Below are 144,179 nucleotides of genomic sequence, written 5' to 3'. Positions count from 1 at the left end.
CTATTGTTGCCCTGAGAATACAAGCAGTTTTAAAATATCAGCATAAAGCTGGTGAGTTCATAAGCGTTTAGTTCTGGTGAAAGAAATGTTTCTTTAATCCTTTGAAAAGTGTTTCTCAAGAAAATCCTATATTTTCTTATGAAAGATGTTTGATTATCCATTCGTTGTATGTTAGACAGCCTGTTTATGTAAGGTTGAGTTATCCCAGGAAAATCCTGTATTTTCCTTAAAAGTTGATAGTTGGTTATCTGTTCTTGTCTGAGGTGTACAAGTATCTACCATACTTGTATCGTTAGATGTAGTTTCCTTGAAAAACCCTGTTTGCTCTCTGTGAGGTGTATTAGCCTTATTACATAAATAAAACTAATAAATAAGTGGTGAACTAAATCCTAAGGGTATTATTAATACCCTCTAGTAATCAAATCGGTTATTACTTTGAGGTTAGTTCACTTGTTTCATTATTACAAAAGTAAATTTCGTTATCTAGGTTGCGAGTGTCATAACCGTACTTAGACTTGATATGGCATGTAACGGGGCCAGTATCTTTTTATGACTTTGTCACCCCTGAACCTAACGGTCCCGCTGTAGCTAGCAGCAAAGGTGTGGGATAGTCAGTCCCGTATAGATCTATACACAACAGTCACGTTCTCCCTACAAGAGATTCTGGTTACAATGGTTAGTCCTACACTCTCGAATTCGGTGGAGTGTTACCAAGGACGTGTCTCCAACTTTAGACTAACAATTTGCATGTAATAATACCGAAAATCCTGTTTATGATTTGCATGAATTCTTTATAAAATATCACATCTTATGACAAGATTCACAAGTTCATTGCTTTAGTTTTGAAAACTGTTTCTACGAGTTGATTTCTTAATCGTTTGGTAAAACTGTTTTCTGTATTAAAAGCATACTGAAACTATAATTATTTTAAACAAAATAATATACTTTGAGCATAAGTTTCCTTGTACTTTTGCTTGTATTCCCCCCTGAAAACATGAAAAACTTGGAAAAAGCGTAGGGGTATGAACTCACAGTTTGACGTGGGATTCGAGTGTAAGTTGCTAGGAATTGCTGAGTGTCAAATAAAGCCTCGGGCACAAACGGATCCTATTTAGCATGTAAAAGCACATATATGCATTAGGTGAGGGCTTAACACTATTTGTTATGGAAAGAACTACCTTAGGGACTAGGAAACACTTAAAACTAAGTGTTATAATCGCATGTGATTTGAAAATGGGGAGTTTGCGGTCGTAAAAGGAGTGTACGGTCATGGGTTTGCGGCCCAACAGGGTTTACGGCCCATATGTTTACGGCCCGAGTGTTTGCGGTCCATGGGTTTACGGTCCATGGGTTTACGGCCCAGGGGTTTACGGCCGTAAACTCTTGGCGAAAAGTGCGATTTTTGGTGTTTCAAGGTTCTTTCTAGCCTTCTGGAAGTGTTCTAGGCTTAGTTTTTAGGCTTAGGAGGGTGTTGTGGCAACTTTGCACCACCTAAATAGAGTTTACGGTCAAGGGAGATTGCCTTGGCCGTAAACACCCTTCTGGTCACGATTTCTAGATGTTTAACAAGTGATTCTTGTATCCAAAAAGCTAAGGGTAGTGTACTTACGTAGTGGAAGCTTGAAAGGGTGGTTAGAGTCCAAAAACACTAGTGTGTGTTCTTGGTGTTCTTGGTGAGAGAGAAAATCTAGAAAAAGATGAGATTCATGAGATAGGAGCATGGATTTACCACTAGAAGTGAGATAGAAACACAATCAAGGTGAAGAATCACTTACATTCTTGAGGATCCTTGAGCAAATTCGAAGTTTGTAGAGAGAGAGAGAGAGAGAGAGTAGAGAGAGAAAGCTTCTGGAGTGTGTAAAGTGAGAAATGAAGGCCACTCATCCCTTATATAGGGGTGAGTTTACGGCCAAGGGGTGGGGTGGAGGGTTTACGGCCGTGAACAGGGTTTACGGTCGTAAACAGAGTTTACGGTCGTAAACTCCTCTCGAAGGGTTGTTTGGCCCGAATGCTATGCTTTGACTTAGAAAACCTCGTTTTTGAATCCAAAACTCGATTGAAATGAGCTTAGAATATTCCGTTAGACCAAAAATAATACTAACGTGAACGGAAATAAATAAAAACCCAAATTTTATTAACGGAAACTGGGTAAGGATAACGGAAAAAGTTTCGGGTTGTCACAGTGTTGCACGAGCCTCCTCAGCTGTCAGCTGAAATGCCCTGCTCCGAACAACTGGCGCACCCCCCTTTCCCTGGCGGCCATCAATGTTCCTCAGAGTCGCTGGATCAGGTGCTACTGCTAGTCCTCCTGATGCTAAACTCGGATAGTTGGCCTTCGTGTGGACCCTCTTATTGCAATGGAAGCAAATCAGATCTGATGTATGGGTGGTGCTGGTAGTAGCATTACAATACCTGCTGAAATGCCCCATCTTACCGCACTTGTAGCAGCCCAAACCACCCACCCTGCAGACTCCTTCATGTGCCTCGTCGCACTTGCCACAGCGGCTCCGACCCTACTGGCCCTTCAATCTAGAATCGAAGCCCTTGGTTTTATTTACTGAAACCTCCATCATCTGCATGTGCTCTGCCTTCTTCTTCCCTGTATGCTCCAAATCGATCTCATGTTCCTGAGCCTTGGATTTCATGTCGTCCATAGTTGGGCAGGCGGAAAAACTAACATAGTCCATGATATCAGAACGCAGAATGTCATGGTACCGGGTCTTCCTCATCCCCTCATCTGCCACATACTATGGTACCAACAAAGCTTTCTCTCGGAACTTGGCGATGATCTCCGCCACGGTCTCAGTCGCCTGTCGCATATCCAGGAACTCCTTTGCTAGCTATTGCACCTCACCACTCTCTACTATTAGCCACAGAAGAAACTCCCTCTAATACCATTTAACTGCCACATGAATACAATTATATATTATCAATACTAGATAATTCTTTGAATGAAAGGTCTCACACTACAATGGTCGGAGTCAAACAAGAGCTGCACAATATAGTTAAACCTAACCTACTAAAAATATCTAATCTCAACAATATGTAACCAAAAGCATTCATCCACTAGTCAGTTGGTACTAATAAAAATTCCTAAAAGAACAAAGCACGCACTATTCGAGCATAAAGAAATTCGAATCAGAACGCAACCTAAATAGGCCATCCTATCAGATAATCGATCTCATAGTAGCATGCAATCTATAAGCTTATACAATAGGCATATAAAGGCATCTCTCCTAGCATTCTATTATGCAATCCTGAGTAGATCCTTATCCCTAATCTAGCATGCGATTCTCATATCATAGCATAGAACATTTAACATGTATGGGTATTTTGGGAAAACTTACTTGAGCTCGACTGATTGCATGCATCACACCTTCTTTTATTAGAAATTTCTTATTAAAATATTCTTTTATGAAAATCTACCAAATCCTTATTTTGAGGTCAGGAGCACTCGAGAGTATACTCGAATCCCTCAAACCAAGGCTCTGATACCAACTTGTAACATCCCAAAAATTCCACACAAAAATTTCATTTTTAACTCATTTCAGAACTTCTAGTAATCATATCGAAACAACCAAAAATGTATCACACGGGAAATAATATCAGAGTACAAATCCCAAAATCACATAATGCGGAAAACATGGGCAGATACAGTGCGATCAAGCCGAGCCCTTCCCTTTTGAGCTGGAAGTACGTGGAAGATAAACTTAAAACTATAAGCACAAAGCTTAGTGAGCTTCCCCAAAATACCCCATACCATACATACATAACAGTCAAAAACATAATGGGTCTATTTCACCCCCTTCGGTATCTTTCAACCGGTATTGGGACTATTTCACCCCCTGCGGTATCTTTCAACCGGTACTGGTTCTATTTCACCCCTTTCGGTATCTTTCAACCGGTACTGGGTCTATTTCACCCCCTTCGGTATCTTTCAACCAGTACTGGGTCTATTTCACCCCTTTCAGTATCTTTCAACCGGTATCGCGTCTATTTCACCCCTACATATAGCATATAATAATAACAACAAGAATAACACAGACAACAAGCATATAGAGGCATAAAGGGTGATTGTCACGAAGGCAATCATCATCCTACAAACATAATCTAGTGGGTTGACATTGGTGCCTTCGACCCACGGATACAAAGGAGGAAACTCACCTCTCGATCGCTAATCAACTACTGCTATTCTCACGGTCAGCTACATCGACGCTACACCAGACCTAGATAATGATGCAAGGTAAACCTTTAGTATACCCTTCAAAACCAAGAGTTGACCAAAAGTCAACTTTGATCAAAATTCAACTTCTAAAGTGAAATGTCAACTTTCCCCTCAGCTTGCCCTCACGCCGTGACCACTATGGCTCACGTCATGAGAATGGGCTTGACTCGGTGCCACTCAGCGAGTCGACTCAGTCATAACTCATCCAACCAGAATCCTCAGATCGGGACCACCTCCATTCTCACGTCGTGAGATTCCCATTTCTCACGTCATGATATCTGTTCTGACAAACTTTGACCATTAAGCTCTTAACCTTTTAAGATAAACTTTGGAACCTTCCAAAGAACCTTCCTTGACCCTAAGGACTATAAAATCGCAACTTTTCAGTCATGCATGTCCAATTCATGAATTAGATACTAACTAGGTCAAAAGAAAGGTAATAAGATCAGGACTCATGCTTGGAGTCTAAAACCAACACCAAAACTCGAATCCAAAGCCTCATATACAGAAGATGTCTCAATGATCCATAAAGTTGCCAACTTTATGGATCCCATTCATGCTACACCACCCAACCATGCAAGGAAAGCTCTCAAAATCTAGAACTAGCATGCAAGAGGAAAAAAGGTAAGAGCTTTATGACTTACAGAGGTCCAAAAGCTTAGCAAGACCAAGTAGTATAAGCTAGGTTGCCAAAATGAAGCACCATAAGAGTCCTCTTCCACTTTAATGGACCAAAAACCACCAAATAAGCTCTTCAAGGTCACCAACAATGGCCAAAATTCTCCAGGAGGTCGAATCTAGGGTTTTCAAGAGGTTAGAGAGTGAGAGAGGCTGAGGATGGGCAACCTTAGCTCTCTCATTCCATTAAATACTCGAAAATTAGGGTTTTTGTCATCAGGCCTTACTTGTAAGATCTCATACTCATGTTGTGAGATTCAAGAACGTGGGTCAAACGATCAACGGTCACTCACGTCGTGACCACTATGGATACCGACGTGACCCTCCTCCAAAGTGCAAGAATTCAATAAATTAAGTACCTTAAGGATTCAGATGCTACATCAACCATGGCGTGATGATCTTCTTTCCACGATGTGGGAACTGAGTTTTTCAGTTTTTATTTTTATTATGTGTTTGTTCGTTTTATGCATATTTTCTTGTTTTATTTTAGTAGTTCATGACTAAAGGATCCTCATTAAACATAGTTGTTGGTTTTAATGATTTAGAATCCAAGTTTCATAAGCGAAAGATGGTCAAGAAGGTAAAGGAGTATGATTTGGACAAAACCGACACCGAAAGAGAAGCTAGCGAACCAAAAATCTTCAAAGGCTTTACTTCAGACGTTATCTCGTCTTTTAAAAAATCGGACAAGTAAGAAAGCCGATATGATTCGGAAATAGAAACAGAAATCGAACCTGAAGAGGAAAGCAAATCAGAAGACGACGTGGCAGACATTACAGACATGACTATAGAGAAGTATAATCGACGAATGTAAGAAGATAACAGACCTAGTTTAGTGTAACTAGCAATCCCGGTTGTAACAACCCGTACTTTTCATAAACATTTAATAATTAAAATATTTGGAATAATATTAGAGTTTACATCCTTGATACTTACACCAGAGTTTCGAAGCCTTAAAAATTATTCCCAATAAAATATTACGGGTGTTACCAAATTCATATCATAACCATACTAAGAAAACAAGGATAAATGTAGAAAACAAAAGTCTAGTCCAAAGTCATTGAATGATTATAAGCCCTCACTCTAATGCTTGCTATCAAAACCTGCTAAACACATGGAAACAATATCTGTCAGACTATAAGTCTGTTGAGTTATACATAATCATAAAGTACATCAACACACATAACATAATATTGGCTTGTAACGTAAGTGACCACTCATTTATACATATATACGGTGATAAAAAAACTGGTCATCATCATCATCATCATCATCATCATCATCATCATCATCATCATCTTTCTTTCCATGAACAATCTATCATACTCTTCCTAGGGATTTCTTAATCTAACTCTTGCATGAATATCACACACATCATACAACATAAAATAAGTTATTTAACATATCATAATCTAACAAGGATGTAATCACTAACTACATCAAACATTCACATACAACAATGATGTAATCGCTAACTACATTCGTACATTCACATGTTTACACGTGCTTCATCACATAAACATTCTCTAAAGGAGAAGTATAAACTCACCATAGGTTTAACAATAGCAACCTACTTCCAACTCTTACAAATATTCAATTGAGAGGCTTCAAATCCTTCCTTGCTACCACCTAGTCCATATACATACATTAAGCCTTTCCTACATTTCTTAATCCATTAAAACAACACTTGTGATTTTAGCCAAAAAAACTCATATTTTGAACAAAAACCCTGACTTAACCGTTCTTTTCTCAAATGTTTGTCAAACCATACAAATCAAGCTAACAAACACTTATCCTAACTAGATTAAGCCATACTATCATCATCTTCTTTATTTCCATTTCGAGGATTTCAAACCCTAGAATCAAATCATGGATTTTAACCATGAAAACATCATATAAACCATGGATTAAGTTTCTAAAAACTTAATCAAACATTATTTCAAGATTATTTGGAAGGATATAACATCAAAATCCTAAAATTGGATTTCACCATTAACACCTTCAAAAGCTTGAAAATGGAGAAACTAACCACTACAAGGGTTTAAGGTGGTCTTACCTTACCTCTAGCAAGAGAAATCACCACTTGAACCTTATGGAAGCTTAAAATCATCGGAGGAGAGCTTTGGAGAGAAAACGGGCCGATAATGAACAAATAACCCAAACTCTCGGATTTAAATTTCTACGAAATCGCGCTACGGAATCCTAATGAAGTTTCGGTCAGCTCTCAAACCACACCACGATAAACAATCTCCATAGCAACCTACTTTGAAAATCCATGGCATGGAACCCATATGTCGTGTCGTGTGCCAAAGTACGTTGCCTATGACGTACGGTGAAGAAATGAACCAAATCACCACCTTGATCTCCATGTCGCCGGCCATTAGCTTACTGCGTCGCGGTGGCGCTGGAGTTCTCACCTCCATGCCTTTTCAATCTCCTTCCATTCCAAACTTGCACTTACCAATTCCATTCCATCTTAACCCATATTAATACATTTTAATGACTTCATAACACTTCATAATGGCATAAAACATAATCAAAACAATACTAAAGTTTTAATAACATACAAAGGACCAAAATACCCTTAATACCAATATGACATTCTATAACATAGTAAACCTAAAAATCATGGTTCTTACACTGGCTGTAACGAATTTCGAACTCAAGGGCATATGCTTAACATGCTTAAGGATACACCATATTTCGGGAAAGACCAAGAAGATGCTTGCAAGCATATAGACGAAGTCTTGGAGATTGTTGACTACTTTAACTTTCCAAACGCTACGAGAGATGCAATAATGCTACGAATCCTCCCAGTCACACTTAAGGATGCGGCTAGATATTGGTTGAAATCACTACCACCAGGAACAATAAACGACATGGACCAATCTTAGAGAACAATTCATTCAACGATTCAACCCTCCATCAAAGATTGCCACGCTGAAAAGGAAGATTTTAAACTTCCAAAAGCAAGATGAGGAGTCACTGTACGAAGCATGAGAGCATGACAAAGGAATTTTATGAAATTGCCCTCAACATGATCTAAATCAGCAACAAGAGATCTCGACCTTTTATAATGGAATTAACATGTGCACGAGGCAACTTCTCGATTCCCAAGGACCTTTAATGAAACAGAATCTGGCCACTAATAAAGAGTTGATTGAAAAATTTTCTAAGCATTCCCCTAACTACCACAATCATATAGAGGATGTTACACGTGGAAGATCGAATGGAGATGGGCGTTAGAAGGATTGGTGGTGATCAATGTGAAAATCGATACTATGGATTGAAATCATAAATAAGATGAATCAAACAATTCATGCAATCCAAGTTGGGTGCGAAAATTATAGCAGGCCATATCCTACAAAAGATTGTAACCTTGAGGAGAACGGGAATAAAAAGGCTTAAATATGCAATTTAAGTGGTGACCGATTTGATGATGGTTAGAGGAAACCAAAGCGAGAGTGGAAGCCATATGACGAGTATAAAAAGGAAAAAGAGGAAAAGTATAGACAACAAGGGTGTTAGTTCTATCAAAAAGACCAAGCACAACCATAAAAGAAACCCAATTTTGAGTCAATTCTAGCTTGTTTCGCCGAGGTGTCGGAAAAGCGAAACAATGACATCGTGGATGCCATTAGAGAACAACAAACCACACTTAGAAATTAACAAGCTTCCATTCTCAATATCAAAACTCAAGTCAGGCAATTCTCAAGGCATCTACAAGAGAGATTACCAGGAACACATCCAAGCAATACCGAGACAACCCCGAAAGCTCATGTACTTGTTGTTACTACTGAAGGAAGTGATAGGTCTGAGCCTTTAGTGCTATTTGTCAAGTATTTGAGATATTGAAATTGATTTGGCATATTTGGTTATTTAGGGAAGCCTTTTTAGGATTAATCATTCTACGATTCCCTACGGTGCCTTTACAGTAGAAGTTCTTAATCGAGCTCTTCTAAGGCATTGGTTTTATATTAAGGCATTAGTTTTATATTTATGATATATATTTCATGTTCCCTATAAATAATCATTAGGCTAGCTTTTGGTGTAAGCTTTTACCAGATTAGGTTTTTCTCTGTACGTTCATGTCATAACCAATATACACAAAAACCTTTATCATATTACTTGCATATGATGGTGATTGATTCTTAATTGTTCGTGATATTTCGCATTCGTCATCTCAAATTTATTCTGATACCAATTGTTGAGATAAAAACTTGTGATCGATTAGATTCAAACAAGTAAAACAAATAAATAATAGAATATGAATCAACAATATGTCGAATGATTAAAAGTCATAGCCTCTGAAGAACTCGATGAAGAAATGATACTATAGAGGCTGTGTAGGGTTTACAATACTATTTCCAAAAAAATGATACAAAATATGGTGCATGCATGCACCTTAAATACTATAACCCTAATAATGAATAACGGGTGGACAGGCCCAACCCAGTTACAAAATGGACTAAACAGATAAGCCTAATGACGCAACACTTATACCCAACAATCTCCCCCTTTGCGTCGATTGAGGCGAGAGTTCTTCAAGGATGAGTTTGCTTCTGCACTTCAAAAACTTTTGGAATTACTCCTAGCAGAACCTTGCGAACCTAGACATACCATAGAATCATATCTGAGAAACACTTCTTGTCGCCTTTGCTGTTACCCCTGTGCTTCTTGATCATATCTAAAACATACTCTAGGATAGAGGTAGTTAACAGATGCTTATCAGCAAGAAAGAAGCAATCTTTATGAAAGTCAGCATCATTTCGTTCTTTCAGTTGAAAAGCCACATACCATCCTTCCTTTTGTATCTTTCCAAGCTTTAGCTTCTCAAAACCTTCGGGGACTTCTTTAGCAAGAACACTGGGCTTCCTTCGCAAAACCACAACAATTTCCACATCCATTTTGCTTACCTCTTGAATATACGAAATTATCATCTGTTTGAGGTGAGCAATAACGGGCTCATATTTCTGTCCATCTCTCAGCAATAAATTGTAAAGCATGATCCAGTTATAAGGATTGAGACAAGGCAGATCAGTGAGAGTGAACTCGTGAATCTGAGTGGATGAGTCGCTTGCAACCTTGAACTTCGCATTTGGGAAGCTATCAGTTTTGATTGGACTAGTGACCTTCACAGCTATAATCTTGCTAGCACTCCACGTTTCGTACTGTGGCTTCATATGCTTCATTAAGAAAGAGAAGAGTAAATGATCTGCGCTGCTATCAGTGGATGGGACATTAGCTACTTTCACAAAGGAGCAAAACCTGAAGGCTTTCGGAGTTATTGGCAGGTCCAGTTGCGAATCTTGTGTATTCTGAAGATCGAACGACACAACTGGTTCTAGCCAATATTGACTTGGCATATCTACAACATCACTTTGAATTCGCTTCAGAGTCCATACTGGAAATAAAAGCTTTCGACTCTCTAGCATGACCTGAACTTCAGGTTCAACTCTTTCTTTCGCTTCAGCCTTGCGAATTATTCTTTGGTGCTCATCCATCTGAGCTTCACGTTCCTTTCGCCTTTTCAGCTCAGTTTCATCAGGCTCTTCATCTTCATCGTTATCGATAATTGGCTCTTCACTAAAAAGCTTTACTTTGCCTTTAGAATCCGAAGCTACATTACCCTTCGGTTCGTTGTCGGACTTGGGCTTGGGGTTTTCCTTTTCATTTTCTCCCCCTTGTTTCGGATTGGTGCTTGACTCCGAAACACCCTGAATCTGGTTCAACATTGCGAACACCGGCCTTAATTTTTTGGATAAATGCTTCTTGATAGAGATCGTGATCATTGAGTCACGAGTCTTAATTATTTCAGAGAGCATACCATTCGCATCCGCAACACAACTCTTTATAACAACCTTTTCAGACAAAAGCTCAGTAATTTGTTTTTCAACCAGCTCAAGCTTCACAGCGAGAGCTTGTTTGTTCGTTGTTTTCGCTGCGAGCTGATCCTTGAGACTGTTGTCAGATGCCAAGTCATCTTGAAGCTTTTGAAGCTTAGTAGAAAGAGAGGTTTGAAAGTTAGTGTGATCAGTCTCGATTCCAGTGCGAACTGTTTCAAGCTTTGTCCTTTCAGTGCAAAGAGTGGAGCCAAGGCTAGAAATAACTTCATTAGCCTGCGCAGTGTTGGACTCGGAATAACTTTGAAACGTCTCCATGAACAGTCGAGCATCTGTAATTAGTTTATCGACTTTTTCGGTTGTTTCGTTGCATGCTGAAGCAGAAGCATCTACCGCCTTGTTCATCTTTTCAAGGTTGGCGGAGTGCTCCTTGGTAAGGGACTCAAGCATGGATTTCATCTAACATCAGAGGATGATGCTTTAGAGGCTTGGAGCAACAAATCCAGTTTCTCATTTATCACCTTGAGTTGCACGCTTGTAACATGAACTTCTTCATCACTTTCAGTCCTAATGTTGAATGGACTGTAAGTGAATCCTGCGAAGTCATAGTCACCATCATCACCATATATTGTGTCTGGATCATCCTGGCGGAAAGGAGAGACTGGTGGAGTGGAATGGCCAACTGTTAATCCTGAAGCACCTGCCCCCGCATCAGATGCGTTGATAGTTACTGAAGTTTTAACAGTGGAGGTAGAGGTGGTGGCGGTGGAATCAATGAAGAGAGAGGTTTGAATTTGCGAAACCCCCACAGATACTATTAGGCAAGGGGAAATGGTGATTGGGATAGAAATAGTGGCAGTTGGAGAGAGCACAGAAAAGTCTTCAAAGAAGTCATTGGTAATTGGAACAGAAGTTGGGATCTCAAAGGTTACCTCAGGATTCGTAGAAACAGCTTGCGAAACCTTCAGTTGAGATGAAGTGTCTGCCTCGTCTTCGTTGTAAGCCTCGTCATGAACACGAATCTCTGAAATCGTGTGCGAATGCGAATCTTCATTGTCACTCGGAGTTGGACCTCTAGGTTTGCGAGCCACTTTCTTGATCTTCTTCTTTTTAGGAACCTGAGGGGGTTCGGAGGCGCCTTCATCAGACTTTCGTTTACGACCTTTCGTTGGTGACTTAGCAGTTCCAGACGGACCAACTGTCGCATCCTGTAGCTTTTGTCCTTTCTTACGTCCTTTCTGACCTCCTTTCTTTGATTTGCCAGCTTCATCGATTATCACTTTCATCGAAGGAGTTAAAGGACGAAAGCCTAAGACTGGAAGTTTTCTGTAGGCCTCACGAATCTGTCTTGCGGCAAGTACATCGCGACACATGGCTTCAGGAATGGAGCCAACGAATGAGAACGTGGAGTTATCAGCAAGAATGATGTTTGTAGTGTGAAAGAGTGAAATGTGAGACATGAAGGAGTCCTGCATCATTGGAATCTGGAGCTTTTCAATAGCCCTTTGAACAATGATTGTCCAGAAGCAAGCACAGGAAATTTCACTATGTCAGGTTGTAGAGTGAGTACTTTGGACCAATTGAGCCCAAAGAACAGCCCCAAAATCAATGTCGATTCCTGTGTAGATCCCATACATTATAGTCATGAATAACATACTGGCACAATCTGAGTCAGTGACACGCTCAGAGAAACTTTTGAACAGTAGAGTAAAAAGCCCATTCCATTGAGGTGGCAGATTGGGTTTCCTGAATTTGGAGATGGTAGTTAGGGTTTCTTTGTACCCCATTTGGTAAAACATCTCCATGATGGCTGCGATGGAGACAAATTCCAGGTCAACCAAACCATCATGTTAAGCAAGCCTTAATAAGGTCCAGAATCGGGACTTGGAGATTGAGGTTTTTCTGTTGTGAACTTCAAAGGTGATTCTTTGTTCCTCCTTGATATAGCAAGCAGACGAATAGGCTTTCGATAGGAGAGACATCGGAACAATCTCCGATGTGGTTAAAGCTTTAACCAGAGGGGAGTATTTAAAGCACTCTACAATGGGAAGAAGATAGCTGTCGTACTTGAGAGGATCGAGATCAAGAATTAGGTTTTGATTTGGCTTGATGGCAAGAAGCGACGACTGTGCAGATTGTTCTTGAACAGAAGGGGTTCCTGAAGAGGCGGCCATGGATGCTTGTTGAAGAAGATGATGAACAATGGGGAGAGAAATCGCCTGAGGGTTTTGAAATCTTTTGATAATAGTGAGGAATGATGTGAAAAACCTTTATACCGTACCCAGGAGAGAGAAAGTAGTGTGACGGTTGCGTTTTCTCCTCTGAAACGTCGCCTAAAAAGGCATGATATGACAACTGTTACGCCAGAAAAAGGTGTCAGGCGGTGGAAAATCAGTCAGCGTTTCAAATTTCACGCGCCTATTTGAAACCTTATCCATTAGGATTGCCGCTTAAATTACCTCCTTCTGTAGTTAAGACAGATACGAGCTTTCACTTTTAAGTAAACCTCAGTGAAACTGTGAAACTAAAATTAAATGTAAGAGCCACGAACCAGACTTTCGGAAAATCACAAGGATCTCCGTGTGAGAGTGTGCCAAAGATAGAGAAATAAAGCAAAACATATATGTGGGATCGTAGTGATGTCTTATTTAAGACACGAAACAGTGGATCCCGGGCAACGATCTCTTCCTTCGAAGTCGAGAGACTAAGAAGTGTCTGTGTAGTTTCCCGTTGAACTACGATCATCTGTTTATTAAGAAACAGTGAAAGGCATCTTTTAAAAGGCTTTATTGGGTGGTTCTATCTCCAACGAAACTACGAAACTTGATATAAATCTGAAAGTTCGAATGAAGTACTTTTTTGACCAGTGTAGTCAATGGAACAAGTAAGCTTTGGAATTATTTTAAGTGACAAGGATTCGCATAGAAATCTAAAAAAAAGGGTCTGTGGGGTAGAAATGTCTTTGGTCTAGAACATTTCATTAAGATCTCGCAAAAGAAAAGGAGATTTATTGGTACAGACCACGAAAGTGGAGTTTCGTTAATTCCTTGGTGAAGAGTCTAGAACATGTATATTGTTCACCGTCAATGCGTATAGGTGTGTTGGATTTTGGGTTTCACTCAATTCGTGGGGATAACGAATTGAAGATCATAAACACAGAAGTTGTGTAACCATAAACCTTAGTGGTAATACCTGAGAGTCTCGAGGGTTACATTGGTGAATGCGAAAGTGATGGAGAAGAGTATGAGGTGGTTCCAAATAAAATAGTGTACCTCTGCTATGCGAAAGTGACTAAGCAGCGAACTCTTAACTCATATTGAGAAGAGTAAGGTAGCTCGAGACATATGTGAAAGAACAACCTAATTGGGATGAAACAATTGGTGTTATCGGATCATTAAGGCTTCAACATAGAGTCATTGAGGCTTCGGACAACATGCAACAACATGCTTCTAGGGACATTTAACTAGTACACAGATAAGAAAGTTTATACCTGTCCCATCATTCGTAATTGAGATCATCAAGATTCGTGATATGAAACCTGCTCAATTATCTGATATTTTTGGTATTTTGAAATAAGTAAAATAATATATATATATATATATATATATATATATATATATATATATATATATATTTGTAATTTTGATTTTCTGAAAAGAAATAAAAACAGAAAGAAATATTTTTGGATTTTTGATTTTTCGGAAAAGAAATAAAACACAAACAAATAAATACATAATTTACAGAAGGATATAAAAAGCTCCAAACCATGAGTGAACAGTTGACTTTCGTATGAATTCGCATGATAAAAGAGGGCTGCGAACTATTGCGAGCATTCACACCAATTCGCAGGAACAAAAACATGACTGCGAATTACTGCGAGCATTCACATCGGTTCGCATGACATCCTATAGACTGCAAAAGCGAAAGTGTCATTATGAAAGCGAAAGTGGTTTTGGAACTGATTCAACTTCCATCATTCCTAAGCCTTGAAGAATATGATTGAATGTTGATTCAGGTAGGGCTTTTGTGAATATGTCAGCCAACTGATCAGCGGATCTTACAAAGTGTATCTCGACGTTTCCATCTTCCACATGATATTTGATAAAGTGATATCTCAGTGCGTTGTGTTTCGTCTTTGAGTGTTGCACTGGGTTGTGACAAATGCGAATGACACTTTCAGAGTCACAATATAGAGGGATTCGTTTCATGTTCAGGCCATAATCACGAAGTTGATTTTGAATCCATATGACCTGAGAAGTGCAAGAGGCAGCAACAATGTACTCGGTTTCATCTATTGATAAGGAAACACAGGTTTGCTTCTGGACTGCCAACTGACAAGTTTACCATCAAGAAATTGGCATCCTACAGTTGTACTCTTTCTATCTAACCCGCATCCTCCAAGATCAGCATCCGGAAATGCTTGCACAAAGAAACCAGACTTTGAGGCGTACCATATTCCAAGTGAAGATGTTCGTTTAAGATACCTGAATATGTTCTTGACAGTGATCATGTGAGGTTCTCGAGGATTAGTTTGAAACCTAGCACAATAACAAACGGAAAACATGATATCTGGCCGACCAGCAGTCAGATACATTAGTGAACCTATCATTTGACGATAAAGTGTCATATCTGCAGCCGATTTTTCCAGAGATGGAGTAAGTTTCGTTCCGAATGCCATTGGAACCTTCACTTTTGAGTCTCCCACCATTCCAAACTTAGAAAGCAAGGTCTTCGTATAAGCTTCCTGATTTATGAAGATTCCTTCTTGACTCTGCCTTATGTTTAGGCCAAGAAAAAAAAATTTGGACCTATGGAGCTCATCTCAAACTTCGTTTCCATCAATTTTCGGAACTCAACAGTTAAGCTTGGGTTAGTTGATCCGAAAATGATGTCATCAACGTAGATTTGGACGATCATCAGGTGGTCACCATCTATCTTGCGAAAGAAGGTTGGGTCGACCGAACATTGTTTAAACTTAGCTTGTTTTAAAAAATCGAGTAAGAGTTTCGTACCAGGCTCTTGGAGCTTGCTTCAGACCATAGACGGCTTTGTCCAGAATATAGCAGTGGTTGAAATATTTTTCGTTTATAAACCCAGGTGGTTGTTCCACATACACTGTCTCTTCGAGTTCCCCATTTAGAAATGCACACTTGACGTCCATCTGATAAACTTCAAAGTTCTTGGGTACTGCATAAGCCAAGAAGATACGAACAGATTCCAACCTTGCAACTGGTGCGAAGGTTTCTTCGTAGTCGATGCCTTCTTCCTAGCAATACCCTTTGACAACCAGTCATGGCTTGTTTCGTATTACATTACCCTCTTTATCCATCTTATTGCGAAAAACCCATTTAAGACCAACAACAGATGCATCCTTTGGAGTGAGAATAAGTCTCCAGACCTTGTTTCGTTCGAATACATTGAGCTCCTCCTGCATTGCTTGCACCCAATCAGAATGATGAAGAGCAATTTGAACATTTTTGGGTTCAATTTTGGAGATAAACGAATTGAACATGCAAAATTCCACTTTAGAGAATAGTGCAGTTGGCTTCGCCTTTTGTTGAGCTCTCGTAAGAACACCTGAAGACGATTCTCCTATGACTTGAGTTTTTGGATGATCTTTTATCCATTTGACTAAAGAATTTGGATCATATGAAGGATCCAATTATGCATTTACTTCTTCAAACTCTGATTGTACATCCAAATCATCATTCACATTTCCATTCTCCCCCTCGAATGATGTATATATATGTCTTCTTCTGGATTCAGATTCTCCCCCTGGAAAGGTGGCTCTAAGCTGACATCAGGGGTTTCAGGGGTTTCGTTCTCTCCCTGAACAGGTGCATTTGGTGTTGTGGATGAAGACGAACTCTCCCCCTGGACTGTTGTGTTCGTATCCTGAGGGATATACGCACTTTGTGGATCTTGGTTCATATCTTTCGCAACGTCATCAATGATTTGCTTTAGTTCGTCGACTTTGTTGTCAGCTGCCTTGGACTCGGATGAAATTGCTTTTTCTGGTTCGTCAAAAAGATTCATGAATTCGTCATAGAGAGTAGAGATAGGAATTGTTGTTGCATTCGCTTGTGGAAAGATCTCCTTTGTTTGACTATCAGCTTTCTAAAACCTCTTTAAATAATTATCATCGAATGTGACATAGTAGGTTTCTTCAATCTTCTTGGATCTTTTGTTAAGAACTCTATATGCCTTTGAGGTCAGCGAGTATCCCAAGAAGATACCTTCGTCATCTTTCCATCGAATTTGTTCCTTTGTTCTTTAGAGTTGAAGATGAAACACCTGGAACCAAACACATGGAAAAACTTTACGCTAGGTTTTCGTTTGTTTATGATTTCATAAGGAGTGACAGAGAATCGCTTGTTGTGGATTGAACAGTTTTGGGTGAAGCATGCAGTTTCAATCGCATCTGCCCAGAAGTAAAGTGGCAGATTCGCAAAAGAAAGCATGATTCTCGCAGCTTCACACAATGAGTGGTTTCGCCTTTCAACGACCCCGTTCTGTTGTGGAGTATAAGGATCAGAAAATTTGTGCGTTACTTCTTTTACAGTTAAAAATTCTTCAAACACTTGGTTTTTGAATTCCAACCCATTGTCGCTACGAACATTGCGAACCAGCTTTCGAAATTGCAACTCAATCTGATTTATAAAATCTTTTAACTTTGAAGTGGCTTCAGATTTCTGCTTAAGAAAATACACCTAAGTGAAACGAGAAAAATCATCTACAATAACGAGAATATACTTATTACCACCAATACTCTCAATAGCATAAGGACCACATAGGTTGATGTGTAAAAGTTCGAGTGGTTCAATGACTTTCGTATTCACTACAGTTGGATGGCTCTTCCTGCTTTGCTTCCTCATTTCTCATACAGCGCAGAGATGATCCTTGTCGTATTTTAAGAGAGGAAGCCCTCGCACGTGATCACCAAGAACAAGTTTGTTGATATCTTTGAAGTTGAGTTGCGAAAGTCTTCGATGCCATAGCCAAATATCGTCTGTCGGTGCTTTTGTTAGGTGGAAAATGGAAGGCTTCCCTCGGATAAGATTCATGTTTAGTGGGTACATTTCGCCTTTTCATTTTGGTTTTAGAAGCACCGACTTTGTCTTATTCTCAATGATTTCTGATCCTTCGTCATCAAATGAAACTTTCAATCCTGTACCAACCTCTAACTGCGAAACACTTATAAGATTGTGTTGCAGTCCCTCTACATATGCCACTTTGCGAATAGAAAATTCTCCGTTAGTGATCATCCCATATCCTTTAATCTCTCCAAGTGAGTTATTTCCGAACTTCACTCTTCCTTCGTCTTTCAGTTCTCTGTATTCTCGCAATTCCTCCTTCCTACCAGTCATGTGACGCGAGCAACCACTGTCGATGTACCATTGTGAGTCAAACTGCTCGTCACAAATTACCTGCGAAAGTTAAGCAGATTTAGGAACCCAAAGTTGTTTGGGCCCTTGTGAGTTTTTCACAGGAAAAGAAATAGAAGGATCAACCAAATATGTTCTTTTTATTAAGGTTGTTTTATCTTTCTTTAGGATTTTAAAAACAGTAATCCTATTATCTTTTAAATTTGCATCCTTGGTGGATGGTTTCTTTTGTTTATTCTGGATTTGCTGTTTAACAACCTTTTTCTAAACTCGCTTAAGATTAGCCTTGGATCCTTTTAGAGGAACTTTAGACTCTAAAACTATCTTTCCTTTGACTTTGACGTCTTGTGAAGCTTTGACTGAATGCGAAACATGCTTGTTAGAAAAGAAGTGAGAGTTGGTTTTCTGCACAATTTAGGGGGAGAAATGCCAAGAAGATCGAAAATCGTGATCTTCATCAGTTTCAACATCTAGGGGGAGATTGTTGAGTATTTGAGATATTGAAACTGATTTGGCATATTTGGTTATTTAGGGAAACCTTTTTAGGGTTAATCATTTTATGATTCCCTACGGTGCCTTTACAGTAGAAGTTCTTAACCGAGATCTTCTAAGGCATTGGTTTTATATGAAGGCATTAGTTTTATATTTATGATATATATTTCATGTTCCCTATAAATAATCATTAGGTTAGCTTTTGGTGTAAGCTTTTACCAGATTAGGTTTTTCTCTGTACCTTCATGTCATAATCAATATACACAAAAACCTTTATCAGATTACTTGCATATGATGGTGATTGATTCTTGATTGTTCTTGATATTCCGCATTCGTCATCTCAGATTTATTCCAAACAAGTGGTATCAGAGCGAGTTCTTGTAGATCTCAGCGATTATTACAAGAATCGATCTTGTTTATGGCAATATTTTATCATGAATCTCACATTGTTCTTCAAGTTTTGTAAGTTTTCTGAAAAGAAAAAGTCTAATACCTCGTTTTATTGCAAAATCTTGTTCAGATCTGTTATCTTCTACTCATTATTTCATCTGATTTGTTCTTGAATCGTGTTCTGGAAGAGAATTAGAAGAAAATTTTCCTGTTTATTCGAATTTTTGTGTTCAGATCTACTTTATCTCTCTAAAATTCGTCTCAGATCTATTTTCTCTCTCTAGAAACCATATCGGATCCGTTTTCTCTCTCTAGAAATCTTGTTAGATTTAGTTTCTCTCTCTTCGAGTTTTATTTATGGTGGAAGATATGATGAACTCTTCAGTTTCAAAGTTGTTATCTTCTATTAAAGAACTAGGAATGAAAGTTACAGATCCGGAAATTAAACTTTCAAATACAGATTGTTGGTATCTTATTTATGGTCCAATAAAAAATTCTCAAAGTGTCTTTGATTTGTATAATCTCTTAGTAGTTGGAGAGATTAATAAAGATGCATATTTTAAAAATACAGAAAAACGTATTATAAATTTTTTGGATGAAAATGAGCTTGTGTTGGAACAATTTCGTATTATCAAAACTCATTTGGAACGGGAAAAAGGAGAACAATTGGAGAAAGAAAGAAAAAGAGAAGAAGATGTTGTTCAAAAGTGGTAATTATGGAAGAAAACGTAAGAATAGACAATGTACTTAACTTTACCATAACCTATCAAATAAAATCTATAAAATATAATTATTATATATAGGATTAAGGATATATATGAATAATTATAATATCAAAGAAAGATTAAGTAAAGTAAAGATAAAATGATAATCATACTTAAGATTAGACAAACACGTGTTAGTGAGCTGCTATTATTCATCCTATAGACTGATTAAATTCGGCTAAACCCAAACCTATAATTGTTAATTTTGCGAGAGCCAGAAAGATATATATAGATCTATACGAGACTGACACCCCCACTTGCGATTTCTAGCTACAATCCTGGTAGGATAACTTTCTTAATTATAAAAGTAATATTTTTCAACGTCCGATGAAGCGTCGTGTTGGGGTTAATTATCGGTCTACAACGTCGGTTATAGGGGCTCATGGTAATGTTGTTTGGAAAATCTTAACCTAACTGCCTAGAGGGACGCATTCAGTAGTAGTATGATTTGATTTAAAAAGGATTTTAATAAAAATTACAAAAGTTTAGGATATGTATTATATCCTAAAGAGAAAAGATTTTTTAAATAAAAAGGGAACCGAAATTTAATAAAATGGATAAAGCAGAAATCTATAAAAACCTGTGAACTCACAATCTTTATGTTGATATTTTTAAAAATACATGTATTCTCAGGAAGATTGTAAGTTTGTAACAATTGGTAAAAATTTGTCAGAGTTTGGCGGTCAAACTACCACGGACCACTATGTATTAAGGACCAATTATGTGTAATTTTATGTTTATAATGTATATTAAAGATATTATATTCATAATTACTTTTAGAAAATCTCAAACCGTTCAAAACATCTATTGTATAAGATTGAATCGAAAATCACCAAAAATTAAATTTATTTGTGACGTTAAAAACAAAATGTTGCATTAAGTATACTTGAGAGCTATAGATGATAAATTTAAATAGCTTATGTTCTCCTGATTTCGTGGATATAACGAACGTCCAAAACGGAGATCATATGAGAAAGTTAGGTCTTTTTAAAGTTATAAAAATAAGTATTTATCTGATTTTCCTGAAACAAACTGTACACCGCTTCGTTTGGAATAGCTACGAACCTCGTAAATCACTTTTGAGAATATTTCGGAACTCAGACTATGTTCAATTACTTATTACATTTTTATCAAATTTTTAATCTCGAGCAAAATCAGATTCGTAAAATCTGTCGAATCTGAAACAATTAATCGTGAAACTTTAACCATCATTTCACGGAGATCTATGTATCGGAATTGAGTTCCGTCTGCATTTTTGGAATCACCACGACCGGGACAATTAACTAACACTATCAGAAAAATTTCTAGATGTCGGGATTTATTGACATAAAAATAAGAAAAAACGAGATGATAAGCAAAAATATTTGGCACATGTTTAATTGTCAAAATATCTAACCAAAAAGTCAATGAAGACTTTTTGATTGTTGACCCAAGCTTAAAAGACAACCTACTATCTTCCTTTCACTTTCACTGATTTTTCTCTTCTTCCTTGTCACCTTCTTCCTCATTCCTTCTTGATTTCCGGCGAGACACCTCCCACCACCTAGGGTAGCAGCCCTTCCTTCTATTTCGTCTATCTCAACTGCCAAACACCCCGTGATGATTACCGAGCAACAACAACCCAAACGTCCCTTCTGCCTATTTCCTTAGAATTTTCTGTTGGATCGGAAAAGAGGAAGAAACGAGGAGCTGCCGGAGCAGCCCCTCTCATCACCTGTTGTCACCTTCGATTCTTCCCCCTTCGCACCCTCTGTCAGAATCAGAAGAGGAGCAGAGTTGCTTCCTTCCGTCCTTCACCTTCTTCAAATCGATCAAACATTAGAGGTGGGATTTTCCGGCTGTTCCCTTGGTTCTCTACCGGCGATGCTGAAGGCAAACGTAAGGAGGGTCGTCGGAGATCGACTTCCCCCTTTCCTTTTTACAGTGGTTTAAACACCGTCGATGCCCCTGTTCCAGCTTTTGTTCGTGTTTTTTTCTTCCGATCAGTCAAGGATCGATGAATTGGAGATCGAGCCCTCCCTTCTTCAAATTGTCTCAACCACCATCGATACACCCCTGCGTTGTTTCCATTCGTTTTCCTTCAGATGAAGACGATGACGACCCTTCCCCATTTTTTGTACCATTTGACTCAAAACTAACCCCTTTGTTGTAGTATTTAACCAAATCAGTCCCTGCGTTGTATTAGTTTGACAAATCATCCGACAGTTTGCATTAAAAGACCAAAACAATCCATTTTAATGTAAACTACTACACAAGTAGTCCCTTTTGATTTAGTTTATCACAAGACCAGTCCTTTGTGTTAGTTAATTTCAAAACAACCCTTTTTGAATTTAAATTATTACAAAACAAGTCCTTTTAGTTTAAAATATTTCGAAAATAGCCTCGGGGTTTGTTGTAGTTCAAAAAGATGTCAATATGCGGTTTCTCATGCGAAACTTCATACGAATGAACCAACTGCAGACAAATCAAGATCACACATCGAATGTGAGTTTCTACGACCCTTCTTTTACGATTTTCATATTTGGGAGAGAAAACATGCGTGTTTATTAAAGTTTTGATGATTTTCAAGTTTTATACACAAAATAGCATCATATGTTATTATTGGTAAAAAGTTTATGAAATAGAAATCTAAAATGTATAAATCATATAAGTTATAGTAGAATGATATAAATGACATAATTACACCTTGTTGCGATATATTAATTAATATTAATAAAAATCAAAAGATTTTAAGTAGATTGCTATAAAGATATAAGTTATTTGACGAATCATAAATTGTAATACTTGTCGTATATATGCACGAATATATTCAGAAAGCAAGAAAAAACATTAAACATATAACCATATATGCAATTCAACATAATTTTGTACAAAAAAAATGTGTATTACCTTAAACGTTTGATAAACGAAGTTTGAACATTTACATAAGAATTAATTGAAAATTTAACCAAAAATCAGTTATTATTATTATACGCTCGATCATCACGTATAATTGATTTTTAAATAAACGATATATCTTATTGTTATAATCATTATAAAAATATAAATCATTTTTACTATAATATGAAATGCGTCGTATATGATAACATAATTGATCATCAGATTTTAAGTATCGTTACCTAATAAATTATATAACGTATCAATTATGCAACTTATCGAATATTATGAGAATTGTTGGTTTCATGTTGGTTGGGACCTGGAAAAATGTTATTAAAACAGCCGTTAGGCTGCCCGAATTTCTTCATGACATTCCTTTAAATTTAGGAATATGTTAAGTCTCACAAATCTCAAATACTAAAAGACTTAAATCAAAATCATTCCTAAACATCAAAGTATTATAAGTATTCTAAAGTCTTATATAAGAGAGTTTAGGATTAGGATGCCTAGACGCATCGTTAGGATCCATCACACGCACGGGACGTTCTGTATGAGCTATGTTTGTTTCTAAAAGCATTATGAGTTAGTATCATTTCCTAAGTTGCATGGACTATGTTTATAACCATACTAAGACTTTGTTGTAATGTCATAGAGTAGTGTAGTTGTCTATATCAAACTTTATGTGACTTTGATATATCTATGTATTTCTAGGAGCGTTTGTATCTTGTACTTAATGTTGAAGTATCCTAATACATTTTGTATCTATTGATAACACTATAAATAGTGTTGCAACCTAGGTTACAAAGGATACTTTTTCATACTTTATTTTGTCTCCTGTAACCTCGCTTGGTTTCCAAATAATATGAGTTGGACCAGATTTATTTACTTTGTGTGTTCATATTTCTATATGAAAATCGATACTTGATTGAATTTTTGACTCTTCACATACTTCTTCCAAGTCTTCTCGTAATCAAACTCTTTTTGATATCTTCCTTGGCAATTTAGATATGTAGTAGTGGAATCCTTTGTCAAATCTTCCTCTCTTGTGATTATTCCAAATCTCCATGTTAAATCTAAAATACTACATTCTCTAGCTTTTCCTCCAAGTTAGAAATTTATTTCTCCTTGTTCATTGTAGTTAGAGACTTATGATTTGAAAATCACTAATTCTTTTACCATCATTATCTTTGTAAATGCATAATTATATCATGATCAGTTCCAACAGAGACTAGTATTCCTTAGTTACGTGATTTAGGAATTAGGATATTCCTTTTTTCAAGATATGATAAACAAGAGTTAAAGGGATTCTTTTTCATCCAAGGAATGCTTTTAAACTACAAAAATTTGTTCCTTGACATCTGTAAAATTGGGTGAAATTAGTTTTGGCAAATAATAAATTTATTTCTTTCCTTTTTTGTTTCTGAAAAATTCGGTTTTCTTGGCGCAAATGAAAGGTCGTGCCGTAAAAATCGGCCAATTAAGTTTCTTTCGAATTTTTTTTTTAAACAGAACTTTGCAATAGATTGAGTATTCCATCAAGAGTAAAAGTTCAAAAACTAATCTTTCAATATAAAAATTCTAAATAATATATCTTTTAAAGAATAAAGGATAATTGCTTCAATGAAATTGTAAGAGTATATTAAATTATTTGAACAAAATTTTAACAATCATGCTATTCATGAATCAATGTAAATAATCAAAGTGAAAATTTTTATACCTCTTTGTCTTTGGGAAGGAAGAAAAATAATTTAGGGTTTCTAAATTTTTGAAGGCAACAAAAAGGGTTAAGATGACCTTTTTTCAGAATTGGAAGCCTTGTATTTATAGTTTTAGGTTTCGGAAAAATTCTCGGCATGACAAATATTTCGAGGCGCGATGCAGAACAAATTAGAGTTTGTAAGTCAGTTTATTACAATCGTGTCGCGATTCATTAATTGTGCCGCGAATCTGCTATTTTCAGCTTAAATTCATGATTTTAATATTTTTCCTTTTTTTTCAGGTTTTTAAAACTTTATTTAATTGATTGATAACCTGCTTTTGGGAATTAGTTGTAAAACTTATATAAAAATAAATATTAATTAAACAGAAATGAGAATGAAAGAAATGCTCAAACCGAACGTATGTTTTCCCTCTAGCAAGTGCTTCTTTAAGGAGTCTTGTAGTTGGACTCCTACCGCCTACGTTTTCTTTGGGTTGGTTTCCGTATAACTTGGTAACGTACTAGGAAATATGTCTTGTAAAACCTTTGAAATTTGACCAACTTGATTTTGTATGTTCAAAATTGAAGGTTGTTGATTCCTAAACGCGATTTATGTTGTAGAAATAAGTCTTTTCATAGTTTCTTAAAATTCATTATGTCATTTCTTAGATGCTAAAGTAAATTCGGTAACTATACTCTTTGGCTCAATTTTCTTTTCTGTGTTGTAGTATGGCTTGTTCTAAAGGTTCCTTTTTATAAACCCCCCCACTAGTTTGTCTATATCTATTTTCTCTCTCTTTTATGTACTTATCATGATGTATCCATCCTTTCTTAGCTCTAGGTTCATATTTATCTCATGCATATCATACATCAGCTTGTTCCATAATACTTCAAGAACATTCTTTTGTAAGGTGGGGACCGTTACAATTGTCAAAACCTATTTGTATAACATGTACCAGTTAGGACATTTTTATCATTAATTTACCCATGTCTTCAATTTTTTGCATTTAAAGCTATTATTTCCTCATGACTAGTCATATATTTCTTTTTCTTAATAGAGGTATCCCTAGCAGATAACCATTGTTGTGACTATTGTGCTAGTTCTTCTATTATCTCCTTACCTTCAATAGGTAATTTCTTAGGTATAGGTCCTATAGTATCGATCAACTTCCTAGTGTACCTCGTGATGATCATTAAGGTCACATTTGGGACATTTCTACAACATTCGTTTGTCGCACTCCCATGCTTCATATAGTGTTTCTTCGTCTCCTTGCTGAAAAATTTGAAATTTAGCTCTCTTTTTTGCAACTTTTTATGGATGACTAAATCTTGAAAGAGATTTTGCTTTCAGGTAATTCCATGTTGAAATTTCTCCTGGTGATGTTGTTTTTATCCAATCTTTAGCTGCTCCTATGAGCGTAATAAGAAAAACTCGTAGCATCACTTAGTCTTCAGGAGCCTTTGGTATGTTGAAATAATCTGCAATCTCAATCACATATTCTACCTGTTTAATGGCATCTTCATGATCTTTCCCAGCAATTGGTGTTTCTTTTAATAAATGAAGGAATTGCCCCTTTAGTTCAATATTAAGATTTTGAAGATCTGGCCTTATTAGTCAAAAGCCTCTACTTTCAGTATTATGCGTCACATATTCCTTTAGATTTATCCCGTCTATCATGTTTCCGTCCTCATACTTTGGACTTTTTGGTTCTTTATTATTCTCTTCTACTTCATTCCTCTTAGGTGCTCTAATAACTTTCTCAAGATTGTTAACTGCGTCTGTCAAAACTGATAGTGAGTCGCTGCTCATAAATTCCATGCTAATCAAATAATAGTAAAAGTAGTTATCTAAAAAATGTTTAAAATTGCTTCGATTTCATCGGTGAGATATCGAAATCACATCGCATGTTACGATAAAAAATCTTAATCGCGACACAAAATGCAAATCTCAACAAGAAAAATGGTCAAAACGAGAAATTGGACTTTAAAACAGAAAAACTTCCTGATTATAAATTCTACTTAGTTGAAATCGATTCCCCGCAGCGACGCCAAAAGCTTTTGATGTACGAAAAATTGTCTAATAAAATAAACTTAATTCAAACTACAATTCTAGTTTTAATTTTATAAATGCTAACAAACTAAACTGACTATTAGCACCAGACAGTGTTCATGATCAGATATAGTATTAGTTGACGTAAGTAAGGGTGTCGAACTCAAGGGGAATCGAGGTGTACTAAATAAAATAATCAAAAAAGTAAAGTAATTCTGAAATAATAAAAATACTATTAATTAAAAAGATACGTGTTATTAGATTTTCGAATCAGTATAGGTATATGGTTAATTCATATGAAGTGTAATGGAAATTTGATAGACATTCACTAATTTCTAAATTGATTAAGTCAACGCTAATATCATTAATCCTATGATTCTAGGTTACTACCAACAAGGATAGTTTTCCAAACTCAATCTATTCATTCATATTATGTCATGACTTAACGGGTATGATTAGTCACATGGTTAGTGACAACTTCTCAAATTGTTCAAGTTATTGAAACAATCACAAATATTAATATCAACTCTATTATTTTTAACCTAGGGTATGTATTATCTTGACTCAATTATCCACCTTAAACAAGTTAATAAACAATGTGAATCAAGATACATAATCTGAATATATTCATAATTCACACACTCATTTACATAAACATAACAAAATCGTTATCAATACTCGTGGATCTTTAGTTAAGAATTAACATAATAGATTGAATACAATCAAACTCCTTTCGATAAATTAAATCTTAATCATTTATCTTCAACATCTAATTAAAAGTATAAGGTTTTTGCTTATAATCATAACTAAATAGATAAAAAGAACAAAGAAATCAAACATAATGCAAACCAAAATTCTTTAGAACTTCAAATGCATAAATCTTCAATTCTTTGATACTTCTTCTAGTTTGACATTCCATTTCTCTCCAGATCTCCTTTTCCGCTCTGAAAATTCTCCAGATCTTCTAACTTCTCTTGATTTATGAAAATAGGTTAAATTTATATCTGTTTTAGATCAACTTAAATTGCGGCACGACAAATAATTCGCAGTGCGAATTATAAATTCTTCAGAAATATTCGATATCTTCTATAATTATTGTGATATCTTTAATTTGAATTCTACTTAATTTTCAAGCTACATATTTCTTCTAGAAAATGCTCTAATTATCTTTTATTTTTTATATTAACCCTTATAATCAGCAAAATTCAAATTTATGTTTTTAAGTATAAAATATTTATAAAAATGTGCAAAAAAGTATTAAATATGACTCTTATAATATATATAATTCCTCACATATCTCAAGTTCAAGGGGAGAGCTTTCATTCAATTATGATGGTTAATGCTAAGTGGGGGCAAATTGTTCCAGAGCATGTTCCCTCCAAAAAACCAAATTACAAAACACACATCCGGGGGAAAGTCCAACAAATGGTGATGGTAAGGTCCAGGGAGAGAGTCTTATGCATGAAGATAATGGTGATTCTTCTGAAATTGAAGAGGTTTATTCTAAAGCAAAACCTGATGTGACATCCCCCATTTTTTTAAAACAAATTAACACCTTTTCTTTACGCTTTATAATAATGAGTTGTTTTTGTTAAGGAAAATCCTAGTTTAATAAAACATTTTGAGATAACAAATATTGTTTTGAAATATTACAATACCAAGAATGTCATAATTCACTATCCAACATAGGTTACAACGTAAATACATATAGGTCATGAATACTATTACAGGCTCATCTCCTATTTCACTCGACATCCTATTTGCTTTCTAACAACCTTAGTTCCGTAACCTGTGATGCATATAAATTGAGTGGGCCGGGTTTGGGAAAACCTGGTGAGATACATAGGGTTTTTAAGCCCATAATAATTTAATGATATTAAACCATATTAATAATCATGCAAAAATAAACATTTCCAACAATATAAATCTGTAAATCCAACATAAGTATCTATAAGACATTCTATCAAGACATACCCAGTCCAACCGATTCTTACAAATCCAAGTTCAACGATTATCTGGAAGAATCACCTAACTTGATAAATCATACCTATATGACTACACATCTAGAGGAGTCCTTGGCCAGTGTAAGTCATTTAAAGGCAATCATTGTTCTTAGTATTTGATAAATATGGTATCATATTTTATCTACATCTGTGGGTTATAAATCCACACTAGCAATGCAATTCACAAGACCGTCTAGAACAATCAATTGTTTTCATCTTACTCTGGTAGATGACTCAAACATACTTGTCAATTGTCCGAATCAGACACACCATTGCTGGTCTTCTAAAAAGAGGAGGACCACTACACTTCGTTTTAATCTCACATATTTCCCAATTATGAGACTATTCAGTTATTCAACTTACGTCAAACTAAAATATCATTTATAAGTCTTAATTTAAAATTAAACATGACTAAAATAAAATAAAATTTAATTCAAATAAAGTTTCTTGATCAAACAATACTCTTATAACTTAGTAAATAAAATCACTACAAAAATACAGATATTAAACAATTAACATATACTTAATCATTCGAGCGATAACTACTTTTATTTTAATTATGATTTTGAAAGTAAATACGCACTCACTTAGTTAAAGGTGAAAGACTTTTAGTTAAGTCGGCGCTCTGAATAAAACTTCAGGGTTTTCTTTTAAAAGGCCTAGATATAAATATTACTATGCTTCAGTCATCGTTTATATTATTTGTGATTATAATTATAGTTTCTCAGATTTATCAATAATCCAAACGAAATATTGACTTGTAGTTGATAAGAAACAACCAGGTAAGATCGTATCGAATGTCACACCCCCAAACCAGACGGCGGAAACGTCCGGGGGTGGATGACTTCATTTGTAGTATCACAACACATGCATTATAGTAATCAAAGTACAAACAACCATTGCATTAATAAGTATAAGTTTTTACATGTGTTCAATCATTGTATATTGACACCAAAAATAGTTATAGCAAAATATAGAAGACATGACTCAAAACAGCTCCGTCTTCTCAAAAGCTCGGGGAGTACCTGTCTATTGATTCCCTGAGAATACAAGTAATTTGAAAAGAGAGTATCAACATAAAGTTGAGTGAGTGCATAAGTATTTAAGTTGAAAGCTAGTTTTCTGTTCTTTGAATATGTTAATTGTTCCACAAAATCCTATATTTTCTGATGTATATGAAAAGTAGTTTTAATCTCATAAAACCATTCCGTTTGTAAACCAGTGTTCTGTATTTGTATTCTTTTGTAAAACCTATAAAAGACTCATGTTTTGTTAATTATACATTATTCGTATTGTTAATATATTTTTAATGAGTTATTATAACCATAATATGACTAGATGGCCTGAAACAACGCTTTGAAGGCGTCAAAACTGTTGATAACAATTGTCACTCTTAGGCGTGTATGCCTGGTTGTAGCTAGCAGTCTGAGTGTGGGGTTGTCAATCCCAATATAGATCTATACACACTTGTTTCGATCCCCGACTGGAGATTCTGGTTATAATGTCAGGACTTTAACTATATTGTTTAAATGAATAAACATCCTGTATCTATTGACTCATAAAAAGCATATAGACGTTACATGTATAATAGCAGTGAAAACCAAATCATTCTGAAATAAATGATTGATAGTATGCTACTGAATTAGTATTCTTAATATGTATTTGTAAAATGTATACCCTTGATTAGTTTTGAATCAAACCCTTGTTCTTGTAAAATGGTGTACTCTAGTATACTTGAATTGTGAGTTAGTGTTCTTTGAGTCATAAATTATACCTATTATAATATATATATATACTTTCTGAATTGATACTAACTGTTCATGAATTCAACCCCTTGCTCGACATGTTACAAAGGGTATTGAAACTGAATGAAATAACTTTTATATTTATATACATATACAAATATATATATATATATATATATATATATATATATATATATATATATATATATATATATATATATATATATATATAATTTAAACGACATTCAGACAAATAACCGATACTCTAAGCCCACATCCAAACAAGGAAAAGGAAATAAAGTGAGTTATCAGTCCTAAGCCCTTTAAATCTTATATATATATATATATATATATATATATATATATATATATATATATATATATATATATATATATATATGAATTTTGTGGAAAAACATAAGTTTATAAAATAATTTAAAGAGTTTAACATTTTGAAATACTTTTGGTGACTTGATGTCATTTTAACACAATTTGAAAACCATTTGATTTAAAAATAATTGAAATCCATTTTGGTGAGATATTTTGAAACCATTTGTTGCAATACAAAATTCTTTTGTTTAGACTTGTATTCCCCCCCCCCCCTCTTAAAACTGTAAAAATTATGAAAATACGAGGAGTATGAACTCACCTTTTAAAGGGTAATTCGATTGATGAATTGATATAGGACGTTTATTTCCACAAGTGAAATCCCGTAGTAAAACAAGTCCTATAAAGCAATTTATATAGCATATATGCAACCAATTAGCTAATATAATCATAGGAATTATTGGAAATTAGACTAATTTGTAAGTATAACTTACAAATAGGAGTGTTAGAAGCTAAAATGGAGGCTGGAATGGGTTCACGGCCAGGAGGGTTCACGGCCCATGAAGTGTTCTCGGCCCTGTGTTCTTGATGAATGAAGAACACCTGAAGATCCTAAGCAAGTTTCTAAGAAGATTCAAAGGTTTTCAGATGGGTGTTCTTCGTGTTCTTTGCGAAAACTAGTGAAATTAACGGATTTCAGCCTAGTATAAGAAGATTGAAGGATGTTCTTGAAGTGATAACAAGATCAAGAAATGATACCTGTTAGATCTTTATGAAGAACTAGTGATTATCACTTGAATATGATGAGAAAGGATGAATTTAGCATGTTCTTGAGGAGAGAGGTTGTTCTTGGCTGATGATACTTGAGAGAAAAAGGTTGGAATTTCGTTTGAAAGTATAGAAATGAAGTAAAAATCAGTTGAAACATATATATATATATATATATATATATATATATATATATATATATATATATATATATATATATATATATATATATATATATATATATATATATATATATATATATATATGCGAGGGTTCACTGCCGAGGGTTTCACGGTCTGAAGTCGGCAAATGGTTCACGACCGTGAACCTCGTACACGGCCCAAAGGCTGATCACGGCCGAAGCCTAATCACGACCTCGTTCACGGTCCGAAGTTCTCGGTTCTGTTCACGGCTGCGAGGTTGCAATCCGAAGGGAAAGAAAGAAGAAAGATGATGCGAATGTTCTCGGATCCCACTTATTCCCTTCTTAACACCTAATAATCTTAGGGTTTTATTATTCTAACCTTAATAGAAATCCAAACAATAAAGAGGACTTTAGTTGACCCAAGTTTGACTTTACAAGTAGAAAAATAACGGGTTGTTACATTATCCCCCCGTTAGAGAGAATTTCGTCCCGAAATTAAAACTATAGCGTTACAAAAAGACTAGGGAAAAAGATGTGGATATTTCTGTTGCATTTGATCCTTCCGCTCCCAAGTGAATTCAGGTTTCGCTTTGCATTCCCGCGAACCTTCACTATCGGGATACAGCTTTGTTTGGTTCTCTTGACTTCCTTGTCTAGGATCTCTACGGGCTCTTCCACAAAGTTGAGGCTCTCGTTTACCTCGATCTTGTCGAGTGGGATAACAAGAGTCTCGTCGGATAAGCACTTTTTCAAGTTAGAGACGTGGAAGATAGGATGTATGTTACTTAGTTCTTGAGGTAGTCGGAGTTTGTAAGCTACTGGACCGATTCTAGCAAGAATCTCGAACGGTCCTATGTACCTTGGGTTTAGCTTGTCACGTTTTCCAAAATGTATCATGCCCTTCCAGGGTGAGACCTTCAATAGAACACGATCACCAACCTGGAATTCCAAGGGTTTTCTCCTTTTGTCAGTGTAGCTTTTTTGTCTATCTCTGGAAGCTTTAAGTCGCTCCCGAATTTGTACGATTTTCTCCGTGTTTTCTCGAATGATTTCCGGACCAGTGAGAGTACTGTCTGGAACTTGACCTCTAGCTAGTTATGTGTCACCCACTTCAGCCCAGCACAATGGTGATCTGCACTTGCGGCCATAGAGGTCTTCGAACGGAGCAGCCTTTATGCTAGTGTGATAACTGTTCTTGTAAGAGAACTCGACAAGGGGTAAATGAGTATCCCATGCCTTTCCAAAGTCTATCACGCAGGCTTGCAACATATCTTCTAGAGTTTGAATCGTCCTCTCACTTTGCCCGTCAGTTTGTGGATGGTAGGCTGTACTCATGTCCAGCCTAGTTCCCAGAGATTTTTGTAAAGACTGCCAGAAACGAGAGGTGAATCTGCTATCTCGGTCAGAAATAATAGATATTGGCACACCATGCAGTCTAACAATCTTTTTGAGGTAAGTTCTTGTTAGCTTCTCCATCTTGTCGGTTTCTTTTATTGGCAAGACTTGTGCGGATTTGGTCAATCTATCGACGATTATCCAAATAGTATCATAACCACCCGATGTCTTGGGTAACTTAGTTATGAAATCCATCGTAATCCGCTCCCACTTCCATTCAGGGATTTCAGGTTGTTGGAATAGACCTAAAGGCTTCTGGTGCTCTACCTTGACTTTGGCACAAGTAAGGCACTTGCCCACAAAGTTAGCGATCTCGGCCTTCATGTTAGACCACCAGTACAATTTCTTGAGGTCCAGATACATCTTTTCTGAACCTGGATGAATGCAGTATCGGGTTTTGTGTGCTTCATTCATAACCACGTCTCTGTAACCACCGAACTTTGGTGTCCAGATCCGGTTCATGAAACAGTAGACTCCATCACCCCTGATTTCGAAGTTCTTATCCATTCCTCTCAGGGTTTCACCTGCCATGTTTTCGGGTTTGAAGGCCTCGAGTTGAGCCTCTTTGATCTGTGTGGACAGATGTGAATGGATCGTCATGGTCAACGACTTTACTCGGTGCCCCGAGTATTCTTTTCTTCTAAGGGCGTCAGCTACTACATTGGCTTTACCAGGGTGATAACGAATCTCGCAATCGTAATCGTTTAGTAGCTCCACCCATCGTCGTTGTCTCATGTTCAGCTCCTTCTGGTCGAAGATATGCTGAAGACTTTTATGGTCCGTGAATATTGTGCATTTCGTGCCATATAAATATTGTCTCTAGATCTTCAGAGCAAATACCACTGCTCTCAGTTCAAGGTCATGTGTTATATAGTTGACCTCATGTGTTTTTAGCTGTCTCGAGGCGTAGGATATAACCTTTCCTCGTTGCATAAGAACACATGCAAGCCCTTGATCAGAAGCATCACAGTACACTACGAAGTCCTCTGTCCCTTCAGGAAGAGACAAGATCGGTGCACTGCATAGAGCTCGCTTCAGCGTTTGGAACATTGTTTCTTGTTTCTCTCCCCAGCTAAAAGTTACACCCTTTTGTGTCAGTGTGGTAAGTGGTTTAGCAACTCGGGAAAAATTCTGGATGAATCTACGATAGTAGCCAGCAAGACCTAAGAATTGACGGATTTTTGTAGGTGTTTTAGGTGCTGACCAGTTCTCAATTGCCTTTATTTTGGAAGGTTCCACGTGTATTCCTTCTGAACTGACCACGTGACCTAGGAAATCAACTTTCCTAATCCAAAACTCGCACTTTGAGAACTTCGCATATAACTTCTCTGTTCTCAGTGTTTGCAAGACTTGACGAAGATGTTGGCCATGCTCTTCTTTGCTTCTTGAGTAGATAAGGATGTCGTCAATGAAGACAATGACGAATATGTCCAGGAATGGACGACACACTCTGTTCATTAAGTCCATGAACACAGCAGGTGCATTCGTCAATCCGAAAGGCATCACTACGAACTCGTAATGACCATAACGAGTTCTAAACGCTGTTTTGGGAACATCCTCCTCCAGAATTCGTAATTGGTGATACTCAGATCTTAAGTCTATTTTCGAGAAGTATTTCGCACTTTGAAGTTGGTCGAACAGATCGTCAATGTGAGGTAGAGGATATCGATTATGGATGGTAAGTTTATTCAGCTCGGGATAGTCTATGCACATGCGGAATGATCCATCCTTCTTCTTCACGAACAAGACCGGTGCTCCCCATGGTGAGAAGCTTGGTCTTATGAAGCCTTTGCTAAGGAGTTCGTTCAGCTGGCTTAATAATTCCTGCATTTCTGAAGGTGCATATGGGGATTTGGCTACAGGGGTAGCCCCAGGGATTAAGTTGATTCTGAATTCGACTTGTCGTTTGGGAGGCACTCCTGGAAGATCATCGGGAAATATGTCAGGAAAGTTGCAGACCTCAGGAATGCTCGCGATGTCTTTCATTTCTTGCTTTTTGTCAATCACGTGAGCTAAGAAAGCACAGTACTCCTTGCGAAGGTACTTTTGTGCCTTGATGCAAGAAATGATCCGAAGGTTCGTTTCAGGTTTGTTGCCGTAGATGATAAGAGTTCCGTTAGTTGGCAAGTTCAGGCGAATGGCTCTTTCATAACATAGGATGTCAGCATGGTTAGAGCACACCCAATCCATACCAATAATGACGTCAAAACTTTTGATAGAGACCGACATAAGGTCTATTGGGAAAGAAAAGTGATTCAAGGTAAGGGTACATCCTATGTATATATCATTAGTGTATTCGGACTTCCCGTTAGCCATTTCTACTGTGAAGGTTTCATTTAGTGGTTGGGAGTTTTGTTTTAGCAGGTGTTCGAATTTATGGCTCACGAAGCTCTTCTCAGCACCACTATCAAATAGAATGTATGCATAAGTATTGTTGAGAAGAAACGTACGCGTGACCACCGTAGGGTCTGCTACAACTTCTTCGTGACCCATTGCCAGTATCCTTCCAACTCCACCGACATTTCCAGCTTTCAGACAATCTCTTTTGAAATGTCCAACATCACCGCATCCATAACACACTTGACTTACTCTAGCAGCAGGTACTTTGTCAATCGGTTGGGGTGGTGATTTACAGAATCGGGCAGTATGCCCTTTTCTGTTGTAGTTTCGACACTGCATTTCTCGGCAATTTCCGTTGTGGTGGTAATTACACTTGTTACATTTAGGGAGATTACCAACATAAGGCTTAGCTGGTGTGGAGTTAGCAGGAACAGCAACAGGTATAGTAGCAGCATGGACTGCCACTAACTGTTGCTTTTTTGAGGGTTCCTGAGAAGATTTGCCCTTCCTTTTATTCCAGGCTTTCTTGTTGTTGTTGTTGTTGTTGTTGTTTCCCTTGGGTTGTTCCGGAGCAGCAACCACTAAGTTTTGACGGGCTCCATGGTCAATAAGCGACTGTGCCAACTCTTTGGTATTGTCAGAGGTAACAGGCCTGGAAGCAATAACACTTCCTTGAATCTGGGGTGACAGCCCCCAGATGTACCTTTCAATCTTTTTGCTCTCCAGAGCAACCATTTTGGACATCGTATCGCTAAGTCGCAGAAACTGTTAGTGTAGGTTGTTATGTCTGAACCAACCATAGTAAGACCCCAGAGCTCTTGCTCGAGCTTCTGAATTTCACCCCGCGGGCAGTACTCCCGCATCAGCATTGTCTTCAAGTTCTCCCAACTTATAGAGTTAGCCAATACTAAGGTCAGTGACTTAACATGGCCGTTCCACCATGTTAGGGCTCTATCAGAAAAGGTACAGACAGCGAATTTAACTTTGCTACTCTCTGGGCAGGAGCAGATCTCGAAGACTGCCTCTGTTTTCTCAATCCATTGCCTTAACGCCATAACTCCCCAAGTACCGTTAAAGGTCCTGGGTTTGGCGTTTGAAAAGTCCTTGTAGGTACACTCCTGTGAGTGCTCGTGATTTTCAGCGTGGTTGGAGGGATGCGCACCAACTCCTGATCCACTAGCACCCGTAGTGTTTATATGGGACATAACGGCTGCAACCGCTGTAGTGACCGCCGTCTGAAACATGGCAGCGTCAAATTGAGGAGGTGGTGGCGGAGGTGGTGTTTGCGCTTCATTAACATGGACATGCCTTGGGTTTCTCCGTGGAGGCATCTTTCACTATAAAAGTTAAAAGATGAAAAGACGGTCAGATATCAAGAATGAACATGAATATGGTATCTCTAAATTAAAACACTTAGTTCAATATGAATCTTGTAAGGAATTGGAAATAGAAGTCTACTACAAGTACAACTTGCAACAGGATAATATGAATTTGAGTGGTTATTTTTCAAAGAGTATGAAAATGCATGTCGATTGTATTGGTATATGAAGTACATAGAGTTTGGAAAACTTGACCTTAAACAGGTCTACAATACACCACAATACTGGGAAAACATCGACATTAAACCGACCTACCGAAAATGAAATTTTCGTGGTTGTACTGAAAAACATGAAAAATAACGCTAGAACATATCCGAAGACTTAGACTATAACCAAAAGAGTAAGTAGTGAACGCGTAGAGTACTATCTACTTCCTACTAGATCCGACCCTGGATTTGGCTAACTGGCATTCTATTTCGTACATACGTCTTTCTTGTGTTATTTGTCATTCTCGCAGTTCTCTAATTTCGGCTTGGGATGCCGCCAGTTCTCTTAGTAAGAAATTAGTACGATCCCTTGTCACATAATGACTGTCTTTTAGGTTGCGAATGTGAACGGTGTTGACTCCAGTAGCAGCATCAACTTGCATGACTCGGTCGATAGCAGCTCTTCATTGTTCATCGTTACGCGCCACACGACGAACTAACACCGGGAGGGCTCTGTCTGTTGAGCCTCCTGTGTCTAGATTGTAGAAGCTTCAGTCTCCTTGGTAAGGATGGTTCTGACCCTGTTCGTTACTCCACCTATCTAAGTTTACCGCCCACAGTGGCGTCGGGCCTTGAAAGTTTTGTCGTGGATTGGGATTCTGGGCAACCGCTGGGGGATTGTAGGCTTCTGATCCCGAGTCAACATCTTCAGAAAAATTTTCTACAAAATCGTCATCTAAGGGAATTTCAGGATTCTCTTCTGGCTCATCATCAAACCATTCTCCATTTCCCTGATTGGGAAAGTACGGGTCTCCTGGTAGATGGAATCCAGCCATTGTTATCTAAGCGAGAATAGGGATATAAGAAATATCGAATATAATTAGTAAAGATAAATTGCATATACAAGTTTCTACGAGAGAAACGTACAGTTAACAAGTAATGTATTCTGTATGGTATAACTCCGACTGGGTCCATCTATAATTACAAAGTATATACCAATTATATATAACTTGAGTCTAATAGACCTTCGAATAAATGATTCTACTCTACCCCCACATCCAAACAAGGAAAAGGGAAGTTAAGCTAAATCACACATTCTAAGTCTATATATAACCTTAATTATATATAACCGTAATATATACACTTAGTATTTATAGTTCTACCTGCAGGAGTCCTTTGTTTTCATGTAGTTTGTTCTTAGTATACAGTGCCTAAAATACTCCTATAGTATTTTAACTTTATGTTCTGTTCTAGAGTTCTTCTGTATATGTATAGTTGGTAAGTTTTAGACTTGCTACAACACTACCTTCACTCCCAAACACATGTTGGTCATATCTCAAACCAATATAGTTGATCAGGCTATATTGATCCCATATATGATTACATAACTGCTCAAGTTTGACTGCAGTGTCCAACATCCAAATACTTTTGAGTTGTTATAACTATGATATTGTTCTTGTAGGTATGAGTGTTAGTATACTTCTTGTAAAAATACTTAAATTTTAAAAGTATACTTGTAGTCAGAGCTCTTAACCCCAATGTATTTATAGTTTGTATATCTTTTATGAATTGATATACTGAGTTCACAATAAACAATGCTCTGATACCAATCTGTCATACCCCCAAACCAGACAACGGAAACCTCCGGGGGTGGATGACTTTATTTGTAGTATCACAACACATGTATTATAGTAATCAAAGTACAAACAACCATTGCATTAATAAGTATAAGTTTTTACATGTGTTCAATCATTGTATATTGACACCAAAAATGGTTATTGCAAAAGATAGAAGACATGACTCAAAACAGCTCCGTCTTCTCAAAAGCTCGGGGAGTACCTGTCTACCGGTTCCCTGAGAATACAAGTAATTTGAAAAGAGAGTATCAACATAAAGTTGAGTGAGTGCATAAGTATTTAAGTTGAAAGCTTGTTTTCTATTCTTTGAATATGTAAATTGTTTCAGAAAATCCTATATTTTCTGATGTATATGAAAAGTAGTTTTAATCTCATAAAACCATTCTGTTTGTAAACCAGTGTTCTGTATTTGTATTCTTTTGTAAAACCTGTAAAAGACTCATGTTTAGTTAATTATACACTAACCGTATTGTTAATATCTTTTTAATGAGTTATTATTGATGGGTTTTGAGCATTCTAACACTTCCTAAGTGTACATGCAACCCTAATAACCTTGAATCTATGTTTTCTCTATATACATGCAAATTTCGTTTTCAAGGTTATTTCCTAACTAGCATGACATGGGGATTACATAAAACATAATACTAGTAGAAATACATACCTTGTTGTTGCTTGGATTCCTTCAAGACTTTGTGAGCCTAGCACCCCAAATGTTGTGCCTCAAATGCTTGACACAACACCACAAAACTTGGAATAACTTGAGAGAATAATTCTTACACTTGAAAATCGGTTATGCCCTCTCTAGAAACACTCTAGTGCGCATTTTGCATCCTATAGGGTTTCTTTTATAGTGTGTCATAATTAGGAGTTACAAATGTAAACCCTAATTGTCATGACTCTTCATTTCTCATGACCCATGGGTTTGTAACTCCCATGGACTATCCATGGAGCTCCATATGGTTACAACCAAACCCATAAACCATGGATCATTAATCCACCATAAAAGAATTGATGATTGTCATAATCAACCCTGTATATTTAATTAGTCTCATTTTGATCACCAAATTAATACTAGATTAATACTTGATCAATACTAATTAAATAATACTATTATTAATATATTAGAACTTATAATATATTAATAATCATAAGTGCCTTATTCTCTCATTTAGTCTATCCAAGTATTGCAATGCCATGCAACCCAAATGGACCATGCCAGGTCGGGTCAAGTACATACCAAATAAAGTTATGGACTTAGACACTATATCCAACAGTCTCCCACTTGGATAAGTCTAATAACTATATTTGCAAATATGACTTCAAAATCTGACTAGCAATCGTAGCTCTTTCAAAGTCTCTCGGAACTGAGATGATGATGATACGCCATTTAAGATAAGTGATCATATAATCCTCTGTTCTCATGATATCGGCCGGACAAACACATGGAACATGGTCTTACTTATTGTCCAGCATTTGTTTCTCGATCTCTGATTTGTTTCGACATAGAACTAATTTGAACACATCAATTAGGTTCTGACCGGGCCCGATACATAAGTCAAAACCAAATCATCGAGGGGCCCATATATCGCTTCTATTTCTAGAAGGAACAGATAAACTTCGACTGATATGCTTGTACTAACTACTTGTTGAATTATTCACAAAGGCACATTTTATAACATCGAGTTACCAATGCGTTTTCGTACAATCAATGAATAACCAACTCATAGTCAACAACTCATATCTCTAGGTTTGAAGATTTATATGATATTACCGTCTCACGATCACTCGAGATAAATTCCATGAAGTGATGCAAGTGAGCGTGGGTTGAATCCAATACTCAGCCCTTATGAGTACTCATGAATGTTGTAGCAACCATTGCATTGTCTAAAGCACTTTAGACAAATCATACAAGCCAAATTCATGACAGTCTTGATTCATATCTACTTCCAACATATGAATGACTGTGGATGGTTTGAATAATATGATATATACCATAACATAATTATTCTGGAAGTCAAAACATGCAAAGTGAAACACAAGAATAATACTAATCTTATATGGCCCCAACACTTTGAGTGTAAATAAAAACACCTTTTATTTAAGCACCATATTGATTACTCATTATTTATGTTTCGATTAATCAACTTTATGCTTGAATTAAAACATTAGTTGTCCCATGCTCCAAGCATGTACACCATGTTTTTCCAAACAACAATTATGCCATACTCCAAGTATGCATACTATGTTTACATATAGATCAATTGACAATATTTGAATGATGCTCATTTCACAATTCCAATCCTCGTTGTAAATGCAAGAATACCAAACTCTTGCCATTTACTGTAATCTGTTAGATTCTAAACTTATATGCAATGATCCCCTTGTAATGACTATACACAGAAGTCACAAAGACTTGGCAACAGACATTACAAAGTATTCCAATGGAAAACAATTCCATGGAAATGAAGTCTCAAATTCAAAGTACATTCCTTTGAACATCCTTCTTAGCATTAAGTTCTTTAATCTTACACAGATTCAAAGAATAACTTCCACCTATGGAGACAATTCCATATTACCATTTTGACCATCACTTATGAACACGAGTTGCCTCTTTTCAAAATATGTCAGTATGGTCCTTACTCTATACTTCTAATTGTCCATGAGCAACCAATCTTTGGTAAACCTCAGATTGTCCTTGACAACTTTGCTTAATCATTTTAGTCATTTCCAGTTCTATTCCTTTTTCCATCTTAATGCCCTAGGCATTTGGAAAATTTAGAATGGATGAATATTATAGCACATGTAATCAAACCTATACCCAAAGCATATGGGACATGATTTATGCTATAAATTTTTTTTATTTGCCATGTTTTCATAATTCGAACTATGAAGAGGGATGCCGTAATCATAATCGAATTTTGAGAACGCAACATATATAGAATTTCCTTATGTTGAACCATTCCAGCATAACATTCATATATATTCTTGACTAAAGTAGATTAAATTCTCAATCTAAGCTTGTAGAATTGGAGTGAAGTACAAAATCCTCCCCCTTAATTATAGCAAAACAACTTTTTCAAGGCGAATTGAAACTTTTGTTTTCTATAACTAACATCATCCTCCCACTAGCATAATGATTATTATCTTACTAGCATAACACTTATGCTCCCACTAGCTTTGACATGTATCCAGAGATCAGCTGGACTTTTAGAAACCAACACTTTATTGACTTTTCTACCAAAGTTCAGATTTCTGATACGCAATTTCTTTGATAAGACTTTATCAAAACCATACACCTTTCCTTAGATAGCTCACTTGTGTGTCTAAACAATTATGAAGAGGGATGCCGTAATCATAATGTTTAGACCTTTTGTCATTCTCACAATTGCTATCTACTCAAAATCTACTTAGTGAAAGAGTTTCCTTACCATCAGTTTCATGAATCGAAGAGAAACCTTATGACACTTAGATTTTTATGTTGTATGTGTTCCTATCCATGTGAATTTGTCATAACCATAATCACAAGACAAGGTTAGTGACAAATCCAAACTCATATAGACTGAACTTGTTCAATCTTAATTTCTTGCCACCTGGTAGCACAATGCCCACCATTGCTTCCGGGTTGTTATGCAAACAATTGAGAACTCATAGAACTCACAAGCATAATCAACTTTTAACTGGAATAGACACAGAAATAAGAATATGTCAACACGATAGGTTACAAACCTCAAGTCGTGGGATAGTGATTAACAAAACTCTTGATTAGTTTTTGAAACTATTTCAGAATCTTTTAGACTCCCACTGTCCTCTTGACATATAAGACTTCTCTTTGTCAAGAACCATTTCTTGACAATACAAATATTCAAAAGCTAGTGGGAGTTCTTATCAAGTTCAACACTTCTCACTATTGGTCTTAGCTGGTCTTTGTTTTATCCAAAACATCACAACTTACCAATCTCAAATGTACAAGAATAGGAAACATCTTACTCTACATTTGACAAGTGTTATGAACCTTCTAAAGACTATGTCACTCAAGTTACAATCTTGGAGTATTACTCCAGGATTTGTTTTTGGAACGAAGTATGAATTATCTTTTGATTTAACCATTTCAACAATTCACGATTCCTCTCCTCAGGCAACAAACACACTAAGGTGTCCTTAGAGGATCAATTGTGATATGGTTCCATAATCACTAAGATAATCATAAAACAAAATACACAAGTACTCTCCCATCTCTTTCAGATTGGAGAAACTTTTATCTTTCTGCCTTATTTGATTCTTCTTATTCATTCTGCCATACATTGAAACTTTTCCAATGTTTCAGAATTACACTTAAACTCGTAAGCATAACCATATTTACTAAAATTTAGTAAATCATAACGAATAATCTTATCTACCTTTGTGGTGGACCTGACTGGTGCACAACTTAATGTACCCGATCCTTTAGTCCTTCGCTTGACTCACATGCGAATGTGAACAAGGAATTAGTCTTAATTTACCAAAGATGAAAATTCTCATTCATCACACAATACAACTTGCATGATTCCAAGTTTCTATCCAATTGAAACTTGGGTGATGAGAATCTTTCCTTATTTGGTAAATTATGACACTACCACTAATGAAAGAATCAAATCCATTTACCCATATTGCTTATCAATGGAAACATATAAGCAACAACCTTTTTCACAAATGCCATTGTAAGGATACTTAAAATAAAATCAAAACCATTTTCTTTTATTTTTAAAACTTTGCGGAAAACTTATCCTTACAATCCATATGGAAAACTTGTTGTTATCTATTCCTAAGAAATATATCATAACTTTTAAGTAACAACTCAAAATTCTGATCACCGAACCATGCGATCGAAATCCATCTTCACGATCAGAATCAGCATATACTTCCTTTAAGTTTCTTCACTCTTCTTTGATTCTTAAAACATCAATATGTGACCCAGTCACATCATGCAATAAGAATCTCAGAATAGAAACTTAATAAAGTTAGATAATGGACTTTACCTAAAGCAGAGTTAAACATTTGACTTTACTATCCTTATGGACTTTTAGGTAAATTTGGCAGCTTCGCAACCAATGCCCTTCCTTTGGCAACATAAACATATGGACTCTTTGGAAACGGTACACAGACTTAGCCTTTCTCTTTACCATTTGGTCAACCGAGTTGACTATGGCCAATCCCTTTCAATTGGGAAGAAAAAGTTTTTCTGGACCTCCAATGTTACCATTGTCAATGTCCATGGAAGTTTGGGAAGTTGATCTTCCAATTAAATTTTGCTTTACCAATGCTGCAAATCATTGCTGATTCAGCATCATCAAGCAAATAGGTAAGATCATTAAGGGTCATGTCGTGATCTGTCATCAGGGAGTGACTGAAGAACCAAGTCAACAGCCAGCTACCTCGATACTTCGACACCCGGCTCTCCCGGCTTGTCAATATGGGACTTAATCTCCAAGACCTAAGCACATATAGACTTTGTTTGCCAATAGGGATTGAGTGACTTAGAACTTATCAGGTCTTGAAACTTATGGGATAAGGAGATTTATTGGAGGAGGTGGAGGAAGTGAAGTATGATTTCCAGTCCCACTAATGCACAACAAAGGGATTGATCTTTCACCTTGGTTGCCATTTGGGATATCATCTTCATTAGGAAGCTTGTTCCTAAAGATTTGGGAATACCATAGCTGTCTAAACTAGACATATATAATGGGAGAAATTCAAGTTAGTTGATTTAAAGTCCTTAATATAACACCCAATATGAAATATTAAGGCTAGGACCCAACAACCTATTTATAACTGGAAGAGGGATGCCGTAATCCAAATTATAAAATAGTTGAAGGTAGGTAAATGACGATTTACCAATTTCCACCATAAAAACGAAATATAATTAAGTTTTTAATTGGATTTGAAACTCCTAGATCTTTTGAGATACATTGAACTTTCAATGACATGTTTGAATCTCGATTGTGCCCTCTCAAGTTTGTGACTGGGATGCCGAGGATCACAAACAAGGTGTAAATAACCATACAAATTGACTTGGTACCCTCAACAATATTACCTAATCGATGTGCCGGTTAACCACACACGCTCCACCGATCTATAATAAAGTCAAGTTACCCTTTGCCACACTTACTAGTCCATGTTAGTGTGCCGGTTAACCACACACGCTCCACTAACGACTTGGTAAGGTACAAAGTGTAATTTTATGGGCTAGCACCAATTTCACATTTTCCTAAAGTAACTAAGATTGGGAATTTATAATGTATAGTTACTTTATAATTCATTATACTTTTAATGAGTATTTAAAGTTGTATCCTACCCGTTCGGCTAACGACCCTCCACCGATCAAGGAAGCGGTGGGTGAGAGTGGACACCCATTAAGTCACCAATTTATAGACAACAACCTTATACCCCCCTTATAGACCGGCTTCGTGAATAAGGCCTACTAACGGTAAGAATGACATATTTTTATACATATCTATATAATAAAATTATAATAATAGTATAAGTGTTGATTTTTAAACTTTTTAAAAATCTAAGGTTCAATTTGGAATTAAAGTATTAAATTGTAAGACTTTTCAAATTCCAAAACTTGAGGGCAAGATTTGAAACTATTCCAAGTCTCTTCAATTTGTAACTTATGAGTTTTTAATGGTTCATAAAATGAAGACTCTTCATTTTATGAAACCTCTTTAGTTCTTTAATCACAATTTAAAGAAGTGACTTTTGGTTATCCATAACTTGAGGACAAGTTATGGACACCATCATTGCCATTAAGATCATGAATTAAACACACATAGAGGTTACACATAATTCCTATGATCTTCTAAAACTCATAAGAACACAAATCCATGTCAAGCAATTTCAAGAAATCATATAAACATATACAATACTTGAAAATTGATAAAAGTCATGTAAAATGGGTTAACATAATCATTATCCTTTTGAAAAACAGATTTTACAAGTCCAAAACAGATTGGGATAATGATTTTAATCCATTTCCAGCAACAAAACTCGAAAAAAAAAACTGCCCAGCACGCTCCTACTCGTCGAGTGCATGATCCTACTCAACGAGTAGGACGAATTTGTTCATGGACTCGGCAAGTCCTCCCCATGAACTCGGTGAGTCCAGTCGTCAGAGTGCAGAATTTTCGATTTTTAAGTAGTTTTGCATCAAGTATACAAAAAACAATCCTAGGCTCTGATACCACTGATGGGTTTTGAGCATTCTAACACTTCCTAAGTGTACATGCAACCCTAATAACCTTGAATCTATGTTTTCTCTATATACATGCAAATTTCATTTTCAAGGTTATTTCCTAACTAGCATGGCATGGGGATTACATAAAACATAATACTAGTAGAAATACATACCTTGTTGTTGCTTGGATTCCTTCAAGACTTTGTGAGCCTAGCACCCCAAATGTTGTGCCTCAAATGCTTCACACAACACCACAAAACTTGGAATAACTTGAGAGAATAATTCTTACACTTGAAAATCGGTTATGCCCTCTCTAGAAACACTCTAGTGCGCATTTTGCATCCTATAGGGTTTCTTTTATAGTGTGTCATAATTAGGAGTTACAAATGTAAACCCTAATTGTCATGACTCTTCATTTCTCATGACCCATGGGTTTGTAACTCCCATGGACTATCCATGGAGCTCCATATGGTTACAACCAAACCCATAAACCATGGATCATTAATCCACCATAAAAGAATTGATGATTGTCATAATCAACCCTGTATATTTAATTAGTCTCATTTTGATCACCAAATTAATACTAGATTAATACTTGATCAATACTAATTAAATAATACTATTATTAATATATTAGAACTTATAATATATTAATAATCATAAGTGCCTTATTCTCTCATTTAGTCTATCCAAGTATTGCAATGCCATGCAACCCAAATGGACCATGCCGGGTCGGGTCAAGTACATACCAAATAAAGTTATGGACTTAGACACTATATCCAACAATTATAACCATACTATGACTAGATGGCCTGAAACAACGCTTTGAAGGCGTCAAAACTGTTGATAACAATTGTCACTCGTAGGCGTGTATGCCTGGCTGTAGCTAGCAGTCTGAGTGCGGGGTTGTCAATCCCAATATAGATCTATACACACTTGTTTCGATACCCGACTGGAGATTCTGGTTATAATGTCAGGACTTTAACTATATTGTTTAAATGAATAAACAACCTTTATCTATTGACTCATAAAAAGCGTATAGACGTTGCAGGTATAATAGCAGTGAAAACCAAATCATTCTGAAATAAATGATTGATAGTATGCTCCTGATTTAGTATTCTTAAAATGTATTTGTAAAATGTATACCCTTGATTAGTTTTGAATCAAACCCTTGTTCTTGTAAAATGGTATACTATAATATACTTGAATTGTGAGTTAGTGTTCTTTGAGTCATAAATTATACCTATTATTATTTATATGTACTTTCTGAATTGATACTAACTGTTCATGAATGCAACCCCTTGCTCGACATGTTACAAAGGGTATTGAAACTGAATGAAATAACTTTTATATTTATATATATATATACAAATATATATATAACTAAAATTTAAACGACATTCGGACAAATAACCGATACTCTAAGCCTACATCCAAACAAGGAAAAGGAAATAAAGTGAGTTATCAGTCCTAAGCCGTTTAAATCTTATTTATAAATATATATATATATATATATATATATATATATATATATATATATATATATATATATAACATAAGTTTATAAAATAAGTTAAAGAGTTTAACATTTTGAAATACTTTTGGTGACTTGATGTCATTTTAAAACAATTTGAAAACCATTTGATTTAAAGATAATTGAAATCCATTTTGGTGAGATATTTTGAAACCATTTGTTGCAATACAAAATTCTTGTGTTTAGACTTGTATTCCCCCCCCCCCTCTTAAAACTGTAAAAATTATGAAAATACGGGGAGTATGAACTCACCTTTTAAAGGGTGATTCTATTGATGAATTGATATAGGACATTTATTTCCACAAGTGAAATCCCGTAGTAAAACAAGTCCTATAAAGCAATTTATATAGCATATATGCAACCAATTAGCTAATATAATCATAGGAATGATTGGAAATTGGACTAATTTGTAAGTATAACTTACAAATAGGAGTGTTAGAAGCTAAAGTGGAGGTTGGAATGCGTTCACGGCCAGGAGGGTTCACGGCCTATGAAGTGTTCACGACCCTACGTACTTGATGAATGAAGAACACCTGAAGATCCTAAGAAAGTTTATAAGAAGATTCAAAGGTTTACAGATCGGTGTTCTTCGTGTTCTTCGCGTGTTCTTCGTGTTCTTCGCGAAAACTAGTGAAATTAACGGATATCAGCCTAGTATAAGAAGATTGAAGGATGTTCTTGAAGTGATAACAAGATCAATAAATGATACCTGTTAGATCTTTATGAAGAACTAGTGATTATCACTTGAATATGATGAGAAAGGATGAATTTAGCATGTTCTTGAGGAGAGAGGTTGTTCTTGGCTGATGATACTTGAGAGAAAAAGGTTGCAATTTCGTTTGAAAGTGTAGAAATGAAGTAAAAATTAGCTGAAACATATATATATATATATATATATATATATATATATATATATATATATATATATGCGAGGGTTCACTGCCAAGGGGTTCACGATCCGAAGTCGGCAAATGGTTCACGACCGTGAACCTAGTACACGGCCCGAAGCCTGATCTCGGCCTCATTCACGATCTGAAGTTCTCGGTTCTGTTCACGGCTGCGAGGTTGCGGTCCGAAGGGAAAGAAAGAAGAAAGATGATGCGAATGTTCTCGGATCCCACTTATTCCCTTCTTAACACCTAATAATCTTAGGGTTTTAACATGCAAATGTTATTATTCTAACCTTAATAGAAATCCAAACAATAAGGAGGACTTTAGTTGAACCAAGTTTGACTTTACAAGTAGAAAAATAACGGGTTGTTATATCGAAGGTAGGATCCGTTTGGCAAAAGATATACTGTTTGAAAAATTCACTTTAAACACCTCGCTAATCTGGCCGAAACATCATTCCTGTAAGTAGATCGATAAGTATAACGACTTTTGTTTCTGATAAATCTTATTTATAAGTTCATAATAATGATTATAAATATAAATATAAGTTATACTTAAAGCATGGTCAGGACAACTCAACTTACAGGTTGTTTATCGGAAAATCGGACACTGTGCAGGCATAATTTCGAAACCAAAACTCTATTTTTTCGGGCTCTGTAGCACTCAATAGCTTCTCTACTAACACCCAAGAAGTAATAGAACCGAGCCTTGAGAGTTCGAGAGAGTTTGGAAGATATTACAAGTGAATTGGAAACCAAATGAACAAGAAATCACTTCTATTTATAGCAAATTTCAAGGGGCGGGGGGGGGGGGGGGGGATGTACACGTGTCACGATCTGGTGGCTTGTGATGGGGAGGAAGGGTGGAGTGAGATGGAGACATGTGTCGCCCTCTGGTGGTATCTCGTGTCGTAGATTTAATATTTTTCTAAAATTCGTAACTTTCGCATATGGTGTAACACCCTATTTCGAGTAGTTTCTTAATTCGAGGCCGTAACCAAAAGATCAATTATCATAAGGCTTTGGGATTTGAGGAAAGAGAGTTTTAGACCCATTTTGATGTGGGTAATGTAGATTATGTGATCCAAGAGTTCGGTTTGTGCTTTGGAGCCTAAGGGTATAATGGTAAAAGTGATGGTTCAGACCTTTTATTGAATTTAGGATTTAAGTTCAGTTGATTTTAAGTTGAAGGAGATTAAATGAGATTGTAGGGTTTCTCATTACCTTTCCGAGCATATAAATAATGCCAAGAATGAATTATGGACGCGAAAGTTGTGACCGTTAGAAGTTATGAAAATTTAGGGTTAAGCGGGTACGCCGGGCATACAGGGCGTACTGGGCAGGATTGATCGTAGAGGACAAACTGGCATGTTGGGCGTACCAGGAGTATGCTGGACATACGTGACCCAGACTTAAACCCTAATTTTGGGTTGTGGACCCTATTTAAAGGCTTTAACTCATTTCCAACCCTCCTTACCTTCAGCCTCCATCCTCTTAAGTTGTTTCCTCGAAACCCTAGCCTCATTTGAAAGATTATTGAGCCTTTGAGTGATTTGGTGGGTTTTTGGTGAATTTGGAAGAAGAAGAACTCATTGGAGAAGTGTTGGTTGTCATGGAGCTTGTAGATCCAGGCCTTGTTCATCTTGATCTATCTTCTGGAGGTATAAAGTTTCAAACTTGATGGTTATTTGATGTAGATCTAGCCTTAGGTCATGATATGAGCATGTTTTGGTCCCATTGTTTCGATCTTGTGAGTAAAAGTTACTCCAGAACCTTTGAGCCTATTTTTACTCATTTTTTGAGGTCATTAAGCTATAAAAATTGGATCTTGATGAGTATATGTAACACCCCGTTATTTCCTTCTTGTAAGTCAATCCAATTCAATCAAAAGTCAGATTCGTTTCTGCTATCTGTTTGCTGTGTTTAGGGCCAGTTTGAGAGTCTCTAAGCATAGTACACTTAAGAGTTAAGTGCTAGGATGAATTAGCTTGAGTTCAGTAGTTTGCATTCGAGCCAGAAACTTCATCAAAAGAGGTTCACGGCCGCAAACTAGGTTCACGGTCGTGAACCCATACTAGGGCCGTGAACTAACCTCTATATTTATATATTTCCTTCATTTATCCCTCATTTCTCATCCTCTTGGCCGTGATCTACAAGAATACTCTCAAGTATCATCCACACAAAGGCTTCTTTTCTCCTAAAAACGTAAGCATTCATCCCCTATTCTTGGTTATGTTTAGAAACCCCTTTGTTCTAGCCTTGATTCATCATTGTTCATCATTGTTCTTCATCATCTTCAAGATCTTCAAGGGTTTACGGCCGTAAACCCTTCATAAGGGTGTAAACCCTTCATAGGATCTTGGGTTGTGAACTCCTATACATGGCCGTGAACTCCTATACAAGGCCGTGAACTCCTTTCTTTCAATCACATGTGATTGTAACACTTCATTTCAAGTGTTTCCTAGCACATAAGGTTGTTTACCTTTCATGATTAGTTGTTATATACACTAATTATACACATATATATGTCAATATATGCCAATTAGGATCCATTTGTGATTGGGACTTAGCTTGGCATACCAAACATCCTATATCGTATCTTCAATCAAATCTCCAACATAAGGTGAGTTCATACCCCTTTAATCTACCTTTTAAATGTTTTTTAAATGCTTTTAAGGGGGGGGGGGGGGGGGAATACAAGTTTAACACAATCTAAATTGTGTTAATAATTGTATGTGATATCAATCACACAAAGGATTTCCTTATGCTTTTAAGGATTACCAAATACTTCCAAAAATGACTTAAAGTCATACTAAATCTTTAAAGTCATGTAAACTCTTTTTGAAATACTATTAAAACTCTTTTAATACTGTTAAACTCTTTAAAAAAGGTCTTATAAACTATTTCATATTATAATTGTCAAAATCATGTTCATATATGTATAAGTATATAAATAAGACTTAAAGGGCTTAGGACTAATGAGTTGCCTTATCTCCTTTTCCTTGTTTGGATGTGGTTTAAGGTGAGGTTATTTGTCTGAAGGTCATTTCCTTCTTAATTATATACATTATACATATGGGAATATAAAAGGTTACTTCAGTCGGTATCATTACCTTTGTATCATGCTGAGCAAAGGGGTATATTCATGAGAGAACATGCTAAACGGATGGACCATATAAATTTTAATAAGTATGGTTTATGATTCAAAACTAAATATACATGTATGATTCACGATTGTATACTTTACATTCCAAGTATATTAGGAAAGGAAAGTACTAATAATTTATTTATTTACACCAGGATACGTATAATACTTTTAGTATATGGATAATATATTAAAGAAGTAATAATACATCCTACCGGGTTTGCATTAACAAAGGTACAAATACAACGTACCAGGGTTAGCAATCACGGATTAATAATACATGCTACCGAGTTTGCACTAACAAATGTACAAATACAACGTACCAGGATTAGCAATCACGGGGTAATCATTCATCCTATCGGGTTTGCACTAACAGGAGTACAAATACAACGTACCAGGGTTAGCAATCACGGGGTAATAATACATCATACCGGGTTTGCACTAACAGGGGTACAAATACAACGTACCAGGGTTAGCAATCACGGGGTAATACTACATCATACCGGGTTTGGACTAACAGGGGTACAAATACAACGTACTAGGGTTAGCAATCACGGGGTAATAATAAATCTTACTGGAAACAAATGAGAACTCTATTTTTCTAGATAAGTATACGAGATCTAAACAACTTTATCACATTTTAAACCCTAATTAACCAGGTTAATATTAGGGTAGTTATTCACCAGTAGTTTATTCTTTTTAAGAAATACTACTGTAGTATTCACTTTCCATAATCAAAATGGAACGGTTTTATGGGGATTTAAAACTACTTATCAGAACGGTTTTATGGGGATTTAAAACTACTTATCAGAACGCTTTTATGGGGATTTAAAACTACTTATCAGAACGGTTTTATGGGGATTTAAAACAACTTTTCACCAACAAGAAGGAAGACATCCTTCTTATAATTTTATGGATAGTTAAAATTATGTTAAACTTTATTATAAGTACAATAACACTTAAATAGAACGGTTATGTGGGATTAAAACTACTTATCAGTTGTAAAGCAGAAAATAAAGGACTTTCTGGAACGTAATCAGTCACTTTCTCAAAACTGGTATAACATAAAGGACTTCAAATGGTTAATTCTATAATTCCTTAGTTTATACACCAGAGTTATACATAATTAACATCCGACTGACAGAGGAATGTGTGACTTCCGCCTTACTTCATGTTCCTTGTTTGGTTGTGGGCTTAGGGCAGATTCACACATTTAACTGCCAGTTCGATATTAGGTTATTTATAACTAGTATAAACTAAGTAATTGCAGAAGCAACTATTGTGGTCATCATATTATCACATCAGAAAATATAGGATTTTCTGGAGGAACCGGTGAACTTTTCCAAGAACATAGAGTATACTTTATATAACTAAAATACTTATGAACTCACCAGCTTAAATGCTGATCTACTCTTTCAAAATAACTTGTATTCTCAGGAATCCAGTAGACAGGTATACTTTCGGAGCTTTTGAGAAGACAGCCTAGTATCATGCTGCGTCTTTTGTCTTCTACCGTATCTACTTTGTTGTTTGAATATGTAATGTTTAAACACTTATGTAAAACTTATACTTATTAATGCAATGGTTGTTTGTACTTTGATTACTATAATGCATGTGTTGTGATACTTACATGACGTCCTCCGCCCCCGAACGTTGCCGCCGTTCTGGTTTGGGGGTGTGACAGTATAATCCTTCCATGCATGATTTGGTGGTCTTTTGATGAAGTTACAGATTTAGGGCTTTGATTTGGGCACCATTAAGCCATGCAAAGTCATAAAGTCGGGAACTTTATGACTTAGGACCTCATATATGAATCTGATTCGGAAGTTATACATGTTGTCTTAATGCATTAAGAGGTTTGGAGTTGATTTTGGGCTTCAGCGTCGTACGTTGGGCGTACTAGGTTGGTATGTTGGGCGTACGCACCTGAATGGCTCTTGGGCTATTTTTGGGCCATGAGTAATTTAGGTTTGGGTCATGCTTTGTTGGGCCAAGTATAGGAAGGGTAAAATAGTCTTTTACCCATTGGTATGATGGAATATGAATCAGACCTTGGATTATGGGAAATTGTCTAAATTATTGATTAAGCAAAATTTAGATGTGTTCAATGTGAGGAGACCGGTAGCAACAACGCATGTGATTTGGTTATCTCTAGACTGAGGTGAGTTTGGTCACTATACTATAGGACACTAGGTTTGTATGTGCTTCTTGTCTTTGTGACTCTTTTTGTATGCATGTATGCCTGTTTTCTATAGGTATGTGGGGTGAAATAGACCCGAGGGCGAAATAGACCCGAGGGCGAAATAGACATGTACGGTTGAAAACTACCGGTTGAGTTGAAATAGACTCGGGGTGAAATAGATCCAGGGGTGAAATAGACCTGATACTGCCTTGAGCTTACATTTGAATTGAAATAGACTCGTGGGTAAAATATACCTAAGGGTGAAATAGACCCCGGACAACCTTAAGCTGACATATATGTATGATATGTGGTATTTTAGGGAGCCCACTAAGCTTTGTGCTTATATTTTCATATTTATGGTTTCAGATACATCCGGTTCGAAAGGGAAGGACCCGACATGACTGTACAACATCCCCCAAAGTTTATTCCGCATTTGATTAACCGTGATTTTTACTCTGATGTTTAAATACTATTTTTCACATCGAATGATTTTGGGAATGGAATGTTATATGAATTTGTGTTATTAAAATGAAAATTTTACTGTGAATTTTTAGGACGTTGTAAGTTGGTATCAGAGCCTTGGTTTGTGGAATTCGGGTACACTCTCAGGTGTGTCTGAACTCAAATTGAGGATTTCTAAAATATTTTAAAAGAAAATGATTTTCTAAAAGGGTTTTCTAAGCAAAAGGGGTGTGATGCATCCAATCAGCCAAGCTCAAGTAAGTTTCCCAAATTACCCATACATGTTCTATGTGATATGCTTTGAATTGAGAAATTATGAATCTCATGCTAGATTAGGGCTAAGGATCTATTCAGGATTTGCATGATAGATTTTTAGGAAAGATGCCTTTATATGCATGTTGATTGAGTTTTTAGAACTGGATTCCAGTATGGATTTCAGATTGTTTTATAGAATGACCTGATTTAAGTGAGGCACTGGTTTAAATTACTTGATGCTGGAATGTTGCTTGCTTTGTGATTTTAGGGACCTCCACTAGTATCGGCTATCTATTAAGCAAATACGTTAGGTTACATATTGCGGGGATTAGATAATTTTGGAAGGTTAGGTTTAACTCTATTGTGTAGCTCTTGTTTGAGTCCAACCATTGTAGTATGAGACCTTGCAGTCAAAGAATTATCTAATGCCTGTGACATCTAATTGTATTCATGATGTAGTTAGAAGGTATTAGAGGGAGTTTCTTCTACAGTTGATGGCAGGGTGAGGTTGGAATCCTAGGAGGAATTAGGAAGTGTTTTAGAGGAATTGATGTGTTGTTTAGCGATTGGTATTCGTTTGAGATTAGGCATATGTGAATGGATCGGATGGTAGTAGGCCTGAGTAGTACTTAGAGGACCCAAAACGATTATTGAGGAAAGTACGGGTAGGTGTGGAAGGTAGTATTGGGCCCAGACTACTGAAAACACATGATCCATACTCGAATCGAGGAGAATTTCAAGGATTCTAAGGAGCCGATGGAGGGTAGATTGTATGGTTTGGCACCATAAATCACTGCAGGGTGTTTCCGTCCTTATCAGGTTATCAGTTATAGTCGTTCAGGTCAAGGATGAGTTAGTTGATTATGAGGTCTTAAGGGCCTTGCTTGAGGAAGTTCCAGTTGAGTCATGAGACTCAAGAAGGAAACGATTATGATGATCAGTTCGAGTATTGCAGCCAGAGGCTGAGTGATTGGAAGACAAATTATGATGTCACTATCGTCGACAGGGGTTATGTACTTCCAGCTTTCTGCGTTCAGAGGAAAGACAGAGTAGACGTGTGATTTTCAGAGTTGGTATGTAGACCCAACATGAGTCTAGATGATTGTGGTTTTCTTTGTTGATAGGCATGGCACTGTAGGAATGCACAAGAGGATACTTGTGGTATGGTTGCCTTGTGATGAGGTCAAGGGTTTTCTTTCTTCGAATATAGTTAGGCCGGGTGCTAGTTGATTGATTCAGGTGAGAAGGGAAATGAATCGGGAATGACAACCTTAATTTTCTCTGATGTGTCCCGACTATGAGAATGATGCCTCTTGTATTATGGATGATCCTCATGATGAATCTATGGATGGGTAATTGTAGACGAGGGTGTGATGGCTCACTTGTTTCTAGATAGAGAATGAGTGCTATGAATGGGCTATCAAAATTATTGCTTGTGCATCTGCGTGGAATTCTTGAGGCTAGAGGTGGTTATGATTGGGATGTTTATGAAGTCTCCACCTAAGATTTGGAATCTCTTTGAGTCAAGGATGGTATGTAACTGGTTGATCCGATTCGAGATATGGTTTGTTTGCAATGTGAGTTGGTGGTAGTTCGAACGCTAAGTGGGGGACAACTGGGTATTCTATTTGGAGGATCATCGATCTATTAGAGTATATTGTTTTAGAAGAATGGGTCATAGGGAATTATGGTTTGGATATGAGAGACGTTGGCCCAAGATTTGGTCGATTCGAGGGTGCAAGCAAGTTGTCATCGGATGTATGTGCTCATGAATGAATGAGTTGTCCTTGTAGAAGGAAGCTGTTGGATAAGGAGATCGTTGTAGCTAGTAGTTCCTTTTGGGGATGTTGGTGAATAGATCAAGAGGTGTTGGGTTGCTCAGGTTAAGTATCGGTTGTTGAGGGAAGTTGTCAGCTCGTTGTATAGATTGGTATCTATAGTCTGGGATGGGTAGTTGTTGATCGGTCAATCAGCTTCAAAGTTTGGTATGTTTAGTTCCTCACGGGCTTTGTTCATTATTGTATTGGATTATTGGATTACTTGTCAATGAATTCGCGATCGTTGGTTATTTCGTTCATCTTCAAGTTCTGTACGTTGTATATTTCGACTTCTGGGAACGTTTACCCTCAATCGTTGGTTGTAGAATTATTGTTCATAGCAGGTTCGATTTTGGCAGATGTCCTTCGTTATTGAAAGTTCTGATGTCAAGGCAACGCTGTTTAGTTTTTCAATTGTGGCTTTGGATCTACGTAGAATCAAATTTTGGCATGTCGTTTCGACAAGGCTGGTATTTGGATTGATCCGACCATGGTTTTAAAAGTATTTTTAGATAACTTTGGAAGTACTATCGAGCTAGTTACGCATTAGTGGGATCTGCTCAGTTTCAATCAAGGTGTAGGATCATGTTTCGGTCATTTATGAGGATGTTTGGCACACCCCACTAAAACGAAAACACGGGACACGCCATTACAATGGGTCTCATAGCAAGAGTTAAAAGACAACACCAACCATAGTATTAAAAACATTACAATTTACAATAAGTTTGAACAACCTTTCAAAAAAATTACAACGTATAAAAAAAATCACACATGTGAATGCTCCTACATGTGATGTGTCTCTATGTGCCACTTACTAGATGGCCCTAAAAAAACATGTAAAATGAGCGGTCAACTACTGAAATAGTTGGTGAGTTCACAGGTTTATAGCATAACATAGTTTCAAATCATGAAAATCAGAACATTGATAAAAGTTTCCATAAATGGAAGTTCATTGCTGAAATGAGTAACAAGTTTGCATAAGCAGTAGTTCGTTGCTAAAATAAGTAAACAAGTTTGCATAAACAGTAGTTCGTTGCTAAAGCAAGTAAACACGTTTGCATAACAAAGTTCGTTGCTATCATAAGAAATAAAGTCCGTTGCTAAAATGAGAAACAAAGTTCAATATTATCATAAGAAATAAAGTTCGTTGCTAACATGAGAAACAAAGTCCGTGTGTGCATAAGGAACAAACCATGAGGTCACAACCCAAGCCTAATGACCGAGTGCCCTTATGAATACTATGTCTGTCGCTAACACATGGGGAAATATGGTAATCTTCACTACGTGAGTGTGCGAGTGAGGAGTTGTCTACCTCCTAATAGCGATATGCATAATGACCATGGGCTCAAAAGAGTTAATGAGTTGTGTGAAACATTCCAGGGACTTAGTGTGATATAGGCCTCATGAATCAAAATAACATACACATACATAGCAAAATATAGCAACCAAGTTTGATACAAGTCAAATTAAATACAACGAACATAAATAGTTTAGGACATGCTTTTCCACCCCAAAACGTAAGACCGAAAATAGGGGCCATGAATACTCACAACTTGTTTCGTGATGATGCTAATGATGTATTGAACTAAATTCCGCTCATACCATTACCGACGTCCTATAATAATGGTATACACTAGTGACTCTCTAATCGAAATCTAGTACTAGTATACTTTATCTTATACAATAGAATTATACCAATAACGTGTCAAAATTTTGATATTGAAAAGTTACAACCATTTTTCTGTGAAATTTAGATTTCTATGAATCAATTTGTTATATAACAAATTCAAGTGGAAATTCTCATTATTGAAATGTTAAAATTTAACATTTTAGGAGGTGTTCCAATGATTAAATATTCAAAAACTAAATCAATTTAGTTTTAAAATTTCCTAAACTTTGTATTTCAGTTTTAACTGAAGTCAAAGATCTTAAGATAAATTTTCTTGAATTTTTGATTGGTCTAATTATTTTTCACAATTTTAATTCCTTGAATAGTCACAAAATCATGGAAAAACAGTAAATGATCATGAAGGTTTCTTAGAATTTTTGTGTAATTGTTTCACAGTATCCCTAAACTGGGAAAATTATTAAATGCCACTTTTGATCAATAAAACCTGGTTTTTGAAAATTAATTTTATTTTACATCAAGAAATTCTAATTAAACAAAAAATAAAAATTAAAAATCACAAATTTTTTTATTTGTTTTCCAATTGCAGTCAAAGACTTCCAGAAAAGGTTTCGTGAATTGTAGATATGTATAACTATTTTTCCCATGTTTAACCACTTGAATCCTCTCAAATTGATGGAAAAATTGTAAGCAGTTAAGAAAAATTATCAATCTTTTTATAGAAGTGTTATACAATGTATATAAGCTTGGAAAAAAGTTAAAAGTGATTTTCAAATAGTGGAGTCCGATTTTTGGATTTATGGATGTTTAACCTTAGGAAATTGGAAATAAATAGCAAATTGTTGAAATAAATCCTCAAACTTTTTGGGTAATTTATTTATAGTATTTGGAAGCTAGATAAAATGATCAATGAACTTAGTAAACTGTAAAACCCATTTTTATGATTTTAGGTGTGTTTAATGTCAAGAAATTCAAAATAAATAGTAAACAGAAAAGAAAATTTGCTAAAGATTTTTACTTGAGATCCTACTATAACAGAAGAGGTCTGGGTAAATTGTCAGGAATTATGGATAAGTGCAACTATTTTTCCCCGATTTAGTCCATTAAATATACAAAACCATGAAAAAATAGAAATAAGTTATGAAAAACTCTCAAAATATTTATCTGAGTGTCATACAAGATATAGAAGCTTCGAAAATTCTTAGATGTTCAGTTAATATCTCAAAACTTGGTTTTATGATTTATTTGAGTTAAACACAAAGAAAATTAGAAATCATAGAAACTAGTGACAAAAATAGGTGAAACTTCATGGGAGATGTTTATTTGATTTATGGGTGATCCACAAATTTATTTAACATTTATAGACCAAAGAAAGTATTTTATGTGAATTATTGCTTTATTTTCATGCAAAAATTACAATAATTCGAGATAAATGAGTTATTTTCTGAATATTTCCAGATCATCTTATTTTGTTGTTTGGATTTTAGGAAAAAAATCGGATTTGGGCATAAAAGGTATTTTAGATATTTGTTTGTGAATAAATCCTTTATGAACATTCTTGACAATGTACTTTGATCATCAAGCCTTTAAGCTTGATGTTTATCACATGCATCATGATTTGAAGATTCACGAGGGAATGTCGAATGAGTATCAGTTTCGACTGATGATCAAGTGGAGGGGGAGCACTTGAGTTTGACATTACATAATGACAATCAAGATTCGAATGTTGAGGGGGAGCATGTGCGAACTACATCTCAAGTTGAGCGGGAACATATGTTGGACCATGCTGATGTCGAGGGGAGCATCAGAACTCAAATCCATTAGTTGAGGGGGAGCCTAGTGGATCGAATTCTGATTATATAAATGATCAATCTAATGAGTTTCATGATGTTACTGATAATATTTCGAATGCAGGAGAAGGTTCAGAAGCGGATGATGTATTCGAAGATGCACCTTTAGATTTTGATCATGTGTATCCATCAATGGATAAATGGACACACAATCATCCAAAGGAACATGTTCTTGGTGATCCACATGCTGGAGTATTGACATGAGCACAAATTCGAGCAAAATATGAAGTGCTTAATGTTCATCAGGAATACTGTATGTTTAACGTGTTCATTTCGAAAATTGAACTAGAAACAGTAAAGGTTGCATTAGAACACTCAGATTGGGTTGTTGCAATGCAATCTAAATTGGCTGAATTTGAACGAAACAAAGCGGTTAATTCCTAAACCAAAGGATGTTTCGTTAATTGGTTTAAAATGGATTTTCAAAAATAAAACTGATAAAGAAGGTAATGTGATTCGAAATAAGGCAAGATTAGTCGTTAAAGGTTACTATCAACAAGAAGGTATCGATTATGTGGAAACCTTTGCCCATGTCACAAGACTCGAGGCTGTTCGAATTTTCTTTCTTATGCAACACATAAAGATTTCGATGTGTATCAAATGGACGTCAAGTGTGCATTCCTCAACGAAGTTTTGGAGGAAACGGTCTATGTTGAACAACCATCTGGTTTCATTAATGATAAGTATCTAGATCATTGTTATATTCTAGATAAGGCAGTCTATGGGTTGAAACAAGCACCTCGTGCCTGGTACACAACCTTGAACAATTTTTTGAAAATTGCTAAATTTAAACAAGGATCAGTTGATCCCACTTTGTTTCGAAAGAATGGGAATCACCTGATGCTTGTTCAAATTTATGTCGATGATATAATTTTTGGTTTGGCTGAGCCTCTGTTATCTAAGGAATTTGAGGAGCTTATGAAAAGCCAGTTCGAAATGATCATGACGGGAAAAAAATAATTATTTTCTGGGTTTACATATTCGTCAAAGCAGGGAAGGCATCTTTATTAATCAGTAGAAATATACTCGCAACCTTCTTGAAAGATTTAGGATGACAAATAACACTAAAGTGAAAGTACCTATGGAAGTTGGAACTCTCTTGAATCCTTCGTTGGACTAGCTAACTGTAGACTTAAAACATATAGAAGCATGATAGGTTCTATTTTCTACTTAACAGCAACTCGACCTGATATCATGTTTGATGTGTGTAACTGTGCTAGGTACCAATCGAACCCAAGAGAACCCACCCCATCTCAATGTTGTGAAGAACATATTTCACTATCTCAAAGGAACAGTTTCGTTGGGTCTATAGTATCCATCAAAGATAGGATTTTTTATACAAGCATTCTCAGATGCAGATCTAGGTGGTTGTCAACTTGATCGAAAGAGCATGACAGGCGGCTGTCAATTGTTGGATGGAAAGCTTGTGAGCTATAAATCGAAGAAACAAACGTGCATTTCAATCTTGACAGCATAAGCAGAGTATGTGTCTGTTGCAGCTTGCACATCACAAGTTATATGGATACAAAGTCAACTACGCGATTATGAAATCAATATGAAGAAAATTCCTTTGTATTGTGAGTCACAAAGTGCCATTCGCATCTGCCATAATCCAATCCAACATTCAAAAACCAAACACATTGCTCTTCGCTATCACTTTATAAAAGACTATGTAGAAAACGGGAACATTGACGTCCATTTTGTGAAAACAACGGATCAACTTGCATATATTTTTACAAAACCTTTAAATGAGAAGTCATTCTTAAGCATTTTGAATGGATTTGGGACGATCGAAGCAAGTTCTGTTCCAGGTTCTTCTTGATAAAAAAAGTGTCGATTCGATAGGTGTTTTTCTAAATCGTTTAGAGGTTACTGTTCCAGTTCAGCGTTTGCATTCGTTCGCATTCGCAATTCATCTGAATCATTCCAAACTCAATTCGCTTTGTGAGGGAGAAATCAGTTTGATGTGAAACATAATTGCTAGTTCGACAGTCTTTTGGTAACATTTTTTATAAGTTTGTTTTTGTTTTTGTCTTTGATTTTCGAAAACAAAAATCCAAAAAGATTTTCTTATTTTTGTATTTTTTTTGAAAAATAAAAATTCAAAAAGATTTTTTTTTTAATTCATATTGTGTTTAAATCTTCGTGGCTCTTTGTAACAACATGCCGATGTGGCGTATGCTCAACAATCATATTCAAAAAGGTAACATGTATTATTTCGAACTATTGTACTAATTAAGTGTCCCTAGAAGCATGTTGTTGTATATTGACCTCAAGCCTCATAGACTTTATGTGTTCGAAGCCTTAATGGAACTCTCACTATGAATGTTCCTTCCCAATTAGGCTATATTCACATTAGTTGAAGATCTACCTTTCTCTTCTCATATTGAGTAAAGAGATTTCTGCAATGTCCATATCTTTCGCAAAGGTACAACGAGTTCTTACACACAATCTTTTTCACCAAACTTTATGTCATAATCACACACTTTACTGCATATCCTTGACATCTCTGGTCGAAACCTACCAGAATGTAGATATTGCAACACTTTGTGTTTATGATCCTGACTCATTCTTCCGTGATGATGGTAATCCTAACTTTTAAGGAATTGATGGTGAACATTTTTTGTTCAAGATTATAACGAAACACTTGTTTCAGTACATTTTTGATATTCAAAATCATGTTCCAATCGACATGCGTGATCTTGATGGAATGTTCTATAACCAAGACATTTTTTCCCAACAAGATCTGGTACTTATTTTTTTTGGAATGTGATTTTCGTCTGAGTATCTTTCTGACTTCTTGTTATTTCAAAACATTTCCAACCATACTTGTTCTTGACTACATTGGTCATCCAAGTAATTTTGTTTAATCAAATCACACTTATGTAAGTTGTGGTACTGAGAAAAATTGAGCCTACCTTTCGAAACGGATGAAAAACAAGCCCTTCGATGCTCATCAATGAGTATTCGATTGTAATTCACGGGAAACCACGCAATCAGTTCATCATCTCTCTTGATGTCAAATGAAGAGATCTTTGCCCGGGATCCAACTGCTTTCATATCAAATGATATTTGATATCATTAATCACATATTTTTTTTAAATTTGATTCTTACTCATTCTTTGGCACACAATTGCACTGGAATCCTTGAGGTTTAGGGTAATACCAACTCGAAACCAAGATTTCGTAAAGTCTGGAATATGATTTCGCTTTCCAATTCCAAAAGCAAATGAGCCTTACCTCAATGCGAAGGAATGATGTTCTCTTGATGTCGAGACAACAAGATGTCCTTTCTCACAGTTCGAAATAAGTGGTGGTTCCTATCCAGTTGGGAATAGCGAAAGATCCGGCGGACATGATGGTTCAGGATCTTCATGAGATTTGAGGAAAATGTGATGATCACTTTTATGACGTGGAGGTTTTTACGGTGACCGGTTAAATAAACAATGCAATACGTGGCAGTGTCTTATTGGTTACCGGTTCAAATTCAAATAATTTGTGAATTATAAAAGGAAAATTGGTGATGTCATTCTAAGTCTTTACGCTCTTAGAATATTTTCCTAAAAACCTCTCAAATTTTCATCGTCGTCCACAATTCTTGCAATTACAACAATGGAGTCTCCTGACACCAATGTTGATCCCACAACTACCACCAATGAAGAAGAAATCTCACAACCCCTGATGAAGATTCAGAACACGAATCTTCATTTACTGCCCACAGTTGATCAATATCCAGAGCAATTACAAATGGTGATACTAGCCCTAAATCATTATGTTATTTCCACGGTGTTATCGTCATCGTTTTCAGTTCTGATGACTTCGATTTCTCTTGCTGGTTCAACTGCAATATTTAACAAAAAAACCAAGGTTGTTACCTTCCAACTGACGAACAACAAGATGAAAAAGCTTACGAAGAAACGGTTATCCCAAATCATGAAGTTGCCTGTTTCAGATAATTTTTATGAAGTCACAAATGAACAGGTTCTTCACATGTTCAACGAGATGGGTCATCAACCAGTTTTGACTGGAATAAGTCTACTTCGCAAATCGAGTCTTCCCTCTATTTGGATTTTTTTGTTTGGCATTGTATTGCGATGCTTGATTGGTCGCAGTTCAGGGTTAGACAAAGCAAAATTGGAGGTTTATGCTTTTCTTGCTGGAATTTACTACGGTTTAAATGTTGATTATGCAACACAACTTTGGGAAGAATTTGGCAACGCAATAACTCACACCAATTTGGCAAATGGTGTTTCATGTGATCGATATTGGAGTTTGATTCTAAAGAAATTTTATGAACTAGAAGGTATTTTCATTCCTTCAGAGGATGGAAAAGCTTAGTTTTCGACATTGGCTGCTCCAAGACTTGTTGTTGATGATCCAGTTATTTTTCCAAATGTTGCTTGAATTACAAATGCAATGTTGAGGTGTATTGATCCAAAAAAAAAATCCACTTCTTGTTCAGTACTTGGCATCCATTGATGCTACTGTTTCTGTTGGTGTTCTTCTACCAAAAGGGGTTGATGGTTCATCAAAAGTTGTTAAAGTAATGAAGAAGAAGAAGCAAACCGAGAAACCACAACCTGTTCAAGAACCTGTGGTGGAGGAAGTTTCTAAATAAGTTATTCCTTCGAAGACTGGAATTCTCAAGAGAACTAAGAAGCCAACCAAAAGGCCTTGTCATTCTCTAGTCATGCCATCAGTTCAAGAACCTGAAGTTGATACAACTGAGAAAACACAAGTTGATTCTTCGCATACTAATTCTTCTTAGAAGGGTATTAAGAAGATAAGAAAACCTCAGTTTAACAGGAGAGGGGTGTTGTTTCGTGATATTCCTGTTCCTGCTTCTCCAACATCAAAGAAATGAAGGACATTCGATATGACCCATAAATTACAGGAAAAGAAGAAAAAGAATCAAGATCCACTTGATGAAGTCACTGTCAAAATAGATAATGACAGTGAAAGTGGGGATACTTGTTATGAAGATTTTGGATTTCGGTCACCTCGAAGGGATTCTCTTATCAAGTCGATTTTCGAGGAGACAGGCAATCCTGATGGCAATGTAAACATATCTAATACGGATACACACACCAATTCGAGTGATCACACATCGATATCCATCCCTGAGAAGACTACACGGAGGATGTTCGAACTCCAGACATCACTGTGAACGTATCTAATACGGACACAAATATCAATATGGGTGAAGGGGTGTCGAACAAAGAAGCTTCAATTACTTCAACTCTCGCAACATCAACCATTCCCACTTCAATCATCTCTACCTTCGAAACCTCAACCATTGAAACATCAACTTCGTTACCACCATTTTCATCACCTATCCCAACTTTAATTCTAGTTACAACCATTTCACCAACTTACTCCACAATTATTCATGAATCCATTACTACTCTTTTCTCATATCAATCTACTGATGCATAGAGAGTAATGCTTGATGTCGAACTGAATGATGATGATGTGATGGTTTCTTTTGCTGATCTGTAGTTCGACCCATAAGAGGATAACGTTCCTGATAACATGATCATGTTTAGTAAACAGTTCAAAATCCTTAACTCCATAATCAATAATCTTCTACAAATTCACGCAGATACTAGGGGAAGGAATTTTGTTTCTGGAGTAGAGATGTAGTACTTATTGAAGTCTTAGGCAATTCGTATTCGCAGCCTGGTTGAAAGCCTTGAAGAAAAACAGGTCGAATAGTTGAATGTTTATTCTAAAAGTTTTCAGTATGAAGTTTAAAAGCTTCGAGATGTGGCCAAAAAGCATCCTGATCTCGTTATTGAACAAGTCACTAAGATGAAAGAGTTTGCTGATCTTCAGGTGGCTGAACTTAATTCTGAAATGGCCAAAGAAGTAGAGAAAATGGAGAAAAGTTATAATGTGTTGCACTGTAAGGTTGATGTTGTTGCCGATGCAATCGCAATGTTGGTTGAAGTCAATACTATTTATTTAACCAAGCTTGAAGCGAAATCGGAGCAGGATTCTAAAGTGTTCACCAATTTAAAGGAATTCTTATCAAGCATTAAGGAGTCAATTTCAAAAGTTGATCTTTCGACTCAGTCAACCATGTCTCAAGAGTCAATTTCTCAATTGATTTCAAAGATTGGTTCGAATATCAAAACTGAGCTAACACCCATCCTTTAGTTGGTCCTTCACTTACCAACGAATGTTACTTGTGCTTGCAAGTGTCGCAAGGGGGAGATAAAGGATGTGGTGGTGTTGGGCCTTCGAAAAATTCAAAAAAGGAACAGTTGTTAGAAAATTGATGTTGACTCAAAACCGACTTCACTCCCTATTTTGTTGTCTACAACTTTAACAACAATCAAAACAAGACCAATCACGAAAGGGATCATTATAAATGAAAGAGCTGGAGGTTCAAGTTCGAGTTATGTGCCACCACCTTTGAAATACGATCAAGGTGATAAAAGAAAACGTATTGTGGTGACTCTTTCTGAAGAAGAAAAGAAAAAACCACATGCCTTAGAGATTGAGAACCAAAGGTAGCTAAACAACATTATGAGGCAAAGGCAGAATGACCCACCTGGCTTGAATAAGGGTGATCCCAAAAAGCAGTGGTGTTATGAAACCATTGAAGAAATAGTTTCAATTGGGATGAATGATTATTTTCACAAAGTGCTGAAAAAGAGTTATGATACTGAGAACTCGGATTTCAACCAGCTTCACTTCCTATTGAACCATATGTTGTTTACTTATTCTCATTTACAAATCGCAGAAAACTTCAAAGATAAAGATGAGTTCAAAAGGCTCAAGATGCGATTTCATGCTGTATTGGGGAAAAATGAAGAAGAAGTGTGTTCATCAGTAAAGATTGTGAAGGTGATGTCCATCACTCCAGATAACCTATTCGAAGGTCTTTTACAAAACTTTCGATATGTGGTCTTAAGGGAAAACAACATGGTTTGTGAATTTTCAATTGTTAACTTCCCTCTCATGAATTTGAATGACTTGGTGATGATGACAAGGATTCTGAGCAATTTTGACGTTTCGAAGCTGCCTGAGTCAAAGAAAAATGATTTCATTATTGGTTTTGCTCACATTAATCTTTTCATAGATAACTACTATGATTGCCTAGCAATAACTGATATTGAGCTTGTTATGGTTGTTAACAAGACTTCTAAGGTACCTCAATCTTTGGTAAAGGGGAAGGATAATATTGAGAAGCTTGAAGATGGAGAAATAATACATCAACCATTTGGTGTGGTGTTTCGAGAGAGAGTTCTAAATCTTCCTATTTTGTACACATTGATTACCTTCCATACATTAATGGAGCTGAAAAAGAATTATTTACATTTGGTGTTCTTACATTTCTGTTTGATTCATTATTGATCATTCTTATTCCACAATGTCATTTACAATGGGATCCTACACCATGCATGGACTTATTTTGTTCCATATTATGTTTTTAAAATAAAACCTTGAATGCATGTGGCTGATGAACTTTAAGACTTGTAAAAACTTATATTTTTGGGTTTGACATAAGTTTTGGTCCTTGGATTTCACCATCAATCAACATGCCTGTTGATTTTGGGTGAAATCCTTCCACCATCTTCATCAAAATCGTGGGTATGAATTCATGTATATGAACAATCATGAAAAAAGGTGTAGAAGGAGAAAAAGATGCAAGAAAACTTGAGATTTTTGAAAGAAAAATGAAGGGAATGTAAGGGATTTGATTTTACCTTAATGAATAACTCTTCAAGATGAAGATTTTTTGAGTAAAATGAGGGATATTTAGCTGCAAATTCGTGGGTTTTGGGGATAATTCATAGAGGTAAAGAATGGGGGTTTTAGAGAGAATAAAATAGAGAAAAAAAGATTTCGTCTCTCTGGATATTTCATCTTTCTCATCATCTCTTAGGGGTTTTACTCCACCAAAATCACACACCAAACTACAGAAATGTATATTCATTTATGAACAATAGAGTGGATAACTCTCTCCCACAGATTATTCTTCTAAGTTCGTCATTTCTAGAGAGAATGAAGAGAGAAAATTTTAGAGAGAGAAGTAGAGAGGTAGAGTGAAAGAGTGAGTAAAATGATTGAGTGTTTTTGGGAAGAGCTTTCTTGGGGAGAGGGAGCCGAAACTATGGGAGTGAGCTAAGGTTTCCAATCTTCCATTTTTTGTAGTGGTGTTGATTATGATGGCATGTGCGGAATAAGAAAAGATCTAGTGAATCATCATGTAAACTCAAGAACACAAGGAGTAAATAAATCTGTGTAAGCTCATATTAGATCTAGAAAGGATATACAAATGGGTTTGTACAAATTTCTCTCTCTAGTCTAACACTCTAAAATGATCATCCTAAATATGAGTGTCACTTACTTCCTATTTATAGGAAAGACAACTCATTTACACATTAATAAGGGTAAGCCACATCCAAGCGTGACTTTGCACCCTAACATTCTCCCCCTCAAAGTTAGGATTGGATGTCCCGGCTTCAGTCTCCAATGAGCTAGCGCGATCAAGACCAAACTCCCCCTCGAAGTAACACCGGTCTTCAAATCCGCAAATGAATATTCGACAAACCCGAGAAGCTTCGAATACCCATCATTCTCCCTTTTTTATAATCAAAAAATGATTATAAAACCCATTAAGGGTGAGAAGCGCCCGAGGAATAAACTTCACAATACTCCCCCTTGATGTGTACCAAAAATGAATCACCAAAAATCTTGCACGGAAAAACAATCAAGAAAAAGCCTTAAAAAAAATTTCCAATTTGTGAAATTTTTTGACTTTTTGGGTGAAAGTTGCAAGATTTTCCAAAATCCGGGTAAAAGCTGTCACTTTCTGAATTAAATATTGCACAATGAACATGGTGATTTGGGTGTTCAAGAGATGTATTGAATATGTATGGTGTTACAAAAAGGGACATAGATCTACATCTACATAAATAACACACACTCACACACTCAACTTTTACACCTCTCAAGCACACCTCTACAAGTGGTATGAACCCACCTTATATAGAGGTGTTTACATGTCTCTCTCTCGCTCTCTTTCTCATGAGTCAAAAGGCTAATGCACCACATGCAAGTGGGTCTACAAAAGTCAACCCATTTACAAAGTCATACATGGATAACTTTGTACCCAAACATTCTCCCCCTCAAAGTTAGGAATGGATGACCCACTTCAAATCTTCCAAAATCGAGCAACTACGTGATCCGAGCCTCAAGGGTGACACATGTTGAAATGAACTTCAAATCTTTAATTCTTCCATGATTCTTCAATTTGGGCTCTAGGATGTGAGACCATACGAACCGAGCATCAACAAATGATCAAGAGCTTCTCAAACTCCAAATAATCACCCAAAAGTTGAGCATAAAAACACACCCCGAAAATCTTCAATAAAACCAAACCCATTTCGAAACGAAATCACTTCCACACTTCCAATTGCATCATTTCGTGTACTTCAAAAATTCAAGGTCACTCCGGTCGTCAAATCCGCGTAATATGAAAAATTCAAGTTCGAATTTCCATATAAATTTCTCCCCCTTTTTATAATCGAAATTTGATTATAAAACCTTCAAGGAAAGAGAACGTGCTCTATACAGAATTTTTCGTGTCAAAACTCCCCTTTAACATGTGGCATAAACTTTGTGCTTTAATCCGGAAAACCCAAAAAAATCTTCAATTTTTAGCTTCGTTCACGGACCGCCTTTGACAAAATTTCTCAAAATTGGGTAGAAATTGTCAATTTCAAAATTCTGCAGTGACCCGGTGCGCCCAAAACAGCCAAAAATGCAAAACTCTCCCCCTTTTCCAAAGCTGAGTAGAAAGCGTCAATTTGCATAAAATGTAGGGGCCTGAAACGCACAATCTTCAATTTCTCAAAAAATCAGTCCATTTTCGAATTTGGGCAAAAACTGCCAAACTTTTGAAACTTTAATGACTGAATTCGAAAATTCTGCCTTTTGTCCTCCAAACATTCGAAAAATACCCCAATTGACGAAGTTGGGTATAAACTCCCAAATTGTCGAAATTCCCGGGACCAAATTCGAAAATTCTTCTTTTTCATTCCAAACATACGAAAAATTGTCCCAATCATTCGAAAATTTGTCCCAATATTCGAAGATGGATACAATGTGTCACACTTTCGAAGATATAAGGTCTAATTTTGAAAATTCTACACCATACTACAAAACATACGAAATTTTGTAAAAGATGTCAAACTTTCGTAAGTGCAGGGATCATTTTCGAAAATTCTGAGTTTCTTCCCTAATTCAGACGAATCCACAGCACCCTTCGTGCGAAATCCTTAACACCATCTTAAGGAAATTTTTCTCGCTCCCCTTCGTTAGATTCAATCAGAGCACCAAACTAACGAAAATTTTTCACAGCCATTTTAACGAAAACGAAGACATACGAAGCCTCTGAATCTCGTCTGAATCATTCACATTTACTCTCTGAATCAACATTTCGTTATAACCAGTTCTTCCCAAAATCATCTATATCAACGTTTCGTTCAATTGTTGACTTCCCAAATACAAACAACTCAGTCACCAAATCAGCTTCGATTATTCGTTCACAACCCAAGGTCCGTTCGTCCCCAAACCATCCTTTGAAAATCAAAAGTACCCCAAAAACAAATACCCTGATTCGCTTTCAAAATCCATGGCTTCGCATCATCGACATCACCAAAACGAATCCTGATTCAAGTTCACAGTTCACAGTCGACATTCCAAGCAAATACGACTCCAGTCTAAATCAAAATCGACCACTAACCCAATTCATTATCAAAATCCAAACACAATAACCATACAGGAACCCTTCGTACATTAACCCAATTGACTAATTCACCAATAGTGAACCATTCGATCGTTAACCCAAGCATCTCGATTCCAAATCTTAGTTCTCACAGTTCTTCCCAAACCAACACCAACCAATGAATCCAAGTTTTCCTTTGCATCCCAAAACAACCAAATCGATCTTTCCCAGTTCGTTCCTTCTTTCAAGTACCGTTCGACATCAAGAACATAAATCCAACCGATTTCGAAATTAACCTCCAAATTGGACTTGATTTCGACATCCATATCTTGTTCTCAACTCAAAACCAATGATTTCAGCCTTCAATTCTTTGATTCATCACTCAAAAATCGAAGTTGACTTTTTGCTATGTTTGACTTTTCTAAATTAACTGTCAACAAACACGAAATCGATGTTTCCAGTGACAAAATCCAATCAAAACATGATTATCCAACTGTTCTTTACATGTTCTTCACAAAAATTTGACAGTTCTTGATTAATTTCATCAAGATCAAAGAGTCAATTGCCGATTCCAAGTCTAAAACCGATTTCATCATACACCAATCATATGAAATCGATTCACAGTTTCAGATTAACAATCAGTAACAAACGATTGTTACGGGATGAAAATGGAATACAAGAATCAGAAACAAAAGTGATAATAACATCTTGTACAGATTGGAATACGTATGACGAATGATGTCTAAAAAAGGATTAAAGTATCGGCTGGAATCACTGAATTGTACAAACCATTAGGCTCACAATTGCAATTTATTGGATCGAAACAAGTTTGGGCTCAAAGTTTATTTGTAAAAAGTATAGATTCGAAAATTGGATTAAACATATGAACTGTGGGCTAAATTATGCCTGATGAATAATAATTGATTTTATTTTGGGCTCAAGATCAGAATTCGATAACATATGCAAGCAATTTGTTCACAAATTTGATTTAATGATCAATTAACAATAATGGATAGTTTTTGGGCCAACACTCGATTCAAATGAACATTAGCAATTTTGAGAATCGAATCAAACAAACGAATATGAGATTGGATCGGACCATGATCAACAAAAAATTATTGGATCACAACAAATGGGTTTTTCAAGAAAAATTTGATCCAACGAGTCAAATGATCACAAATTAAAAACGCAACGCACGAATTCAATGAAATTAAGAGAGATCATAGAGAGAGACTCACCAAAATTGCTCCAATTGTGTAAAATTTTTCCAAACCGAGAATCGTTCTTCAAAAATCTGTGTTGATCTTCGAAGACCCGCTCTGATACCAATTGTAGTGGTGTTGATTATGATGGCATGTGCGGAATAAGAAAAGATCTAGTGAATCATCATGTAAACTCAAGAACACAAGGAGTAAATAAATCTGTGTAAGCTCATATTAGATATAGAAAGGATATACAAATGGGTTTGTACAAGTTTCTCTCTCTAGTCTAACACTCCAAAATGATCATCCTAAATATGAGTGTCACTCACTTTCTATTTATAGGAAAGACAACTCATTTACACATCAATAAGGGTAAGCCACATCCAAGCGTGACTTTGCACCCTAACATTTTTATTAAATCTCAATCTTTTATAAATATATCAAAAAAAATTTATAAAATATGCACCATAACCTAGTGGTTATTCATAAAACCTTGATTTTTGACTTATAAGTTAAGGGTAAGTGTTAATGGCTTAATTTTTATTTTTCAATGATTATATTCTCCTGAATTTAATTATTTTAAATTTATATTATAAGGTTCATAACAAATTTTATGGAGTTTTAGGTGTTAAAGTTTATAAATTTTAGTTTTTAGGGCTTTTTAGGATTTTGGAATTTAATGAATCTTTGAACATAAAAATAATTTGATTTTTTAAGACTTGAAATTATTTTAGAGTCTTATAAATCTTTTCCAGTTATAAATAATGTTTGACATTTGTTTTTTTCGGATTATTGGCATTCTATATAGTGATTCTGAGATTAAGGTGAAATTGAAGAATCAAGTATACTAGTCCTAGTTTTCAACTTTGACTTAAGTTCCTATGAGACTCTGACCTAATTTCTACTGCTACGTCAAGTGTATGATATATCTACATGAATGTACAAAGATGCTCGAGTCAAGGAATGACCTGAATTTGATAGTCACTACAGTTAAAGTAGTTGTAGATATCACATACCAATATGAAATCTAAGCACACTATCTCTCGTTTCTAATTGTTTCCAAGTTTCTAGTAGGTTATAACTTAGCTTCTAGTTACTAAGTCTAGAATATGTCGTGCCTATACGTGCAACTAAGTTTATTCAATTCTAGAACCGACTCGAATTTTGACGGTTGTTACAATGTTTCTATTAATGAACGAGGTTCGTCATTTTGTTAGATGGTACCTTCCCCTTTGGGTAAGGGTGTGAGGAAAAAGGAATGAAGTAGATCCAAGTTTGGTTACGGGTTCTCTTGAGAGTGTATATTATGGTATGTTCATTAGATATTGTCATGAGGGGTATATGTGGACTGAACGAGATAGCGAAGGAGCACTTGGTTCGAATTATAGGCATGGTTTTTATTTGGGTTATAGCCTTTGAATTGGAACAAGATTATAACAGCCTATCCCATTATATGGTTGTGTTTGATCACGTTTTCGTTTGATTTTGTGTTGGTTGTAACATGTTCTGTGAAGGGAATTGTGCATTATAGAAGGCTATGACTCATGGGGTGTTTGGTTGGTGTTGAGAGAGGTTGATGGGGTTCCTACAGTCGGTGGGTTAATACTTATGTATCTTTAAGCCCTTATGATACTGGTCGTGAGTCTTCAGGTCAATGATGAAAGTATGACAAGATCGGTGTAGTACCATAAGCCTATCATTTTACTGGTTAGAAGGTGTCATAATGTATCGTAAACCAGCAGTTGTATGATTCATATAGGTAGGACCCGATAGTCACTTGATCGAGAATCTAAGGTCTCGAATCGTTAGTTTTATTGGCATGTTCGGGTGTTAGTGCATTAACTAGGAGTTAGGTGACTCAGTTACCATCCGATTTGGGTACGCTGGGTGTACGCGACCTGTACTCAGACCCTAATTTTGGGTCTTAGACCCCATTTAATGGCCTTAAGTCATTTCCAATCCTCCTTACCTTCCGCCTCCATCCTCTTTAGATGTTTCCTCGAAACCTTAGCCTCATTTGAAAGATTATTGAGCCTTTGAGTGATTTTGGTGGGTTTTTGGTGCATTTGGAAGAAGAACTCGTTAGAGAAGTGTTGGTTATCTTGGAGCTTGTAGATCCAGTCCTTGTTCACCTTGATCTATCTTCTGGAGATATAAAGTTTCAAACTTGATGGTCATTTGATGTAGATCTGGCCTTAGGGCATGATATGAGCATGTTTTGGTCCCATGGTTTGAATCTTGTGAGTAGAAGTTACTCCATAACCTTTGAGCCCAATTTTAGTCATTTTTAGTTCATTAAGCTATAAAAATCGGATCTTGATGAATATAATCCTTCCATGCATGAGTTGGTGGTCTTTTGATGAAGTTAGAGATTTAGGGATTTGGTTTGGACACCATTAAGCCATGCAAAATCATAAAGTCAGGAACTTTATGACTTAGGACGTCCCATATGAATAAGATCTGGAAGCTATACATGTTATCTTAAGGCATTAAGAGGTTTGGAGTTTATTTTGGGCTTCAGCGTCGTACGTTGGGCGTACCAAGTTGGTATACGGGGCGTACACACCTTAATGGCTCTTGGGCCTTTTTTGGGCCTTGAGTCATTTTGGTTTTGGGCCTTGCTTTGTTGGGCCAAGTATAAGAAGGGTAAAATAGTCTTTTACCCATTGGTACAATAGTATATGAATCGAACCTTGGATTATGGGAAATTGTCTTAATTATTGATTAAGTATAATTTAGATGTATTCATTGTGAGGAGCCCGGTAGTAGCAACGCGTGTGATTCGGTTATCTCTAGACTGAGGTGAGTTTGGTCAATATACTGTAGGACACTAGGGTCGTATGCGCTTGTTGTGTTTGTGACTTTTGTTATATGGTTGTATGCACGTTTGCTTTATGTATGTGGGGTCAAATAGACCCGAGGGTGAAATAGACCTGTATGGTTGAAAAATATCGATCGAGTTGAAATAGACTCGGGGGTGAAAAACACCTGGGGGTGAAATAGACCCTGTACAGCCTTGATCTGGCATTTGAGTTAAAATAGAATAAAGGGTGAAATAGACCCGATATAGCCTTAAGCTGAAATATATGTATGCTATGCGGTATTTTGGGGAAATTGCTAAGCATTGTGCTTATGGTTTCATATTTATTCCTTCAGGTACCTCCAGTTCGAAAGGGAAGGGCCCGATATGACTGCACATCATCCCCCGGAGTTTATTTTGCATTTGATTAATCGTGATTTTTACTCTGATGTTTAAATACTATTTTTCACATCAAATGATTTTGGGAATGGAATGTTATATGAATTAGTGTTATTAAAATGAAAATTTTACTCCGAATTTTTGGGGCGTTACATACGGACTCCGTTTTTTATGGTTTTATATCCAGGCGTATCTATCGATGAGTACTACAACTTTTATTTAGATTTCGTCAGCTAATTTTCAACTTATTTTTCGTTTCACAGTCCGTGGACGCTTAGACTGTAAATAAAGCAGCGAAATTCATAACTTCTTCATACGAGCTCCATTTTCGACATTCTTTATATCGTTGATTTGTTATTGATGAGTACTACAACTTTCATTTAGATTGTTTTGGATAACAATCAACTTGTAACGCCCTGCTTCGAATCGTTACCCATTTGGATGGGAGTGATGAAATGTAGATGGTTCGGGCATTCGCAATTTGTTTTGGTGCCAAGGGGCATTTTAGTAAATTGGCAGTAGGCCTTTATGGAAATTGGATTTTGTATTCGGGGAGCTTTAAGTAAAGTATGAATTGATAATAGTGTAGGGTTTCTCGATACCGTTTCATTGATATAAGGATGGTCGGAATCGGAGCTGTATCAAGAAAGTTATGACCTTCGGAATGAATTAGTGTTTAAGGGTAAACCCTAGTATGCGGGGAGTACCAAGGAAGTATGCGGGACGTACCGAGGCGAAGAAGGTTACGCCATGCATAATGGAGTGTACACTTAGCGTACTTCATAATTGGGATCACGATGTGAGACCTCGTACGCCCAGTGAGAAAACCCTAATTTTCATATCTGTACCCTATAAAAGCTTTATGTTAGCCCCTTTCCCTCATTTTTATGTTAGCCTCCACACTCTAAAAACCCTAAATCGACCTTAGAGCCTCTTGGAGGTGTTCTTGAGCTATTCGGAGGCTTTGATGCTAATTTTTGCCCCTAGGAAGGAAAGAAGAGAATTTTAAAGTTGTTTTGCTTGGTGGGAAAGATTTGGATCCAGAATCATCACCTTGTGGGGAAGATTTTTGAGGTAACAAGTTTGAAACTTGGCTTATGTATGATTAGATGTCTTCATGGCTAGTTTATTATGGTTTTGGTCTTCTTTTTGAGGTTATGGATGAGTTAGGTTGTTTAAGGGTTCATCCTTTCAAATCTGAGTTTGTTTTGGCATCCTTGAGCATATAGGTGCAAGCTTTATGGGTATTATGGAGTCATGCATGCATTAAGTCAATCAATAAGTCACATTTAAGCTTAAGAGCTTCTTTTAGTCATGTATGAACGTAAAGTTGGCAACTTTACGTGGTATTCCATATCAAGGAGGTTAGATCTGTGGTTTGGAAAGCTTTGTCTTAATAGATTAAGTGAAAATTAGGTTTGGGCTGAATACGCTGAGTACGCTGGGCGTACAAGTAGATACGTGCAACGTACAAGCCTCCAAGCGAGTACGTTGCGCGTACGTGCCTTTACGCCTCACGTACTCGGTCTGAATGGGCTTGGTGTGTTTGGGCTTCGGTTTGGGCTATCTTTTGGGATTGGTTGCTTGGGGCTTTGTTGGACCAGCTGAGAATATGTGTTTTAGATTAGGAAAAGTTAATCAGATTTAGGGTAAGGACCATGTAAGGGTTTGGGCCCAATTTGGAAAATTTGGCCATTAGTGGGCTTTGGATGATTATTGGTTTGTGGGCCTTTATGATTGTGTGTTTGGGCCTTAGTCTTGGACCCAACTAGGCGAGAGGTAAAATGGTGTTTTTACCCCACGTATGGATTATTGGATTTCGTTTGGAACCCAATTATTGATTGGGTGTTATTTGTTTGTTAGCGTAGGGATTCTAGTGGATCAACGGTCAGGGATTTATTTTTGGATTCAGTTGTCGAGGTGAGTCTCCTAACTGTTCTATGGGTCGAAGGCACCAATGCCGACCCATTTGGTTTATGTATTATAGGAATACCAGGGGTGGCCCTTGGCATTTTGTATGAAAGACCAGGAGGCGGCTCTTGGCAATCTGTATGTAAGACCAAAGTCTGAACTCTGGCAGTTAATTAGTTAAGTAGTTGTAGATTGTATGCTAGTTGTCTTTGTGATGCTTGCATGGAAGACTAAGAGGTGGCTCCTGGCACTTGTCTATAAGACCCAGGGTTTTGCCCCCCCTGGAAAGACTATGGTTGGCACATAGCACTTTCTATTGATTGTTGGATATGCATGATATGTATGGCTCATATGATATGTATGGTATGTGGTATTTTGGGGAACTCACTAAGCTGTGTGCTTACAGTTTGTGGATTATGGTTTCAGGTACTTCCGGTTCGAAAGGGAAGGGCCCGACTTGATCGCAGCGCATACACCCGTGTTTTTCCGTAATTCGTGATTTTGGCATTTTACTCTGATAATTGTTTTTCTTTGGAATACTTTTAAATGTTTGAATAAAGATAAATGAATGTTTTAATATATATTAAAAATGAAATTTTTACCCTATGATTTTCGGGATGTTACAAGTTGGTATTAGATCCTTGGTTTGAGGGATTCGGGCATACTCTTGTGTATTCCTGGATTTAAACTGAGGATTTGGTGAAAATTTTCATAAAATAAATGATTTATCAAAAAGTATTTCTAATCAAAGAAAGGTGTGTGATGCGTGCAATCGGCCGAGCTTAAGTAAGTGGTTTCCAGAATACCAATACATGTTTATTATGATATATGATATGATTATATGAATTGCATTCTAGATTAGGGTTAAGGATATGCTCAATATTTCATGATAGGAGAGATGCCTTTATATGCCTGATTGTTTGAGCTTTTAGAATTGCATGCTAGTATGGTTTTCAGATGAGTGGATAGAATGACCTGATTAGTGTATGCTGGTTAGATTTTCCGTGCCTGAATGCTGCTTCCTTTCTGTTTTATGGGACTCTTAGTGATGTGAATTGACTATTAAGTGAATATGCTAAGTCACATGTGGCATAGGTTAAATAATATTAGAGTGATGGATCTGACCCTATTGCGTAACTCATGTTTGAGTCCAACGGTTCTAGGGTTGAGTCTTTTACTCAAAGGATTATCTGATCTCTGTTGCATGTGACTATATTCATGAGGAAGCTAGTTGACATTGGTGGGAGTCCTTCAACATCTGAGGGTTGGGTGAGGTCCGGAACCTAGGAGAGCCTAGGAAGTGCTTCAGTGGGTTTGGTTGAGCTGTTTAGCGAGCTTTTGGTGCATCGATTTGAGAAGGTGACTTAGAGGATTCGGGATGATCCTTGAAGAAAGCATGGATAGGTGTGGAAGGTAATATTGGGCCCGTACTACTAAAAGCACATGATCCATACTTCAATCAGGGAGAGTCTTGGAGAATCTAAGAAGCTTATGGGAGGAGGATTCTTGGGTATGCTCTGATCTTTGGCATGTTGTATTTCAGTTTGGTGATGAGCACTCAGGGAGGAGGTTCTGGTTCTGGTTCTGGTTCCGAATCAGGTGCATGTACTGAGCCGATTAGCGAGCAGATGCGAGATTTCATCTCATCGGAGATTACTCGCGGTATTTTGGAGCAGACCCCTGTGAACTTTGGTTCGGTCAAGGAGGGGATATTGGAGATCTTGGATGAGCGCTTGGGCACGTTCCGTGCTCAGGTTATGGATATCATTGCAGCTCGCTCTCTCTCTTTCCATGAGTTCCGTGCATGTGGTGCCCCTGCGTTCTATGGGGAGAGGGACCCCATTGCCAGTAGGAGGTGGTTAGCGGATATGGCTAACGTGTTCAGGACGAGTTTCTGCCCCGAGGAGGCAAATGTCATATATGTTTCCTGCCTATTGAAGGACATGGCATGGGATTGGTGGGAAGAGGTTGGTAGTGAGGTGGGTGATGATGTTGCTGATGCTATGTCATGTGATGATTTCTCGACCAGGTTCCGAGCTGAGTTTGCACCGGTGATTGAGGTGTAGCAGTTGGCGCGAGAATTTTAGGATCTCCGCCAGACTACTGAGACTGTGGCAGAGATCACTGCCAAGTCCTGGGAGAGGGTTTTATTGGTTCCGCAATATGCAACATATGAGGAAATGAATAAGGTGAGGTATCATGATATGCTGCGGGACGATATCAGGGAGTTTGTGAGTATTTCTTGGTGAAAGACCCTGAATGATATGATTTCTAGAGCCCGAGAGTGGGAGATCAATTTGGAGGACCTTGGGAAGAGGGGGACATATCAGGTGCATGTGGTGGAGGGTCCGAGGAAGAGACCCACGACTTCTGATCAACGTTGAGAGGCCAGCATGGCCGAAGTCAGTATAGCACGTGCGGGAAACTGCATGATGGGGTTTATCGTTCCAGGGGTTTGGGCTGCTACAAGTGTGGCAGGGTTGGTCATGTCAGCAGGGATTACCCTCGAGGGGCAAGCCCATTATGTTTTCACTGCAACCAAGTGGGCCACAAGAAGGCCGACTGTCCGATGTTGAGGGGCGGAGCAGTGAGTGCACTTGGTCCGGCTACTTTGTGGATTACTAATGGTCGTGAAGGTAGGGCCGGAGCCCCAGTAGAGAGGAGCCGGACATTACAGTGTCAGACATGGGAGGTTAGGACTCCAACAGGCGATATTGCGGGTATGTTATCTTTTGCTTTCTTTTCGTTTTTTTATCAGTATTTATGTTGTTTGGAATCTTGCATCGGTTTAGATAAGCATTATCTTTGGTTTAATTCTCTATTTATGTTTAGGTTATATCTTCAAGAATTGTTATATGTCATTCGCATGCCGTAAATCATTCATGGGTTAGAACGGGTTGCATCTTGTTGAGTAGGTTTCAGTATATCCGATTGTTATTCTGGTTCTTAGTCGAGATCAGTTTAGGGGTATTATGTGGAAGGTCTATGGTCAGGATTCAGCGGGTTAGTTCTTTATTATTGTCAGGTTTCAGTGGTTATAGCTTTTGTGCTCCCTTGGTTACTAGGAGTGCCAAGAGAAGGGGTCTATTACTAAGGTTTGGTCTTGACATCAGTTACGAGGAATTCAAAGTTGGTTTTTATATCAAAGGAAGCATATAGAGTTATCAAATTTGCTGGGATTTCAGGAGTGTTCATCTGGTCTTCAAGGGTTGTGCGGTCTTTGGGTTCGGATAGTAATGGAACACTAGCATTGGTAATCACAGGTTGTCAGCAGTTTGATCATTGGAGGGTAAGATGGATTGGGAATCCCTCAAGTCTTGTGTGCTGTAGGAGCTTAGTCGAATCGAACTGGGTGAGGAACGTCCGGGCTTTCAGGAGCAGAAGCAGGCGTGAAACTATGATGATTTTCACATCCCCATCAGGGGGAGAAGACGGCCCAAGTGGCCGTCTGGATTGAGGATTATGCGAGTTGGGAGTTGGGGAAGGTTCCCAACAGTTGGTTAGAACCTTCTTGGTGATGGTTAGCAGGCTTTTGATGGACCCAGGTTGGGGATTACAATCATGATTCAAGTTCTATTGGGGTGCTTGGTTGAGTGCGTGTTCGAATCTGGATGTGTTTGGATTGATAGATAAGCGGTAAGGCCTTGGGCGGTGGTAATGGCAGTTAGTGCGGAAGTGATGTAAGACTACGGGGTGGCCCGTAGCATTCACTAGTTGGCAGTTAGAGCAGAGTGTTGTAAGACTGCAGTGTGACCCGTAACATTCACTAGATGACAGTTAGTGTGGGAGTGTTATATGACTGCGGGGTGGCCCGTAACATTCACTGGTTCCTGTGCAGCAGTGGGTGGGGGGGGGGTGTGGAAAATCATTGATTGGTGTGACAACTGTCAATTCAGGTCATTCTCGGACTCATGCATCTTTATAATAACCATTCATGTACATCATGCCATGGCCTAGTAGTATAAATTAGGTCAAAATCTTACATAAACTAGGATCCATCTAAGACCTAGGACTAATATACTTGACACTTACGATTCTAGTAAGTTGCTTAACTACAATAGGAAATGCCAATGCTATAATTTGAATGAAACTTTCAAGCTTTGTTATAATTGAAAAAGGGTATAAAACCCTAAAAATAAATTAAAATATTCTAATTATACTTCATTATGATGATGAATATCAAACAATATTCCAAAAACCCTAAAGAGCCCAAAATCCAAATTTATAAATCTTAAAGCTTAAAAACTTTATAAAATTTGGCTATAAACTTCCTAATATCAAATTTTTATTAATCAAATTATGGATTATAATCATTGAAATATAAATTAAATTATCATGCAATAATCATAATTTATTAGTTAAAAACAAGATTTTTTACAAATAAATCAAGAATTGCTTAATAAATATTTTTATAAAAATTAGGGTTTTTATAAAATTATTGGAGGGAATTTTATAAAATTTGAAATTAGGAGAGAGGAGGCCTAATGCATGATAGACCAGCCATTCTCCCCTCCCCATGCACTCTCTCTTCCCAAAACTCAATCATTAGACTTAAACCTTCACTCTACCTCTTCTCTCTTCACTCTCTCACACTCCACCCTCCTAACACACAAACTCTCTTCCTCTCTCTCTCTAACTCATGAAATTCTCCCCATTCCTCTGCCAAATTTCGAGATTTAGAAGACCTTGAAGTGTTCTTACTTCCCTCAAGATCAAAACCAAGGTAAACAACAACATCTTCTTCCATAGTTTCATGATTCTACTTCCTTTTCTTCTTAGTTTTCTCTTCTTTTCGGATTCTATGCCTTTCCATGGCTAGAAATCTTTATTTTCCCCTTGTGGTTTGTAGATTCTCACCATAACACAATGCATGTGTTTGAAATGGTGAAAATCCGGGATCAAACCCATGCAAGGAGTGAAAATGATGCACATATGTTCATGTGACTTCAAAAACAAGTATTACATCTTCTTCTCCATTTCTTTTGTGTTCTTGCATGGTCAAAAGCATTTAAACCATTTCTAGTACATCTTGGATGCTCATTCACTCCATGCATGTGCTAGAAATCGGACCTTATCAAAGGCATGCATGATGTTCTTGTCAAAATGTCCTAAGGATGCACTCAAAGCAAACATGCAATCTGCCAGATTACTTTGTTCAACTTTGAACGACCATAACTCGGTCATTTCTTAACCAAATCATGATATTCTTTTTGTATTGGATAATTTCATGAGTTAACTTTCAAACCCAACTGGTCTTACTGTAAAATATTAAATATCCGATTTTTGACAATTTTTACAAAATGGTTGCGCAAACAGCTCTTTTTCTATGATCACCATTTTTGCCTTGCATGATCAATGGCCTTAAACCCAACCATAAATCTGGGGAAAAATACTTTAGAAACTTAACATATCCAGTGAATGAAGGCTGAAATTTCGTGGCTTAAAACCCCATAGAATGTGCTTCACAAATTCATGAACTTCAGCCACATTTACATCTCATGCACCATTGCATGCAACATTTCTTATCTTGTTTGGGTTCAATACCCCTATTTCCCTTCTGAATAAATTTCGAACATTCTTCCTTTTGAAAGCCCTCACATGCATGTGATAATCTGTAAAATACCAAAAGCTTTTATTATTTTCTTGATTTATTAAAATTATTGCTAGAAACCAAGGGCATAAATCACATAAAATACTTCCAGAGGTCAATAAATCCGGAACAAATTCATGAATGACCCTTATGATGGATAATGAACCCTCACTAAATTTCATCAATTATTGTTTCTGTTTGGTATGATTTCCAATTTTCTTTTTGTTAGGATATAATAAATCACAAAACCACTTTGGAGAGTGTGAAAATTTTATCTAACAATTTTCGCATACCTTACCTGTGATGGATGACTCAGAAAAATAATTTCAACATTTTTCATCATGCATTGCTATTTTTCCCAATTTTTGGTAATTATAATGGTTTAAAAATAGGAAAAATAGTTCTGATTAACCAAAATTCATGAAAATTTACCAGAACATCATGTTTTACAGTAGGAGGTTACATAAAAATTTTAAGGATTTTTCTCCACTGTAAACTATTTTTCTCTTAATTTCTAAAGTTAATTACACTTAAATACACATAAATACCCAAAACCGGATTATATAATATGAAGACCACTTTTGATATTTTTCTCAGGTTATTTATACTGTAAATGATGTTACAAAATTTTTTGGTAATTTATTTTAATTGTTTAATATTATTTCTTCAATTAAAGATTATTTAAAGGAATAAAACAAGGAAAAATAGAAATACCCACTGAAAAATATCTTTTATATTTTTCCCAGCCTATTTATGTATAATAACAGTTAAATAAAAAGTTTGGGTAATTTTGGAAACTGTTTTCTATTTATTTCAATTTTTATTGGAATAAATGCTCAAAAATCATAAAATATAATTAAACAGCTTGGAAATCCATTTTTATAATTTTCCCAGCTTAGTATTGTGTAATAACAGTTAAATAAAAAGTTTGAGAATTTTTATCCATTGAATGCTATTTCCGTGAATTTATGTTGTAATAAGGACTTAAAAATTTGGAAAATTTATATTCCAATGTTGTAATTAATCGCACGATTTGTAGAATTTTATTATTTCAGAAAAAGTGTAACCAATTAATATAAAATCAAATACTAAAACATAAATTGGCATTTCACTATATGTAGAATTTAGTATATTAACATTAGATTTCGACATGGAAACTCACTAGTGTGTGTTTGATGTCGTAGGATCCCGATAGTAAGACGTTGGAGCATTCCGAAGTACCACTTGTAACTACTCGAAACGTTGTGAGTATTCACGCACTCCCCTATTTTCAGTTTTTATGTTTTGGGGTGGAAAAGCATGTCCCGAAAAACTATTATTTTAATGTTGTATTTAAATTGATTTGTATCAAACATGATTGCTATTTTATTGCTATGTTTCTCTATGTATGTCTATGCAACACGGAACATGAGAACTTATCGTACTAAGGCTCTTCCCTTATCTCTTACCATTAACTCTTTGAGCCAATGGTCATTATGGATAGCGCTATTAGGAATTGACAACTCCTCACTCGCCCTATTGCTGGAGTGCATGATACCATATTCATCTATGGAACGATAAGCATAGATCTTGATAGGGCTTCAGTCATAGGTTTGGTTGAGACTCATTGTTTGCTCATACACATACAAACTCGTTACACATTATAGCAATAAACTTGCTATCTATTATGGCAATAAACTCGTTTATCAATTTTAGCAATCAACTTTGTTTCTCATTATAGCAATGAACTTTGTTCTCATTAAAGCAATGTACTTGTATTTATGAAAAGTCTTATACCAAATCTTGATTTTATAAACCTGTGAACTCACCAACTATTTTCATAATTGACGCTCGTTTTACATGCTTTTTCAGGAAATAATTAGTAAGTGGATATAGAGATTCATCATCATAGAGCATGCTGCATCGTGTGGAAGTTATTTTATGAAGTTATATTTTGAACAATGTCATTTTGGAAAACTTATACTTTGTTTTGTTTAAACTATGGGTTATAAACTTTTAAATATTGCTATGGTGATGTATCTTTATCTTTTGCAATGAAACCTTTGTCGCTGTCATACCTTGCGTTTCCGCTTTAGCGGGGTGTGACAGAAATGGTATCAGAGCTAAAGTTATAGAGAACATCGGTTTTTTTTTTAAGAAAACACAACCTATAACTAAAACTTACAAAGAAATTCTTTTTACATCAAACATATTACTAGTATAATTAGGTCGGGAGTTGTATTATTGGACCTCGATTAAACATAGCCTGATCACCTATGTTTAATTAAGGAAAGATTTATACAAAGCTTGAGCTAATTATAATGGGAATATGTTCAACAAAATTATTGAGAAAACTTTATTTCAAAAATTCAAAAAGGTTAATTTTGGTGTGTGTAAGCATTGCATATTATAGCCATGCATTGTCATTTATTTCATATCTCATTGAATCTATGTCTCAGTCCACTATGTCGACATCGTCATCTTCTCACGCTACCGCCTCAGCTGATGAGTCCGGCTACGTCACTGTTATTCCTCGACGTGATCCCCCCGCCTCGGTGGAGGAAGACCCCTCGGAAGACACATAAGATACAAGAAACTCGGTGGAGATCAGCAATGACAACGCCCCGAGTCAGCAACGTGAGGCATCGCCTGCATCGGTGTTGCCACAACCACCACTTTATGGGCTTCGTATTCGGAGGACAGCAAGGAAGAGTGTCCCTATCCCAGGAAGGATAGCAACCAGTACAGCAGGACTTGGCACGGCAGGAACCAGTCGGGTAGGACCCAACATGGCAGGACCGAGAGCACCCCCACCTCAGCGAGTTATAGGGATACCTGTCAGGCAGTCAGGTATGACCCCGGAGGAGTCCTGGAGGATGCATTCGATGGCAGCGGGCCTACATCACAGTCTTGTTGTGATAGCTGAGCATCGGGAAGTTTTGGATGAAGTGTTAACAAGGATGGAAATCCTGTTTCAGCATTCGATGGAGACTGCTGACACTGCTAGTGCTGCTAGACGAGTGGCAGGTCGTGCGATGACCGCATGTTATGTGTTTGGAGGGCTGTTACTGATTGTGGTGTGGATGTTTCTTGTTGGGATAACGATTCGTACTTGGTTCTGATTTTAGTATTTTATTGTGTCATGAAATGAAAACCCATGTTGGGTATCTTTTGGGGAAAGACATTAAAACTTTATTTTGGGATTGATGTATTGTTTTGGTTTTAAGACTATTTCAAATGGTAATGAAGAAGTTTATTTTATGTTTGAAAACTTTTACTATGAGGTCAAACCCTAGAACTTATTTAGTCAATAGTTGAATAAAAAGATTTTTCTTTTCTTTCCTTTCTAAAATCTATATGCCTAGTATTAATGCAAACCATTAATTTGACAACACTTACGGTTTTCAAAATAGTAGTGAACTAAATATTATACATTATTTTATGTATTTATACGTATTTCTTCTCTTGTGTCTTAGAACCATGTCAGGAAGGCCTAATCGCGGGTGCCCACAGAACGAAACACCCGATGTTGCTCAAATTGTAGCACAACAGCTCTTGGAAGCAATCCCAAACATTGTTACTCAAGTAACTGCGGGACTTAATGCTAACCAAGGAAGTAGTGGAGGAAACCGGGGAAACAATGAAAGAGAATGCAACTACAAGTCCTTTATGGCCTGTAAACCTAAGGAGTTCCACAGAAAGGAAGGTGCGGTCGGGTTGCTGAAATGGATTGACAGCATGGAGTCGGTCCTTCACATTAGCAAATGCCTCGAACGCAACAAAGTGGAGTATGCAACTTGTCTACTTCATGATAGGGCTTTGACCTGGTGGAATACTTTAGTGCAAACCCGAGGTCGTGCAGCGACATATCAGTTAACTTGGGAAGACCTAAAGAAGCTGCTGATAGAGGAGTATTGTCCCAAGGATGAACTTCAGAAGCTTGAATCTGAATTCTGGAACCATTCTATGGTTGGAACACAAATAGAGAAGTACACAGTCCGATTTCATGAACTAGCAAAACTGGTACCTCACATGGTTACTCCTGAGGAGAAACGGATAGATCGTTACATCTGGGGTCTGGCACCAGAGATTCGGGGAATGGTTACCTCAGCAAACCCAACTACTATTCAAAGTGCAGTAAGCCTAGCAAATCGACTAACCAATGATGTGATAAGGATGGGAGCATCAACAAAGGAAAACTCTAGTAGCAAGAGGAAGCCAGCAGATCAGGGAGAGAAGAAGTATGGAGGCAAGTCAGGGAGGAAGCAGAAAGTCTCAAGAAACTTTATGGTAAGAGCCCAGGAGCAAGAATCAGCGAAAACTCAAGAACGGGAAGTGCAGGAACGAAAGCAGTACTCAGGGCCGCTTCCGAAGTGCAATAAGTGTAACTTCCATCACAAGGGAGCTTGCCCAGTGTGCCAAAACTGTAAGCAAACATGCCACTACTCGAAGTATTGTAAGGTGAATAAGGAGGGAAAAAGGACATGTTACGAGTGCGGGAGTACTGATCATCTCCGTAGAGCATGTCCCAAACTGAACAATGGACCTGGTAACAATGGACAAGGCCAAGCCAGGCAAAACTTTCAAGGAAATCAAGTTGGACGGCCAAGAGGTGTAGCCTTTGTGATTGGTGCAGAAGAAGCTCGTCAGAACCCTGAAGTGATAACAGGTACGTTTCTCCTGAACAACCATTTTGCATCAGTAATATTCGATGCGGGAGCAGATAGGAGTTTTGTTTCTTTAGCATTTAGACCGTTAATTGGCTTGAAATCGAGAAAGATGAGGAATGCTTATGCTATTGAACTTGCTGATGGGTATGAAATTAGGGCTGACGATATAATTCCTGGTTGTACTCTGAATTTAGCTGATAAACTCTTTAGCATTGACCTAATTCCTATAGAGCTAGGTAGTTTTGATGTGATAGTAGGGATGGATTGGTTATCCAAAAATAAAGCAGAAATTGGTTGTTACGAGAAAGTCATTAGAGTGCCTCTCCCTAATGGAGAAACCCTTATCATACACGGTGAGAAGCCAGGAAGAAGTTTAAACATAGTATCAAGCGTGAAGGTTCACAAGTACCTGAAAAAGAATTGTATTGCATTCATGGCCCACGTGCTAGAAAGAGAACCTGAAGCTAAGAAACTCAAGGAGATTCCAGTGGTTCAAAACTATCCCGAGGTGTTTCCGGAGGAATTGCCCGGTCTACCCCCTATCTATCATTTCTGATAGAGATAGTCGTTTTACATCTCGATTTTGGTGGATGTTACAGAAGGCACTAGGGACCAAGATAGATTTGAGCACAGCTTACCACCCTCAGACAGATGGGCAAACAGAGAGAACAATACAAACATTGGAAGACATGCTACGAGCGTGTGTCATTGAGTTCAAAGGAAATTGGGATACTCATTTGCCTCTAATTGAGTTTTCCTACAATAACAGTTACCACACGAGTATCCAATGTGCTCCATATGAAGCATTGTATGGACGCAAGTGTCGTTCGCCCTTATGCTGGACAGAAATCGGAGACAGACAGTTGACTAGACTCGAACTTATCCAGGAAACATCTGACAAAATTGCTATCATCAAGGATAGGCTTAAAGCTGCTAGGGATCGTCAGAAATGTTATGCGGATAATCGTCGAAAAGCATTAGAATTCCAAGTAGGAGACAAGGTACTTTTAAAAGTGTCGCCTTGGAAAGGGCTTGTGCGTTTTGGTAAGAAAGGAAAACTAAGCCCGAGATATGTGGGACCCTTTGAAGTCATTGAAAGGATTGGTCCGGTAGCTTATAAACTCCAGTTGCCCCAAGAGTTAAGCGCCATTCATGACACATTCCACGTCTCCAATCTTAAGAAATGTCTAGCCAACGAAACATTGATAGTACCCCTGGAGGAAATTAAGATCAATGATAAGCTAAACTTCGTTGAGGAACCGATAGAAATCCTTGGCAGGGAGGTAAAACAACTTAAGCGGAGTAAGGTCCCGATTGTGAAAGTTCGATGGAACTCAAAACGCGGATCGGAGTACACCTGGGAGCGTGAGGACTTCATGAAGGAAAAGTATCCACAACTTTTCCCATACGATGACAAGCGATGACATAGAATGAATTTCGGGACGAAATTCTTTTTAAGTGGGGGATACTGTGACAACTGTCAATTCAGGTCATTCTCGGACTCATGCATCTTTATAATAACCATTCATGTACATCATGCCATGGCCTAGTAGTATAAATTAGGTCAAAATCTTACATAAACTAGGATCCATCTAAGACCTAGGACTAATATACTTGACACTTACGATTCTAGTAAGTTGTTTAACTACAATAGGAAATGCCAATGCTATAATTTGAATGAAACTTTCAAGCTTTGTTATAATTGAAAAAGGGTATAAAACCCTAAAAATAAATTAAAATATTCTAATTATACTTCATTATGATGATGAATATCAAACAATATTCCAAAAACCCTAAAGAGCCCAAAATCCAAATTTATAAATCTTAAAGCTTAAAAACTTTATAAAATTTGGCTATAAACTTCCTAATATCAAATTTTTATTAATCAAATTATGGATTATAATCATTGAAATAGAAATTAAATTATCATGCAATAATCATAATTTATTAGTTAAAAACAAGATTTTTTACAAATAAATCAAGAATTGCTTAATAAATATTTTTATAAAAATTAGGGTTTTTATAAAATTATTGGAGGGAATTTTATAAAATTTGAAATTAGGAGAGAGGAGGCCTAATGCATGTTAGAGCCAGCCATTCTACCCTCCCCATGCACTCTCTCTTCCCAAAACTCAATCATTAGACTTAAACCTTCACTCTACCTCTTCTCTCTTCACTCTCTCACACTCCACCCTCCTAACACACAAACTCTCTTCCTCTCTCTCTCTAACTCACGAAATTCTCCCCATTCCTCTGCCAAATTTCGAGATTTAGAAGACCTTGAAGTGTTCTTACTTCCCTCAAGATCAAAACCAAGGTAAACAACAACATCTTCTTCCATAGTTTCATGATTCTACTTCCTTTTCTTCTTAGTTTTCTCTTCTTTTCGGATTCTATGCCTTTCCATGGCTAGAAATCTTTATTTTCCCCTTGTGGTTTGTAGATTCTCACCATAACACAATGCATGTGTTTGAAATGGTGAAAATCCGGGATCAAACCCATGCAAGGAGTGAAAATGATGCACATATGTTCATGTGACTTCAAAAACAAGCATTACATCTTCTTCTCCATTTCTTTTGTGTTCTTGCATGGTCAAAAGCATTTAAACCATTTCTAGTACATCTTGGATGCTCATTCACTCCATGCATGTGCTAGAAATCGGACCTTATCAAAGGCATGCATGATGTTCTTGTCAAAATGTCCTAAGGATGCACTCAAAGCAAACATGCAATCTGACAGATTACTTTGTTCAACTTTGAACGACCATAACTCGGTCATTTCTTAACCAAATCATGATATTCTTTTTGTATTGGATAATTTCATGAGTTAACGTTCAAACCCAACTGGTCTTACTGTAAAATATTAAATATCCGATTTTTGACAATTTTTACAAAATGGTTGCGCAAACAGCTCTTTTTCTATGATCACCATTTTTGCCTTGCATGATCAATGGCCTTAAACCCAACCATAAATCTGGGGAAAAATACTTTAGAAACTTAACATATCCAGTGAATGATGGCTGAAATTTCGTGGCTTAAAACCCCACAGAATGTGCTTCACAAATTCATGAACTTCAGCCACATTTACATCTCATGCACCATTGCATGCAACATTTCTTATCTTGTTTGGGTTCAATACCCCTATTTCCCTTCTGAATAAATTTCGAACATTCTTCCTTTTGAAAGCCCTCACATGCATGTGATAATCTGTAAAATACCAAAAGCTTTTATTATTTTCTTGATTTATTAAAATTATTGCTAGAAACCAAGGGCATAAATCACATAAAATACTTCCAGAGGTCAATAAATCCGGAACAAATTCATGAATGACCCTTATGATGGATAATGACCCCTCACTAAATTTCATCAATTTTTGTTTCTGTTTGGTATGATTTCCAATTTTCTTTTTGTTAGGATATAATAAATCACAAAATCACTTTGGAGAGTGTGAAAATTTTATCTAACAATTTTCGCATACCTTACATGTGATGGATGACTCAGAAAAATAATTTCAACATTTTTCATCATGCATTGCTATTTTTTCCAATTTTTGGTAATTATAATGGTTTAAAAATAGGAAAAATAGTTCTGATTAACCAAAATTCATGAAAATTTACCAGAACATCATGTTTTACAGTAGGAGGTTACAGAAAAATTTAAGGATTTTTCTCCACTGTAAACTATTTTTCTCTTAATTTCTAAAGTTAATTACACTTAAATACACATAAATACCCAAAACCGGATTATATAATATGAAGACCACTTTTGATATTTTTCTCAGGTTATTTATACTGTAAATGATGTTACAAAAATTTTTGGTAATTTATTTTAACTATTTAATATTATTCTTCAATTAAAGATTATTTAAAGGAATAAAACAAGGAAAAATAGAAATACCCACTGAAAATTATCTTTTGTATTTTTCCCAGCCTATTTATGTATAATAACAGTTAAATAAAAAGTTTGGGTAATTTTGAAAACTGTTTTCTATTTATTTCAATTTTTATTGGAATAAATGCTCAAAAATCATAAAATATAATTAAACAGCTTGGAAATCCATTTTTATAATTTTCCCAGCTTAGTATTGTGTAATAACAGTTAAATAAAAAGTTTGAGAATTTTTATCCTTTGAATGCTATTTCCGTGAATTTATGTTGTAATAAGGACTTAAAAATTTGGAAAATTTATATTCCAATGTTGTAATTAATCGCACGATTTGTAGAATTTCATTATTTCAGAAAAAGTGTAACCAATTAATATAAAATCAAATACTAAAACATAAATTGGCATTTCACTATATGTAGAATTTAGTATATTAGCATTAGATTTCGACATGGAAACTCACTAGTGTGTGTTTGATGTCGTAGGATCCCGGTAGTACGACGTTGGTGCATTCCGAAGTACCACTTGTACCTATTCGAAACATTGTGAGTATTCATGCACTCCCCTATTTTCAGTTTTTATGTTTTGGGGTGGAAAAGCATGTCCCGAAAAACTATTATTTTAATGTTGTATTTAAATTGATTTGTATCAAACATGATTGCTATTTTATTGCTATGTCTCTCTATGTATGTCTATGCAACACGGAACATGAGAACTTATCGTACTAAGGCCCTTCCCTTATCTCTAACCATTAACTCTTTGAGCCAATGGTCATTATGGATAGCGCTATTAGGAATTGACAACTCCTCACTCGCCCTATTGCTGGAGTGCATGATACCATATTCATCTATAGAACGATAAGCATAGATCTTGATAGGTCTTCAGTCATAGGTTTGGTTGAGACTCATTGTTTGCTCATACACATACAAACTCGTTACACATTATAGCAATAAACTTGCTATCTATTATGGCAATAAACTCGTTTATCAATTTTAGCAATCAACTTTGTTTCTCATTATAGCAATGAACTTTGTTCTCATTAAAGCAATGTACTTGTATTTATGAAAAGTCTTATACCAAATCTTGATTTTATAAACCTGTGAACTCACCAACTATTTTCATAGTTGACGCTCGTTTTACATGCTTTTTCAGGATATAAGTAGTAAGTGGATATAGAGATTCATCATCATAGAGCATGCTGCATCGTGTGGAAGTTATTTTATGAAGTTATATTTTGAACAATGTCATTTTGGAAAACTTGTACTTTGTTTTGTTTAAACTATGGGTTGTAAACTTTTAAATATTGCTATGGTGATGTATCTTTATCTTTTGCAATGAAACCTTTGTCGCTGTCATACCTTGCGTTTCCGCTTTAGCGGGGTGTGACAATTGGTCACAGGTTCGTCAGATGGTTTGGACCAGGATGAGTCCGTTCGCAGGAGTGTGCGAGGGCCACAACATGCTTGGAATCAAGAAATGGTAGGTCGTTGGATACCGGTTATGATATGAGACTATCGTAGGTTATGTAACATTAATTTCAACAATGGATTTGGTGGCAAGGTGGTTTGGGTAATTGTTTCCGGTCGAGATTTTCTTTCGGAGAGTCGCGTGGGGCGATTGTATGTGTGTATCTTGTGGCTCAACAATCGGGTAGGAGTCCGGTGTTTCAGGTAGTTGGCAGACAAGTTGGGACCAGGGAGGTCTCGAATACTTTTGGAAAGCAACTAGGGGGTAACAAGATGAGTTGGAATGGTTTTAGTGATTTGGGATTCGTGTGTGGAGTCGCTTGTTATTTGGGGCACATGCTAAGTCGCATGCAGTTGGATTAATAATCTCAGAGTGGTTGATTGGACCCTATTGTGCAACTCTCGTTTGAGTCTAACCGTTGCAGGGAGGAATCTTCTACTTGAAGGATTATCTGAGCCTTCTATGAAGTATGAGTGTTCTGCAACAGTATGAGGTCAGTGATTTTGGTTTCCCCATGGAAGCCTCAAGGGTGAGAAGTGTTTTGTTTTGTCTAAAATTCATTGTGGTAATGGTATAATAGTGGTTCAGTGTGGGTGGTCTGTCGGGAAGTCAGACCAATTCGAGATATCGGGTTTCGGGAAAGGTAGAGGTGGTTTCTGTAATGGTTTAAAGTTCGTTCTTCTTCAGGTTTAGTGAGTTCTGCTAGGGTTGGTTTCAGTCATCTGGGGAAGGTTGTGGTATTCTCAGGATTGTGGTCGTGCTGTTCAGGATGTTGGCATGATGGGAAAGGTAAGGACGGATTTCGAGGACGAAATCTAATTTAAGTGGGGGAGAGTTGCAATGCCATGTTTTGAATCGTTACCCATTTGGGTGGGAGTGGCAAAATGTAGATGGTTCGGGCATTTGGAATTGGTTTTGGTGCCAAGGGGCATTTTGGTAAATTGGCGGCGGGCCTTTATGGAAATTGGATTTTGTATTCGAGGAGCTTTAAGTCAAGTATGAGTTGATAATAGTGTAGTGTTTCTCGATACCTTTTCATTGATATAAGGATGGTTGGAATCGGAGCTGTATCAAGAAAGTTATGGCCATCGGAATGAATTAAGGTTTAAGGGTAAACCCTAGTACGCGGGGCGTACCAAGGAAGTACGTGGGGAGTACCGAGGCGAAGAGGGTTACGCCATGCGTAATGGAGTGTACGCTTAGCGTACTTCGGAGTTGGGATCGAGGTGCGAGACCTCGTACGCTGGGCGTACGAGGAGTACGCTGAGCGTACGAGGGTAAGTGAGAAAACCCTAATTTTCGTATTTGTACCCTATAAAAGCTTTATGTTTGTCCCTTTCCCTCATTTCTAAGTCAGCCTCCACATTCTAAAAATCCTAAATCGACCTTAGAGCCTCTTGGAGGTGTTCTTGAGCTATTGGGAGGCTTTGATGCTCATTTTTGCCCTTGGGAAGGAAAGAAGAGATATTTAAAGTTGTTTTGCTTGGTGGGAAAGCTTTGGATCCAAAATCATCACCTTGTGGGTAAGCTTTTTGAGGTAACAAGTTTGCAACTTGTCTTATGTATGATTAGAACTCTTCATGGCTAGTTTATTATGGTTTTGGTCTTCTTTTTGAGATTATGGATGAGTTAGGTTGTTTAAGGGTTCATACGTTCAGATCTGAGTTTGTTTTGGCATCCTTGAGCATAAAGGTGCAAGCTTTATGGGTATTATGAAGTCATGCATGCATTAAGTCAATCAGTAAGTCCCTTTTAAGCTTAAGAGCTTCTTTTAGTCATGTATGAACGTAAGGTTGGCAACTTTACGTGGTATTCCAACTCAAGGAGGTCAGGTCTTTGGTTTGGAAAGCTTTGTCTTAATGGATTAAGTGAAAATTAGGTTTGGGTTGAATAAGGTGAGTACATTGGGCGTCCAAGCGAGTACGCTGCGAGTACGTGCCTGTACACCTCGCGTACTCGGTCTGAATGGGCTTGGTGTGTTTGGGCTTCAGTTTGGGCTATCTTTTTAGGCTTGGTTGCTTGGGGCTTTGTTGGACCAGCTGAGAATATGTGTTTTGGATTAGGAAAAGTTAATGGGGTTTAGGGTAAGGCCCATCTAGGGGTTTGGGCGGGCTTTAGGGTAAGGCCCATGTAAGGTTTTGGGCCCAATTTGGAAAATTGGGCCATTAGTGGGCTTTGGATGATTATTGGTTTGTGGGCCTTTATGATTGTGAGTTTGGGCCTTAGTCTTGGACCCAACTAGGTGAGGCGTAAAATGGTCTTTTTACCCCATGTATGGATTATTGGATTTGGTTTGGAACCCAATTGTTGATTGGGTGTTATTTGTTTGTTAGTGCAAGAATTCTAGCGGATCAGTGGTCAGAGATTTATTCGTGGGTTCAGCTATCGAGGTGAGTCTCCTAACTGTTCTATGGGTCGAAGGCACCAATGCCGGCCTATTTGGTTTATGTATTATAGGAAGACCAGGTGTGGCCCTTCGCATTTTGTATGAAAGACCAGGAGGCGGCTCTTGGCAATCTGTATGCAAGACCAAAGTCTGAACTATGGCGGTTAATTAGTTAAGTAGTTGTAGATTGTATGCTAGTTGTATTTGTGATGCATGCACGGAAGATCAGGAGGTGGCTCCTGGAACTTGTCTGTAAGACCCAGAGTTTTCGCCTCCGGCCTAGCAAGGAAGACCATTATACGACTCGTGACATAATGGCAAGACTATGGTTGGCACATAGCACTTTCTATTGATTGTTGGATATACATGATATGTATGACTCGTATGATATGTATGGTATGTGGTATTTTGGGGAACTCACTAAGCTGTATGCTTACAGTTTGTGGTTTATGGTTTAAGGTACTTCCAGTTTGAAAGGGAAGGGCCCGGCTTGATCGCAGTGTATACACCCGTGTTTTTGCGCAATTCGTGATTTTGAGATTTTACTCTGATAATTGTTTTACTCTGGAATACTTTTAAATGTTTGAATAAAGATAAATGAATGTTTGAATATATGTTAAAAATGAAATTTTTACCCTATGATTTTCGGGATGTTACACAACTAATTTTTATTTCGATTTATGTGTCACACACTGATGTACTGTGTCGCACTCGAAACTTTAAAAAATCATAATTTCCTGATACGAAGTCAAATTTAGACATTCTTTATATCCCTATTGACGAGTACTTCGAATTTCGTTTAGTGCATTTATCATAAATATGCTTTTATTTTTAATTGTTATTTTTAGCTTTTCATTTTGATTTTAATTGTATTTTTATACAAATACTATATCGTTATAAAATTTATCAATATAACATAAATACAATATTATATATAAAGAACACTTCGTAAACATATAAAACATAATAAAACTTCTCTTTTATTTATTTATTTATAATACAATCTACATTTATTCGATAACGTAAATGAGGGTCTATCCGCGAAATCTCAAACGAAAACAGCGGGTGTTAGACCTAACTATGATCCAAATTACACTTTTGGTGAAATGGAGAAAGGATCATCCAAAATAACAAGTCATTGGTGAAGCATCAACTGGTATCTACACAACAAAAGGAAAGACAAGCAGTGTTGAACATCAATCAAGAATTTTGCATGTTTAATTCTATCATATTAAAAATCAAACCCAAAATGGTGAAAATGGCACTCTATCATTCTGATTGGGTGGTGGCCATGCATACTAAGTTGAATGAGTTTGAAAGGAACAAAGTACGGCGTTTAATTCCAACACATCCAGAGGCTTCTGTTGTAGGTCTTAAATGCGTCTTTTGGCACAAGCTTGACAAAAAAGAAAATGTAGTACAAAATAAGGCAAGGCTCTTTGTGAAAGGATATATCCAAGAAGAGGGTATCGGTTACGAAAAGACTTGAAACAGTTCTCATTATCTTAGCTTATGTTGCATACAAAATTTTTGAAGTTTTTCAATGGATGTTAAATGTGCATTTCTGAATGAAAAACTAAAAGAAATGGTGTTTGTTGAACAACCTCCAGGTTTTGTAAATGAAAAGTATCCAGACCATTGTTATAGTCTATAAAAATCTGTTTATGGTCTTAAACAAGCTCCGAGGGCATGGTATAACACTTTTAATCGTTTCTTAAACAATCCAAATTTAAACAAGGTTCAGTTAACCCTACATTCTTTCCTAAAAAGATTGGTGATCACTTGATGGTTTTCCAAATTTATGTTGATGATATTTTTTTTCGGTTCTACAGATCCTTCATTGAATGTTGAATGTCAAATCATCAGATCAATTATTTGGTATCTTCCCAAAGGCATTTCCTGAAGCTGCATTTATGAGAATATTACAAGGGGTTGGAATGATGGAGGCTGAATCAGTTCCAAAATCAAATTGAAAAGGATTACTATTCGCAACACATCACAACAGGTAAATTCCTTGCAATTATACTACACATCAGTTTCACTGTATCCAGTTACTGTTCATTTACGATGGGATGCGAACCATCACAACACTTCATCTACAATTTTTTTTTACTTTCATTCCTTATGTTTACTGTTCATTTTCAATGCAGTGTGAGTCATCGCAATCCATCATAGTCTTAAATTTTTTTAAAAATTTTCAAAAATCCAAAAATATTTTTCTTTCTTAAAAATTTTCAGCAATCCCAAAATATTTTTCATTCTTAAAAATTTTCAGAAATCCAAAAAGATTTTGTTTTCTTCAAATTTTTGCAAAATCTAAAAATATCTTCTTTTCTGAAAACATTTGAAAAACCAAAAAAAAATTAATTTTTTAGCGGTGAACACAAGTTGTTCAAGGTTGAAATAAATGAATTGACGTGACACTTTATTTTTTGCAATGCTATAAGTATAACCCTTGATATTCTGAGTTTAAGCCAACATGAAATTATGGTTTTACGAAGGATGTATCTATTATCAAAAGTATTTATAACACAGATTTTTGTGCAATACAAGTAAACTTACCATCTTCTATCTATCATTTTTTAATCACTTCAGACACTTATACTTAAAATTGTTGATGGTTCAGATTAATTCACATTTGAACTTAGGTTTTACAAAGTCTATGTTAGTGATCATAAATCACTATAACCACAATTTATGTGAAATACCACAATGATTACCAACTTATTTCTAAACTTTTCTTAATCATCTCACACAAATGCACTAAAGCCCTTGATACTTCAAGTAAATACCAACTTGAAATTATTGTTGGATCTATATACTCAAGACTAATTATTGAGTGATATTGCTAATAACATATGATCCCATAGGGTTACACCTTTATCAAGTTGACACATTTTGTATCTTTATTATTAATACGATTATTAATCAAAAATATCAACTCTTGTATTTAATTAGGAAATAAGTATTGTTTTTGTGAAAATAATAATTTAAGAGAGCATAACTAGTTATTATATCATATGGTATGATTTATAAGTCATGTACAAATGCTTTGGACAGTTTGGTAAACCATTGACTTACTGGTTATTTGGTCTTTATGTTAAAGAAACTAGCAAAACATTTTTTTTGTCTTCTTTTGAAGGCATGGCCGAATTCTTTATTAAAGAAGAGAGATTGCTTGTCAACCTTCTTCTAATGCTCCTCATGCTCATTAAGGCTACCATTAATTTATGCTATTATAATATAAATGCATGTATTGCATGAGGGTATATAATAAAGTGCATGGAACTTGCAAGTGTTGGTGCATTTGAGTTGTGTCCAAAAACCATAAGTTTCTTAAGACACTTTTCTTCTTGCTTTTCTTTTGAAGTTCTTGCAAGTGTTGGTGCATTTGAGTTGTGTCCTTTAGTGCTTATTTGCGTTAAGTGCTTAGAGGATTAAGATACTCACGAATACAAGAAGGATTCATAATTCCAAGTGTCTTATTCTTGATGGTGGATACTTGTAGAAAAGATCATCTTCTTTGATCTTTCTATCTTCATCAACACCCTAAAACCAAGTCGGTTCAAAGGCTCCAAAGGTTGTCATGCTAAAACACTATATGGTCATTTTTAAGATCATTCTAACCTCTATAAATGGATCCTAGATGGTTTGGTTTTGTTATAAAGTCAAAAATAAATTTGCTACTTTTAAGCTTTTGTTCCCCAATTTTTTTTGAAATACTATCTTTATTTTGTATTAAAACCCATCAATGGTATCAGAGCCATTTTTATATGTTAGAATGATTTTTTATGTTTGATAATCTTTGGTTTTTGTAAAACAAGAGAAGATTTCTTTTGGTTAAGAAATGTCCATATTTGTCCTATTTGGCAACTTGTTGTTTAAAATTGTTTATTTTTATATATAACAATTTTTCATGCATTTTGGTTATATAAAAGTCGCCCTAGAAAAAACAAAGTGTTTTTTGTTATTATTTTTGATATGTTGTTGTATATAAACAAGCCAATTGGACCTTTGTGTTGTCTTTGGTTGATATTTTATTTATTCATAAGAGGTCATAGATAAATGTGTATTTTTTTCATTTGTTTATTTTATGTAATAAATTAGTTAGACTAGTTGTATTTTTATTTGAATGTAACAAGATGAATAAATGACCATTTTGAAGATGACTTAACCATTTGAGAACATAATCCCAACCATGAGCTTCTATTCTTGGTTTTGGGCTTAGTTATAGTCTTAATGGTTTAAGTGTTATAACCTTTACAACATGATGATTTGAAGTTCTTTCGTAAACAAGAGTTATCTTAGCAAGTGGGAGCTTGAAGACCTTTTGATGTGTCCCTTAGGTCCTTTAGGAAAGACTTAATAATTTTTGTGATGACTCACAAAAATTATTACTAGACATGGCTTGGTTTATACACATTTTAATGTATGCATGTGATGTTTATTTTATGATTGTTGTATGTTATGTTTGATGTATGAAAATGGCTTTTACAAGCTAAATAACATTTTATCGTAAAATAATATCACTCGGAGTTTGAGTAAAAAATATTTAAAAGAAAACATAAGATGTTTATAAATGACTATTTATAAAAACGTTTTACCAAGTAAAAATCGATGTTTTTTTGTTAAAAATAGTTTTAATGTAAAACTTATAAATATCCAAATTTAAAATATTTAAAATGGTTTAAAAGATGTTTAAACATTATATAAACTCCTTGTCTTTAAATTAAATAAAGATTTTTTTATTAAAAAGACTAAAATCGGTTTATAGCGTTATAACGACAAATAATAAAACTAGTGATTATTTTTTCGTCAAAACTTAATATATGATATTAGTTTTTTAAACATAACGCAACATGTTGATATTATGTTTTATGTATGCCAAATGAGATTTAAAACATAAGTATCACTACCTAAGTTTGGTTTATCAAAATATGACTTTTATCATATGATGTATAAAATTGTGTTTATTAAATAAATGTGTTTTATTCTATAAATTCATAAAGTTATAAGATTTTGATTATTAAAAAGAGATTTAAAAGTGTGATTTAAGAACTCACCCAAAAATCCAAGTCTTGAGTATAAAATGAACTTTTATTAAAGACTATTATAGGTTCTAAAAAGCGTTTTACGACTAAACTTTAAATATCGGATTTTAGTTTATCGCTGCTAATGGTAAATAAAACGAAGTTTTATTTGGTAACTAAAAAACCTTATAACAAGTGATATGATTTTTACAAAAGTGTAACATTCGGTTTATTTAATAAATAAATAGATAAAAATTGATGAACGAATAGTCGCCCTAAATCCATATTATTTAGTGGAGGGTTGGTTTTGGAGAGCCGAATGTTATAATTTGGATTATTCGGGGGTTAAAGCGTGATTTCGGGGCTTATTTTGTAAAGATTTTTAGAAGACAAGGTGTGTTTGGTATCATTTGGACTTGATATGAAAAGATTTTAGATATTAGGGCAAAAAGGGTAAATTATGTACCTTAGTCGAAAAGAATTGTCAAGCAAGGGTTGTTTGTAAAATTCGGACTTAATTAGTAAAGGTTTTCAGGGGTAGGGTTTAAATGGTAAATATTGGATTAAGTTTGAAAGAAAATGTTATGGGGAGGGACTATTGTTGTCATTATGGAAAACTTTTAGGATGGAGTCGGGTATTTAAAGGTTGCATAACCCTAACCCTAGCGGCCTTGTATCAGCTGCCACCCTCTCCATCTTCAACCTCCGGTCGCCGCCACCTTATGGCTCCCACTCTCTCTCAGCCGCCGTTTGCTTCACCGAGTCCGACATCCACCACTTCCGCATGCTGCCTTGTCGACGTACGCCATTGTTACATCGCCCGCTGTCGCTAGTGATGTTAAAGACAGCCGGTAGATCGCCGAGACTGACGGGAGGAGCCGAGAACGATGAAGCTGAGGCCGTGAACGTCTGGAAGGCCCCAGTAAGGCTAAACCATGACTCGTTTCTTTCGTCTTTCGTTCCTTTTGGTTGTACAAAGTCGTCATCGCCATTTCTGTTAGCTCCGACGCCGCCACCAGCCACCATGAGGAGGTGGCTGTGTGCGTGAATTAGTATGTGTATGAAGGTATTTCTTGGGTTTAATGTGATATAGATATCTTTTGGCCAGGAAAACAGGAGGAAACTCATCACCGCCACCTACTCCCACCATCCACCACCACCGGCCACCACAAGGTGGTTATGTGTGTGTGTGTTTAGCTTAGTTGTTTGTGTGTTAATTGAGAGTTGTATTGTTAAATGTAATTAGGAATTAGACTAATGAAAAGAAACCCTAACCACCACCGTGAGGTGGTGGCTGCCGCCTCCTGCCGCCACCATTCACTGTGTTGGGTGGCGGTGTGCTTGTTGTGTTTGATTTGTTGGGATGTTTGGACAAAGGGACTAAAACCCTAATGGGCCTAATAAACCCTAATGAGCCCAATGAAACCCTAATGGGCCCAATGAAACCCTAATGGGCCTAATGAACCCTAATTGATCAAAAGACGTAGTTATTGGGCCTATTGGGCTATGATTGGGTTGGAAACCCTAATTAGGGTTTGGAAAACCCTAATTTTGGGATTTTTGGTTTGGACTTATGGAGACCCGCATTTTGGACCATTGGAGTGAAGTGATGACTCAATCCCGATTTCATTCTATGTTTGGACTTAATGGATTAAGTCCTTAATGGGTTAAGTAGGAACACTTAACCCTAATCGTCATTTTATGTGAAAAACCCTAATTAGGTTTGGATGCTTGTTGGGCCACTTATTGGACTAAGCTGTTGTGGGCCTTTGTGGGCCAATTGGGAACATATTTATGGACTAAGGGAAATTATTGGGCTTCAGGATGATACCCATTTGAGAGGCTTGGGCCCAATTTGGAAAATTAGGCCATAAGTGGGCCATAATTAGACCTTGAGGATTATTAGCTATTGGGCCATCAGAATGCCAATTGTTTAGGCTAGAATAATTGGTTGGGCCTTAAAGTAAGTCCATGTAGAGGTTTGGTCCCAATTTGGAAAATTGGGCCATATGTTGGGCTTTGGCCCATTACTTGTCTATTGGGCCTTTGGAGTGTGAGTTGGACCTTGGGCGTGGAACCCAATTATTAATTGGGTGTCATTTTGATGTTGACAGTTCGGGAATCTGTCAACCAGCAATGGGAGTTTTATTCGCGAGACTTCAGTAGTTCCAGGTGAGTCTCCTTACCATACCAATGGGTCTAAGGCACCAAGGCCGGCCCATTTTATGATATGTGATATGCTAGCTGATTATGTGTTATGTTAGTATGATGTTTGCATTGAAGACCTCGGGGGGTTCCCGAGGCAGTAGACTAAGACCATGTGGGGGTTCACATGGCAATTAGTTATATGTGTTATGCGGTATGCTAGCTATTATGTGATATGTGGTATGCTAGATATTTCTATGATATGCGGTGTGCTAGTTGACTTTGTGTTGCTTGCATGGAAGACCTCGTGGGGGTTACCGAGGCAGTGGGATATAAGACCATGTGGGGGTTCCCATGGCATCCCAGGCTAAGACCATGTGGGGGTTCCCATGGCAGTGATCTAAGACCATGTGGGGGTTCCCATGGCTTTCCTAGTTAAGACCATGCGGGGGTTCCCATGGCAGTGGGCTAAGACCACGTGGGGGTTCCAGTGGCACCCGGTGTAAGATATTGGAGGGTTTCCATGGCTTCCCTATATGTTTATATGCATGGCTTGTGTAGTTGATATGATTTATGTGAGTATGTGAATAAGAGACCCTGGAGGGTTTCCATGGCATCTTCATATGTGTATATGCATGCTTATGCGATTGTTATGGTTTATGTAGCTGTTATAGCTTATATGGATTATGTGGTTATGTGGATTGTGTGGGGTATGCTCTGGGGAACTCACTAAGCTTCGTGCTTACGGTTTACAGTTTTGGTTTCAGGTATCATTGATTTGGAAAGGAAGGGCTCGGATTGATCGCAATGCACACACCTATGATTTCCGCAATGAATGATTTTGGGATGAACTCTTATAAATGTGTTACTTAGTGATAATTTGAAATGTTTGAAATAAATGGTATCAACGTTTTAACTATATTAAAAATAAAATTTTTACCCTTGATTTTTGGGTCGTTACAAAAAGGGTACATGAATTTGGATGCATGCTATCACACCCCCGAACTAAGTAAACAGCGAAAACGTCCGGGAGCAGATGACGTCATATACAGTATCACAACAATTGCATAATAGATATCAAATCATTACAAACATTGTATTGATAATTTAATATTTACATTGTATTTGAATCATTGTTTGACTCCAAAAGCATACAACAAAATATCAGACGTAACAATACTAAGCTCCGTCTTCACCAAAACATGGGTGGGTACCTGTCTACTGATTTCCTGAGAATACAAGTGATTTTGAAAAAGAGTGTCAACAATTAAGTTGGTGAGTTCATAAGCATTTTGTATGAGAAAGATATGTCTTTGTTCCTTGAAAATGATAGTGTGTTCTTCCAGAAAATCCAATATTTTCTTATAAATGTAGTGTGGTCTTAAATAACCTAAGACTGAAAATGTATAAGTATTATTGTGCTCTAAAGCAGTGTAACGTAGTTTTATATCTTTTAATATCGTTTGAATGCATGTTTCCAAAATTGTAAATTGTATTGTACTAGAAGATAGTGTAATGTAGTTATATCTATATGAAATCATTTGAATGTATGTATCTAGAACTATCAGTTGTACTGAAAAATAGTGTAGTGTAGTTTTATCTGAATAAAACTATTTGAAGATATGTTTGCCCGGTAAACCAAATGTCTTGTTAATACTTATTGTAAGTGTTTATTAGAACCATGCTAACGACTAGTGGCTTGTACGACGTTCTTTAGGCGTCGGAATGGTACAACATTTGTCACCCCAGATCTGCCGGTCCAACTATAGCTAACAGTTTAGGTGCGGGATTGTCAGTCCTGTATAGATCTATATAGAAGTTTCACGCTCTCCCTACAAAAGACTCTAGTTATAATTCAGGACTTTTAGTGGTATTCTGGTAGGTACAATGAAGGTAGTGGCTCACAATTCTGTATTAATACGTATAGTGTAATGAAATATCTTTTCCTTATCTTTTCCTTGTAACTGTATGTATTATCCTTTCATAGTGTTTACATAGCGTAAAAATAATTATACTTTTAAATAAATATTTTTATTGTCCCATAAGGGTAAAATAATGTGAATTCTCCATAAACTATACCTATTATAGTTTATATAATTGTTTCGTTGAAATGCAAATCCTTTGTATATTATTATCAACTTTGACATGATAATAAGTTGGAATTAAAATAATTATATATGTTCGTTTATATAATTATAACCTTTTAGCTCGACATGTTACAAAAAGGGTTAAGTTTTAATGTATCAAATTTGTACCCATATGTATATTTATATTTAATAAAAATATAAATGTAACGGTTTGTATATTAACACAAATTATCTTGTCTTTTACTTGTATTCCCCCCCCCCCCCCGCCTAAAACATAGAAAAATCTTGGAAAATGTGGGGGTATGAACTCACCTTATGTGTATTCGCGGTTTGATAACGAAGTGACGGTGACGATCCTTAAGTTACGAACACTTGAAGATGATTGAATCCTAAGAGTTTTAACACGTACTAATGTGTGAATAAGATGAACTAAATATGAAAATGTTTACATAAACACTAGATCATAAGAACTTACAATGATTCTTAAGGAAATAGCTTGAAGAATAAAGCTCCAGGGGATGTTTGATCTTTGAGTTCGGAAGGAAATGAGACTTGATATTTGAGAGAGAATTTGTGAAGTGTGAATGTTTAACTGTAAATGAGGAATGGTTCTAATTTGTGTATTATGTAGGATATAAGAGATAATGAAGTGACACTTTACGTTGGTAAGTGTAATATATCACTTTGGGAAGATAAATATCCAATCAAGTGGCACCATATCATGATATTTAAAGGATATTTCGGCCCTAAGAGGGTGATTTCGGCCCTAGCATGACCGAAATCATCATAAACACTTTTCACAAATTAGATTTCGGTCCTAGCTTCAACTAAGGAGAAGATTTCGGTCTTGGCTTTATCCCATGAAGGTGATTTCGGTTCTAGGGTGACCGAAATCCTATTCTTTGTGGGGTACTAGGCTTAAATTATAATGTAATGTTTTAGTTTCATGATTTATGTTCCAAATAATTGGCTTTGCTTGAATATTAAGTGTTTACTACAAACATTATTTTTAACATGTATATATTTATAATCATACCAATGATGCCCTCTTGGCTTTCAATGAATATTATTGCATCGAAGTTACATAGATATGTATTGTGGGTACACCTATACACGAGACCCCTTAGACTTTGTTTGACCCAAAATTTTCTAGTTGTGACAACATCCCCCTGTTATAAGGAATTTCGTCCTGAAATTAGCATTCAGAGTGTGACTTCATGTGTTGGGGAAAAGATGCGGGTACTTTTGTTTTATCTGGTCTTCTTGTTCCCAGGTGAATTCAGGTCCTCGCTTGGCGTTCCAACGGACTTTTACAATTGGTATACGGCTTTGCTTTGTTCTCTTGATTTCCCTATCCATGATTTCCACTGGCTCTTCAATGAAGTTAAGGATCTCATTTATCTCTATTTCGTCGAGTGGGATAACAAGAGTCTCATCAGATAGACACTTATTTAGATTAGATACGTGGAAGGTGGGGTGTACGTTACTAAGTTATTGTGGTAGTTGGAGTTTGTAAGCTACCGGGCCGATTCTAGCAACTATTTCGAAAGGCCCGATGTAACTTGGATTTAGTTTTCCACGCTTTCCAAAGCGTATCATTCAATTCTAGGGTGAGATCTTTAACAGAACACGGTCACCCACCTGGAATTCCAAGGGTTTGCATCTCTTATCTGCATAGCTCTTTTTCCGGTCCCTAGATGCTTTCAGCCGTTCACGGATTTGAACGATCTTCTCCGTTGTCTACCTTATAATCTCGGGGCCAGTGAGAGTGCTGTCAGGAACTTGCCCCTTTTCTAGTTGCGTGTTACCCACTTCAGCCCAACATAGAGGTGACCTGCACTTGCGGCCATAGAGGGCTTCGAATGGAGAAACTCCGATGTTAGTGTGATAGTGTAACGCTCCCTTTCTGGTATGTAAATTTAATTAAAGTACCTTCTTTTCTTAAGGGGTACTCGACGAGTATGTAGCCCGACTCGTCGAGTAGAAGCGGGATGACCACGCGATTTAAGTTGTCTACTCGGCGAGTCCATATGTTGGGACTCGACGAGTCTGCCTGTCTGGATGAAACCTTAAATCCCAGGGTTTGTACCCTATTTAAACGTCATTATAGCCTCCCACCCCAGCCTCCAGCACCTTTAGAGCATTTCCCTGTAAACCCTAGCCCCTATTGTTAAGCTTGAGTGTGTTTGTGCTAGTTTGGAAGCTTTGGAAGAGAAGGAAGGGAAGAAGGTTCATAGAAGAGAAGGGAGATCCAAGAGTTAGCTTCCATCTGTTTCTCATTCAGGTAATAAAGTTATTACCTTGTGTATTCCTCCATTAAACCCTCTTTTATGCTTGTTATGTCTTCTTTGGAGCCTTTTATGATTCAAAACTTGAGATATGGACTCTCCTTTGGATGGAAACCTTAGATCTGGACGTTATTGAACTACAGGAGCTCATTATAGCCACCTTTATGCAAGCATGGCCTTGTTCCAAACCCTAAGTGCTTAGTATTTGATGATTTTGGTATTTTCGCCTCATACTCTTGTGCATGCACGTAAAGTTGGAAACTTTACGTGTAAAACCAGTCCTAGAAGCTCAGATCTATGATTTGGAAGCACTGAAATCGATTAGAATCGACTGTGTAGTAATAGCATGCTTGGGACTCGACGAGTTGTTCCTCAACTCGGCGAGTTGTTCTTCAGACTCGACGAGTTGTTCTTACGACTCGGCGAGTCACAGACTGGACGTGTTCATATGATGAAGGAGAACTCGACGAGTTGTTCATAAAACTCGGCGAGTCAACTCGTCGAGTCGGATGAAGTTAGACTCGATATTAGTATCGAAGAAGAACTCGTCGAGTCTTTGCCAAACTCGACGAGTAGAAGCGGGTAGAGGATTAGAATGGATGATAGGGACTCGGCGAGTTGGCAGCCCAACTCGGCTAGTCCGGTCAACTGGAAGTTGACTTTGACCAGGAAGTTGACTTGACCAGGGGTAAATAGTCATTTTACCCTGAGATTAGTTATCAGTATTTGATTTAGTGTTTATGGGATTTGTAGTCGGGGAGTTCCGGAGTAGCAGTCAGGCAGTTTCAGATTTAGCATCTCGGCAGCCAGCGTTACGAGGTGAGTTTCCTTCTAGTAGGAATGGGTCTACGACCATAATGCCGACCCGTCTAGTTAGCAGTAGTTTCGGACTTCGGTCCGATGCAGTAGTTCAGTGTGCTTGATGTCTTTGTGATTCAAGCCTGTCTTTGTGTTATGTGTTCTGGGCTTGGGTCCGATGCGGTATGCAGTATATGTGTTTATGCTAGTAGTTATGATTATGCTATGCTATGTTCAGTCAGATTCCGGACTTCGGTCCGATGCAGTGGGCAAGGCCCTGGTTAGTTCAGCACTTCGGTCCGATGCAGTTTCCGGAATTCGGTCTGATGCAGAGGGCAAGGCCCTGGTTAGTTCCGGACTTCGGTCCGATGCAGTTTCTGGACTTCGGTCAGATGCAGAGGGCAAGGCCCTAGTTAGTTCCGGACTCCGGTCCGATGCAGTTTCCGGACTTCGGTCCGATGCAGTGGGCAAGGCCCAATATGTGTTTATATGTTGTTGTATGGTATGTGGTAGTTTGGGGGAGCTCACTAAGCTTTGTGATTACAGTTTCAGTTTTGGTTTCAGGTACTTCCGCTAGCAAAGGGAAGAGCTCGGGTTGATGGCATCGCACCCACCACAGCTTCAGTTTTATCCTGGGAGTTTTATTCAGATATCTTGTTATGATTGATACAGTTTTGTTTTGACACAGTTACTATGACTTTTGAGTACTCATTCCATGGTTCTTATTATATATGACATTGGATGATGTGATTTTTAGTAATATTAAAACAAAAATTTTTGGGGTCGTGTTTTGGGTTGTTACAAGTTGGTATCAGAGCCTTGGTTTGAGGGATTCAGGCATACTTTCGAGTGTGTCTGAACTCAAACTAAGGAAATGGTGAAAGATTTTTAAAAGAGAAACGTTTTCGAAAAGAAATTTTGAAAAGAACTTAGAAAGAAACAGAGTCTTCTTAAAAAGGGGTGTGGTGCATGCGATCAGCCGAGCTCAAGTAAGTACTCCCAAATTACCCATACAAGCTTATGTTATGATTATCAGTTTCAGTAGAACAACATGCTAGAATTGGACTAAGGATCTAGGAGGATGCCTTATGTGCCTGCTATATGTGTTTCGGCTTTATGAGAATTGCATGCTAGTATTGAGTAGACAGCAGTAGGATAGCCTGGTTAGGTTATGCCTGATAGTATGAGCTTAGCATTGTATGCTAGTGCAGATTAGTCAGAATAATAGCCAGAGTGGTATATGCTTGATTATGTACTCAATGCCCGAATGCTGCTTGCTTTGTGCTTTTAGGAGTTCCAGTTGTCTTTCACTAACTAGTAAACGAATATGTTAAGTTACATATTGCAAGGACTAAATAATTTCAGAAGGTTAGGTCTAGCTCTATTTCGCAGCTCTCGTTTGAGTCCAACCGTTATAGGGTAGGATCCCTCATTCGAATAATTATCTAGTCTGAGTGATATGTAATAGTACTCGCGAGCTAGTTAGGGAAAGAAAGTGGGGACTTCTTATGCAGCTGATGGCGGAGAGTGGGTTGGTGATCACCCTAGGGCTAGCCTAGGATAAGATTAGCATGAGATCAGCAGTAGTAGTAGAAGGGACTTGGTGGAGTCGAGGCAGTTCTTGGGAAGGTACAGATAGATGTGGAAGGTAGTAGGGGCCCATACTACTGAAAGCAGAGGATCTGTACTTGAATCAAGGAAGGCCAAGGCCAAACCAGGAAACTTGTAGTAATAGTGATCCCTCGAGATATATCAGTATTTCTGACGTTGTCGCTATGTGTTTCAGAATGGTGGTTTTATGCCCTAGACCAGCAGTCGGCAGTTCAGGTGCCGGTGAGGGATCAGGACCAGGCTCGGGAGCCGAGCATTTGGATGATCAGACTAGGGAGTTTCTCTCTTCAGAGATTACTCGCATCATACTCGAGCAGACTCCTGTGATCTTTGGTTCGATCAAGGAGGGTATTTTGGAGCTGATGGATGAGAGGTTGAGCACCTTTCGTGCTGAGGTGGCGACCATGATGGGGTCGCGCACGCTCACTTTCAGGGAGTTCAGAGCCTGTGGAGCTCCTGACTATCATGGGGTGCGGGACCCCATAACGAGTACCAGGTGGTTGGCGGATGTCGCCAATGCTTTCCGCACCAGCAGATGTCCCGAGGGGGAGAAGGTCAGACTAGCATCCTGTCTTCTGAAGGACAGGGAACGAGATTGGTAGGAGGAGATCGGGCATGTCATCGGGGATGACACAACACTTGATGCGATGACTTGGGCTGATTTTTCTACCAGGTTCAGAGCCGAGTTTGCACCGATTATCGAGGTGCAGCAGTTAGCCAGGGAGTTTCAGGATCTCACCCAGACTACAGAGACAGTGGCGGAGATTACCGCCAAGTTCAGGGAGAGGGCTCTTCTCGTTCCTCAGTACACAGCTGATGAGGAAATGAAGAAGGCCCGTTATCATGAGATGTTGCGGAGTGATATCCGCCAGTTTGTGAGCCGGTCCAGCTGTAAAACGCTAGATGACATGATTCCTAGGGCTCGTGAGAGAGAGATTGATCTAGAGATGGAGAAGAAGAGGAAGCCAGAGGCGGTATCTGGTACTGGGAGATCGGGCAAAAAGCCCAAGGTATCAGATCATAGATCTAGAGGTCAGCAGAGCCACGGTCAGTGTGGCAAGTTGTTGGGTTTTGGTATACTACAACATCCTATGGTGCACATACAACCCTAAATACCTTGGATCTATGTTTTCACTAATTATACATGCAAATGGTTTCCAAGGTATTAATCTTACAACTAGCATGCATTTAACATAAAATTATAATATACTAGTTAGCATGACATACCTTTTGATGGAGCTTGAATTCTTGGTGTATTTGGCCTTAAAGAGCTTAGCCCCAATAGTGTGGAAGCCTCAAATGGAATCACAACACACCATGGACAAAGGATGAACTTGAGAGAGAATTCCATGCACACAAAAGACACCATGAACTCTAAAAAGATACAAGTGGCGATTTTGGGCAATGAAGTATCTATTTATATGTGGGATTTCTAGGGTCATGGATATAACCCAAATCCATACCCATGGGTTTTATGATCCATGGTTCATGTGGCCCAACTCTTTATGTATCCATACATAAACTTGGTCCAACATGGATCATAAGCCCAACACATATAAATATAACTAATTATCATAATTAGTCTCCATAGATTTAATTAGTCTCTTTCGACCACTAAATTAATTCCAAATTAATTCTTGATCACTACTAATTAAAACATATGATTTCATATTAATATATTATTACTTATAATATATTAATAAACCATAAATAACCTTCTCTCAAAAGTCCATCCTAACAAATTGTCCTGATGATATGCAATCCAAATGGACCATGCTACTCTCGGGTCGAATACATACCAATAATAGTTATGGGCTTAGACACCTAATCCAAGAGTCTCCCACTTGGATAAGTCTAAAACTATTATTCAAGTATGACTCCAAGATCCCGACTAGCAATCATAGCTCTTAAAGCCGCTGTCAAACTCTGAACAAATCAAATGACATGTCCATTAGATAAGGGATCATATATTCCTCCATTCTAGATATCATATGGACTGAGACATGGATTATAATCATTCTCTCTGTCCATTTGTTGTTTCCCGATTTCCGATTTATGACGACTGACTAATTGAACAAATCAAATCAGTCCAGGTTCGGCCGACCACCTACGTTTGTCATTACCAAATCATCGAGGGGCCCACATATATCGCTTTTATCCCGAAGGTAAAAGGAATGGATAAACTTCGACTCATATGGCTTGTTCTGCTACTTGTTGAATCATACACAAAGGCACGTTTTATAACATCGAGTTACCAATGCGTTTTCGTGCAATCAATGTATAACCAACTCATAGTAACAACTCATATCTCTAGGTTTGAAGAATATAAGATATTATCGTCTCATGATCACTCGTGATAAAATCCATGAAGTGATTCCAATGAGCGCGGGTTGAATCCAATACTCAGAACTTATGAGCACTCATGAGTGTTGTAGCCCTTTGTCCAACATCTTAGACCTCTACAAGCCAACCCATGACAGTCTTAATTCATATCTACTTCCAACATATGACCGACTGTGGATGGTTTGAATAACTTAGTCATCCAGAACAATGACCTAGTTTATTCTGGAAGTCAAAACATGCAAAATGAAACACAAGAATAATTGAATCGAATATGGTATCAAAACCTATGAACATAAATAAAATACCTTTTATTTATCACCATATGATTACACATTATTCATTGTATACTGTTTCAGCTATCAACTTTATTCTTGAATTTAAAACAATAGTTGTCCCATGCTCCAAGCATGTACACTATGTTTTCTAAACACTAGTCATGCCATACACCAAGTATGCATACTATGTTTGTCTATGATCTTTGCTTTGTGACATACACCAAGTATGCATACTATGTTTGTCTATGATCTTTACTTTGTGAAATAGATCAATTGAACATAACTCCAATGATCATCTTTTCATAGTCCCAAATCCTTACTGCAAATGCAAGAATTCCAAATTCATGCCATTTACTGAAATCTGTTAGATTCTAAACTTATATGCATTGATCCTCTTGTAATGATTATGCACAAAGTCAGATAGACTTGACAACAAACATTACAGAGCAATCCAAAGGAGATCAACTCCTTGGAAACATCCTTCTTGCATTAAGTTTCCTAATCTTACACAGATTGAATAATTTCTAACTTTGAAACATTTCCATATTCCATTTTGACTATCACTTCTGAACAAGAGTTTCCTCCTTACAGATTATGTCAATATGGTCTTTCCAGAATTATCATTATACTTCCAACTGTCCTTGAGCAACCAATCTTTGGTAAACCTTAGATTGTCCTCGACAATTGTTTAATCCTTTTAGTCATATCCAATTCTAGACCTTTTCCCTTCTTAATGCCCCAGGCATTTGGAAAATTTTAGAAATGATGAATATAGCACATGCAATCGATCCTATATCCGAAGCATATGGGACACGATTCATGATGTATCACATAAAGACTAAACTAGTCTTTTGCTATAATATTTCCATTTCAATTTGCCAAGTTCTCATAATTCAGATTATGAAAAGGGATGTCGTAATCATAATCGAATTTTAGAACGCAAATAATGGACCCTATATTAGAATTTTCTTATGTTGAGCCATTCCAACATAACATTCATATATATACTTGACTAAATACGATTAAAACCTCAATCTAAGCTTTTAGATTTGAGATGAAGTATAATTTTCTCTCCCTTAATTATAGCAAAACAACTTTTTCCCAATTGAAACCTTTTGTTTTCTATAATTAACATTGCTAACTTGCAACCTTTATCATAATTATCATGCTCCCACTAACATGATGATTATTAGCATAACACTTATGCTCCCACTAGCTTTGACATGTACTCAGAAATCAGTTGAACTTCTAGAAAAAACAATACTTTATTGACTTTCTTACCAAAGTTCAGATTTCTGATACTAGATTGCTTTGATAAAACTTTATCAATATCATACACCTTATCTTGGATAGCTCACAGGTGTGTCTAAACAATTTCAGAACTATGAAAAGGGATGTCGTAATCATAGTCTAAATTGTTTAGACCTTTGCCACTTCTCACAAGTCCATGTTAGTGTGCCGGTTAACCACACAGCTCCACTAACGACTTTGAGAATGCAAATATCACAATTGCTATCTACTTCAAATCTACTTGGTGGAAGTGTTTCCTCACCATCATTTTCATGAATCGGAGAGAAACCTTATGACCCTTAGATTTAATGGTGTATGTGTTCTTATCCATGTGAATTGTCAAAACCATAGTCACAAGACAAGGATAATGACAAATCCAAACTCATATGGACTGAACTCAATCTTAATTTCTTTCCACCTGGCAGCTCAAGGGCCTGCCATTGCTTCCAAGTTGTTGTGCAACCAATTGAGAACTCTAAGAACTCATATGCAAAGCAAACTTTAACTGGAATGGGCACAGAATATGTCAACACGATAGGTTATAAACCTCAAGTCGTGTGCTAGTGAAGAACTTCAGGGTTTATTCTTGATTAGTTCTTGAGACTTTCAAGACCTTTAAGACTGCCACTGTCCTCTTGACATATAAGACTTTCTTGTCAGATATTCAAGAGATAGTGTGGATTCTAATCAAGACAAACACTTCACACAATTGGCCTTAGTTGGTCTTTGTTTTATCCAAAACATCACAACTTACCAATTTCAAATGTACAAGAGTAGAAAACTTTTACTCTTACATTTGATAAGTGTTTTAAACCTTCTTTAAGACATGTCATTCAAGTTACAATCTTAGAGTATAACTCTAAGAATTGTTTTTGGAACGAAGTATGAATCGTCTTCTTGATTTAACCACTTCAATAATTCATAACTCCTCTTCTTAACTATCAGAATGCACTTAGAGGATGAATTGCGATAAGGTCTCAAAATCATTAAGATGGTCTTAAAACATGATACTAAAGTACTCTCCCATCTTTTCAGATTTGAGAAACTTTTATCTTTCTGCCTAAATTGATTCTTTTTATTCGCTCTGCCATACATTGGAACCTTTTCCAATGTCTCAGAATTACACTTAAGCTTGTAAGTGTAACCATATTTACTGAACTATAGTAAATTATGACGAATAGTCTTATCGATCTTTTGTGGTGGACTCTGACCAGTGCACAAGAATGTGTACCCGATCCCTTAGACCTTCACTTGACTCACACACCCATGTGAACAAGTAGTTAGTCTTAATTTTTCCAATGCTCGAAAGTTCTCATTCATCATGCTATACAACTTGCATGATTCCAAGTTTCTATCCAATTGAAACTTGGGTGATGAGAATCTTTCCTTATTTGGTAAATTTAGACACTACCACAAATGAAAGAATCAAATTCATATTTCCACTCTTGCTCTTAATGGAATCTTATAAGCAACACAGATTTTCACAAATGCCATTATAAGGATATTTTAAAATAAATAAAATCAAAAGATTTACCTTTTATTTTAAAACTTTGCGGAAAAACTTATCCTTACAATCCATATGAAAACTTGTTGTTATCTATTCCTAAGCAAAATATCATAACTCCTAAGAAGTAGCTCAAGAATCCGATCTTCAAACTATGCGATAGAAATCCATCTACGCGATCAGATTCAGCATATTCTTTCTTTAAGTTTCTTCACTTTTCTTTGATTCTTAAAACATCAACATGTGACCCAGTCACATCATGTATCAAGAATCTCAGAATAGAAACTTAGCAGAGTTAGATAGTGGACTTTACCTGAAGTAGAGTCAAACTTATTGACTTTAACATCCTTAGGTAAATTTGGCAGCTTCGCAACCAATGCCCCTTTCTTTGGCAATATAAACATATGGACCCTTTGGTAATGGGACTATCTCAGACTTAGCTTTTCTCTTTACCATTTGCTCAACCGAGTTGACTATGGCCGATCCATTTCCATTGGGAAGAGAATGTTTTATTGGATTCCCAGTCTCATCATTGTCAATGTCCATAAAGTTTTTAGGAAATTGATCTTAGCAAATAGATAAGATCATTAAGGGTCTTGTCATAGTCTGTTTCATAGGTGTTCCAAAAGAACTCACTATGTGACTTAGAAAGTAGTTGAGCCACCAACTTTCTCAAGACTTTGACACCCAACTCTCCCGGCTTGTCAATATGTGACTACATCTCCAAGATGTGATCACACATAGACCTTTGCTTGCCAATAGGGCTTGAGTGACCTTAAACTTTTCAGGAACTTGTGGGTTAGGGAGAATAATTGGAGGAGGTGAAAGAAGTATGATTTCCATGGGACATCATCTTCATTTAGGAAAGCTTGTTTCAAGAGATTTGGGAAGATCATAAATGTCTAAACCAGACATCTTTTGGGAGATACTCAAGATAGCTGATTTAAAGTCCTTAATATAACACCCAATATGAAATATTAAGGCTAGGACCCAACACAATACTTTTATAACTTAGAAGAGGGATGCCGTAATCCAAGCTATAAAATATTTGAAGGTAGGCGAATGACAATTCACCAATTTCCACCATGAAAATGAAATATATATTATTAGGTTTTAATTGGTTTTTGAAACTCCTAGATCTTTGAGATTCATTGAACTGTTCAATGGCATGTTTCAATCTCGAGTGTGCCCTTCAGGTTTTGTGACTGGGATGCCGAGGATCACAAAACAAGGTGTGAAGTAACCATGCAAATTACTTGGTACCCTTAAGTGTTTACCCCTCAATCAATGTGCCGGTTAACCACACACGCTCCATCGATACTATGATAAACATTAGGTTACCCTTTGCTTACCTTGTTAAATACGAGTTAGTTTGCCGGTTAACCATACACGCTCCACTAACCGACTTAAACAAAGTGCAAAGTGTAATTTCATGGATTAGCACCTTATTCACTTTTTCCTAAGTAACTAAGATTGGGTATTTATAAAAGGTTTAGTTACTTAGTATTTATCATTAATACTTTTAATGAAGGGAGGATTATAGTCCTTGTCCTACCCATTCGGCTAACGACCCTCCACCGGTCAAGGAAGCGGTGGGTGAGAGTGGACACCCATTAAACTGCCATTTTATAGGCAGTAACCTTATACCCCCCTTATAGACCGACTTCGTGAATGAGGCCTACTAACGGTAAGACTGACTTTGTTCTTATATATATATATATATATATATATATATATATATATATATATATAAGTATTAACTATTAATATTATAATAGTATAAAGGTGTATTTTAAACATTTAAAATACTTGGTGGTTTAATCTATTAATTAAACTATACTCTTAATTTAATTAAACTTAAACCATGTCTTTATGGAATTATTAACTCTTTTAATTAGACACTTTAATTAATTTAATGAAGTCCATAAAGTTTGAACTTTAACTTTTAAAATTCTTGGGTTTGGAATTAAAGTGTATATGGGATTTGACTTTACAAATTCCAAAACTTGAGGACAAGTTTTGAACAATTCAAAAAACTTATGGTTTCCATAACTTATGAATTTTAAAGTGGTTTAATGGAAAAAACCCTTCAAGTTCCATAACTTGTAGACAAGTTATGGAAGACTTTAAAAGCATTAAAAATGTGACTCTTCATTTTTTCATAACTTATGGAATTTTTATGGGTTTTAAAATCCATAAATGTGACTTTTCATGTAACTTGAGGACAAGTTACAAAAACACATATTATGAACAACTTCAAGATTAATTTGGATTGAAAACAACTATCTCATAATTTTTCCTATTAATCTAAACAAACTCATAAACATGAACATTCATAATCAACATTTTTCAAGCATCATATAAACATGTATAAAACTTGAAACTTTGATTATTATCCTTTATTTGGATGAGAATAAACATTACCATAGTATCAAAAAACAAATTTTATGAACAAAAACACTTTGCGGTAATGATTCTAATCCAAAACAGGCCAAAAAACTCGAAGATAAGCTGTCAGGGGGTCCAACTTGTCGAGTGCATGAACCAACTCGACGAGTTGGATGAATTTGTTCATGGACTCGTCGAGTCCATCACTGGACTCGTCGAGTCTGCTGTCCCGACAACAAAAAATTCGATTTTTTTCAGTTTTTTTTTCAGCAACTTGCATCAAGTACAATTGAAAACAACCCATGGCTCTGATACCACTGTTGGGTTTTGGTATACTACAACATCCTATGGTGCACATACAACCCTAAATACCTTGGATCTATGTTTTCACTAATTATACATGCAAATGGTTTCCAAGGTATTAATCTTACAACTAGCATGCATTTAACATAAAATTATAATATACTAGTTAGCATGACATACCTTTTGATGGAGCTTGAATTCTTGGTGTATTTGGCCTTAAAGAGCTTAGCCCCAATAGTGTGGAAGCCTCAAATGGAATCACAACACACCATGGACAAAGGATGAACTTGAGAGAGAATTCCATGCACACAAAAGACACCATGAACTCTAAAAAGATACAAGTGGCGATTTTGGGCAATGAAGTATCTATTTATATGTGGGATTTCTAGGGTCATGGATATAACCCAAATCCATACCCATGGGTTTTATGATCCATGGTTCATGTGGCCCAACTCTTTATGTATCCATACATAAACTTGGTCCAACATGGATCATAAGCCCAACACATATAAATATAACTAATTATCATAATTAGTCCCCATAGATTTAATTAGTCTCTTTCGACCACTAAATTAATTCCAAATTAATTCTTGATCACTACTAATTAAAACATATGATTTCATATTAATATATTATTACTTATAATATATTAATAAACCATAAATAACCTTCTCTCAAAAGTCCATCCTAACAAATTGTCCTGATGATATGCAACCCAAATGGACCATGCTACTCTCGGGTCGAATACATACCAATAATAGTTATGGGCTTAGACACCTAATCCAACACAAGTGTGGGAGATTGCACGATAGGGCGTGCAAGGCAGGGAGTCCCGGTTGCTACAAGTGCGGCCGGACCGGGAATATGAGCAGAGATTGTACAGCTACTCCTACCGTTACCGCGGTATCTGATCTGATTTGCTTCCATTGCAATTAGAGGGGACATAAAAAGTCCCAGTGTCCGATTTTGACAGCAGCAGCAGGGAAGGTGGCAGCACCTGCCCCTACAACATTGAGGATTACAGACGGCCGGCAGGGCCGAAGTGAGGCGCCAGTGGCGAAGAGTAGAGCTTTTCAGATGACAGCAGAGGAGGCGCGAGCGACTCCTGATGTGGTGACGGGTATGTATCTTCCCTTCATCTATTTATTAATTTTGATTGTTTCTTATGGTTATATGTTTTTATATAGGGTCGTTCTTAGTGAACGGCATATCAGCTACAGTATTGTTTGATTCGGGGGCTACCCGATCATTTGTTTCACTTGCGCTTAGCAAGAGGTTCAGCAGAGCTCCGAGGGAGCTGGACTGTCCACTTGAGGTTGAGATAGCTGATGACAGGACCGTCAGGGTCGCGAGAGTACATAGGGCTTGTTCGCTGCAGTTATTTGATGAGCAATTTTCAGTGGACTTGGTTCCCATTCCCCTGCGAGGGAATAAGGTCATAGTGGGTATGGATTGGCTGAGCCCCAATGGGGCAGTTATTGATTGTGAGCTACAGTTAGTGAGGGTCCGCACCCCTGGTGGAGGAGAGTTAGTGATTCAGGGTGAGAGGCCACAGCGCGGACCGATTCTTTGCTCGGCAGCGAGAGCTCGACGCTATTTCCAGCAGGGTTGCGCGGGGTGCATCACCTATGTTTTGGATGCCCGGGAGAAGGGCAAGGCGACTCTTGACGATGTACCGGTGGTACGTGAGTACCCGGATGTATTTCCAGAGGATCTGCCTGGGATACCTCCGGAGAGGCAGGTTGAGTTTCGGATTGACCTGGTTCCGGGTGCGGCTCCGATAGCCAAGGCGCCGTATCGGTTGGCTCCTCCAGAGATGCAGGAGTTGTCTACGCAGCTGCAGGAGCTGCTAGACAAGGGTTTCATCAGACCGAGCAGTTCACCATGGGGAGCCCCGATCCTGTTTGTGAAGAAGAAAGATGGGTCACACCGTATGTGTATAGATTACCGGGAGTTGAACAAAGGTAACGGTGAAGAACCGTTACCCAATCCCGAGGATAGATGACTTGTTCGATCAGCTTTAGGGAGCATCTTGGTTTTCCAAGATTGATCTGCGCTCCAGCTATCATCAGATGCGGGTCAGAGGTGAGGATGTTCAGAAGACAACTTTTAGGACCCGTTATGGTCATTATGAGTTTGTGGTGATGCCGTTTGGGCTCACCAACGCTCCAGCCGCGTTCATGGATCTCATGAACCGCGTATGCAGGCCGATGCTGGATCGGTCTGTGATAGTGTTCATTGACGATATTTTGGTTTATTCCAAGACTCAGGAGCAGCATGAGGAGCACCTGAGGGAGGTGCTAGAGACTTTGAGGAGGGAGAGACTTTTCGCGAAGTTCTCCAAGTGCGAGTTCTGGTTGCGCGAGGTGCAGTTCCTTGGACACCTCGTCAACCAGAAGGGGATATTGGTGGATCCGGCAAAGATAGAGGTCGTGATGTAGTGGGAGGTCCCGAGGTCTCCATCTGAGATTCGGAGCTTCCTAGGGTTGGCAGGGTACTACAGGAGATTCATCCAGGACTTCTCCAAGATAGCAGTTCCACTTACCCGACTGACTAGGAAGTCGGTGGTGTTTCGCTGGGGGCCTGAGCAGCAGACAGCATTTGAGACCCTTAGACAGCGATTGTGCGAGGCACCGATTCTTACCCTGCCAGAAGGAGTGGATGACTTTTTGGTCTATTGTGATGCTTCGATCACAGGGATGGGAGCAGTGCTGATGCAGGGAGGGCATGTAATAGCATATGCCTCTAGACAGTTGAAGCCTCACGAGGCTAACTATCCGACGCACGATTTAGAGCTGGGGTCAGTGGTGTTTGCCCTCAAGATTTGGAGACATTACCTCTATGGGGTCCGCTGTACCATTTACACGGATCGCAAGAGTCTGAGGTACCTCATGGACCAGCCGAATTTGAACATGAGGCAGCGTCGATGGTTAGATGTGGTGAAGGACTACGATTGTGAGATCCTTTATCATCCGGGCAAGGCCAACGTTGTGGCCGACGCCCTGAGCCGCAAGGCGACGGCGGCACCGATTAGAGATATATGTCTGAGGATGATGGTGATTACTCCATTATTGGAGCAGATTAGAGGGGCACAGGTCGAGGGCCTGAAGGAGGAGAGGCAGAAGTGTGAGAGGATTGTGGGCCGAGTAGCTTCTTTCGATTATGACAGTCGAGGATTGTTGATCCTTCATGGGAGAGTCTGGGTGTTGTATTGGGGAGGAGTACGGCAGGTGTTGATGGATGAGGCCCACAAGTCCCGGTTCTCCATCCATCCAGGGGCGACGAAGATGTATAGAGATCTTCGACCCGATTATTGGTGGCCCTGCATGAAGCGGGACATAGCCTGGTACGTAGAGAGATGCCTGACCTGCAGGAAGGTCAAGGCAGAACACCAGAGACCCCACGACAAGATGCAGCCGTTAGACATCCCTGTGTGGAAATGGGAGGATATCACTATGGATTTCATCACTAAGCTTCCCAGGACCGCACGTGGAGTTGACTCGATTTGGGTCATAGTGGATCGGCTGACCAAGAGCGCGCATTTCATACCGATTCAGAAGAGCATATCGGCTGAGAAGCTAGCCGATATCTATGTGCGCGAGGTAGTGGCACGGCATGGGGTGCCTGTATCAGTAGTATCAGACCGAGACGTCCGTTTTACTTCCAGGTTTTGGAAGCGGTTTCATGACGAGATGGGGACTCGTCTTCATTTTAGCATCGCTTTCCACCCCCAGACGGACGGGCAGAGCGAGAGGACGATTCAGACTCTCGAGGACATGCTACGGGCATGTGTTCTAGATTTTGGTGGCAGTTGGGATACGTATCTTCCATTAGCGGAATTTTCGTATAACAACAGTTACCACGCTAGTATTGACTGCCCTCCTTTCGAGATGCTCTACGGGAGAAAGTGTAGGACCCCGATTTGTTGGGGCGAGGTCGGTCAGCGAGTCATCGGGAGTACCGAGCTGGTGCTCAAGACCACAGTATTGATCCAGCAGGTCCGTGGCAGATTGCAGACTGCGCAGAGTCGGCAGAAGAGTTACGCCGACAGGAGGCGTTCGGACTTGGAGTTTCAGGTGGGCGATATGGTCCTCTTGAAGGTATCACCCTGGAAGGGTGTTATCAGGTTCCGGAAGAGGGGCATGCTGGGCCCCAGGTTTATTGGTCCTTTTAGGGTTTTGGCCCGGGTGGGTCGGGTTGCTTATCGGTTGGACCTTCCAGCAGAGCTTAGCCAGATCCACAACACTTTCCATGTTTCTCAGTTGAGGAAGTGTTTGGTGGACGAGTCAGCGGTTGTACCCTTAGAGGATATTCAGGTTGATAGCAGCTTGAATTATATTCAGAGACCAGTTGAGATCTTAGATCGGAAGACGAAGACCTTGAGGAACAAGGTGGTTCAGTTAGTGAAGGTGCAGTGGCAGCATCGAAAGGGTTCAGAGTGGACGTGGGAGACCGAGGGGGAGATGAGGGATCATTATCCTGAATTATTTTCGGAATCAGCGGTAGCAGACTTCGAGGACGAAGTCTAAGACAAGTGGGGGAGAGTTGTAACGCCCCCTTTCTGGTATGTAAATTTAATTAAAGTACCTTCTTTTCTTAAGGGGTACTCGACGAGTCTGTAGCCCGACTCGTCGAGTAGAAGCGGGATGACCACACGATTTAAGTTGGCTACTCGGCGAGTCCATATGTTGGGACTCGGCGAGTCTGCCTGTCTGGATGAAACCCTAAATCCCAGGGTTTGTACCCTATTTAAACGTCATTATAGCCTCCCACCCCAGCCTCCAACACCTTTAGAGCATTTCCCCTGTAAACCCTAGCCCCCATTGTTGAGCTTGAGTGTGTTTGTGCTAGTTTGGAAGCTTTGGAAGAGAAGGAAGGGAAGAAGGTCCATAGAAGAGTAAGGAGATCCAAGATTTAGCTTCCATCTGTTTCTCATTCAGGTAATAAAGTTATTACCTTGTGTATTCCTCCATTAAACCCTCTTTTATGCTTGTTATGTCTTCTTTGGAGCCTTTTATGATTCAAAACTTGAGATATGGACTCTCCTTTGGATGGAAACCTTAGATCTGGACGTTATTGAACTCCAGGAGCTCATTATAGCCACCTTTATGCAAGCATGGCCTTGTTCCGAACCCTAAGTGCTTAGTATTTGATGATTTTGGTATTTTAGCCTCATACTCTTGTGCATGCACGTAAAGTTGGAAACTTTACGTGTAAAACCAGTCCTAGAAGCTCAGATCTATGATTTGGAAGCACTGAAATCGATTAGAATCGACTGTATAGTAATAGCATGCTTGGGACTCGGCGAGTTGTTCTTCAACTCGGCGAGTTGTTCTTCAGACTCGACGAGTTGTTCTTACGACTCAGCGAGTCACAGACTGGACGTGTTCATATGATGAAGGAGAACTCGACGAGTTGTTCATACAACTCGGCGAGTCGGATGAAGTTAGACTCGATGTTAGTATCGAAGAAGAACTCGTCGAGTCTTTGCCAAACTCGACGAGTAGAAGCGGGTAGAGGATTAGAATGGATGATAGGGACTCGGCGAGTTGGCGGCCCAACTCGGCGAGTCCGGTCAACTGGAAGTTGACTTTGACTAGGAAGTTGACTTGACCAGGGGTAAATAGTCATTTTACCTTGAGATTAGTTATCAGTATTTGATTTAGTGTTTATGGGATTTGTAGCCGGGGAGTTCCGGAGCAGCAGTTAGGCAGTTTCAGATTTAGCATCTCGGCAGCCAGCGTTACGAGGTGAGTTTCCTTCTAGTAGGAACGGGTCGACGGCCATAATGCCGACCCGTCTAGTTAGCAGTAGTTCCGGACTTCGGTCCGATGCAGTAGTTCAGTGTGCTTGATGTCTTTGTGATTCAAGCCTGTCTTTGTGTTATGTGTTCCGGGCTTGGGTCCGATGTAGTATGCAGTATATGTGTTTATGCTAGTAGTTATGATTATGCTATGCTATGTTCAGTCAGATTCCGGACTTCGGTCCAATGCAGTGGGCAAGGCCCTGGTTAGTTCAGCACTTCGGTCCGATGCAGTTTCCGGAATTCGGTCTGATGCAGAGGGCAAGGCCCTGGTTAGTTCCGGACTTCGGTCCGATGCAGTTTCTAGACTTCGGTCAGATGCAGAGGGCAAGGCCCTAGTTAGTTCCGGACTCCGGTCCGATGCAGTTTCCGGACTTCGGTCCGATGCAGTGGGCAAGGCCCAATATGTGTTTATATGTTGTTGTATGGTATGTGGTAGTTTGGGGGAGCTCACTAAGCTTTGTGATTACAGTTTCAGTTTTGGTTTCAGGTACTTCCGCTAGCAAAGGGAAGAGCTCGGGTTGATGGCATCGCACCCACCACAGCTTCAGTTTTATCCTGGGAGTTTTATTCAGATATCTTGTTATGATTGATACAGTTTTGTTTTGACACAGTTACTATGACTTTTGAGTACTCATTCCATGGTTCTTATTATATATGACATTGGATGATGTGATTTTTAGTAATATTAAAACAAAAATTTTTGGGGTCGTGTTTTGGGTTGTTACAAGTTGGTATCAGAGCCTTGGTTTGAGGGATTCAGGCATACTTTCGAGTGTGTCTGAACTCAAACTAAGGAAATGGTGAAAGATTTTTAAAAGAGAAACGTTTTCGAAAAGAAATTTTGAAAAGAACTTAGAAAGAAAAAGAGTCTTCTTAAAAAGGGGTGTGGTGCATGCGATCAGCCGAGCTCAAGTAAGTACTCCCAAATTACCCATACAAGCTTATGTTATGATTATCAGTTTCAGTAGAACAACATGCTAGAATTGGACTAAGGATCTAGGAGGATGCCTTATGTGCCTGCTATATGTGTTTCGGCTTTATGAGAATTGCATGCTAGTATTGAGTAGACAGCAGTAGGATAGCCTGGTTAGGTTATGCCTGATAGTATGAGCTTAGCATTGTATGCTAGTGCAGATTAGTCAGAATAATAGCCAGAGTGGTATATGCTTGATTATGTACTCAATGCCCGAATGCTGCTTGCTTTGTGCTTTTAGGAGTTCCAGTTGTCTTTCACTAACTAGTAAACGAATATGTTAAGTTACATATTGCAAGGACTAAATAATTTCAGAAGGTTAGGTCTAGCTCTATTTCGCAGCTCTCGTTTGAGTCCAACCGTTATAGGGTAGGATCCCTCATTCGAATAATTATCTAGTCTGAGTGATATGTAATAGTACTCGCGAGCTAGTTAGGGAAAGAAAGTGGGGACTTCTTATGCAGCTGATGGCGGAGAGTGGGTTGGTGATCACCCTAGGGCTAGCCTAGGATGAGATTAGCATGAGATCAGCAGTAGTAGTAGAAGGGACTTGGTGGAGTCGAGGCAGTTCTTGGGAAGGTACAGATAGATGTGGAAGGTAGTAGGGGCCCATACTACTGAAAGCAGAGGATCTGTACTTGAATCAAGGAAGGCCAAGGCCAAACCAGGAAACTTGTAGTAATAGTGATCCCTCGAGATATATCAGTATTTCTGACGTTGTCGCTATGTGTTTCAGAATGGTGGTTTTATGCCCTAGACCAGCAGTCGGCAGTTCAGGTGCCGGTGAGGGATCAGGACCAGGCTCGGGAGCCGAGCATTTGGATGATCAGACTAGGGAGTTTCTCTCTTCAGAGATTACTCGCATCATACTCGAGCAGACTCCTGTGATCTTTGGTTCGATCAAGGAGGGTATTTTGGAGCTGATGGATGAGAGGTTGAGCACCTTTCGTGCTGAGGTGGCGACCATGATGGGGTCGCGCACGCTCACTTTCAGGGAGTTCAGAGCCTGTGGAGCTCCTGACTATCATGGGGCGCGGGACCCCATAGCGAGTACCAGGTGGTTGGCGGATGTCGCCAATGCTTTCCGCACCAGCAGATGTCCCGAGGGGGAGAAGGTCAGACTAGCATCCTGTCTTCTGAAGGATAGGGAGCGAGATTGGTAGGAGGAGATCGGGCATGTCATCGGGGATGACACAACACTTGATGTGATGACTTGGGCTGATTTTTCTACCAGGTTCAGAGCCGAGTTTGCACCGATTATCGAGGTGCAGCAGTTAGCCAGGGAGTTTCAGGATCTCTCCCAGACTACAGAGACAGTGGCGGAGATTACCGCCAAGTTCAGGGAGAGGGCTCTTCTCGTTCCTCAGTACACAGCTGATGAAGAAATGAAGAAGGCCCGTTATCATGAGATGTTGCGGAGTGATATCCGCCAGTTTGTGAGCCGGTCCAGCTGTAAAACGCTAGATGACATGATTCCTAGGGCTCGTGAGAGAGAGATTGATCTAGAGATGGAGAAGAAGAGGAAGCCAGAGGCGGTATCTGGTACTGGGAGATCGGGTAAAAAGCCCAAGGTATCAGATCACAGATCTAGAGGTCAGCAGAGCCACGGTCGGTGTGGCAAGTTGTTGGGTTTTGGTATACTACAACATCCTATGGTGCACATACAACCCTAAATACCTTGGATCTATGTTTTCACTAATTATACATGCAAATGGTTTCCAAGGTATTAATCTTACAACTAGCATGCATTTAACATAAAATTATAATATACTAGTTAGCATGACATACCTTTTGATGGAGCTTGAATTCTTGGTGTATTTGGCCTTAAAGAGCTTAGCCCCAATAGTGTGGAAGCCTCAAATGGAATCACAACACACCATGGACAAAGGATGAACTTGAGAGAGAATTCCATGCACACAAAAGACACCATGAACTCTAAAAAGATACAAGTGGCGATTTTGGGCAATGAAGTATCTATTTATATGTGGGATTTCTAGGGTCATGGATATAACCCAAATCCATACCCATGGGTTTTATGATCCATGGTTCATGTGGCCCAACTCTTTATGTATCCATACATAAACTTGGTCCAACATGGATCATAAGCCCAACACATATAAATATAACTAATTATCATAATTAGTCCCCATAGATTTAATTAGTCTCTTTCGACCACTAAATTAATTCCAAATTAATTCTTGATCACTACTAATTAAAACATATGATTTCATATTAATATATTATTACTTATAATATATTAATAAACCATAAATAACCTTCTCTCAAAAGTCCATCCTAACAAATTGTCCTGATGATATGCAATCCAAATGGACCATGCTACTCTCGGGTCGAATACATACTAATAATAGTTATGGGCTTAGACACCTAATCCAAGAGTCTCCCACTTGGATAAGTCTAAAACTATTATTCAAGTATGACTCCAAGATCCCGACTAGCAATCGTAGCTCTTAAAGCCGCTGTCAAACTCTGAACAAATCAAATGACATGTCCATTAGATAAGGGATCATATATTCCTCCATTCTAGATATCATATGGACTGAGACATGGATTATAATCATTCTCTCTGTCCATTTGTTGTTTCCCGATTTCCGATTTATGACGACTGACTAATTGAACAAATCAAATCAGTCCAGGTTCGGCCGAGCACCTACGTTTGTCATTACCAAATCATCGAGGGGCCCACATATATCGCTTTTATCCCGAAGGTAAAAGGAATGGATAAACTTCGACTCATATGGCTTGTTCTGCTACTTGTTGAATCATACACAAAGGCACGTTTTATAACATCGAGTTACCAATGCGTTTTCGTGCAATCAATGTATAACCAACTCATAGTAACAACTCATATCTCTAGGTTTGAAGAATATAAGATATTATCGTCTCATGATCACTCGTGATAAAATCCATGAAGTGATTCCAATGAGCGCGGGTTGAATCCAATACTCAGAACTTATGAGCACTCATGAGTGTTGTAGCCCTTTGTCCAACATCTTAGACCTCTACAAGCCAACCCATGACAGTCTTAATTCATATCTACTTCCAACATATGACCGACTGTGGATGGTTTGAATAACTTAGTCATCCAGAACAATGACCTAGTTTATTCTGGAAGTCAAAACATGCAAAATGAAACACAAGAATAATTGAATCGAATATGGTATCAAAACCTATGAACATAAATAAAATACCTTTTATTTATCACCATATGATTACACATTATTCATTGTATACTGTTTCAGCTATCAACTTTATTCTTGAATTTAAAACAATAGTTGTCCCATGCTCCAAGCATGTACACTATGTTTTCTAAACACTAGTCATGACATACACCAAGTATGCATACTATGTTTGTCTATGATCTTTACTTTGTGACATACACCAAGTATGCATACTATGTTTGTCTATGATCTTTACTTTGTGAAATAGATCAATTGAACATAACTCCAATGATCATCTTTTCATAGTCCCAAATCCTTACTGCAAATGCAAGAATTCCAAATTCATGCCATTTACTGAAATCTGTTAGATTCTAAACTTATATGCATTGATCCTCTTGTAATGATTATGCACAAAGTCAGATAGACTTGACAACAAACATTACAGAGCAATCCAAAGGAGATCAACTCCTTGGAAACATCCTTCTTGCATTAAGTTTCCTAATCTTACACAGATTGAATAATTTCTAACTTTGAAACATTTCCATATTCCATTTTGACTATCACTTCTGAACAAGAGTTTCCTCCTTACAGATTATGTCAATATGGTCTTTCCAGAATTATCATTATACTTCCAACTGTCCTTGAGCAACCAATCTTTGGTAAACCTTAGATTGTCCTCGACAATTGTTTAATCCTTTTAGTCATATCCAATTCTAGACCTTTTCCCTTCTTAATGCCCCAGGCATTTGGAAAATTTTAGAAAGGATGAATATAGCACATGCAATCAATCCTATATCCGAAGCATATGGGACACGATTCATGATGTATCACATAAAGACTAAACTAGTCTTTTGCTATAATATTTCCATTTCAATTTGCCAAGTTCTCATAATTCAGATTATGAAAAGGGATGTCGTAATCATAATCGAATTTTAGAACGCAAATAATGAACCCTATATAAGAATTTTCTTATGTTGAGCCATTCCAACATAACATTCATATATATACTTGACTAAATACGATTAAAACCTCAATCTAAGCTTTTAGATTTGAGATGAAGTATAATTTCCTCTCCCTTAATTATAGCAAAACAACTTTTTCCCAATTGAAACCTTTTGTTTTCGGTCCGATGCAGAGGGCAAGGCCCTACTTAGTTTCGGACTACGGTCCGATGCAGTTTCCGGACTTCGGTCCGATGCAGTGGGCAAGGCCCAATATGTGTTTATATGTTGTTGTATGGTATGTGGTAGTTTGGGGGAGCTCACTAAGCTTCGTGCTTACAGTTTCAGTTTTGGTTTCAGGTACTTCCGCTAGCAAAGGGAAGAGCTCGGGTTGATGGCATCGCACCCACCACAGCTTCAGTTTTATCCTGGGAGTTTTATTCAGATATCTTGTTATGATTGATATAGTTTTGTTTTGACACAGTTACTATGACTTTTGAGTACTCATTCCATGGTTCTTATTATATATGACATTGGATGATGTGATTTTTAGTAATATTAAAACAAAACTTTTTGGGGTCGTGTTTTGGGTTGTTACAAATAGCTATTGTTGTATGAGAACTAGACAAGTGGTAAATGGGTATCCCAAGCTTTACCAAAGTCTATCCTACAAGCTCTCAACATATCCTCCAATTTTTGGATTGTTCTTTCGCTCTGCCCGTCGGTCTGTGGGTGGTAGGTCGTACTCATGGCAAGTTTAGTTCCTAGGGATTTTTGCAGTGACTGCCAGAACCGTTAGGTGAATCTACTATCCTTGTCGGAGATAATGGATATTGGTACTCCATGCAGTCGCATGATTTCTTTAATGTATGTTCTGGTCAGTTTCTCCATCTTGTCCGTCTCTTTTATTGGTAGGAAGTGCGCGGATTTGGTTAACCTGTCAACGATCACCCAGATGGTGTCGAGTCCACCTGTCGTCTTGGGTAACTTGGTGATGAAGTCCATGGTTATCTGCTCCCACTTCCACTCGGGTATTTCTGGTTGTTGTAGTAAACCCGAGGGCTTTTGGTATTCTACCTTGACCTTGGCGCAAGTCAGGCACTTGTCCACGTAGGTAGCGATTTCGACTTTCATGTTCAGCCACCAATAAAGTTTCTTGAGGTCCAGGTACATCTTTTCTGATCCGGGATGAATGGAGTATCGAGTCTTGTGAGCCTCGTTCATGACAATATCTCTTGTGACAACCCGAAATTTCTATCTTGTATAACCATTCACTTCAATCAAAGTCAGACTTGTTTCTGCTAACTTTTAGCACTGTTTAGAGTCTGTTTGAGTGTTCTAAAGCCTAGTACCTTCAAGAGGTAACTATAAGAAGTATACTCTAGAGTTCAATGTGCAACATTCAAGTCTCAAAACTCCAAGAATTGGAGTTTACGACCATAAAATGGAGTTTACGGCCGTAAACTCTATGGTATATATATGACACTTAGTCACTTTTAGTCACTTTTACCATTTTAAGCCAAAGAACTCATTCTCTCTCAAGTATCATCCGATTTTTCACTAAGATCTTCAAGATTGTAAGTGTTTCTTCCCTTGATTAGTTGATATCCTTCAATATCTAGTGTTTGTACATGATTTCATCCATGAAATCTCTTCATTTTGATAGATCTTCAAGTGTTCTTCATTTCACCAAGAACACACGCTAGTGTTCTTGAACCTTAAACACCCTATCAAGCTTCTATCTTGTAAGTACACTTGCCTTAGCTTGTTTTAATGCTTGAATCACTTAGTTTACACCTTGAAATCATCAAGAACTCAAGAACATATGGTGTTTACGGCCAAGGCAATCTCCTTGGGCCGTAAACACTCATAAGTGGTGCATTTGTGCCACCACTCCTTCCTAAGGATTAGACTTGAACTTAGAACACTTCCTATTGACTTGTAAGACCTTAAAACACAAAGAAATAAAGAACAAAGGGTGTTTACGGCCAAGGTAATCTCCATTGGCCGTAAACCCTAATGATTGGTGCAATGTTGCCACAACTCTTTTCTTAGTCTTGGAACTATGTCTATAACACCCCCCAAGTTGAGTAAAGGACCTTAAACATCAAAATGGTACAAGTTACCATGAGTTTACGGCCGTAAACTCATTGGGCCATAAACCCATGGGCCGTAAACTCATGTGGTAATTACCATTTGGGCCGTAAACTCCTATGTGAGGCCCTACACCCCTTATATGCAACCCTATGTGGTTAAACACTTCATAACAAGTGTTTCCTAGTCCCTAAGGTTGTTCCATTTCATGATTAGGTGTTATAAACACTAATTAGAAACGTTTATGTGTCATTATATGTTAAATAGGATCCGTGTGTGTGCTCAAGTCTTCACTTGACACTTAGCATCCTATACCACTCGTTCATCCAAACCACTCACTACAGGTGAGTTCATACCCCTTAATTTATATTTTAAATGATTTTAAATGCTTTTATGGGGGGGGGGGGAATACAAGTAGAAAACATGTTAGTTATATAATCAATCACATGTGATTTATAACTATGTTTCAAACAAAGGATTTCATACACTTCAAACTGTGTTTCAAACAAAGGATTTCTTATACTTTCAAACTGTATTATCAATCAAACTGCTTTTAAATCGTTTTATAAATTGACATCAAGTCATCAATATTTATTATTAAACTCTTCAAATGTTTTACAAAACTTCTTTTTAAACTTATATATTGTCAAATGCATGTCTATATATGTATAGTTATATAAGTAATGTTTAAAGGACTTAGGACTGATAACTCGCTTTATTTCCTTTTCCTTGTTTGGATGTGGCCTGAGAGTATCGGTTATTTGTCCGAATGTCGTTTAAATATCAGTTATATATTATGTATACATATGTAGATATAAAAGTACTATCAATCAGTTCAGTACCTTTGGGTAGCAAAGGCATACCTTCATTCATTCAAACTACAGAAATTACTGGTAAACTATAATAGGTATAGTTTAGGAGAATACTATCATATACAAATACTAGACAGAGAATACTATACAAAGAATACTATAACAGAAAATACTATAACAGAGAATACTATACAGAGAATACTATAACAGAAAATACTATAACAGAGAATACTACACAGAGAATACTATAACAGAGAATACTAGACAGAGAATACTATACAGAGAATACTATAACAGAGAATACTAGACAGAGAATACTATACATAGAATACTATTACTATATCAAGTATACTATAACAAGATTCAGAGATAACATAATGTAAGATACTACTTCATGACACATCGACCATTTCGTTATGTCACGTTTTGTAACCAGAATCTCCTGGAGGGAGAGCATGAGTTTGCGTATAGATCTATACTGGATTGACTATCCTACACCTTGCTGTTCGCTACAGTGGGACTTGCAAGTCTACGGGTGCCAAATGTCATTTCTTCCGACATCTTTCATCGTCGTGTTATGGTCGGTTTAGTATGGTAACAACCTCATCACATTTTACCTTATATAAGCCTTTTTGGTTTAAGGTAGTTATTACTTCAGTAGTTAATACAAATAATACTGCAGTACACATACATTTTCCCATTATATTCAAATTGTGATCTTCTCACATAAAGGGTAATATAAAACTATATTTTGGTAATGATAGTCATATTTGGGAAAAGCTTCCACTTTTACAGAGAAACAAACATACAAAACAGTCGGGTCTTGGTAGAAGACTACTTTTTAATACAAGTAGAAAATATAGGATTTTCTAGGAGTTTTTCAAACATACACAAACATTTACATTGATCAATTACAAACATTTTCATCAAACTTATACAAACATTGACACTAAATACTTATGAACTCACCAGCTTAAATGCTGATCTACGCTTTCAAAATAACTTGTATTCTCAGGTCACCAGTAGACATGTACCGATGTCCAGGTTTTGAGAAGACGGAGCATGTTTAAGACTCGTCTTTTATTTTGATTATTCATTTTTGGTGTCTTATTACTATTAAAGAACACACTTGTATGAAATTATACTATTAATGCAATGGATGATGTTGTTACTTATTTACTACTTTGCATTGTTATGATACTTTACATGACGTCCTCCACCCAGAATGTTTCCGCCGTTCTTGGTTTTGGGGTGTGACATCTCTGAATCCACCGAACTTCGGTGTCCAGATCCGATCCATGAGATAACGAGCTCGATCACCCTTGACCTCCAGATTTTTATCCATTCCTCTTAAGGCTTTTTCACCTGTCATATTCTCGGGTTTCAAGGCTTCCAACTAAGCCTGTTTTATCTGCGTGGATAGGTGTGAATGGATGGTCATAGTTAAAGACTTTACTCGGCGGTACGAGTACTCTTTTCGACTAAGGGCATATGCTACCACATTGGCTTTGCCTGGATGATAGCGAATCTCGCATTCGTAATCATTTAGTAGTTCTACCCATCGTAGTTGCCTCATCTTAAGTTCTTTTTGATCGAAGATGTGACAACCTGTAATTTCAATCTAGTAAAAGTCAACAAAAGCCAAGCATGTCGTATAAAGGTCAAACTCATTTCTTTTATTATCCTTTATGGCTAGATTAATGAGTGTTAAGTATACAAACCTCTTATCAAAAGAGTTGTGTGATTAAGAAGTGAAATCATGTTGAACCAAGAACACCTCGCAGCCTTGTACATCCGAGCCGCAAACCTTCGGCCGTGAACTCTTTGGCCGCAAACACCTTCCCTATATATATATATATATATATATATATATATATATATATATATATATATATATATATATATATATATATATATATATATATATATGTGTGTGTTTGATCGGTTTTATCCTCATTTCTTCATTCCTAGCCGTGAACTTAACCTTTCTCTCTCAAGTATCATATACCAAGAACACTATTTTCAATCTTTTCATCCCTTTTCCTTTTGCATCTCCTTAGTATACCACTTAGGACCTTCAAAACACTCGCCAATCATCAAGATCTTCAAGCGTTCTTCCCTGATTTTGGGCCGTGAACCCTTCTTAGGGCCGTGAACCATCCATGGGCCATGAACCCTTCATGGGGACGTGAATCCATCAAGCCTGGTCGTGATCAACTTTCGACCTTCCATTTTTCGATTCTAACACTTCTTTGTAAGTGTTCCCTACTTCATAGGCTGTTTCCTTTGCACCTTAGATGTTAAATGCACTAACTGTATACATATATATATATATATATATATATATATATATATATATATATATATGTCACAATATGCTATTTAGGACTTGTTTGTGCTCCGGGACTTCGTTCGTGAGTATAACATCCTTATTCCGGTCTTCAATCGAATCACTCACATAAGGTGAGTTCATACCCCTATAATCTACCTTTTTAAATGGTTTTAAATGCTTTTTAGGAGGGGAATACAAGTAAAACACAAGAAATCTTGTGTTTAAAAATGTAATTTTACTTATTTCATTATCTTGCTGTTAATGTGAATGAAAACATGAAACTTGTTAAAACATGGAAATAAACTATAATAGGTGTAGTTTATGGATCATATGAACTATTTTACAAAACCCAGGTTAAAACATGGAAATAAACTTATAAACAATGATAAATATAGTTTATGAAACAAAGGGATCTTTTTACAAACTTATCTGTTATTTATAAAAAGGGTTTCTCGCATTATTACTTGTAAAGTCGTTAATCTAGTTTGTGAGACACGTCTTCGAGTACTTACATAAGTACCAGTGGAAGTCTACCTTTATGAACAAGAGTCTCCTGGAGGGAGAGCATGAGTTTATGTATAGATCTATATGGGACTGACAATCTCGCACCTTGTTGTTATCTAAAGTGGGACCGGCAGGTCTACGGATGACAAATGTCACATCTTTTTCGATGCCTACAGAACGTCGTGTTTAACCGGTCCAATTAGTATGGTCATATAACTCACAAGGAGAAATAATGATATATTTACGTAGTAATATACTTTTCCTAAACTTTCACAAGGGATATTAACTATATGATACTCAGTATATACAATAAGGTTAGATAAAATTGAAATCCGATAGACAGTGGAATGTGTGACTTCCGCCTCATTTCATGTTCCTTGTTTGGTTGTGGGCTTAGGGCAGATTCACCCATTCAACTGTCTGTTCGATCTCGGTTATATACAACTCGTATGTATTAAGTGATCATATGAGGGTAGTATCGTTGTATCTGGTTTTCAGAGTAAACAAGTCTATATTCAGTTTAACTTATCAACAAAACTAGATATCATTGAAGTAAGTATATTAATTATACTTGTGCTTTTCGATCTTGGAACAATTAAGAATACCAGTCGGTTTTATAGAAAATATAGGATTTTCTATGGTAAACATCATTTTTCCAAAGGTAAACAGTTTCCGATAGAACTTTCTGAAAACAATAACAAGTATTACTGAAAGTAACGTTCTACATTAGAGTAAATGGAATTAAGAACCTTTTTACAAAAGGTTCAACACTTGTTAACAAATTAGTATAACAGAAAGGACATTTATTGGTTAATTCTATAATTCCTTAGTTTATACATCAACGTTATATATAAATAATATCTGATAGGCAGTGGAATGTGTGATTTCCGCCTTACTTCCTGTTCCTTGTTTGGTTGTGGGCTTAGGGCGGATTCACACAGTGAACTGTCTGTTCGATATTAGGTTATATATAGCTAGTATAACCTAAGTGATTGTAGAAGGAACTATTGTGGTTACCATTTTACTAAAGAAAATATAAGATTTTCTTAAGGAATATTTGTAGGGTTTTGAGCATTCTAACACTCCTACTGTGTACATGCAACCCTAAATACCTTGGATCTATGTCTTCTCTATTATACATGCAAATATCAATTTTCGAAGGTATTACCCTAACTAGCATACAATCATATGTACTAGGATAACAAAACAAGATAGAATACATACCTCTTTGTTGTAGCTTGATTCCATGGAGCTTAAGAGCCTAGTGCCCCAATTGTGACACCTCAAATGATTCACACAACATCAAAACAACTTGGAATAACCATGAGAAGAGATACTTGACTCTTAGAAATCGGCTTGCCCTCTTGTGTATACACTAGTGCCAATTTCACCAACCAATGGGGTCTTTATATATTGTGCACATTAGGGTTACACAATGTAACCCATGATTTTACCCATTCCTTATGCTCCATGGGTTTTAACCTCCATGGAGTATCCATGGGTCACCACATGGGTTAAACCCAACATAAGAAATCATGGATCATAAGCCCATATATATAAGAATGAATGATTTACACAATCAATCCCCATATATTTAATTAGTCTCTATTGATCACTAAATTCATTCCAAATTAATTCTTGATCAATACTAATTAAATAATATGATTTCATATTAATATATTAGAACTTATAATATATTAATATGTCACAAATATCCTCTTCTCACAAAAGGTCTATCCAAATGTCCCGATGCCATGCAACCCAAATGGACCATGCCGGGTCGGGTCAAGTATATACCAATTATAGTTATAGGCTTAGACACTAATCCAACAATATTTTCATCATATTTTAAAGAACTATTGAAGTTAACTCCGTAAGCACCTGGTGAATACGTCAGGGTTATATACAATAAGGATCTAAGAAACAATGGAATGTGTGACTTCCGCCTTACTTCCTGTTCCTTGTTTTGTTGTGGGCTTAGGGAATATCCACACAATCGATTGTCTATTTGATATGGATTGTATATAATGTGTATTCATTAAGTACTCATAGAAGGAATTGTAAGAGTCATTTATACTTATCATTCATCATATCAGAAAATATAGGATTTTCTAGAGGAACATGCGAACTTTTCCAAAGAACAAATAGTATACCTTTTTTAACAAAAATACTTATGAACTCACCAACTTAAATGTTGATACTCTCTTTCAAAATCACTTGTATTCTCAGGAAACTAGTAGACAGGTACACGCACCGGGATTCAGAAGGTGGAGCATAGTAGCTTCATGTCCTTGTTTTGTTATTTACTTTTGGAGTCAATCTTTTGTGAATCGAATACAATGTAAACACTTTAATATTAATGCAATGGTTGTTGTTGCTTGTTTTAATATTCTACATTTGTTGTGATACCGAGCATGACGTCCTCCGCCCCCGAACGTTTCCGTCGTTCTTGTTTGGGGGTGTGACAGATTGGTATCAGAGCATTGTTTATAGTGAACTAAGTATATTAACCTATAAAAGATATACAACTATAAATACAATGGGGCCAAAGTGCTCTGACTAAAAGTATATTTTTAAAATATAACAATATCTTTATAAAAGTATACATACATACATATATACATACTAGAACAAGTATCACAAGAAGAACAAAACAAAAGTATTTAAATGTTGGACATTGCGGTCAAACCTGGACAGTTATGTAATCATATGTGGGATCAATATAGCCTGATCAACTATATTTATTTGAAATATGACCAACATGTGTTTGGGAGTGATGTGGTGTTGCAACAGACTTAAAACTTACCTAACTCTATACACAAAGGATTTCTAGAACATAACATAAAGTTAAAATACTATATGAGTATTTTATGATACTATAAGATAACATTAAGTTTAAAACTTACCAAGTTCATACCATTAAAATACAATAGGAGTATTTTAGGCACTATAAATAACTTATCTGAAAATTTAAAAGACCCTTACTAGTAGGTCTATAATTTCGGAATGTATACTCCCAAGGTTTTATATAATTGAGATTTTATAGACTTAGAATTTGTGATCTATGTTCTACTTCCTGTTCCTTGTTTGGTTGTGGTTTTAGAGTAGGATCACTTATTCGAAGGTCTATTTAATCTTAAATTATATACAACTTGTATACACTGCGCAATTATAGGAGGACCCGATAAGGATCACCCCATAATGTTTCACTTAATCTCATAGATACTTTAGACACTCCCATTCTCGCACGACAAACCTAGATAGATGTAACCACTCCATCATAGCAGTCAGCAGAGGAGTCAAGGAGGAACAAGAAGAGATTCATGAGGAGTTTTCCAAGGAGGGATCAGCCGAACAAACCAAACGTCCTATGTGTCACACAAATAACTAATAAACTAAAAATAACCTAGTGAGTTAGTGAATACACTACTCACACTATGTGTTAGGATTATTTCATATTTCGCAACAGCTGGTAACAAATATTCAATTCACATAAATTCATTCGAGAGTAGTCACTACTAAGTCATAAAGTTTATTTTATCTATTCCATCATGAATTGTTTCAGAACCCTATGAAAGTCGCAACAGGATACACTCAGAACTAGGATAACTTAGTTTAAATCAGCATTCGACTTATAACCACTGCTATAGACTTATCACCGTTTCATCTCGTATTCGTTATAGCAAAAGATGCCTCGCGGTAGACCTATAAGGCGCGTAGTCAATACCACAACAGAGAATCCACCACAGCCCCCACCACCACAACATGATCTTGCTGCTTTCCAAGCAACGGTAACAGCCGCAGCAACAGCCGCTATAATTCAAATCCGCACAAGTAGTACCAGTGGATCTGGTAGCGGTACCCACCTATCCAACCCCGGAGTTACCCATGGACATCTACGGGAGTGTTCGTACAAGGACATCATGAACTGCAAACCCAAATCCTTTAATGGAAATGGGGGAGTCATTGCTCTGACGCAATGGTTCGAGAAAAAAGAATCAGTTTTCGAAATTTGTCCGTGCCCAGAAGGGAGCAAAGTGAAGTTTGCTGCCTGTACCTTCTCCGACAGAGCCCTATCATGGTGGAATGGCCATGTTAAGTCACTGAACCTATCAGTGGCTAACTCAATGGGCTGGGAGAACCTGAAAGAGATGATGTTGGAAGAATACTGTCCAAGAGGTGAAGTACAAAAGCTGGAGCAAGAGCTATGGGATCTTACCATGGACAGCTCATACATAGTAGCCTACACTGACAGGTTTAGCGACCTGGCAGCACTATGCCCCGAGATGGTTACCCCGGAGAGTAAAAAGATATAAAAGTACATCTGAGGCTTATCTACCCAGATTCAAGGGGATGTATTGGCTTCTAAACCAACTACCTTCGATAGCGCCAAACGCCTGGCCCAGCGACTCATTGACCATGGAGTCCGCCATGACGTGGTGGTCCCCGTTCCCAAGCCAACAAACGGAAGGGACTATAAACGAAATTCGGGGAACAAGAGGAAGGGACGAACAACATAGGAACCCCCACGGGAGCAACAAATCGTTACTGTGCACGCCGCCACAACACCTGCCACTCCAGCGCCTGTCAATCGATATGCTGGAACTCTCCCGAAGTGTAGTAAGTGTAACTACCACCACACCGGAACTTGCCGGGAGATGCAGTGCATGAATTGCCGCAGGAAGGGACACACTGCCCGTTTCTGCAGGGCGCCGACACAACCAATCTCCCAAGTCCCTAGAGTAGAAGTGAACCAGGCGTGCTATGGGTGTGGTGAGACTGGGCACTACAAGAGGGACTGCCCAATAACGAAGAACTCGGGCGGGGAAGGGCGAATACTGATGATCACCGCAGGAGAGACTGCACCGGAACCACCTGTGAACAGCGGTACGTCTTCTAAATAAAATTACTTTAAAGATTTAATTTATATTAATATTAAAACTTGGGGGAAATTTAAAAGTAGTTATAAATTATTCACTCGAACAAGTCACAGCATTCATAAGAGAACTAAAGATCCGTACAGGTGAGCTATGATGACTTCGTATGCACATCAGGGTTATGCATAACTAAGATTTTGCAGGCTTAGAGTGAGTGATTCTGCCTCATTTCCTGTTCCTTGTCTGGTTGTGGATTTAGGGCAGAGTCACTCAGTCGACCGTCTTATTCATCTTAGTTATACACAACTTGTATATGCCAAGCGATCATAGATGTACCGAGAAGGATCATAATATAAAGTATCGTCACTATTTATCAAAGCACTTTCACTGCTAGTACTCGCTTATTGCGGTACGATTTGTGGCAGTGGTAATATCGAGAAAGCACTAGAAAGCCCACACAGAATGCACTGTCGAGCACACTCGGAATACATCATCGTTATAACAGACGTTTCTTTCAAATCGACTTAACATTTATTTCTATAAAGATTATGGCATCGTCATTCGATGTGGATTGGCGTGGTCCTCACCATACCAAGCTCATGTGTTACGAAAACCCACCGCCTTAACCGACCGATTAACGAAACCCTCGTCACATGTAACGACAACTCGACCCAGACCTCAGAATTGTCTCTTGTTTTCTAAACCCCGAAGTACTCATGAGAGGAGTACTTTGACGTCCGAAGCCTTGCTGACGTATACCCAACAAACCTTCCAGAACTACCACTCATCCAACAGGTCAAGTTCAAGCACAGAGGCTAAGGACGAATACGTTTAACCTATCACTACTAAGTGTATACGCGAGAGTAGTATATAATTAAGATTCTGTGGACTGAGAATGTGTGCTTCCGCCCTATCTCCCGTTCCTTGTTTGGTTGTGGACCTGGGGCAGAGTCGCACATCCGACGCTCTTACTAATCTTAATTATATATGACTTGTATACATGAGGTAATGATAGATGGACCAGGTATGAATCCTATCATGAAATTCAGGGCAAAGTTTCCCAGGTCTACGAGTGGATATTCCGCCATTCAGAGTAGCACGACCCCAAAAGTCCTGCTAATAAAGCTAATTTTGGGACAAAATTCTCTCTAACGGGGGGATGATGTGACAACCCGTAATTTCAATCTAGTAAAAGTCAACAAAATCCATGCATGTCGTATAAAGGTCAAACTCATTTCTTTTATTATCCTTTATGGATAGATTAATGAGTGTTAAGTACAAAAACCTCTTATCAAAAGAGTTGTGTGATTAAGAAGTGAAATCATGTTGAACCAAGAACACCTCGCAACCTTGTACATCCGAGCCGCAAACCTTCGGCCGTGAACGCTCGGTTCACGGCCGTGAACTCTTCGACCGCAAACACCTTCCCTATATATATATATATATATATATATATATATATATATATATATATATATATATATATATATATATATATATATATATATATGTGTGTGTGTGTGTGTGTGTGTGTGTGTGTGTGTGTTTGATCGGTTTTGTCCTCATTTCTTCATTCCTATCCGTGAACTTAACCTTTCTCTCTCAAGTATCATATACAAAGAACACCATTTTCACTCTTTTCATCCCTTTCCTTTTGCATCTCCTTAGTATACCACTTAGGACCTTCAAAACACACGCCAATCATCAAGATCTTCAAGTGTTCTTCCCTGATTTTGGGTCGTGAACCCTTCTTAGGGTCGTGAACCATCCATGGGCCGTGAACCCTTTATGGGGTCGTGAACCCATCAAGCCTGGCCGTGATCAACTTTCAGCCTTCCATTTTTCGATTCTAACACTTCTTTGTAAGTGTTCCCTACTTCATAGGCTGTTTCCTTTGCACCTTAGATGTTAAATGCACTAACTGTATACATATATATGTCACAATATGCTATTTAGGACTCGTTTGTGCTCTGGGACTTCGTTCATGAGTATAACATCCTTATTTCAGTCTTCAATCGAATCACTCACGTAAGGTGAGTTCATACCCCTATAATCTACCTTTTTAAATGGTTTTAAATGCTTTTTAGGGGGGGGGGGGAATACAAGTAAAACACAATAAATCTTGTGTTTAAAAATGTAATTTTACTTATTTCGTTATCTTGCCGTTAATGTGAATGAAAACATGAAACTTGTTAAAACATGGAAATAAACTATAATACGTATAGCTTATGGATTATATGAACTATTTTACAAAACCCAGGTTAAAACATGGAAATAAACTTATAAACTATGATAAATATATTTTATGAAACAAAGGGATCTTTGTACAAACTTATCCATTATTTATAAAAAGGGTTTCTCGCAATATTACTTGTAAAGTCGTTAATCTAGTTTGTGAGACACGTCTTTGAGTACTTACATAAGTACCAGTGGAAGTCTACCTTTATAAACCAGAGTCTCCTGGAGGGAGATCATAATTTTGTGTATAGATCTATATGTGACTACCAATCACGCACCTCGCTGTTAGCTACAATGGGACCGGCAGGTCTACGGGTGACAAATGTCACATCTTTTTCGACGCCTACAAAACGCCGTGTTTAACCGGTCTAATTAGTATGGTCATATAACTCACAAGGAGAAATAATGATATATTTACGTAGTAATATACTTTTCCTAAACTTTCACAAGGGATATTAACTATATGATACTCAGTATATACAATAAGGTTAGATAAAATTGAAATCCAATAGACAGTGGAATGTGTGACTTCCGCCTCATTTCATGTTCCTTGTTTGGTTGTGGGCTTAGGGCAGATTCACCCATTCAACTGTCTGTTCGATCTCGGTTATATACAACTCGTATGTATTAAGTGATCATATGAGGGTAGTATCGTTGTATCTGGTTTTCAGAGTAAACAAGTCTATATTCAGTTTAACTTATCAACAAAACTAGATATCATTGAAGTAAGTATATTAATTATACTTGTGCTTTTCGATCTTGGAACAATTAAGAATACCAGTCGGTTTTATAGAAAATATAGGATTTTCTATGGTAAACATCATTTTTTCAAAGGTAAACAGTTTCCGATAGAACTTTCTGAAAACAATAACAAGTATTACTGAAAGTAACGTTCTACATTAGAGTAAATGGAATTAAGAACCTTTTTACAAAAGGTTCAACACTTGTTAACAAATTAGTATAACATAAAGGACATTTATTGGATAATTCTATAATTCCTTAGTTTATACATCAAAGTTATATATAAATAATATCCGATAGGCAGTGGAATGTGTGATTTCCGCCTTACTTCCTGTTCCTTGTTTGGTTGTGGGCTTAGGGCGGATTCACACAGTTAACTGTCCGTTCGATATTAGGTTATATATAGCTAGTATAAACTAAGTGATTGTAGAAGGAACTATTGTGGTTACCATTTTACTAAAGAAAATATAAGATTTTCTTAAGGAATATTTTCATCATATTTTAAAGAACTATTGCAATTAACTTCGTAAGCACATGGTGAATACGTCAGGGTTATATACAATGAGGATCTAACAAACAATGGAATGTGTGACTTCCGCCTTACTTCTTGTTCCTTGTTTGGTTGTGGGCTTAGGGAAGATCCACACAATCGATTGTCTCTTTGATCTGGATTGTATATAACTTGTATTCATTAAGTACTCATAGAAGGAATTGTAAGAGTGATTTTTACTTATCATTCATCATATCAGAAAATATAGGATTTTCTGGAGGAACGGGCGAACTTTTCCAAAGAACAAAGAGTATACCTTTTCTAACAAAAATACTTATGAACTCACCAACTTAAATGTTGATACTCTCTTTCAAAATCACTTATATTATCAGGAAAATAGTAGACAGGTACACGCACCGAGATTCAGAAGATGGAGCATAGTAGCTTCATGTCCTTGTTTTGTTATTTACTTTTGGAGTCAATCTGTTGTGAATCGAGTACAATGTAAACATTTTAATATTAATGCAATGGTTGTTGTTGCTTGTTTTACTATTCTACATTTGTTGTGATACTGAGCATGACATCCTCCGCCCCCGAACGTTTGCTCCGTTTCGGTTTGGGGGTGTGACAGAAGATGTGCTGGAGGCTCTTATGATCCGTGAAGACTGTGCACCTCGTACCATAAAGGTAATGCCTCCAGATCTTAAGAGCAAAAACTACTGCTTCCATCTCGGGGTCGTACGTGGTATAGTTGACCTCGTGGTTCTTAAGCTGTCTCGAGGCATATTATATGACCTTTCCTCGCTGCATAAGAATGCAACCTAGCCCTTGCTTGGACGCATCACAGTAGACTACAAAATCATTCGTCCCTTTTGGGAGGGACAAGATCGGGGCGCTGCATAGGGCTTGCTTTAGTATTTGGAAAGCAGTTTCTTGTTTCTCCTCCCAATTGAAGGTTACACCCTTCTGAGTCAAGGTAGTGAGAGGCTTTGCAATCTTAGAGAAGTTTTGAATGAACCTTCTGTAGTAGTCAGTGAGGCCTAAGAATTGACGAATCTCTGCTGGGGTTCTTGGGGTAGTCCAGTTTTTGATTGCTTTGATTTTGGAAGGATCTACGTGTATTACTTCATCGCTGGCCACGTGACCTAGGAAATCCACCTTTCGAATCCAGAATTCGCATTTCGAGAACTTCACATACAACTTTTCTGCCCTTAATGTTTCCAAGACTTGTCGTAAGTTTTGGATGTGTTCTTCCTTACTTCGGGAGTAGACTAGTATGTCGTCGATGAAAACTATTATGAATTTGTCTAAGTAAGGTCGACACACACGGTTCTGATCTTAGGTCGATATTTGAGAAGAAACTGTAGTGAGTTCTGAATGCGGTCTTAGGAATATCTTCCTCCTGGACTCGTAGTTGATGGTATCCTGATCTTAGGTTGATATTTGAGAAGAAACTTGCTCCTTGAAGTTGATCGAAGAGATCATCGATTCGAGGTAAAGGGTATTGGTTTTTGATAGCGAGTTTATTTAATTCCCGATAGTCTATGCACATGCGGAACGATCCATCCTTCTTCTTCATGAACAAGATCGGTGCTCCCCAAGGCGAGAAGCACGGTCTGATGAATGCTTTGCTTAGCAGTTCGTTTAGTTGACTGGATAGTTCCTGTATTTTTGTCGGTGCTAAACAGTACGGGGATTTGGTTACGGGGGTAGCTCCGGGAATCAAGTCGATTCTGAATTCGACTTGGCGTTCGGGTGGTACTCCTGGGAGATCTTCGGGAAATATGCCGGGGAAGTTACAGACTTCGGGGATATCTTTGATATCTTTCACTTCTTGTTTATTATCTACCACGTGAGCTAAGAAGGCGTAGTATTCCTTGCGAAGATACTTTTGAGACTTGACGCAAGAAATGATTTGAAGATTCGTGTCGGGTTTGTCGCCATAAATGACGTGGGTTTCGCTACTTGGCAGATTAAGGCGAATGGCTTTTTCATAACGCAGGATATCGACATGGTGAGGACTTAACCAATCCATGCCAATGATGACGTCGAAACTTTTTATTGTGGCCGGCATCAGGTCGATTTGGAAAGAGTAGTTGTTTAGAGTGAGGGTACATCCGATGTATATATCGTTAGTGCTCTCTGCCTTTCTGTTTGCCATTTCTACGGTGAATGTGTCTCTTAGTGATTGGGGATTTTTTTTAAGTAAGTGTTTAAATTTATGGCTCACAAAACTTTTCTCTGCACCACTATCGAAAAGTATGCATGCATATGAATTGTTGAGGAGGAACGTACCGGTAACCATGATAGGATCATTCACAGCTTCCTAATGCCCTATTGTTAGAACTCTGCCCACACCTCCGGTATTCCTTGCTTTTGGGCAATCACTCTTGTAATGCCCTATTTCTCCACATCCGTAGCAAGCCTGGCTCACTCCAGTGTTAGCAGTCTGGGTGGTTTGTTGTGCTGGTACCTTGCAGAAGCGGGCAGTGTGCCCCTTCTTGTTGCAATGATTGCATTGAAACTCCCGACAGGCTCCATAATGATGAAAGTTGCACTTGTTGCATTTTGGGAGAGTTCCAACATATGGTTTGGCGGGTGCTAGAGCGGCAGGAACAGTAGCGGCGTGAACTGCCACCGTTTGTTGCTTCTTCGTGGGCTCTTGTGACGAATGGCCCATCCTTTTGTTCCAAAATTTCTTTTTGTTTCCACCTTCTTTAGGTTGCTCAGGAATGGCTGTCATGAAGCCTTGGCGGACTCCATGATCCACCAGTGTTTGTGCCAGGCGTTTGGAACTGTCAAAAGTAAGTGGGTTTGCAGCTATCACATTTCCTTGGATCT

General features: G+C 37.4%; 1 non-coding gene across 1 annotated transcript; it reads right to left on the bottom strand.

Moving 5' to 3' along the window:
• Positions 1-7,840: 7,840 nt before the first annotated feature.
• On the bottom strand, positions 7,841-7,947 carry LOC145110432 (small nucleolar RNA R71). Its single transcript, XR_013709809.1, has one exon. It is a non-coding gene; the product is annotated as a small nucleolar RNA R71 (small nucleolar RNA).
• Positions 7,948-144,179: the final 136,232 nt, after the last annotated feature.

Source organism: Lactuca virosa, chromosome 4, assembly GCF_052849685.1.
Source record: "Lactuca virosa cultivar CGN04683 chromosome 4, Lactuca_virosa_CGN04683_v6, whole genome shotgun sequence".
In the NCBI taxonomy this organism is placed as follows: domain Eukaryota; kingdom Viridiplantae; phylum Streptophyta; class Magnoliopsida; order Asterales; family Asteraceae; genus Lactuca; species Lactuca virosa.
This window is presented reverse-complemented; position numbering and strand designations above follow the sequence as displayed.